Source organism: Choloepus didactylus, chromosome 2, assembly GCF_015220235.1.
Source record: "Choloepus didactylus isolate mChoDid1 chromosome 2, mChoDid1.pri, whole genome shotgun sequence".
NCBI classification, from domain to species: domain Eukaryota; kingdom Metazoa; phylum Chordata; class Mammalia; order Pilosa; family Megalonychidae; genus Choloepus; species Choloepus didactylus.
Window position 1 is genome coordinate 108,875,154 of NC_051308.1, and position 103,960 is coordinate 108,979,113.

General features: G+C 46.8%; 4 protein-coding genes across 9 annotated transcripts; 2 read left to right on the forward strand and 2 right to left on the reverse strand.

Moving 5' to 3' along the window:
• Positions 1 to 17,446: 17,446 nt before the first annotated feature.
• GPATCH4 (G-patch domain containing 4) lies at positions 17,447 to 25,124 on the forward strand. 3 transcript variants are annotated; one of them, XM_037813781.1, is made up of 8 exons: positions 17,447 to 17,510; positions 20,429 to 20,564; positions 21,132 to 21,205; positions 21,307 to 21,399; positions 21,504 to 21,590; positions 23,199 to 23,290; positions 23,549 to 23,599; positions 23,836 to 25,124. In XM_037813781.1, the coding sequence occupies exons 2-8, from the start codon at positions 20,486 to 20,488 to the stop codon at positions 24,677 to 24,679; spliced, it is 1,320 nt and encodes a 439-aa protein (XP_037669709.1). In that variant the 5' UTR covers positions 17,447 to 17,510; positions 20,429 to 20,485; the 3' UTR covers positions 24,680 to 25,124. The 3 variants fall into 3 exon arrangements, with proteins under 3 accessions (XP_037669709.1, XP_037669716.1, XP_037669724.1); XM_037813788.1 differs by lacking the exon at positions 17,447 to 17,510 and adding an exon at positions 17,713 to 17,773; XM_037813796.1 differs by lacking the exon at positions 17,447 to 17,510 and adding an exon at positions 18,617 to 18,640.
• Positions 25,125 to 25,468: 344 nt separating this feature from the next.
• On the reverse strand, positions 25,469 to 28,001 carry NAXE (NAD(P)HX epimerase). 2 transcript variants are annotated; one of them, XM_037813804.1, is made up of 6 exons: positions 27,766 to 28,000; positions 27,540 to 27,648; positions 27,250 to 27,360; positions 27,053 to 27,166; positions 26,160 to 26,307; positions 25,469 to 25,791 (listed from the first exon to the last, which is right to left on the reverse strand). In XM_037813804.1, the coding sequence occupies exons 1-6, from the start codon at positions 27,945 to 27,947 to the stop codon at positions 25,589 to 25,591; spliced, it is 867 nt and encodes a 288-aa protein (XP_037669732.1). In that variant the 5' UTR covers positions 27,948 to 28,000; the 3' UTR covers positions 25,469 to 25,588. The 2 variants fall into 2 exon arrangements, with proteins under 2 accessions (XP_037669732.1, XP_037669736.1); XM_037813808.1 differs by lacking the exon at positions 27,053 to 27,166 and having other exon boundaries at positions 27,766 to 28,001.
• Positions 28,002 to 39,170: 11,169 nt separating this feature from the next.
• TTC24 (tetratricopeptide repeat domain 24) lies at positions 39,171 to 46,661 on the reverse strand. Of its 3 annotated transcripts, XM_037813813.1 has the most exons (11): positions 46,627 to 46,661; positions 44,806 to 45,521; positions 44,390 to 44,593; positions 43,692 to 43,820; positions 43,425 to 43,537; positions 43,014 to 43,109; positions 41,782 to 41,876; positions 41,508 to 41,611; positions 40,725 to 40,821; positions 40,405 to 40,560; positions 39,171 to 40,320 (listed from the first exon to the last, which is right to left on the reverse strand). In XM_037813813.1, exons 2-11 carry the CDS (start codon positions 45,515 to 45,517, stop codon positions 40,239 to 40,241), a joined length of 1,788 nt encoding a protein of 595 aa, XP_037669741.1. In that variant the 5' UTR covers positions 45,518 to 45,521; positions 46,627 to 46,661; the 3' UTR covers positions 39,171 to 40,238. The 3 variants fall into 3 exon arrangements, with proteins under 3 accessions (XP_037669741.1, XP_037669745.1, XP_037669747.1); XM_037813817.1 differs by lacking the exons at positions 43,014 to 43,109; positions 43,425 to 43,537 and having other exon boundaries at positions 41,508 to 41,876; XM_037813819.1 differs by lacking the exons at positions 43,014 to 43,109; positions 43,425 to 43,537; positions 43,692 to 43,820 and having other exon boundaries at positions 41,508 to 41,876.
• A 9,321-nt stretch (positions 46,662 to 55,982) lies between these two features.
• On the forward strand, positions 55,983 to 90,405 carry IQGAP3 (IQ motif containing GTPase activating protein 3). Its single transcript, XM_037813823.1, is given in 38 exon segments — positions 55,983 to 56,065; positions 57,574 to 57,730; positions 58,399 to 58,476; positions 59,794 to 59,870; positions 60,662 to 60,729; positions 60,820 to 60,933; positions 61,177 to 61,217; positions 61,219 to 61,356; positions 61,817 to 61,895; positions 62,492 to 62,655; positions 63,191 to 63,278; positions 64,891 to 65,054; positions 66,542 to 66,699; positions 68,150 to 68,271; positions 68,371 to 68,534; positions 69,910 to 70,000; positions 70,873 to 71,040; positions 71,137 to 71,276; positions 71,380 to 71,550; positions 74,650 to 74,733; positions 74,898 to 74,969; positions 75,070 to 75,139; positions 77,689 to 77,897; positions 78,608 to 78,760; positions 79,008 to 79,171; positions 79,521 to 79,745; positions 80,609 to 80,749; positions 82,532 to 82,616; positions 83,054 to 83,286; positions 83,656 to 83,788; positions 83,915 to 84,017; positions 84,683 to 84,809; positions 85,867 to 85,954; positions 86,771 to 86,983; positions 87,443 to 87,609; positions 87,910 to 88,011; positions 88,472 to 88,580; positions 89,251 to 90,405. Coding segments are annotated over 38 exon segments (4,839 nt in total). The 5' UTR covers positions 55,983 to 56,000; the 3' UTR covers positions 89,365 to 90,405.
• Positions 90,406 to 103,960: the final 13,555 nt, after the last annotated feature.

Below are 103,960 nucleotides of genomic sequence, written 5' to 3' on the forward strand. Positions count from 1 at the left end.
TCTCCAAAGGAGAGATCATCTCACTTGTTCCCTAGTTCTCCACCTCCTCCTTCAGTCCAGATGGATGATCTTCTTAATTCAAAGTTCTCAAGAGAAGGGAACTCTTTAATCTCTCTGGGTGGAAATTCATTGTCTCTAAAGTCCCTCTTGTTAAAAGGTTCTTCCTGAAGTCTAAACTCCTGCTGGAGTTTAAGCCCATTTTAAAAATCTTTTTACTGAGGAATAATTTACATGAGTATAGTGTACAGATCTTATATTTACATTTACAAACATGTAATAACTACTCCCCCATCAAGATATAGAACATTTCCAACAACCCAGAATAAGCCTGTTTTTTTTCGGTTTACTATCAATACAGAGGGAGAACTCCCTCTGTATTGATTAAACATTTAGAGCTTTAAATAGTCTCTTAGTCTTCTTTTCTCTCTGCTGAGCACCCACACATGCAATAGCTTCACCTTATTAGAATCATTCACTGTCAGAACAGGAGGCAACTTCAGAATACTTAGGTTCCTCGTTTACCAAATGTATAGGAGAGGAGATGGAGAGGAAGGTGACCCGCCCAAGATCACACAGAGTTCTTGAGTCAAGTAGAACTTTCTGCTTTCTTCACCATGCCCTTTTCTGCTCCTCTTCTCACCTCTTCAAGTTGGATGGCCCTGGGAGTTCACTTGGGCCATCCCTAATTATAGGGAGCCCACCCCAACTCCACACTGATGCAGTTGACTATCATTCTCCTGTCCACTCCTTCCCTGTTCCTAGGCCCTTCCCTCCTCCTCCCAACTGTCTCATGAGAGAAGACAAATAGCCCCCTGTCTCCTTGGACAGGACGCCCTGATCCAGCACATCTGATTGGCTTCAGCCCAACTCTAACAAACAGCTTCCCGACAGAGGGTGGGGAAGGGTACAAAGGGCTCCAAAGTCGGAGATGCTGTCTCCATTCCCGGGGGCACCCTTACTGCTCCTTTCTCCCTAAATCACTTCTGAACTGTGCTTTGGAAGTCTCTGGCATGTAGATCCATAAAAGGATGAGTTTTGAATGAAGGAAGGCCTAGAACTATTTGATGGATGCAGAAAGAAACTTTTGAGGATACAATGAGAAATGAACAAATAGGAATAAATTTATAGTCAATAGCCAAACTGTTTAGTTTGCCCAAGATCACTTGCTTCTCAAATTCCCCCCTACCCAAGACACTGTGTCATGGGCATGAGGTAGGATTTCTCAGGCTTGATTTGGTATCTTTTCACTGAACTGGCATCTTCTGAGGAGTGGCTTTGCCACCCCTGCTATCTACTGACTAGGGTGAGGTGGAATAATCTAGGACAAGCATGGAGTCCTGACACCAACCCCAGATTGTTTCCACCCTCCAGCCAGATCCAGTGGTGGCAAGCATGGTCCCAATTTACTACTGGGATTGCTGCACGAACGACTGGAAAGTTTGGCATTATGACCCTTTAGGGGGAATTGTAGGGAGGAGCTGGATGTGACTGACAGAGCTTTCTCTTCCTTTCAGTAAAATTAACATTCACACACAGCTACTTCTACTCCTCCCACTGCCTCCCTCCAGCAGAATCCCTTGCAATGCTGGATGGAAACATCATTCATCTCCCTCTTCTGACTCTTGCCTTTCTCCTCCTCCCTAGGAACCCCCAGGTCACTCTCTTTTTTCTGGTCCAGGCTCAGGCCTTTTGTGGGGCTAGATCTTGGCTGCACTGCAGGATAATGTGGGAACGGAGCTTAGGGGGGTCAGCTTTGAGGAAAGACACATTTCCCACTCTGGAGGCCTCACTGTACCCTGAACAGCTTTTGTACTCTGGATAGTCAAAGCTGAAAAGGAAGGAGGAGATGGGCTCCATGCCTTTGGGAGTGGGGGTGGGGGTGGGGGGAGTTCCAGTCTGGAGGGGGCATGAGGCTCCATGGGTTAATGGAGGGAATGCTGGACTATGAGTCAGGAACCCTATTTCAGACAGATGCTCACTTCAAATGAGACTCTATACAACCTCCTGCAGTTCCAATCTCTCTGATTATCAAACGGGCATCATGATCCTGCCCCAGGGATTTTTTTTTTTTTTCATAAAAATAAGCCATGAATTAGGTTCTTGTTATATGATTCAAACTGGAATAGGGTTAGAAATGAGGAGAACAAGATGGGAAGAAGAGACTGGTTAGACCCACTCATCCTCTCACTATCACACCCTCTGAGAGAAAGGGCCCCCATGGGGCCAGGGCATCCTTTTTTACAGTGAGGGTCACCAGTGCAGTATCCCAGTTTGGATATTCCCTGACAGTCTGAGACTGCAGTAGGGAAGAGAAAGGAAGGAAAGGGAGACAAAAATAATAGAAGGCTGTTCTAGTTTGCTAATGCTGCCGGAATGCAAAACAACAGAAATGGATTGGCTTTTATAAAAGGAGGTTTATTTGGTTACACAGTTACAGTCTTAAGGCCATAAAGTGTCCAAGATAACATATCAACAATCAGGTACCTTTACTGGAAGATGGCCAATGGCATCCAGAAAACCTCTGTTAGCTGGGAAGGCACGTGGCTGGCGTCTGCTCCAAGTTCTGGTTTCAAAATGGCTTTCTCCCAGGATGTTCCTCTCTAGGCTTTGGCTCCTCAAAAATGTCACTCTTAGTTGCTCTTAGGGTGTCTGTCCTCTCTTAGCTTCTCCAGAGCAAAAGTCTGCTTTCAAAGGCCGTCTCCAAAATGTCCCTGTAAACTGAAGCTCCTCTCTCTGTTCCAGTGCATTCTTCAAAGTGTCCCTCTTGGCTGTAGCTCCTCTTCAAAATGTCACTCTCAGCTGCACTGAGTTCCTTCTGTTTTCCAGCTCATTTATATGGCTCCAGTGATTTAATTTAGACCCACCCTGAATGGGGGGGGGGTAACACCTCCATCTAAATTATCCAATCAGAGTCATCACCCACAGTTGAGTGGGGCGCATCTCCATGCAAACAACCTAATCCAAACGTTCCAACTTAATCCCCACTAATATGTCTGACCCACAAGATTGCATCAAATAATATGGCTTTTTCTGGGGGACATAATACATTCAAACCGGCACAAGGGCCAAAGAGACCTCTCCCTCTTACTCTATTTCCATCTCTATGGAGGGTGTGAGGCTGTCATCACCTCAGATGCCGCTGGGGGGTTGAGGGGCTGACGGGAGACTGTGCCTCATCCTGGCTGCCGGCCCAGCTGGAAATCCTGGGTAAAACTCAGTCCCCTTTCCTCACTTCAGCCCCTTTATCTGGGGCTCTTGACAAGTGGGCCTCACTGTGCCCACGTCGGATTGATCAGACCTATGAGTTAGAACTGAAGATGTCCAGAGGGAGGAGCTGGCTGGCTCCACGGACAGCTGCTTCCTGGCTCTGGAATGTCTTGAAGGAAGCGGATGAGGGTGTCATGTTATCCTCATCACAACCAGCTCTATGGGGAAGGTGGGGGGAGTGGGGAGGCAGAGGGGTGTTTCTCCTTCTGGAGCAGGCTGCTCTGGAAGCCAGAAGAGCTGCCGGAGAGGAGACAAGGCATTAGAAGTCCTGGTTCTCCTTGGCCTTTCCCTTAGAGCCCAAGGGCAGCAATATGACCTCAGCATTCTGCTTTATTTGGGCCACTCAGCTTGCCTCTGCTCCTGGCTACAGATGTACACACCACCTGGAGAGAAACCTTCTCCAGGCGCACCAGGCAGAGCTCTGCAATACAAACTTTCACAGCCATGGGCAGGAGAAAGCATATATTAGAGGGCAGGGAACTTGGGTTCTAGTTAGAGTTCTGCCACAACTGTGTCATCTTGGGCAGGACCTCACCCCCGGGCCCATTTGCTCATCAGTGTGATGGGAGCACAATTCCATTAGAACTATTTTCTGTGCAGAGAACTGTGTGTGTGTGGGGGGGGGGGGGAGCAGAAGTAAATACAGTTCCTGAACTTACAATGTTCTTAGTTTAGTGGGAGAATACCCATTCTGCCTCTCTGAGGTAGATGAGGGTAAAGTAAAATGGTGGAACGTGCAGAGAAGCTGTTTTCATGGTCACTAAGGTTTAACAATTATGTTTACTTATTAGTAATCATATAACCCATCCTTCTGTTTCTAATAGCCAGCCCACTGCTATGTGTACATGGACCATTTAAACTATATTTTTGTTCAACTACCCCTGCAAACATCTTGAGATCCTGGCTCCTCATTTTCTCATATCCATCTCATTCCCCCAGGCCTCAGAGCATGCTCTCTCAAATCTCTGCTTTTATTTTCATCCTGGTCAGTCCAGGAGGGGTCTGATTTAGCTTGCACAGTCTCTCACTCTTAGTCTTTCATTCATTGGTCAAACTTATTCCAGAAGTAAGATGTGCAAGTACTTATCAACCATTCTCAGACCAGAATTTGAATAATTTAAAAAAGCAACCCTCACTGTATAGCTCCACATTTTCTCACATGGGAGAAGTAAATACTATCACAGCATTACTATTCCCATTTTATGGATGAAGAAATTAAGTCCACAGAGGGCTAATAACCTGTTCAAGATCACACGTTTACTAAGTAACCCAGGCAGCTTACATCCAAAGCCACATGCGTTCTTCCCTTCCGTGAAAGAATAACTCTGCTAAACTTGGAAAAAGGTAAAGTGAGGATAGTTTGATTTTTTGTGTGTTATCATGCTAGAGCATTTTATAATAAGCCTGCTTGACACTCATCTGACTCTCCAAGGGAATGTAACTGTTGTCACAGCGTATTCGATGAACAATCTACAAATGACAAAGATGCAGACATTTACAGTCCTGTATGGTTAGAGGTTAACCTGCAGAAATTTATTAAATAATAGAGTTTTATTGACCAGTAAAGAAGTTAACCACAAAGGTGTTTGGGTTTTATGGTCCTAGAAAGTTGACCAGTCTCATGTCTAAATTAGTCATCTTATTTGGACATTCTCTTTCTCATCAACTACATAAATCCTTGTTTCTCAAACATATTTCAAGCCAGCTCTTTTGTCTTCTTGCTGGTTCCCTCATTAATGAGCTAAATAAAAATTGGATACGAGTTAACAATAATTTTGGGAATTGGTGTTTTTACACTTCTCAACTTTGAAGGCAACACACTAGCACCCTTCCCTCTAATAGCAGATCCACTGGCAGAATTGTAGCATGACTTATAGCTGGGCTAAAACTCCTTGAAAGCAGGCCCACTTTGTATCTCCAGTGCCTGGTCAGTGCCTGGTATGGACCAGCAGTGGACACTGAGAGGCAAAAGTCCTCTCTGGTACCTTCTGATGTGAAGAAAGGTAACTTTCTTGGCTGCTGCTCCAGTGGGCCACTACTTGCTACAGCTCCTTAGCTCCACTGGCAACATCAAAGACACTTTCTTACCCCCATTTGTGCTTCTTCTGGGAAGCTTTCCTTAATAAAAGAGACTTAACAGCTTTCTCACCTGGCATGTAATAGGCACGCAGAAAATGTTTACTAAACAAATAAAATTGACGTTTTCTTCCCGTTTCTGCAAGCTTAACAAAAAGGCAGTGTGGCATGATTAAGTCCCACGGGCTCTGGAACTTGACAGTCTGGGGATAACTATGAGCCTTACCTACCTACTAACTATCTACTCACTGGATAACTACAGACAACCTACCCTTTCTTTGCTTCAGTGTCTTCATCTGAAAATGAAGGACACAGGAAATGCACCACGAAGGTGAACCCCACCGGTGCCTCCTGGACCCGCGGAGCGCGCAGGCGGCAGCAGCCCCCTCCCTCTGGGCCTCGTGGGCCTCGGGGCCGCCGGGACCGCCTTGGCCATCAGGGCTGCCCGCCGCACCGCTGCGCCGACGCTGAGGGACTGTTTCCACAGCATTTCCACAGATTTATCTAGATATATTTCACTTAAAAACATTTTTAAAACCGAATCCAAACGGGTGCGTCTGCTCCCTTGAAACCTGCAGTCCTCTAGAAGGGGCAGCATGGGCTACCCAGGAAAGACGGCCCTGTTAGACCCCACCTCCCTCCGTGGCATCCGTTTACCCCGCAGCACAACCAGCTTCTGCACACACTGGGTTTTTAAGCCCCTTTAAAGATGGAGCCTTTAAGGCTAGAGAAAGGCTGAGACAAGAGCTAAAGGGACAGTGATACAAGACTCAGAGAGAGCTCTTGAAACAGATTGCAGAGAATGATGGCACCAAAGGGCGGATGACAGCGGGGCTTCAAAGAGAAATAAACGTTTGTTAAATCGAACCCACACTAGATGGCATCAGAGAACAGCTGTCTTAGTTCTGAGACCGCCGTCCTCTCCACTTTCTCTGTGATGTCTGATCCTCAAGTTACTTCTCTATAAATAGGGGCAATTACATACAGCCAGGAATTACGGTTAAGGTTCAAAGGTGGTAATGTTTATGAAAATGGTTTTTAAACAGTAAAACACTGCATACAACGGATTGCAATATTTTTATCATGAACTCAAACTGTGAAGTAGGACAGACAGAGATTGCCTAGGCTGAAAATTTGGAAAACAGTCTCAATCTAAGAAAAACCCTTGTGAGACACAGACACACCTTCTTTTATCAGCAGAAAAAAAAGTAAATAATATTCTATTAGGTAAACATTGCTAATATTTGTATAGTGTTATATAACCTTTTAAAAATCCCACAATTGTAGTTGGAACCACAAGCTAATTTCTCTTCCCTCGGTCTCAGATTTCACTGACAGAATAAGTAGCTACGCTTCATTCTTCAGAGAGAAAAGGAGGAAGGGAAGTGACATGCTAGTTTCTGAACCACAGGGATTTACAGACATGGTGTGATTTTTATAACATGGTGCATTCAGATTCCAGAATGAGAAAAAGTAGAAAAAAATAGAATAAATCAATCTCTCAATTTTTAGGATTTAAACCTGCTCCAGAAATTTTGGAAGGAACCCAAGAGGTAGTAATCCCAAGGGCCACATTCACTCCTTCCAGAAGGTTTTCCCTGTTGCTGAACGTATTTCTTGTCACCTCTTTGCCAAGTCCCTCACACTGAAGAACTGTAATTTGTATCTATTTGCTATTTTTACATTATTTTTCCTGATGAAATATGTTAATTACAGACAATTTTAAGTGCAGGGAAAAGGTATAAAGAAGGGAAACACTCGTCATCCCTTCACCTAAGGATGGCTACTTATAATATGTTGGTGTTCCTTTGTTATTTTAGTGTTCCTATGTAGTTTTTTTTTTTAAGATATAAATCATATGCACAAAATTCATCCTTTTAAAGTATACAATTCAATGTTTTTTTAGTATATTCACAAAATCTCATAACCATAACCACCACCTAATTCCAGAATATTTTAATCACCCCTGAAAAACCCCTATACCCATTAGCAGCCACTTCCCATTTCCCTCTCACCACTAATATGGCAACCAATAATCTACTTTCTGTCTCTATGGATTTGCCTATTCTGGACATTACATATGGAATATTTGGCTTTTTGTGTCTGGCATCTTTCACTTAGCATAATGTTTTCAAGGTTTATCCATATTGTAGTATGTATCAGAATTTCATTTCCTTTTACAGCTGAATACCACATTTTGTTTATCCATTTATCTGCTGATGGACACTTGGGTTGCTTCCATCTTTGGCTGCTGTGGATATTGCTGTTGTGAGAATTAGTGTACAAATATCTGTTTGAGTCCCTACTTTCAATTCTTTGGTGTATAAACCTAGATGTGGAATTGCCAGGTCATATGGTAATTCTATACATGACTGCCAAACTATTTTCCACAATGGCCACACCATTTTACACTTCCACCAACAACATATATACATGAAGATTCGTATTTGCCTGTATCATCACCAACACTTGTTATTTTCCTTTTAAAAAAGAATAGCCATTCTGGTGGGTGTGAAGTAGTATCTCATTGTGGTTTTGATTTACATTTTTCTAATGGCTATTGATGTTGAACACCTGTCATGTGCTTATTGGCCATTGTATTTCTTCTTTGGAGAAAATTCCTTTGCCCATTTTTAAATTAGGTTGTTTGTCTTTTTTGTTGTTGAGTTATAGGAGCTCCTTATATATTCTAGATACTAAACCCTTATCAGATATAGGCATACTTTGGAGATACTGTGGGTGGGGTTCCAGACCACTGCAATAAAGCATATATCACAATAAAGTGAGGCATGTGATTTGTTTGTTTCCCAGTGCATATAAAAATTATTTTTACACTATACTGTAGTCTATTAAGTGTGCAATAGCATTATGTCTTTAAAAAACAATGTACATACCTTAATTTAAAAATACTTGGGGTTCCAGCCTGGCTTGCTCAGTGCTGTGTGGACTTGGGCAATGCTCTGCCCCTCTCTGGGCCTCACAGACCCCATTGGGTACTGAGAAGTAATTGCTTTCAGTTGAAGTCTTGTCTAAACCAAGACAATTTGCTGAACAAAGAGTCCTCTGCATTGTTACTTAGCATCTTTTTTATTCTTTTCAAGAAGAAGAAAAAAGACTTTTGTTTGTTTTTTTCAAAAATAATGCATACTCATCTCAAAACTTTAAAATACCAATGTGTGCAAAGTAAAAAAAAAAAAGTAAAAAGTGAAAGCCCTCCTCCCCACCCCCCCCACCGTGGCGTGGCCTCCTTCATTCACTAAATACTTATGGAACATCTTTCTGCTCTGTGCTTGGCCCTGTTCGGAGGGTACATTGGGAAAAAAGACAGCAGGGTTTCTTCTTTCATTGAACATGGCGGGGGGGCAGACAAAAATCAAGTAAATAGACAAGATGATTTCAGAAAAAAATACTTTGTTGCTAAAAATTGCTAACCCCACCATCTGAGTCTTCAGTCCACTGTAATCTTTTTGCAGGTAGAAGGTCTTGACTCGATATTGGTGGCTGCTGACTGATCAGGGTGGTGGTTGATGAAGGTTGGGGTGGCTGAGGCGATTTCTTTTTTTTTTTAATTGCAATTTTATTTTGAGATATAATTACAGAACATATAGTCACTCAAAGTGTACAATCAGATATTCACAGTATTGTCATATAGTTGTGCTTTCATCACCACAATCAAACTTTGAATGCTTTCATTACTCCAAAAAGTAAAATAAAAATTAAAATAAAAAAGAACATCCAAAACATCCCTTTCCCCTCCTCCCCCCATTGTTCATTTACTTTTCAAAATACTGTTTAATTGAGATATATTCACATACCCCACAGTGTACAGTTATTCACAGCACCATCATACAGTTGTGCATTCATCACCAGAATCAATTTTTGAAAATTTTCCCTACTCCAAAATAAAAATAAAAGCAAAAAAGAACCCTAACTCTTTCCACCCCCTCTAACCCATCCTATTCTTCATCTAATTTTTGTCCCCACTTTTCTACTCATCTGTCCATAGACTGGATAAAGGGAGTGTGAGCCACAAGTTTTTCACAATCACACAGTCATATTGTGCAAGCTACCTAGTTATACAATCGTCTTCAAGAATCGAGGTCAAAGGGTTGCAGTTTGACAGTTTCAGGTATTTCCCCCTAGCCATTCCAACACACCAAAGACTAAAAGGTGATATCTACACAGTGCACAAGAATACCCTCCAGAGTGATCTCTCGACTCCATTTGAAATCTCTCAGCCACTGGAACCTTATTTTGCTTCATCTCTCTTTCCCCTCTTGGTCAATAAGATCCTCTCAATCACACAGTGCTGGGTCCAGACTCATCTCCAGGACTCATTTCCTGCATTGCCAGAGGGATTCACACCCCTGGGAGTCACGTCTCAGGTAGAGGGGGAGGGCAGCAAGTTCACCTACTGAGTGGGCTTAGTGAGAGAGGGCACCACATCTGAGCAACAAAGAGGCTCTCTGGGGTGGACTCGTAGGCATAATTATAAGTGGGCCTAGCCTCTCCCTTGCAGCAACTAGCCTCACAGGGGAAAGCTAGCCTCACAAGGGGCTTGGCCCACCAAATTGGCAGTCCTCAATGTTTGCAGGAAAATCAGCAATGGCCCAGGTGGGGAAGTCCAACACCTCCACATTTCTCCCCAGCTCCTCAGGGGGCACCGCAAATACGCTTATACTTTCTGCCCACATCACTCTGGGATGTGTCGGGATTTCACCCCAGCCTGTACAAACTCACCAAATCCCACTTCCCATTCAAAGCTCCATGTACCTATGGTGTTCAAACAAACTGATTATATAAGTTAAATTATCTAGAGTGCTGCATAAAATATAAATCCTGCACCAGATAAACATCTCCTCCCCAGGTCTCACACATAAGTTGCAGGTTTAAAACCCATTCAGTATCATCCTTTACCCTTGGACCTGATTTGCCTTAGTCCTAACTAGATCCTCTTCATTCATATCTCTAATTAAAGTCTGAATTCTTTTTCAGCTCTTTCAACAGTTGTGAGGCAATTTCTTAAAATAAGACAACACTGAAGTTTGCCACATCAGTTGACTCTTCCTTTCACAAAAGATTTCTCTGTAGCATGCAATGCTGTTTGATAGTGTTTTACCTACAGTAGAACTTTGAAAATTGGAGTCAATTCTCTCCAATCCTGCCACTGCCTTATCAACTAGGTATATGTAATAATCTATATCCTTTGTTGTTATTTCAACAATGTTCACTGCACCTTCACTAGGAATATATTCCATCTCAAGAAATCACTTTCTTTGCTCATCCATAAGAAGCAACTCCTCATCCATTCAAGTGTTAGTTATCATGAGATTGCAGCAGTTCAGTTCTAATTCTAGTTCTTATTATTTCCACCACATCTGCACTTACTTCCTCCACTGAAGTTTTGAGCCCCTCAATGTCTTCCATGAGGGTTGGAATCAAAGTCTTCACGTTAATGTTGATATTTTGACCTCCTCCCATAAATTACTTATGTTCTTAATGGCATCAAGAAAGGTGAATCCTTTCCAAAAGGTTTTCAACTTACTTTACCCAGATCCATCAGAGGAATCACTATCTATGGCAGCTATAGCCTTATAAAATGTATTTCTTAAATAATAAGACTTGAAAGTCAAAATTCCTCCTGATCCATAGGCTGCAGAATAGATGTTGTGTTCGCAGACATGAAAACAACATTAATCTTGTACATCTCGATCACAGCTCTGGGTGACCAGGTACATTGTCAATGAGCAGCAATATATTGAAAAGAATCTTTTTTTCTGAACTGTAGATCTCAACCATGGGTTTAAAATATTTAGCAAACCACATTGTAAATATGGACTGTCATCCAGGTTTTGTTGTTCCATTTGCAGAGCAAAGGCAGAGCAGATTTAGCGTAATTTTTAAGGGCCCTAGGATTTTTGGTATGGCAAATAAGCACTGACTTCAACTTAGTTACCAGCTGCATCAGCCCCTAACAAAAGAGTCAGCTTGTCCTTTGAAGTTTTGAAGCCAGGCATTGACTTCTCCTCTGTAGTTTGAAAGTCCTACATGGCATCTTCCAATAGAAGGCTGTTTCATCTACATTGAAAATTTGTCTTTCAGTGTAGCCATCTTCATCAACTACCTTTGCTAGATCTAGATAACTTGCTGCAGCTTCTACAACAGCATTTGCTGTTTACCTTGCATTTTTATGTTATGGAGATAGCTTCCTTCCTTAAACCTCCTGAATCAACCTCTGCTAGCTTCAAACCTGTCTTCTGCAGCTTGCTCACTTCTCTCAGCTTTCATAGACTAGAAGAGAGTAAGGGGCTTCCTCTGGATTAGGCTTTGGCCTAAGAGAATATTGTGGCTGGTTTGATCTTCTCTCCAGACCACTAAAACTTTCTCAATATAAGCAATAAGGCTATTTTGGTTTCTTATCATTCATGTGTTCACTGGAGTGGCACTTATAATTTCCTTCAAGAATTTTCTTTTGCATTCACAACTTGGCTAACTGGTGCAAGAGGCCTAGCTTTCAGCTATCTCAGCTTTCAACATGCCTTCTTCACTAAGCTTATCATTTCTAGCTTTTGATTTAAAGTGAGAGGCATGCGACTCGTCTCTTCATTTGAATACTTAGAGGCTATTGTAGGGTTATTAATTGACCTAATTCCAATATTGTTGTGTCTCAAGGAATAAGGAGACCCAAAGAGAGGGAGAGAGATGGGAAATGTCTGATCAGCGTAGCAGTCAGAACACACACACATTTATTGGTTAAGTTTGCCATCTTATATGGGCACAGTTCATGGTGCCCAAAACAATCACAACAGTAACATCAAAGATCACAGATCACCATAACAGATACAATAATGATGAAAAAGTTTGAAATATTGTAAGAAATACCAAAATGTGACAGAGACATGAAGTGAGAACATGTTGTCAGAAAAATGGTGCTGATAGATTTGCTCAACACAGGGTTGCCACAGACTTTCAAACTGTAAGAAACACAATATCTGCAAAGCATAATAAATGAAGTACACTTGTATATGGTTTCCAAATAGTTTCTTCCATTCTGTAGTTTGTCTTTTCACTTTCTTGACAATATCCTCTGATGCACAAAAGTTTTTAATTTTGAAGACACTCAATTTATCTATTTTTTCTTTTGCTGTTCATAGTTTGGCATAAAGTTTATGTTGATTTTTGTACATGGTGTGAGGTAGGGGTACAACTTCAATCTTTTGCATGTAGCTATCCTGTCGTTCCAGCACCATTTGATGAAAAGACTGTTCTTTTCCCCACTGAATTGTCTTGGCACCTGTGTTAGCTTCCTAGGGCTGCTTTAACAACTTACTACAAACTGAGTGGCTTAAAACAGCAGAAACTTATCTCTCATCATTCTGGAGGCTAGAAGTCTAAAATCAAGGAATCAAGGTGTCAGCAGGCTATGCACCCTCTGAAGTCTCTAGCGAAAAATCATTCCTTGCTTCTTCATAGCTTCTACTGGCTCCTGGCAATTCTTGGCATTCCTGGGTTTGTAGCTGCATTACACCAGTCTCTGCATCCTTTGTCATATGGCCTTTCTCCCTCTGTGTCTCTGTGTATCTCCAAATCTCCTCCTCTTTTTAAGGGCATCAGTCATTGGATTTAGGGCCCATGCTAATCCATTATGACCTCAACTTGATTACGTCTGCAAAGACCCCATTTCCAAATAAGGTCATATTTGCAGGTGCCAGGGGTTAGGATTTCAACATATCTTTCTTGGGGGGACACAATGCAATCTTCTAGATCACTCTTGTTGAAAATCAGTTGGCCATAGATGTGTGGGTTTATTTTTGGACTCTCCATTCTGTTCTACTGATGTGTTTATCCTTACACCTGTACCACACAGTCGTGATTATTGTAGCTTTTTAGTAAGTTTTTAAATTGGAAAGTGTGAGTCCTCCAACTTTATTCTTCTTTTTCAAGATTTTTTTGGTTGTTCTGGGTCCCTCGCATTCCCATATGAATTTTAGGATCAACTTGTCAATTTACACAAAAGAGCCAGCTGGGATTTTGATGAAGATTGAATTTGTAGGTCAATCTGAAGAGTACTGCTATCTTAACAATATTAAGTTTTCAAATCCATGAACATAGATGTCTTTCCATTTATTCAGGTCTTCTTTAATTTTTTTTTCAATGATGTTTTGTAGTTTTGACCATGTGCTGGTTTGAATGTATTGTGTCCCCCAAATGCCATTATCTTTGTGGTTTTGTGGGGCAGAAGTTTTGGTGCTGGTTGGATTTGCTTGGAGTGTGCCCCACCCAGCTGTAGGTAATGATTCTGATGAGATGTTCCCATGGAGGCGTGGCCCCGCCCATTCAGGGTGGGCCTTGATCAGTGGCGCTATATAAATGAGCTGACTCGGAGAGAGGAAACTGAGTGCAGCTGGGAGTGATGTTTTGAAGAGGAGCAAGCTTGCTAGAGAGGAATATCCTGGGAGAAAGCCGTTTTGAGGCCGGAGCTTTGGAGCAGACGCCAGCTGCCTTCCCAGCTAACAGAGGTTTTCCAGACGCCATTGGCCATCCTCCGGTGAAGGTACCCGATTGCTGAGGTAGTTACCTTGGACGCTTTGTGGCCTTAAGACTGTAACTGTGTAGTGAAATAAACCCCCGTTTTATAAAAGCCTATCCATCTCTGGTGTTTTGCATTCTGCAGCATTAGCAAACTAGGACAGACCATATGAGTCTTGTACTTCTTCTGCTAAGCTTAAACCTAAGTATTTTATTCTTTTTGGTGCTATTGCCTATGGATTCTTTTAACAGATGAGCTTCTACTGTAGGTACTATTCTTTTTATCTGCTTTTTTCCATTTCAATTTTATCAGAGATATTTCACCAAGTTATTAAGAATTCTTTAACATCATTTTTAAGGTTACATATTAATGTGTTGTGTGGTTGTATAATAATTTATTTAGTCATTATCCTGTTACAGGATATTTAGGTTCTTTCCAATTTTTCCATTTTAAAATATTGCTGTAGTAAACATCTCTATATATTTTGCTATGTTTACATTACAGATAATTTCCTTAGAAATATTCATGTATTCTTGTTCTCTTGTAAGGGTGTTCACTTCACCTCTTGTGATGAGGCATGAGGCCCCATCTAACTACAAACTCCTTGAGGCCCATTTCTCTTCTTTTGCAATCCCACACAGCCCGAAGGCAAAGGTGTGCAGTTTGGCGGTTCCTTTGGGAAGCCCTCTAGGGCCCCAGACTGGGTCAAATACCTCTTATCTTACCCTCACAGCACCTTTTCCTGATCTTACATAGCCCTTACCACTCAGTGTTATAAATGCCTAGTAACATGTTCACATCCCCACAAGACTGGAAGCCCTGAAAGTACAAGGGCTGGATATTTTCATACCTCTAGCCCCTAGTCTATAGGAGATTCCTTAATAAATGTTTGTTGAATGAATAAGTCAGGCAGAGCAGGGAGCTCAATGTCTTAGGCCAGACTAGGAATCTTGGGTCAAAAAAAAACAGCTACTTGGTTTTTGAAGTGACCTATGAAGTGTTGCACACAAAAATTCTCGGCTGATTATGACCCAGCAATCTTGCTACTTGGGACACACCCAGAAGATCTGAAAGTAGGGACGTGAACAGATATTTGCACATTGATGTTCACAGCAGCATTAATCACAATTGCCAAAAGATGCAAAAAACCCAAGTATCCATCAACAGATCAATGAATAAACAAAATGTGGTGTATACATACAACGGAATATTATTCATCAATAAGGAATGAAGTCTTGAAGCACCCGACAAAATAGATGAACTTCAAGGACATTAGGTTAAGTGAAATAAGTCAGACACCAAAGGGAAAAATATTGTATGACCTCACTAATATGAGCTAATTATTATACGTAAACTTACAGACATAAAATATAGAAAATAGGTTACCAGGATATAGAATGAGGCTAAAAAATGGGGAGCGGTTGCTTAATATGTGCAGGTTGAACTTAAATATTTGGAAATTGACAGAGGTGATGGTAGCATGTTATTGTGAGAATAATTAACAGTGCTGATTGGTGTGTGAATGTGGTGGAAGGAGAAAGTTTAGAGTCATGTATGTCACCAGAAGGAAAGTTGGAGGAATGTATAACACAGTGAATCTTGTGGTGGACAATGTCCGTGATTAACTGCACAAATATAAAAAAATTCTTTCATGAACTAGAGCAAACGTATGGCACTATTACAAGGAGTTAATAATAGAGGGGTCTATGGGGGAAATGTACCTATTGCAAACCATGGACTATAGTTAACTATTTTAGATAAAATAAAATTTATTATAAAAATAATTTTTTAAAAATAATTTATTATAAAAAATAAAATTTTATAGAAAGAGTACAGTACTATTTTAATACTCTTTCAACAACAGTAACAAATGTACCACACCAATACTATAAGTCAATGACAGGGCAGGATAAGGGGTATGGGAGGATTTGGGTTTTCTTTTTTCTTTTTATTTCTTTTCTGGAGTAATGAAAATGTTCTAAATTTGATCATGTATGCACAACTATGTGATGATACTGTGAGCCAGTGATTGTACACTTCATATAGTTTGTATGGTATATGAATATATCTCAATAAAATTGCATTAAAAAAATTCTAGGCTAGAACGAGCCCTTAAGGTTACCCCATTCAGGAGTGTTCAAACCTCTTTTATGACCGCAATATAAAGTATATAAATATATCATATTATAATATTACACATTACATATAATAAAATATAAAAGAAATAGAAGAGGTAGAAGAGATAGGAAGCGTGGGTGGGGGTGGAAATTGAAGCTCTGTAATTTTCTCCGTGGCCCCTGAAACACCACAATAAAACCACATTTGTAAAATGATTGAACTAGTCCAATACCCTAATTTTCAGACCAGAGAAAGGGTGTCCTTAGGTATGAGAAGTGACTTGTTCAAGGTCACACAATTAGTGGCGGAGAGGGAAAGGCTCAGATCTGATTTCATTCACCAGATATTTGTCTGTTGAACCTAACCTTTCTAAAGAGTACTTTGAAGTATCTCACTCACATCCCCTTCCGCAAGCATCTAACATTTCAGTAACCAAGATACATTCTTTAGAGTATTCTGCTCACAGTGGCATAGTTTAACAAAGTCGCATATTTTAAAGTAAATTTTATGGAAAAAAAATCTTATGGGGTTCATGGGGTATGACATAGCGAGCAATTGTGACATTAATGTTTTACTGTGAATGATGATTTTTTCCTTTGGAAGTTTCAAGGGAGCCCCAAATGAACAGAAATTTTGGTATGGGGGGCAGGATGAGGGATCCTTTTTTCAGGTTTTAAGTTCTGGGACATTGATTGGGAAGGGTGGATGAGTGAAACCCAGGCACCACTTCTGGGGGTGGAGGCAGGTGCAGCCTCTCTTACTGGTTTCTTGGCAACATCTGCTTTTCCTTCCCTGCTCAACAGTTCCTTATAGCTACAAGGCAGGTCTATGCTACTCAGCCTGGCATACATTCCAGGATCCTGCATCCCTCTCCATGCCCCACCCTCCGTCTCCTCCCAGTCCCCCTCAAGGTCCCAACTTTCCCTGGCTACACTGGGTGCCCTCCTAAGTCAGGGCTCATGCCTTATGCATCTTTGTATCCTCAGTGCCAAAGGCACAGATCCTGCCTCACAGTAGTGAGTCAAAAAGTTTTTGATGAACCTACTGAAATCTCTAGCCTCCAGGTTTTTATATATAACTGTTCCCGCAGGCTGAGGATCCGTCTTCGCAAAATCACCGCAGAGGTGCCTGCCACATCCTTCTTTGCCTCCACGAGTCTCTAAAGTCACTTTCTGTGCTTCTCCCAGTTTTCCTACCTCATATTTGTGCCCTGTACTAGCCGAGTGTCGGAACCAAAGCTGTTCTCGGGATTCTGCGAGGGCCAGTATGGACTGAAATCCCTTGGTCTCTCAGGATCTGCAGGGAGGAAGCCAGTAGAACACCACAAGAATCTCCGGCAACCATAGCGGTAAATCGGTCTCCACAATGCAATTTTTCCTGGGAGGACCGGGACCTTGTTACTCTCGGGCATCTCTATGGTTTCGACAGCCTAGAAGAACCAAAGCGACGTTTCCGGGAAGAGGCGGCGCACAAGTCAGATCTGGCACATGTTTTCCGCGGAGGGGACAGTGCAATGACGGTAAGGAGCTTCTGTCCCTCGGAACAGTGGCAGGTGGAGCCCGGGCTCAGGAGCAAAAGTGAGGGCAGGCCTCCCCCCTACGTGGGATCAGACACCCAGGGAAGTGAATCTCCCTGGCAACGTGGAATATGACTCCCAGGGAGGAATGTAGACCTGGCACCGTGGGACGGAGAACATCTTCTTGACCAAAAGGGGGATGTGAAAGGAAATGAAATAAGCTTCAGTGGCAGAGAGATTCCAAAAGGAGCCGAGAGGTCACTCTGGTGGGCACTCTTATGCACACTTTAGACAACCCTTTTTAGGTTCTAAAGAATTGGGGTAGCTGGTGGTGGATACCTGAAACTATCAAACTACAACCCAGAACCCATGAATCTCGAAGACAGTTGTATAAAAATGTAGCTTATGAGGGGTGACAATGGGATTGGGAAAGCCATAAGGACCAAACACCACTTTGTCTAGTTTATGGATGGATGTGTAGAAAAGTAGGGGAGGGAAACAGACAGACAAAGGTACCCAGTGTTCTTTTTTACTTCAATTGCTCTTTTTCACTCTAATTATTATTCTTGTTATTTTTGTGTGTGTGCTAATGAAGGTGTCAGGGATTGATTTAGGTGATGAATGTACAACTATGTAATGGTACTGTAAACAATCGAAAGTACAATTTGTTTTGTATGACTGCGTGGTATGTGAATATATCTCAATAAAATGATGATTTAAAAAAAAAAAAAAAAAAAAAAAAAAAAAGTGAGGGCAGGGAAATAGTCTTGCCCAAGGAGAACTGCGGCGGGAGTGCTGAAATTCAGACCTCAAGAAGGAGGCTTAGGGAAACGGCAGCCGGCTCTTTAGGACGGCTGTAAGACGAGTGGCCCTGGGCCACTCTCCAGAAAACACAGGTTGATTGGACCAGATTTCAGTGCCTCTAAATGAGCTCGACGCCTTCACAGAGACTGCAGCTCACAGCCCGGGACCTAGTCCCTTCTTTAAGCCCATTCAAGTGATTCCCACCCATGTGTCATTCAGTTCAATAGATACGACTGAATGCCGTCTCTATTCTGACGCTCCATGAAGTGCACTGGGCTTGGGCAATAAAGCCCGTTTCTGGCCTCTAGGACGTATAGGGACAGGCTATGGTGAGTCTCATAGCAGAAAGCATGAACAGCTGTTAAGAGAATCTTAAACTGGTAATTAAGATTGTCTGAGTACCAATCCTGGACCCCTCCCCCCACCCCCACCACTTGTTAGCTGTTTGATTTGGACAAGTAACTTAACTTCTCAGTGCCTAGTTCCTCATTTGTAAATTACGGATGATAATACCTCCTAATAGGGTTGTTGGAAAGATTAAATGAGATAATCCATGTGAAGCGATTAACAATAGGCTGGCATCGAGTAAATATGCAGTAAGCATTAGGGATAATTGTTATTTTTGAAATCTGGGGGTTGAAAGATCAGAGATGTCTTCTGAAAGAAGGCAGAGTTTTCAGATGGCTTTAAAGGCCTCTGTGTTTGAATTTCACTTCTCTTATAGTATTGAGAAGCAAGATAGAGCCATTTCTTCACCCCATCCTTTTCTGTTGGGACTCTCAAGGTATCAGTCAGGTTTTCAGGTAATTGTCCTTCACAGCAGAAATGTGAGGCAGCCTTAATTTGCTACTCAGAGCTAAAGGGATTGGTCACATTCTTAAACCTAATATATAATATTTAGGAGGAGTGACTGTAATGGTATTGTTTCTAAACATGGGTACTAGATCTCAAACTCAAATGAAAATTTTACCCTTCAAAGTTGTCACTTTGGGAGGCTACAGAATTATTCCACTAGTGCTTTAATCAGCCTTAAAAAATTGCTCTCAACACCTCTAATAAATGAAATGTCTACAGATGTTAGTGCAAATTGACTGTAGTCAGTCAAGTCAACATTGATAGTTTGTTTTCAATGTCTTGTGTAATAGGCTGTCTAACCCTTTTGGAGACAAATTTGCTAGGATGGTGTCATACCAAATTTGGTTGGTATGACATTGATTTGGTTGGATGATGTCATTCTGGGTCTAAAAGGAGGAACACATGAGGGACTGTAAAGAAATGCAACTAGTTGGTGATATGATAGAAAGAGAAATGACTTTGGACTTAGACAACTTGGGCTTGTATTCCAGCTCCAACTCTTACTAGCTGTATGAACTCAAGCAAGAAACCCAGTCCTTGTTTTCCTCATTTGTAAAATAAGGATAAGATCTATCTCATAGTGCTGTCAGGATAAATGAGACAATATGATAGTATGTGTAAGCTGCCTGTTATGCATTATATGCTCAATAAGTGCCCTTCCCGAGCTGGACAGTTGCAAAAGAGGATCTTCAAAAAGACTGAGACGGTGAAAGGGGGGGATAGGTGTCTAGCCCCCACACTGAGAGGCCAGTGTAAATGCTGGGGCATGGGTATAGGATATGGGCTCTTTTAAGTACCATTATTTTATAACTCAGGTTAGGAGACACCTCATAGCTTTGTTTTATATATTAATATACTTTGGGAACTGTTATTATGTAGTGGTAAAGAATGTGGACTGTGCAGACAAGCTGCCTGGGTTTGAATTCCACATACATTAGCTGTGTGACCTTGAACAAGTCCTCATTTATAAAATAGGGATCATAATATCTTCCTGAATGAGCTGGGGTGACTAAATTAAATAATCCATATAAAACCTTTAGCGCAGCCTGGCATATGGTGAGTTCTCCATAAATTTAGGTATTAGTAACCTTAATCATCTTTGACTTCTTGATGAATTGATGTTGGCCTCTCTATGATCAGACAGGGTGCTCCCCAAGGACCAGGCCTCCTGCCTCTCCCCAGGGCTCAGAAAAGAATTCTTATAAGAGCAGTCAGGATGGAGTTGATGGATGATTTGGGCACTTCTTCCTTTCCTCTTAAAGGTATGATAGTGACCTCTTCTCTGGTGAGAGCCTGAGGAGAGGCACTCTTTTCTTACCATGAGCGTCACCCCAGAAGTCAAGAGTCGTGGGTTGAAGTTTGCTGAGGAGCAGCTGCTAAAGCATGGATGGACTCAAGGTAATTCCCACAGGGCTCCTTTTGCATCCCCCCAACTCCCTGCCAACCCTTTGCCCAGGGGAGAAACCAGACCCAAGCATCATTTTGGGATCACCCCCATGTAGTTCACCCAAGTGGAGGAAGAAAAGCTAGTTTAAAGGGAAATTTGCAGAAAAAAATTTGACTTTTCCAGAAAAGTGAGAAATGGCAGAAATTTGACAGTGGATAGTGAGAAAGAAGGGGTTGGGAGGACTTTGAGAGGGAGGAAGAGACAGCCTTTTTCCTCAAAGAGTTATGAAGGAAGAGACAGCCTTCTAACCACACTTTTCACCTCTAGTCTCATTCCCCACCCTAAACAGTCCATTCTCTACAAAGCATTTAAAGTGTTCTAAAATACAAATTTCATGGAGTGCATGGAGCAGAGCTAGAACGAATGGACCTGGGAGGGCTTCTGGAAGGGACAAAGTATGCTTCCATACTAGGCGTATGGAGTGGCAAGGAGTGGAACGTGGGGGTGGGGGTGGGGGTTGCCTTGTGAGCTTCAGAGCAGGCAGCAGAATGAGCCAAGTCACTGACTGTCTTCTACAGGCAAAGGCCTGGGCCGGAAGGAGAATGGTATCACCCAGGCCATCAGGGTGACACTGAAGCAGGATACTCATGGGGTAAGACAGGGCAAGCTATGGGAGGTCCACATGGTTGGGAGAGGGGGACCATTGAGGGCAGGTGGGACAGCTGCTCAGAGTTCATATTCTTTCCTGGGCAGGTGGGACATGACCCTGCCAAGGAGTTCACAAACCACTGGTGGAATGAGCTCTTCAACAAGACTGCAGCCAACTTGATAGTGGAAACTGGGCAGGTATGAGCTCTAAGACGACATGAGCACATGAAACATGAGGGCCAGGGACATGTGGGAATGAAGGCGACATGGCATGTCTCCTCCTCATTGATACTTCCCTTCAGGATGGAGTTCAAATAAGACACCGTTCTAAGGAGACCACCAATCAGAACCGTCCCAAGCCCAACTTGCTGTATCAGAAGTTTGTGAAGGTATTAGAGGGAGGGTGGGGTGGGGGCTGGGGTGAGAGGGTCCATCCTTTTTTCCTTCCCTGGTCTCCCCTAGGGCCTGAACAATTGCCTTGTGTACCCTACCTATTCTCAGGACTGTCGTAATATAGTAGGATCTTGTGACTGCCTTGCTGTTGCTCACTTAGACTGTCCTCAGCAAGAATTGAGGTCTTCAGGTTCCACTGATCTGCTGAGGGGTTAGCACTAGGCAGTGGGAGGTGGGGCACAGTCCCATGGGTCAGGAGTTGTCAGATTTGAGGGGAGTTCTTCAATTCAAAGGACTTAGAAGCCAGAGGATTCTGAGAGATTATCTGGTCCATCCTCCTTATTTTGCAGATGAGGCCACAAGGGGTAAAGTGACTTGCTGAAGAACCCACAGCTGGTTAGCAATGGCAGATAGGACTACAGAGAACCCAGGTCTTCAGACTCCACTTTCTACTATCCTCTGCTGACACACTACACCAAGAGAAGGGAGATAACACTTAAAGATCATTTATTATGTGTTAAGGGCTTTATGTGTTAACTAGCAAAACTTTCCCATTTCTCTGTCATCTACTACCCCAGTACAGGCCATCATCTCCTATCTAATTTCTTTAACAGCCTCCTAACTACACCTTTTACCTCTAGTTTCATTCCCTACCCCATTCTCCACAAAGCGTCCAGTGTGTTCTAAAACACGAATTTCATTGTGTCACTAACTCCTCTTTGACAACAATTGAGTCCAATTTATTAGCATGGCTTACATGGCCCTTCATGCCTGGTCCCTGCCTTCGTTTCCAGTCTCTTCTCTTGCCACTTCTCTCTAGGATCTTTATTTACACTTTGCCAGATGGAGTGTTTCTTTTCTTTGAAGGTACCCTGCTCTTTCACCTTCAGGTTTTTGCACATGCTGTTCCCTCTGCCTGGAACACTCTTCTCCCTTTACCTGCTTATTTTTTCTTGTCTTCCAGAGTGCAGCTTACATGTCAGTTACTTTTAGAAACCCTTCACCAAATCCTGAAGTCTGAGTTAGGTGCCCTTCCTCTAACACAGGCCATACTTCCATCATAATTTCCTATATTTTGCTACGCTCTCCCCCACATGTAGGTTTCATCTCCCTTTTTTTCCACTCTGTATCCCTCTTGGCCCATAGTAGGTTCTCAAATAAATCTGGTTAAGTAAAGGTACTTCAGTAGGTATGGGGTGGGGGGGTGAGGAGTGGGGTGCCATCTTAATTCATTAGTTACCAGCACCAAGGGGTGACCATCAGACGGTACTTGTCCCACCAGGGAGACCTGATGACCCAGAGCCCTCCCTTGAGGGTAAGAGTTCAACCACTGCCTCTTCCCAGAGCACTTCCTCCACTTCCTCGTTCTGCCCACCAGCCAGCTGTGAGTGAGGGAGGCTAGGGCTGCTCCCCTTCTCAGCAGCTAGAGCCCACCTTCTGCCCAAGCCAGAGTATGCAGGATGGTACACTGCGGGGCTATAAGGAATAATGCTGGAGGCTGGCACATTTGTGCCTATGGCTAGGAATTCCTGGGGGGCTTCCATAAGGGAACAGGGATAATGGTATTGAGTGGGCCTTGCTATTCCCATGATCCCTCCTTCTAGACAGCTACACTGACTTCAGGCGGGGAGAAGCCAGACAAGGACTCGGAAAGCTGCAGTGATGATGACAATCAGGGGCCCATGACCCCCAAAATGTGAGACTTCATTTTTGTAGTGGGGGCATGTGGGAGGAGCTGCCCTTAGATCTCAAGAGAGAGGACCAAGACTAATGCTTGATGATGGGTTGCTTGGGGAAGGGAACTGCGTTGTACTAATTTTTGTATCTCTGGCACCTAGAAAAGTGCCAGGTCCTGAACAAGAACTCAGTGTTGAAGGAATGCTTTTAGAGGGGAGGAGAGGTCCAGCCTTCCTACCAGATCTGTTGGTAACTTCTGATATCCCCCTGCCCTCAGTCTGACTGACGAGATGCTGCTCCAAGCCTGCGAGGGGCGAACAGCACATAAGTAAGTAGTGGTCGGTTCCTTGGGCTCCCTTCTTTTCTCCCCACCCCAAGCCCACCCTTGAGGCCTGTGCCATTGTCTTGATTCTTTTCATCTCAGGGACATCATTCCTACTATCTACCCATCTCTTGCCTAAAGATGAAGCAGCTCCCCCCATCCCTCAACTTTCCCTGCAGTGCCAAGGATTAGGCCCGTTTCTCCTGATATCCTTGCACTGACTTGGGCCCTATCTATTTTAGGGCTGCCCGTCTTGGGATCACCATGAAGGCCAAGCTTGCTCGGCTGGAAGCCCAGGAGCAGGCCTTCCTGGCTCATCTCAAAGGCCAGGACCCTGGGAACCCTCAACCACAGTCTGAGAATAAGCCCTCCAAAAAAAAGAAAAAGAAAAGGAAGCAAAAAGAGGAGGAAGTCACTGCAGTAACTGAAAGGAATGAGGAAGAAAAGTATCCAGAACACACTGACCAGAGCATCAGGAAAACCAAGAAAAAGAAAAAGCGACATCAGGAAGAAAAGGTCTCAAATGAGAGAGAGGGAACTGTGGGCAGTGAGGAGGAAGATGATGCAGGAATTCTTGGGGAATTGAAGAGCAGAGAACAAAATGATCAGCCCCTCAGGAAAAAAAAGAAGAGGCAGCAGCATGAGGAGGAGGTGGAAGTCTTAGATAAAAGAGGAGGTGGTAAGGAGGCTGCAGGTGGTATCAGGACAGAGTGGGTGGAGAGCAGAGCATCCAAAGATCCATGCAGCAGAACTAAGAAGAGGTGGCAGCATGAGGAAGAGAACTTGACAATACAGGACAAAGAAGTTAAGGAGGCTGTTGTAGATGGTAGTACCAGGGAAGCAAAGAGCAGAGCATGCAGTGACCTGAGAAGCAGGAAAAGCAAGAAGAAAAGACAGCAGCATCGAGATGAGGCCTTAGATGTAAAGGATGAAGGAGAGGAGGAGACTGTAGTGGATGGCAGGACTAGGGAAACAAACATTGGCCTCAGCAGCAGAGCTAAGAAAAGGAGGCAGCAGCAACCAGAGGAGGAAAGAGCTGGAGTCAACACTGGCCAGAGAGCTCAAAAGAAACAGAGGAGAGACTGAAGCTCAATCAATTCCTTTTCAGGAGCTGGAATCTTAGAGACCTGGGAAGATGCAGTTCTTCTGACCTCCTTTCAGTGAGGAGTCCCTCCCAAGGAGGAAAGTGAGCTCTGGAGCACCAGTCTGTCGAGAGGAGAATGGGGGAGCAGGTGCAGTCCCCTTTGCAGCTTCTATCCCAGAGACTATGAACTCAAGTACCTACAGGACCCAGGCAGCTAAAGGGCAAGGAGTGCTGGGGGTCATGGGGAACAGGAACACAGAAACCCATTGAAGGGTCACCTCTGCTAAGAGAAGCTGGAAATATACTTATGTGAAATGTTCTGATTTTTAAATATTATGCAGGCTAAAGAAAACATACAAATTTAGATCTATGGGCTGAATTCAGCCCACAGGTTGCCAGTTCCTATACCAGATAATTGAATAAACATCAGCGTGTGTTTCTAGCCTATATATCTAAGTCCTGACTGACCTCTCTATTACCATTCTGGGTCTCTTAAGAGCAGGGCCTGAATACAAAGGAGATTTTCCTTGAATGCCTTTGAAGAAAGTCCTTCTGTTTAACCTATAGTCTTGCTAGTCTTAAATGGAAGGAGAAAGCTTAGAGAACCTCATCCAGCTCCCTGTCTGCATCCCAAATAAGAATCACTGTGAGTATAGGAAAGCACACCTCACTTGGAAGTCCATTTCAGCATCTAACAAATTTTCATTGTCTCCAAATGCCATTCCACCTGTTCAGTGCTGCTACACCCATCCCATCCCTGCCCCTGCCAAGAGATCACACAATACACTTAGTTTTGTTCTCTGGCTCCAGCCACCTGTTAACCTTTATTGCCAGAAGAGCTCCCAGCACCCCACAGTTCTGGGAAAGAGAGGCACTAAGTCTTTATTGGGAAGAATGCCACCCACCTTCCCTCACTGCAGACGATATACACACTCAGTGTCAGGGTAGGATGGCAAGTTCAACTGGTACTTCTTTTCCAGAGCAGGTGGCACAAAACGTCCCCCCAAGTAGTGGTAGCGACCAGTAAAATGGATTGCAGACTTCTTGGGTGCCGTCAAGGAGATGAGCAAGTCTGGCTGGATCCCATCAGAGTTTCCCTTCTCCACATCCCATCCTGAAAAGAGGGAGGTATTCAGGAAGAGTATGTAAGAGGCCACAGATGTCCAACCCCTTTCCACACCCTGCTTTTCCCTAGTCCTAAAGGGATGAAAGCCTCCTTGGTCCCCAGCTGAGCAGTACTTGTCTTTGGTGCTTCAGAAATCCCAGGGCTCTGATCTCTCAAGGAGCCCAAAGTGCAAAGGGGGATCCCGAACTCTGCTCCCCAGCCCTTATGTGGGATCCATAAACCCATGTCCTACCCCTCCAGACTCAAATTACTTTGAACTTGGTCTGAGCTTTGGGTCAAGAATTGGGACTTCTAGATACCTGCCTCAAGAAAGAGAGCAGGGCCCCAATCCCCTCCAACCCCTTTGGGTCCAGCACCTGAGGGAATGTCGATACTGGCAATAGGTATAGTGAGTCCATTGAGGACACTCAGGATGCTCCGAAATGGTTCCCGAACATCACCCTTGAAGCTGAAACCAAAGATGGCATCCACCACCAGATCATACAGCTCATCAATCAGCATGGGCTGTGTGGAGTAGGAAAAGAAAAGGATGTTAGAGCCATCGGCTGCATAAAGATCCCTTAATTGGAGAGGGCGGTCCTCTGTACCCATAGACTGAACATCATTCACAAAGGCATAAGTACAGTTTTCTCTCTCCTTCAGAGGGCATTCTGAGGCCTAGAGTAAGTGTGAGTTGGTCACTGATTTAGGCCAAGCTGAGACCAGACATGTTCTGTTCTGAGTGCCTGCTTGCCATTGGGGAGGCTACAGAGGGGCAGCCCAAAACGGAGTCAAGAAGGCTGGGTTCTGGTGTCAGCTCTGCCATGATCTGATTCTATGACTTTGGCAAACCACTTCCCTTCTGTGTACCTCAATCTATCCATCTGTAAAATGTATTTTTGTTTTATTTTCAAGAGGACAAATTCTTGAATTTCCCATTCCTCAATCCATGCATCTGCAGAAAGGGTTTGGGATGAGGCTGGCAATCCAGCCCAGATTGGGGCAGAGAATGTTTACTGCATGCTAGGGGTTAGAGGAACTGACCAGGGAAGATGCCAGGAAAAGGTAGCTTTACAGAAGGTAGTGTTGGGGGCTAATGGAGCACACTTCACTGAGGAGAAGGCTCTTCAATCTGTTAGATTCAAACAACATCCTTTAGGCATCTTCTGTGGTAGGCACTATCTTGGTCTCTGGGATTTTAGTTTAGCTAGGAAAATAAATGAGCTGGGAGATATTGGGGAAATGAGATAATCGAACTGGACCCTCCTACCTCTGGGGGCATTTCACCAAGAAAGGGGATGTCCATTTTCTGACACTGGGTCACCAGCGCTGTGAAGAGTGGCTTGTTGGGCCTTTTGGGATAATAGATGGCTGGCTGGTAGCCCTAGGAGGAAAGCAATGGGGTAATTCCATCCCATATTCTGTAATCCTCACGCCGTCTCCCACAGCCTCTCTCCACATACTCACAAAGAGTTTGAGGTGTCGAGCACAGACCAGGCCATCTCCTCCATTATTCCCAGGGCCACAGATGACCAGGACAGTAGGGAGGCTCCTGGACATGGACTTGGGGGGATATGCCTGAGGGCAGAGTCAAGAGAGAATCAGGGGGGCTTCAGGCTCTAAGGGCCCAGGTTTGGCCCAGCTGTTCCTCCGCACCCACTTTGTGCCTTGGCCAAGGGCTTGGACAGTGATTCCTCCCTCACTCCTCCTCCGTTTATTTGTCAGCCACTTCAAGAATCGCGGGTTGCGCCACTGACCTTGGCAATGGCTGTGGCACAGCTCAGCCCAGCCAGCTCCATAAGCTGGTCCACGCTGAACTGGTACTCGTTAAATAGCTCCTCGTCCACGGCCTGCGCCTCCTCCTGGCTGAGGGAAAACTCCCCGTGAGTAGCGCCCCGCATGCTCCGTCGCGCAGGTGGCGCGGCCGTCCCAGACCCCGCCCCCGGGAGACAAAGCAGCCCAGTCGCCCGGAGCCTCTCCTACCTCAGGAACTTCACTGCTGCGCTCGCCATGGCCCCTGGGTTCCCGAGGCCCCGCGAGATCGGCCGCTGCTGCCCCCACCAGAGATGTCTCGCGCGGCAGGAGCCGGCTTGGAGCCGGACGCGCGGTAGGCGCGAGCCAGCAACCAGCAGCCCGAGCCCAAGCAGCGCCCGCAGCCGGGACATGCAGCCCAGAGAGCGCGCGCCCCCAGCCCGGTGCGGCCCGGACGCGGCGCATGCGCGGCGCCTCGGCTCGCCCTCCAGGGGGCGGGCCGACGTGCGCCGGTCCGGAAGTGGTCCTACGGCAAACGGCGCGCGTGTGGGAGTCCCTGTTAGCTGTTTTTCATGCTGCTGGGTCCTGAGGTGCTGCCCAAGTACTTTTACATATTGCCTCACGTTTCTAGATGTACCGAAATAATTTGCTTTGCTCCCAGTTGCCCGTGAATAATCGTAACTCCTCATGGTTTTGTAGCTCTTCTAGAAAAAGTTTTAAAACAAAGCAGTTAAGAGCCCGGGTTCCTATACCATCATTTACTAGCTGAGTGAACTTGGGCACTACTGGTTTCAGGACCCTCGTGTATAAAATGAGGATATTACTACGAACTACTAGGGTGGTAATGCAAGCAAATCCATCGGCACAGGGCCTGGCACATGGGGCTCAATAAATTAAGCTATTCTTTTTTTAACTTAGGACCCTTTTCCCCACTACATTAGCTTCCCCTACTTTTGTTTACCAGGATAGCACTCTCTATTTCCCTAATCATACAGTATTCTTATCCCCCTTTATCAAGATAATAGCTATAGAAATAGAAAATAATACCTCAAATATATTGGGTAAGGTACGGTTAAAAATGTAGTGGAAACCTTAGTCTTGGGGTCACATTATTACATGAAAATCCTTGAGAGGAAAACTAAATTTGAGTGTTTTTGAGAACTCAAACTCTGTTGCATGGTTAAGGGAGATGGATGGGCAATAACAAACTAGTTACTATAATGTGCTAAGGATAAAGATAATTATTCAGGTGGAGTGAAAATTCTCTTAAGTGAGATTTACTCTTAATCTGAATCATGAAATGAATACCTGGCTAGACCCCCCCTGCTTTTTTTTTTTTTTTTTTAATCATCATTTTATTGAGATATATTCACATACCACGCAGTCATACAAAACAAATCGTACTTTCGATTGTTTACAGTACCATTACATAGTTGTACATTCATCACCTAAATCAATCCCTGACACCTTCATTAGCACACACACAAAAATAACAAGAATAATAATTAGAGTGAAAAAGAGCAATTGAAGTAAAAAACAACACTGGGTACCTTTGTCTGTTTGTTTCCTTCCCCTATTTTTCTACTCATCCATCCATAAACTAGACCAAGTGGAGTGTGGTCCTTATGGCTTTCCCAATCCCATTGTCACCCCTCATAAGCTACATTTTTATACAACTGTCTTCGAGATTCATGGGTTCTGGGTTGTAGTTTGATAGTTTCAGGTATCCACCACCAGTTACCCCAATTCTTTAGAACCTAAAAAGGGTTGTCTAAAGTGTGCGTAAGAGTGCCCTCCAGAGTGACCTCTCGGCTCGTTTTGGAATCTCTCTGCCACTGAAGCTTATTTCATTTCCTTTCACATCCCCCTTTTGGTCAAGAAGATGTTCTCCGTCCCACGATGCCAGGTCTACATTCCTCCCCGGGAGTCATATTCTACGTTGCCAGGGAGATTCACTCCCCTGGGTATCTGATCCCACGTAGAGGGGAGGGCAGTGATTTCACCTTTCAAGTTGGCTTAGCCAGAGAGAGAGGGCCACATCTGAGCAACAAAGAGGCATTCAGGAGGACACTCTTAGGCACAAATATAGGGAGGCCTAACCTCTCCTTTGCAGCAACCGTCTTCCCAAGGGTAAAACTTATGGTAGAGGGCTCAACCCATCAAACCACCAGTCCCCTATGTCTGTGGTCATGTTAGCAACCATGGAGGTGGGTTAGGCGAATACCCCTGCACTCTCCACAGACTCCTCAAGGGGGCACTACATCTTTTTTTTTTCCCTTGTTTTTCTTTTTTTTTTTTTTTAACTTTCCATTCTTTTTTAAATCAACTGTATGAAAAAAAAAGTTAAAAAGAAAACAAACATACAATAAAAGAACATTTCAAAGAGACCATAACAAGGGAGTAAGAAAAAGACAACTAACCTAAGATAACTGCTTAACTTCCAACATGTTCCTACTTTACCCCAAGAAAGTTACATAATATAGCAACATTTCTGTGAACTTGTTCCTACTATATCCATCAGAATTTAACAGACCATAGTTGTTTCTGGGCATCCCCAGAACGTTAAATAGCTAATCTGTTCTTCTTGGATTATTGTTCCCCCTTCCTTAATTGCTCTCTACTGCTAGTTCCCCTACATTCTACATTATAAACCATTTGTTTTACATTTTTCAAAGTTCACATTAGTGGTAGCATATAATATTTCTCTTTTTGTGCCTGGCTTATTTCGCTCAGCATTATGTCTTCAAGGTTCATCCATGTTGTCATATGTTTCACGAGATCGTTCCTTCTTACTGCCGCGTAGTATTCCATCGTGTGTATATACCACATTTTATTTATCCACTCATCTGTTGAAGGACATTTGGGTTGTTTCCATCTCTTGGCAATTGTGAATAATGCTGCTATGAACATTGGCGTGCAGATATCTGTTCGTGTCACTGCTTTCCGATCTTCCGGGTATATACCGAGAAGTGCAATTGCTGGATCGAATGGTAGCTCTATATCTAGTTTTCTAAGGAACTGCCAGACTGACTTCCAGAGTGGCTGAACCATTATACAGTCCCACCAACAGTGAATAAGAGTTCCAATTTCTCCACATCCCCTCCAGCATTTGTAGTTTCCTGTTTGTTTAATGGCAGCCATACTAACCGGTGTTAGATGGTATCTCATTGTGGTTTTAATTTGCATCTCTCTAATAGCTAGTGAAGCTGAACATTTTTTCATGTGTTTCTTGGCCATTTGTATTTCCTCTTCAGAGAACTGTCTTTTCATATCTTTTGCCCATTTTATAATTGGGCTGTCTGTACTATTGTCATTGAGTTGTAGGATTTCTTTGTATATGCAAGATATCAGTCTTTTGTCAGATACATGGTTTCCAAAAATTTTTTCCCATTGAGTTGGCTGCCTCTTTACCTTTTTGAGAAATTCCTTTGAGGTGCAGAAACTTCTAAGCTTGAGGAGTTCCCATTTATCTATTTTCTCTTTTGTTGCTTGTGCTTTGGGTGTAAAGTCTAGGAAGTGGCCGCCTAATACAAGGTCTTGAAGATGTTTTCCTACATTATCTTCTAGGAGTTTTATGGTACTTTCTTTTATATTGAGATCTTTGGTCCATTTTGAGTTAATTTTTGTGTAGGGGGTGAGGTAGGGGTCCTCTTTCATTCTTTTGGATATGGATATCCAACTCTCCCAGCCCCATTTGTTGAAAAGACCATTATGGCTCAGTTCAGTGACTTTGGGGGCCTTATCAAAGATCAGTCGGCCATAGATCTGAGGGTCTATCTCTGAATTCTCAATTCGATTCCATTGATCTATATGTCTATCTTTGTGCCAGTACCATGCTGTTTTGGCAACTGTGGCTTTATAATAAGCTTCAAAGTCAGGGAGTGTAAGTCCTCCCATTTCGTTTTTCTTTTTTAGAGTGTCTTTAGCAATTCGAGGCATCTTCCCTTTCCAAGTAAATTTGATAACTATCTTTTCCAAGTCTGCAAAGTAGGTTGTTGGAATTTTGATTGGGATTGCATTGAATCTGTAGATGAGTTTGGGTAGAATTGACATCTTAATGACATTTAGCCTTCCTATCCATGAACATGGAATATTTTTCCATCTTTTAAGGTCCCCTTCTATTTCTTTTAGTAGAGTTATGTAGTTTTCTTTGTATAGGTCTTTTACATCTTTGGTTAAGTTGATTCCTAGGTACTTGATTTTTTTAGTTGCTATCGAAAATGGTATCTTTTTCTTGAGTGTCTCTTCAGTTTGTTCATTTCTAGCATATAGAAACATTACTGACTTATGTGCATTAATCTTGTATCCCGCTACTTTGCTAAATTTGTTTATTAGCTCTAGTAGCTGTATCGTCGATTTCTCAGGGTTTTCTAGATATAAGATCATATCATCTGCAAACAATGACAGTTTTACTTCTTCTTTTCCAATTTGGATGCCTTTTATTTCTTTGTCTTGCCGGATTCCCCTGGCTAGCACTTCCAGCACAATGTTGAATAACAGTGGTGACAGCGGGCATCCTTGTCTTGTTCCTGATCTTAGAGGGAAGGCTTTCAGTCTCTCACCATTGAGTACTATGCTGGCTGTGGGTTTTTCATATATGCTCTTTATCATGTTGAGGAAGTTTCCTTCAATTCCTACCTTTTGAAGTGTTTTTATCAAAAAGGGATGTTGGATTTTGTCAAATGCTTTTTCAGCATCTATTGAGATGATCAATTGATTTTTCCCTTTCGAGTTTTTAATGTGTTGTAATACATTGATTGTTTTTCTTATGTTGAACCATCCTTGCATGCCTGGAATGAACCCCACTTGGTCATGGTGTATGATTTTTTTAATGTGTCTTTGGATTCGATTTGCAAGTATTTTGTTGAGGATTTTTGCATCTATATTCATTAGGGAGATAGGCCGGTAGTTTTCCTTTTTTGTAGCATCTTTGCCTGGTTTTGGTATTAGATTGATGTTAGCTTCATAAAATGAGTTAGGTAGTGTTCCCTTTTCTTCAATGTTTTGAACGAGTTTGAGTAAGATTGGTGTCAGTTCTTTCTGGAAAGTTTGGTAGAATTCCCCTGTGAAGCCATCTGGCCCTGGGCATTTATTTGTGGGAAGATTTTTGATGACTGATTGGATCTCTTTGCTTGTGATGGGTTGGTTGAGGTCTTCTATTTCTTCTCTGGTCAGTCTAGGTTGTTCATATGTTTCCAGGAAATTGTCCATTTCTTCTACATTGTCCAGTTTGTTGCCATACAGTTGTTCATAATATCCTCTTATAATTTTGTTAATTTCTTCAGGATCTGCAGTTATGTCACCTTTTTCATTCATTATTTTGTTTATATGGGTCTTCTCTCTTTTTGATTTTGTCAGTCTAGCTAGGGGCTTGTCAATCTTGTTGATCTTCTCAAAGAACCAACTTTTGGTGATATTTATCCTCTCTATTGTTTTTTTGTTCTCTATGTCATTTATTTCTGCTTTAATCCTTGTTATTTCTTTTCTTCTACTTGGTTTAGGATTGGTTTGCTGTTCATTTTCTAGCTTCTTCAGTTGATCCATTAGTTCTTTGATTTTGGCTCTTTCTTCCTTTTTAATATATGCGTTTAGTGCTATAAATTTCCCCCTTAGCACTGCTTTTGCTGCATCCCATAGATTTTGGTATGTTGTGTTCTCATTTTCATTCGTCTCTATACATTTAGCAATTTCTCTTGCTGTTTCTTCTTTAACCCACTGATTGTTTAGGAGTGTGTTGTTTAACCTCCAGGTATTTGTGAATTTTCTAAGTCTCTGATGGTTATTGACTTCTAATTGTATTCCATTGTGGTCAGAGAATGTGCTTTGAATAATTTCAATCTTTTTAAATTTATTGAGGCTTGTTTTATGTCCCAGCATATGATCTATTCTGGAGAAAGTTCTGTGAGCACTAGAAAAGTATGTGTATCCTGGTGATTTGGGATGTAATGTCCTGTATATGTCTGTTAAATCTAATTCATTTATCAGATTGTTTAGGTTTTCAATTTCCTTATTGGTCTTCTGTCTGGTTGATCTATCTATAGGAGAGAGTGATGTGTTGAAGTCTCCCACAATTATTGTGGAAACATCAATTGCTTCCTTTAGTTTTGCCAGTGTTTCTCTCATGTATTTTGTGGCACCTTGATTGGGTGCATAGACATTTACGATTGTTATTTCTTCTTGCTGAATTGCCCCTTTTATTAGAATGTAGTGGCCTTCGTCTCTCAAAACATCCCTGCATTTGAAGTCTATTTTATCTGAGATTAATATTGCTACACCTGCTTTCTTTTGGCTGTAGCTTGCATTAAATATTTTTTTTCCATCCTTTCACTTTCAGTTTCTTTGTGTCCCTGTGTCTAAGATGAGTCTCTTGTATGCAACATATTGATGGTTCATTTTTTTGATCCATTCTGTGAATCTATATCTTTTAATTGGGGAGTTTAATCCATTTACATTCAACGTTATAACCGTGAAGGCATTTCTTGAATCGGCCATCTTATCCTTTGGTTTATGTTTGTCATATTTTTCCCTCTGTCTATTAATATCCTTTATTGTACCCATACCGAATCTCTTTAGTACTGAACCTTTCTCCAAGTCTCTCTGTCCTGTCTTTGTTTCTCTGTCTGTAGGGCTCCCTTTAGTATCTCCAGTAGGGCAGGTCTCTTGTTAGCAAATTCTCTCAGCATTTGTTTGTCTGTGAAAAATTTAAGCTCTCCCTCAAATTTGAAGGAGAGCTTTGCTGGATAAAGTATTCTTGGCTGGAAATTTTTCTCACTCAGAATTTTAAATATATCGTGCCACTGCCTTCTTGCCTCTATGGTGGCTGCTGAGTAGTCACTACTTAGTCTTATGCTGTTTCCTTTGTATGTGGTGAATTGCTTTTCTCTTGCTGCTTTCAGAACTTGCTCCTTCTCTTCTGTGTTTGACAGTGTGATCAGTATATGTCTCGGAGTGGGTTTATTTGGATTTATTCTATTTGGAGTTCACTGAGCATTTATGATTTGTGTATTTATGTTGTTTAGAAGATTTGGGAAGTTTTCCCCAACAATTTCTTTGAATACTCTTCCTAGACCTTTACCCTTTTCTTCCCCTTCTGGGACCCCAATGAGTCTTATATTTGGACGTTTCATATTATCTATCATATCCCTGAGGTCCATTTCGATTTTTTCAATTTTTTTCCCCATTCTTTCTTTTATGCTTTCATTTTCCATTCTGTCATCTTCCAGGTCACTGATTCGTTGTTCAACTTCCTCTAGTCTTGTACTATGAGTGTCCAGAGTCTTTTTAATTTGGTCAACAGTTTCTTTAATTTCCATAATATCATCCATTTTTTTATTTAGTCTTGCAATGTCTTCTTTATGCTCTTCTAGAGTCTTCTTGATTTCCTTTATATCCCGTACTATGGTCTCATTGTTCATCTTTAGTTCTTTGAGTAGCTGCTCTAGGTGATGTGTCTCTTCTGGTCTTTTGATTTGGGTGCTTGGGCTTGGGTTATCCATATTGTCTGGTTTTTTCATATGCTTTATAATTTTCTGTTGTTTTTGGCCTCGTGGCATTTGCTGAACTTGATAGGGTTCTTTTAGGGTTTGTAGACCTATTGAAGTCCTTATCTCTAATTTATCAGATCTACAGCTTCGTGGAGTACACTTTCTCTAACTAACCAGCAGGTGGCGTCCACGAGCCACCTGTTCTGCACAAGCCAGTTCTCCCGTGCTTAGCCTTTTTTGTCAGTGGGGGAGTGAGTCTTGTGGGGCCCAATTGGTGTACCAAGCTTGCGTGTGTAGTTGGTGTTGCCTGCCCTGTATGTGGGGCGTGTTTCTGGGCAGTCGGGGAGGGGGGGTGGTCCTAACAATCAAATCTCCCTGGTGATCCTAGAGTTTTAAAGCTGCTGCAATAGTCTAATCCTTCAGTTCAGTCCTGCCACAGTTTGTCTCTGCCACTGACCCACAAGTCCTTGGTATTGGCGTATGGCTCCTGAGACTTGCAAGTGGGCCCCTCTTCCAGGCTGTGCACCCCGGGTCCTCTGTTGAGGGATGACTGTGCTATGTCACAGGTGAGTGCCGTCCCCCCAGGGCAGTTCTGGGCTGCTGGGCTGTGTAGGGAGGCTCCCAGTCTGCTCAAATGATGGCTGAGTGGGGCTTTGTTAATTCACACTGCTCCACCTTCCCAACTCTGGGACAATCAGCTGAGGTTGCAGGGAAGGCTAATGTCCACGCCCAGTTTTGTGGTGTGTGCCTGTTATTTGAAGCACTTCCGTCACACTGGGTTGTCTGGGGCAGCTCTGGGCTATGGGGCTGGCGATGGGCAGGAGTGTTTCCTGTCCACCAGGATGGTGGCTGTGAGCGGACACCCCCCTTTTCTTGGGAAGTTGTGGTGTTTAGTGAATTTTCTCAGCCACTGGATTATTGCCTTTTGTCTCAGAGCTCTCTTAGTTCTGCTCTTGACTTGACATGCCCAAATTGAAAGTCTTTGAAGCTTTCTGTATTGGGCTTCTTAGAGTAATTGTTTTAGAAAAAGAAAAAAGGATAAAAAAAAAAAGGGCCCTTCTCAGAGATCTAATGGGTTATTGAAATGCTAATAGACAAAGCAACCAGGGCCATTAAGGAAAGGTCCACAGGGCAGAGAGATCAGCTTTTCTTCGGGATTTGCATATGCTCCTGAAGGCCTGAGCTCCGCCCTTCCCCTTTCTGTGTTCACCAGAACTCCAAAAATCCTCTGCTTTTATTTTGGAGTTTTTCGTGTTGTTTTTTTTTTTTCTATGCCTGTCTCCTCTCTGCTTGGCTGGCTGCTCTCAGATTCTCTGGTGTCTGGTCTCAGTCTATCTATGGTTGGAGTTTGGATCAGTAGAATGAGTTTCCGATAAGGGCTGCCACTGCAGTTCTCCCTTCTCCTTCCCGGAGCTGACAGCCCCTCCTCCCACGGGACTGAGCCTGGCAGGGAGGGGCGCGGGTCCCCTGGCCGCAAAAACTTACAGATTTCGTTGATCTCAGCAGTTCGACATTTTCATGAGTGTTGATTGAAGTATGCCCAAAGACAGATTGCTCTGTGGTGTCCAGTCCACGCAGTTCCTGGCTTTCTATCTACTTTCCTGGAGGAGTAACTAAAGCATACAGCTCACCAGTCTGCCATCTTGCCCCGCCTCTCCCCCCCTGCTTTTTTTTTTTTTTTTTTTTTTTTTTTTTGAGCAGGAAGTTTGCTTTTATTACACTGTACTTGACAAAGAGGTTGGTACTATCAGCAACAGAAAAAGGTAGAAACAAGTAAAGGTGAGCAGACAAGTTCTACACATAGAGATGCTCATGGCAGGATGGTTTTGGAAATGGGTGTCAGCAGATACAGCTCTCCAAGAGGACAGTAACTCCTATGAGGAAAGTTCTTATTTTCTAGATCCTTCTGTGGCCAGTCTATCAGCGTCTTCATTGCCTCTGATGCCGGAATGAGAAGGAACATACTTCCACTGAATATCCATTCCTTGGGAAGCTTGATCAATCCTCTCAAAATCTGCTCTGTTGACAACATCTCTTCCGGAGGCTGTTTTCCATCCATTTTCTTTCCAGTTATCAATCCATTCTGTCATGCCTCTGATGACAAACTTGCTATCAGTTTTAATAGTGAGTTTATCCATGTTGAGGCTCCTTGCTTGTTCAATTGCTCTGTGGGCTGCCTGCAGTTCAGCTCTCTGGTTTGTCTGCCGTCTAGAAACCCTCTCACTTATATTTAGAGGATTTTTAGGTCCCCAGGAGACTCCGAATCCTGCTCGTGCACCATCTCTTCCATTATTTTTGCAGTTGCCATCTATGTAAACAGTTGAAGTGTTGTCGCGGTCCCAGCCAGAAGCCTGTCCCCGTCGTCCCCAATAGCTCATGTCGTCCTTTTCCAATAGGATCGCTCAGCGTCGTCCGGGTATTAGCTGTGGGGTGTCTCGGGTCTCCCCCCCCCCCTGCTTTTAACTACTCTGATATTCTCCTTTTTAATTATAAGAGGTTTATCATCTATGGGATATACCCTTAGCCTCCAGTTGTTTTACCTGTTTATTGTGCAAATAGTTTCAGACTGTGTTTATGGTAGGAAACTGTTTTTGTTAGACAGTATTTGTGGTTGAAAATTGAGTTTACTCATCTAAACTGTAATGTAGTATACACTACAATTGGATAATCTTTTCCAAGACCTTGCTAACTTTATTTTATCATTTCACCAGTATATAAGAGGCTTCAGTTTTACATATTAGTTAAGACTCTCTAAAGGCTTATTTGAGAAAATAAATTCGGTGATTCTGAAAGATTCATTTCTAAAGCACAATGTGAAACATCTTTCTTTAACATAATATTTTTGAGCACTTCTGTGTGCCAGAGTCTGTACTCTTAACCATTATTCTGAGCTGAACTGCCTCCTCAAATGCAGAAATAGGTAAATAGAGGATTGTTACTGCTTGCTGACTTGATTCTGATGAGGGTATAGCTATAAAATAATGATACGAAACATTCTGCCACACACACACAAAATTTATAAAACTACCAAATGGGTACTGTTCTGGGTTAAGACTTAGTCCACCTTGTCGTGGCTCTTCAGATTTTTGGAGTTTTCTTTGGGAAATGCCTTCAAAACCAATTTAGAAAGCATACATGAATCAAGCAGCTGCTAAGTTCCAGGTGCTTTTCATATATTTTCTAATTTAACCCTGTCAATCATGTAACTTATTTTTATCCTCAATGTCATAGATGAGGAAATTGAGTAGCAGAGAGATGTACTTTTCCTAAGATATTACAGCTATTGAATGGTAGAGCCAGTAATGGTTGATACTGGGTTGGTCTGATTCCAACCAGATGCTGCCACTTGTCCCCCCAAATCCATTCTCGTTTCTTGCTTTGGTAACAGAACCCCTGAGTTTCATGCGGCCACATGGCTGCCCAGTTAAATGCTACGTTTTCAAGCCTCCCGTGCAGCAGCTAGGCATAGCCCTGTAACTAAATTCTAACCAGTGTGATGTGAACTGAAAGGATATATACAACTCCTAGGTCATACCCTTAAGAAAATGAATGTCTCCCTCTTCCTCTTCTTCCTGGCTGGAATGAAGATATGCTGCTGGAGCTGGAGTGGCCAGTTTAAACCTTGAGATAGAAATCCTGTGTTGAGGATGGCAGAACATCCTGCCTGGGTCCCCAATTCTGTGAAGCCACCATATCAACCCTGGGCTGCTTCTATGAAAAAGGAATAAAATCCTTCCTATTCAAAGGCACTGTTATAGCTCATTTTGACAGCACAGATACCAAAGGCATTTTATATTGGCCTTTGTAACAGCTGGTGAATTTGCATTCTAAGCAATACTTCTTGAACACTTTATAAAATAAGACCATTTGATGAGGAGACTTAACAGATGTGTCCCCAGCACTTAATACTGTGCCTGACCCATGTAGGTCCTCTGTAAGTATTTAAATGAATCCACAAAATCTTGTGAAGTGGTTCACAGTATAGTAGGAACCCTCTTACCTGACATGATCAGGAGTGGATTATTTTAATTCACTTAAAAAATACATTCATTTGCCATCTGTCAAAGTGGGACCAAGTCTTTTCTTGAAGGATGGGGGCAGGGATTGGAGTTCCTGTCTTCTTTCTTTCATAAACCTTACCAGTTATATCACCTGCAATTTTGAGTTTGCTTTCTTAAGATGGAACAAACAAATTAATGGCACATTTGAAACCATCTGAGTACAGAATTCATCTAGATTTTTATGATTTCCCCTATTCTGTAATAAGCTTCTTGCTTACAACTAATTCAGCAGTTTTTCAGAAGTGACTCACCTTCGTCAAGTCTTCTAAGCATTGAACTTAGTTTTCATAGAAACAGTGCTTGTTTTCGCATCTTACATCATCAGTTTATATAACATTTAATTACAAATTACAATAACATGTACAACTGGCATAACACATTTGGTATCAAACACAACTGACTCTTGGAAAGAAATGGTGTAACTGAGGAAAGCAAAACTGTGCAGGCATTTTAGAAGGTGCTCACTGCTTAGTTTCAATCCCAGCTTCTGCCCTTACTAGTTGTGTGACCTGGGAGAACAAACCACTTTACCTCCTTGTACCTTCGTTTCCAGTGCCTGCCTCATGGACTTGTGAGGATCAAAGGATAAAACACTTGTGAAGCACTTAGAATAGTGTGTGGCATGTGGTAAGTGCTCAGTAAATGTTAAATAATATTGTTGCTGATGCTGCTAGCAGCAGGTGTCCTACAGGTTGCAGGCCTGAAAAGGGCATCCACTATGTCGCACAGAGGACACTGAGTGTGTCGGTTGGTTAAGGTTCATCTTCTGTAGTATTATTCCCATTTTAAATGTGAGAAAACAGGTGTGGAGGAGTCAGTGACTCCAAAGCCACTTGGCCAAGAACTCATAGTTTTTAGGACTGGCAACGACCTTAGCAATCATGAAGTTGGGATCCAGAAAGAAAAGGGACAATTCATCATTCATTTTCCTTTTATCTTTTGCCTGTGGAGTCCAGAAATCCAGAGGAGGAACAAATAGGACCCCCAAGATGGCAAAGCCCTTGTCCAGGCTGCTCAGGACTCCACTCACTGACTGTGCTGTGCTCCATCTTCATACAGAATTGAACAACTGGCAAGAGGCTGGGTCCCCCAGAACTCACAAAGTGTGTGTGTTGGGGGCCATACTGCAGAGACCTGGGCTGTAGCTAGCAGAGTGGGGTCACATGATTGTGCAGAAGCCAGACTGGATGGGTCTCCTCGGGCCCTTGCTGCTGTGGGTTTCCCTGGGCCATGTGGATAACCTGAAAGAAGCAGGGAGGGGCTTGCCAGTAGGGGTGATTGGGGAAAGCTTCCTGGTGCCCTCTACAACCATTTCAGGCTCTTACCTCTGCTGGTGCGTTCCAGTGCGGGAGGGAGTAGGCTTAAGCTTCACGTCCTCCCATTCTGCAGCACCTTCCCTTTCTCTGGGGCCTACAGTCAGGTCATGTAGGGAGCAGGGGAGACCCTGGGCCTCCAGAGTTGGATGAGGGTTGTTCAGATCTCTAAAGGGCAGAGACAAAGAGGCTCAGGGCCCTATATCCCCAAGCACCAGACCACATCTTCCTCCAACCTTTACAGTGGTCACGTTCCATCAAAATCATCCCAAGCCACATCCTCTTCCCTTTCATCCATTCTCCAAGCCCCTTATCCTCCCCCAGGGACCCACCTTTTGGCTTGGGGGCCACTGGGTACCAGGATGCCAGGATATCCCACTCTGGGAGAGCCAGAACCTCCAAATGGGAGATGGGCTCTGGGTCCAGGACCTGGAGAGGGACAAACATACTCATCACAGGCCTCTCGGTACCAAGAACCACCGTGGTGGAAAAGAGAAAGCTTTGAGAGAACAAGGACTGTGAGGGTCGCGGGATGAGTTGGGCCCTGTACACTAGGAGTGTGCCAGGAACTGTGCCCTGCAGGTCGCAGGTGCTTGGCAAACACCAGCCAACAAGAGGCCGGGGCTGAGGCAGGGGCGGGTCAATTCAGCGGTGCCCAGAAGAAAACACGCTAAAAAGAAGACATCAGTGAATTCAAGTCAGTTCAACAAATAGCAAGGAACTGTGCTCCCAGAGTTCGAAACCTTTTGGGGCAAGAGACCAGTAAATACTAGGTAGGGTAAGAAAAGAGCACAGCGCCATAGTAGCCTTTCAACAAATCTTAGAGCTCTAAAATGCCGTGAGAGCAGGGCGGAGGAGGCGATTCCATAAAGGGTTCAGGAAAAATGGGCCAGGGCCTTGAGGGACAGGCAGAAGTAGGGCGAGGGCTGGGACTCTGGAGAGCCAGAAGCGGAGAGGGTGGGAAAGCGGGCGCTAGGGCTCAGCGTCAGGCTCGGGGGCGGGAGAAAGAAGCGGGGTGTGGTGGGCGGTAAGGGAAAGGACTGGGGGCGGGGAGAGCGATCCCATTTGCGCGGAGGTGGTTGGTGCACGGCCGCGGGCAGCCTGCGTGGACTCACGCGCCAGTCTGAGCGCGAGAGACGTCGCGGAAACGTTCGCTGATCCCTCCTCTTCCTCCTCGAGGTCCTGCACAAAGTCTGCGTTCTCCCTCCTACGGTCAGATCTGTCGAGGCAGGGGACGGGGGCGCGCCGTGCAGAGCGGCACCTCGGACCCCGTCCTCTCCTCCCCGGGGGTTTCAGACGAGGTCCCAACCCGCCGCCGGGCTGCGACAGCTCCCCCAAACCGTTCAGAGGACACACCCATCCCCGAAGCTCGTGCCCCCGCCGCCTCACCTGCTCTGGGCTTCCGCCGGGCGTCTCCCCACCCGGGCTGGGGTCCGTGCCCCGCAGGCCCCGCCTGGAGCCGGGGGCCTCCGCGGAGCTGGGGTCTGGGGACGAAAGGGAGTAAAGGAATCGATTTGAGCAAACCGGCTGTCCCAGCTCTGTATGTGTGGGTGACTGTACGTTCCCTCTACCTCCAGCACCCATGTCGGGGAGGGATAGAGAGACACAGTGGCCCCAGAGAGAAAAAGAAGTGATCAAGGTGTGTCGCTTGTTTCTAAAAATCCGGGGTGAGGCCCTTTGTTCTGTAAAAGTCCCCACTAGTAAATCTCAAGTTAGATCTCGGGCTCACGGATGTCAGGCCTGGTCAGAGCCTGACCACCACCCTATCCTGCCTGCGACCTCGAGGGGCCAAGCCATAGGAAGTTGGTGGCAGACCTTGCACGGGCTCTAGATCTTCTGAACCCCAAGTAACATGCTAATCTAATTTTACTTGCAGTTATACAATATGGTATCCTATTATTCTTTTTAAAGTGAGAGGACATAAAACCTATTAAATAAGTATAATAAAGTATAATTTCATTTCTTTCCTCAGGGGGACTGGAGGTGTCTCAAAGCGTGAGGGAGGAGGCAGTTGGAGAGACATAGATCAGTTGAGAGAGGCTGGGAGGTAGAGAGAGGGTTAGAGGGTATTAGGGGGAAGGAAGGAAGGGGAAGGAGGGGTTTGAGGTTTTGAAGAAGAAATAGCATGGTGAAGACCCACAGAGAAATGCCCCTATAGAACCTGAGACTGGAGAGGAAGGAAGGGAGGGAGGCAGAGAGAAAGGGAAGGCGGGAAAGAGCAGAGAAAGGGAGGGTGGAAGGCTGGGACTTCCTTCATTGGAGCACCATCTCCATCTTGTGGCCTTTTAGGGAACTGCAGTCGATGACCTAAAACTATTTCCCCCTCTTGTATATGGGCTTTGGATGCTTGATTGTATCCCTTGACCTTAACCCAATGAACCGGTTACCACTCAGCCAAAGCCCTGACACAGCCCTGTGTTGGAGAAGTGCCACAATAACCCACCCACCTTCCCACCTCCAGGGGGCCCCGGGAAAGTGATATGCACCATATGCAGGCCTGGGGCAGATGAGCACAGATGAGCAGCCAAGCAAAGTGTCCCTGAGGACACGGCTCTGCTTACACCACTGTTTCTCTAGATAACCTCTCCCCACCCCCAGCTTTGTCTCAGGTGTCATCTCACCAGAGTGTGAGTGGGGACAAGCCCTCCCTGGGCCAAGTGGGTCCTCATGGCGTCAGCCAGTTTGGCCGTCAGCCGCTCTCGCAATGAATCTGGTTCCTTCTGGAGGGAGGATGCATAATGGGGTAATACGGAAGACTTGGGTTTTGAGGAAGAAACAAGAAAAGGAGGAGGGAAGGGCACTTCTCTTTTACCCCCTCCCTGTGCCCTTCCCAGGGTCCTGCCACCCCCTGTACAGACTTGTGGAGAAAGACTGAATTTTCTTCACAAGAGTATCCTTGGAATCTAGCACATGATGTGTCCAATGCATGTTTGATGAGTGAATGAATGGCAGGGAGGTCAGCCAGAGAAAGCTTCCTGGGGGGTGTGGAGGTGTGGCAGGGAAGAGTTAGATTCTGGAATGGAGGATCTCACCTGGCACCGGGCCAGCGCTTCCTTATAGTGCTTCAAGGCCTGATCATGCTGCCCCAGTCGGGCCGCAGCCGCCCCCAGACCCTCGCAGGCCTGCCACTGCCCCTTCATGTCCCCTGGGGAGGGAGAGCCTGAGAGGTCCTCTCGTGGCTCCCTAACCCATTGACTCACCCCTGCAGAGTTTCCCCCACCTGCCTTCCCACCAGCCCCAAGGATCCTCAGCCTTTGGATTCCCCCTCCCAAGCCACATGCTAACCCCCATGCCCTCACCTGTGTCCCGGGCAGCCTGTAGGGCATGCAGGTAGTTGTCTCTGGCAGCCTTGTGGTCCCCCAGCTGGCTCAGTGCGAATGCCAGGCTGCCAAAGCTCCGACCCTGCTCCCACCACTGCCCTACAGAGCCTGATGACAGAGCCCACCCAGTACTAAGAGGGGACCTTGGGAGCAACCCAGGAGAGTTCCCAGGAGTCCTGGAGCTCATCACCAACACCCTTTTAGAGGGACCACCGAGGCCTGAACCTTCAGTACCCACCCTCTCCTCCATTCTGAGTTTTGGCTTGGATCCCTTCCCCTGGCTAGTCTGAGGCATACCACAACCCTGGGAGATAGGCAACACAAGTAATTAAAGGCCCCATTTTTATATGGGTGGAAACTGAAGTTCAAAGAGCCACAGGGTCACAGTTAGAGGAGGGACTGGGACTTCACTACAGGCCTCCTCTCCTAGCCAGGGCTCTTCTCTCTGTCCTGTGCTGCCTTTCCAACCCGCAGGCCTCAGCCTTTGGGCTCACAATCCCCCAACCTGTCTGCTCATCCCATCTCTGGCACCCTCAGTCTTCATCTCCCCTAGTTCAGGGCTTCCAGGCCCCATATCTAGTCCTAAAAGTCCATCCACCATTCAGCGTTGGGGCCCCTGCTGGAACCCACTGTTAGTTCCTTGGTCCCGGTCCCATTCTTCAGCCCTTGGCACCCACCGTGCAGATCAGCGGCCTTCTGGTGAAACTCCCGGGCTTCCTGATAGTTGCCAAGTGCATTGTGGGCCATCCCGAGGTTTCTCAGCACTGTGGCCTTCTCTCCCAGCCCACGGCACAGCGGCAGGGCCTGCAGGAAAGTCTCCACTGCCAGTGGGAACAGCTGGAGCTGGGAGTAGCCCAGGCCTAGGTCATTATAGAGTCGCCCTAGAGAGCATGGCCAGGGTCACTGGTAGGCAGGTTGGACCTAACTGAGGATGTTATATCTTTAACTGATGCAGTCCCTGTTCCGCTCTCCAAGTGTCCCCTGGTGCCTCCCCCTGCCCTCAGAAATACCTCTGCTTCCACCCCTCCTCTCAGCCTATCATCAGGGTTTGCATCTCTCCAGATCCCACATCCTTTCTGCCCAAAGGCCTCACCCAGCAGCTGGTGCTCAGGGCTCCTCTCAGCAAGCCTCCGGCTCTCCTCCAGCACTCGCACCACTTCACCCATCCCATGCTGCCCGCTCTTCAGCATACACCCCGCCGCAGCCCCCAGTGTCAGGGCTGCAGCCCGGGGCTGCTCTGCCTGGGCATAGGCCTGGCTGGCTTCTTGCAGGCAGTGGGCTGCTAGCTCAGGCTGCCCCAGAGCCTGGTAGCAGGCTCCCATTTTTGCTTGAACTTCTCCCTGGTCACCCTGTGGCCGGTAGTGGCCCAGGGCCCTGTGGTACCAGGCCAAAGCTCGACGCAGGTCACCCAGCGCGTGGTAGGCCAGAGCCACATTGAAGCACTGGTCACCGTGGCACCCGCCTTGCGCCTTCTTCTCAGGTTGGGCTCGCAGGAGCAGCTCAAGGCCTCTGGTGGGGTCCCCAGTCTCCATGTAAGCAGCACCCAGGTTGAAGGCACAGGCCCGGAGAATGGGGGTGCCCCTGGCTCGCGGGGTCTCAGAGGCCAGGAGGAAGGCCCTCTGGAAGCTGATCAAGGCCTCGTGGTTCCGACCAGCCTGCAGGGCCCCATGGCCAGCCCTGGTGAGGGTCTGGATGGTGGCCTCTTTCTGTGCCTGCTCTCTTTTCTTCTTCTTCTTTTTCTTCTTGGATCCCGAGGGCTCAGGCACAGGCTCTTGGGGGGTGTCCTCAGGGTTGGAGGAAGACATAGGGCTGACAGTGGGGGGCACCGGTGTCAGTCTATTAGCTGTGGCATCCCCAAAGCAAGATCCCAGCTCTACCGCTGCCCTGGTTTGACTCTGAGGATTTCCCTCTGCCATCTCACCTTGCTTAGTCTATCCTGTGGAAACCATATCTACTCTTAACGTAAAATGTTCTGACTCAGTCCTCCTTCAAGACTCAGCTAAAGTAACAGCTTCCTTCACAAAGTCCCCCTTCCCCCAACCAGGCTGGGGCATTCTTCTGTACCTCCATTACTCCCTGTCTTTTACGGTATTTATGCCTCTGAGTTAGAGTTGTTGACTTTCATGTCCATCTCCCCCACTAGATTCTGAGCAACTTGACGGGTCTGACACATAGTAGAACCTCAGCCAGATGAACAAATGAACAGATGAATGAACAGAGCATATACAGGGCCTCTCTGTCACCTCCTTCACACCGTGCCCCCACATACACCCACCCACTCATAATCTAGGTATTCCTATGGTCTAATCTGAAGCTGTAGTTCAGGTCAGTTCAACAAATATGGAGTGAGCCCGTGCTGTGTGCCAGGAGCTGGACTAGGCTTTGGGGGCACACAGATAAACAGGCTACTGAATTGGCAAGGAGCCAAGCTCCGGGCACTGGAGACCAGTGGACTCTGCCTCTCCATTTACTGCCCACTCCCTATCTCAAAGGGAACCACTCTCTCCCTGTCTCCTCAGCATTCTGTCACCTGGCTGGTCCTGGGCCCCCAACATCCTGCTATAGTCTCCAGAGCCCTCTTAAACCCAAGTACGTGCATCTCGTCAACATGTGTATCCTGTCAGTACCTCTCCCCTTGAAAGGCAAAGCGTTTTCATGAACTGCCCTCCCAGGAGACAGGAAACAGAGTGGGAAGTTCAAGCGTTTGTGCTCTTGGCCCCTCCTATTTTCTTCTTCCCTTTTTTTCCCTCCTTGTTTATAGGGAGGGGCAGGCAGAAGGATGCATTCTCCTTTTATAGAAACTGCCCTTGCTCCTCAGAACATGCAGGAATCCTGCCTCTTCCAGGTCCCCATCTCCAGAGCATTCCTGGCTACCCCCACCCAGTCTTGGGGTCCCAGCCGCAGGACACCATACCTCCTTCCGTCCTCTCTGCAGCTGACTTTCTGTAATGGTCTCTCTGGCTTGGGTTACCTCCCCTCGCTCCTAGCTCAGAGTCCCTGGGGTTACCAGACAACCAAGGTACCGCCTTCCACTCCTGGAGAAATCTCTGATTGACAGCTCAGGTGTCCTATCTGAGTGCTGAACCCTGTGCTTGGGCACAGAGACACCTGGGTTTCTTTGCCCTTCCTGTCCCTCCGCACCCCCTCCCCTGCAGACACCCACCTCAATTCCCTAACTTCAGGGAATGTATCAAAGCATCCTGCGACCAGTTACTGGTTACAACCTCAGAGATCATCTGTCCCACTCCCTCCTTTCACAGGGAAAGGGACTAAGGCTCAGAGGGTTGGTGTGACTTGCCTAAGGTCGCACAGCAGTCACGTAGCTGGGGTTAGATCCCAGGTCTCCTGAGTCTAGGCTGATCAGTCTAGGGTCCCTTCCACTACTCGATTGCAAGGTTTAATTGGGCTCAGGCTGTCCCAGAAGTGAACCCTTTCTCACACACACACATAGACACACACACACACACACACACACACACACACACACACACTGACTCTGGTGGTAGCTTCACATCAGGAACAGGGTGAAAGATTTATGGTCAGAAAGTCCTGGAGATCAGAAGAGCCTCCCTTCTCCCGGACTCCTTTTCCCAGCTCCAATGATCTGCAACCCCCAAGAGAGGACAGAAGGCCCCAGGACAACGAGCACCCTCTAACTCGCCAAGGGTGGCCTGCATCAGAAAGCAAATGTCCTCATTTACCAGGGGAAGGCCCTCTTTCAAGCAGAGAGGTCTTCAACGGGAACAACATTATAAGGAAGTAGTTGGGCTCACCATTTGTTCTGCAGCCTTTGCTGAGAGCCTGCTGTGTGCAGGCGTAGTGCTGGGGACCACAGATGGTGCCCATGCCTGAGGCAGGCTCTCCCAGCTGCCTGCAGCTTCTGCCCACGGCTTGGGCCTTCACAATGCTACCACAGCCTAGCCAGGGCCAAATACACAGCTCAGTCTGTAGTTCACTCAGCAATTCCCTTAAGGATAGAGGATGGCCCCTTAAGGATAGAGGATAATGTGGGGAGAGGGCAGGGACTGAAACTGCTCTCATCAAGATCTCCAATGACCTCCCAATGATCCAAGTCATCTCTGAATCATTTTCTTGTTTGATTCCCTGCTATATTTGCTACATCCTTGCAACTCTCTCCACACTTAGCTATCACGACCCACTGTGTCCTGGCTCTTTCTGCCTCTCTGACAATTCCATCTCAGTATCTTCATTCTTGTCCACCTCTAAAATGCTAGGGTTCTCCAACACTCTGTCCCTTGCTCTTTCTTCTTATTTACTCTCCTAAGATCATTTCATCCACTTCTCTGATTTTAACACCAACTCTAAGCCAATAATTTCTAAATGTGTACCTCTAGATTTAACTGCTCCAAGCCAAACTCATATTTCCCCAAATCTACCCTTCCTATATTCCCCATGCTAGCTGATTGACCACCAACCCAGTCTCCTAAGCCAGAAACCCAGGAGCCCTCGTTGACTCCTCCCTCTTTCATGCCTCTTAGTCCGATTAATTCTACTGCTGAAGTGTCTCTCCAGTGTACACTCTCTTCTGCAGTCTTATAGCCATGGCCTTGGAGGTAGTATAATATGTAGTGGTTAAGAATTCAAGCCTGGAGTTGGACCATCTGAGTTCGAATCTCAGCTCTACCAGTTATTAACTGTGTGACCTTTCTAAGCCTCAGTTTTCCTCATCTGTATTATGAAGATTAAATAAGATGGTTCTTACAAGATGATGTTAAAAACAGTATTCAGCATGTAATAAGCACTCAACCGATACATGTTGATGTTCTGTCTTTGGGATCAACAGAGTTGGGAAAAGTTGATCTGTAACTATGCTATACGAGAAATAATCCCTATTTTTTTCTGTAACGCAACTCATTTTCTATGTCAAGCTCCTATTCTACTGTGATGGTAGAAACAGTGTGCAGTCAGTTTGGGTATTTGCCTCTTCCTTTTCCGCAGGGTGAAGTACAAGTCAGGGGAGGTATGTGATGCCAAGACTTGAGAGTGTAGGCCCATCTCGTCCTCGGCCATCTAAGGCACAAAGGTATCCCCTGACACCTTCTCACCCACTTGGCCCTTTTAGGCCCAGGGACCATCATCCCAAGCAGAAGAGCAACGTAACTCCTCCAAGTACTTCCTTTCTGGCTGGGTTGGGAATTTCTGCACAGCTGTCTGAGGGTACATCTGTCAGGCCCAGAGTCCTGTGCTCCTGAGGGCCTTTCCAGGAAGCAGGGGCAGGACCCCTGTCACCAGGTGTTCTAGTTTGCTAATGCTGCTAGAATGCAAAACACCAGAGATGGATTGGCTTTTATAAAAGGGGGTTTATTTGGTTACACAGTTACAGTCTTAAGGCCATAAAGTGTCCAAGGTAACACGTCAGCAATTGGGTACCTTCACTAGAGGATGGCCAGTGGTGTCTGGAAAACCTCTGTTAGCTGGGAAGGCATGTGGCTGGTGTCTGCTCCAAAGTTCTGGTTTCAAAATGGCTTTCTCCCAGGACGTTCCTCTCTAGGCCACAGCTCCTCTTCAAAATGTCACTCTCAGTTGCTCTTGGGGCATTTGTCCTCTCTTAGCTCCTCTGGAGCAAGAGTCTGCTTTCAACGGCCATCTTCAAACTGTCTCTCACCTGCAGTTCCTGTGCTTTCTTCAAAGTGTCCCTCTTAGCTGTAGCAAGCTCTCTCCTTCTGTCTGATCTTATATAGTGCACCAGTAATTTAATTCAGACCCACCCAATGGGCGGGCCAACACCTCCATAGAAATTATCCAACAGAGTCATCATCCACAGTTGGGTGGGGTGCATCTCCATGGAAACACTCAAAGAATTACAATCTAATTAACACTGATAGGTCTGCCCACACACGATTACATCAAAGATAATGGCGTCTGGGGGGACATAATACATTCAAGCTGGCACATTCCACCCCCTGGACCCCAAAATAACATTATCTTTCTATATACAAAATACATTCATCCAACAACATCACAGAAAGTTAAATAATTTCAGTAACAATAGTTAAGTACAAGATCTCATCAAAATCAATTATAGGCATGGTCAGTACTAAGGCATACTTCCCCTCTAGCTGTGGATCTGTGAAACTTTGAACAAGTTATGTACTTCTAATATACAGATGGACATTCTTAGGATAAAAATTTCCATTGCCATAAGGAGAAAGAGTAAGGAAAATAGGGTTAACAGGACCAAAACAGTTCCTAAAACCTGCAGGACAAATTCCATTAGATTTCGAAGTCTGAGAGTCATTTACAGAACAACATTGCATCCTTGGAGCTTGAGAGAGTGGGAGTCTAACCCTTCCTAAGGGACTTTGTGGAAGCCCTTTCCTCTCCAAACACTTGGGTGAGTGCTCCAACATATCCACACACTGGGGAGACCACTTTCACGGCCCCACCCTCCTCAAACATCGGGGCAGCTCCCATATTCCCTTCCATCTCTGGGGCACATGCTCAACCCCTTCAGAACAGTGTGGTGGCAGCCAGGCTCTCCCCAATTCCCTGGGAATGTGCTCCACCCTCTTTGGGGCTTGGGGTGGCAGAACATTTCCTGAGCATTGAGGCGGAAGGGCCGCCCTTGACCTCCAGGGCAAACTCACCCTTTCCGTGCATGTGGGCCACTCCACTTTCCCAGCCTGAGGCCTCTTGACTCCAGACCTCAACCTCCATGGCTCTCTCTTTGAAGAAATTTTTCCTTCAGTTTGTTCCTTGTCTGTCTCCTCCAGTCCAGACTGCCAACGGCTCTGTCTATAAAGATCTCGCAAAAATTCTGTTGGCTTCGCATGAAGCATACAAGGGTCAAAGCTGTCAGACAATAGGACTTTCCACAAATCCTTTCTGCTTAACAACTTTTCCAATCTTGGCTTGTATTGAAATGGCGGCTGGGTTCCATGTTTGGTTACATCCTCACGTTGGGCTGTAGCTTCTGGGATTCCACCCCTGGAAGCTTGTAATTTTCCAAGCCATGAGCTTCTGGTTTCTTTGAACCCCAGAGTTCAGTTCTAAGTTTATCTCTCTCTGCTCGCATTTTACTATAAGCTGCAAGAAGAGAAGCCAGGGTACATCCTCCACACATAGTCTGGAGATCTCCTCAGCTAAATATTCCAGGTTGTCGCTTTCAAATTCTTCCTTCCATCTGACACCAGGACTCAATTTTGCCAAATTCTCTGCCACTTTAAAACAAGGATTGCCTTTCTTCCAGGTTGCAACAACACATTCATCATTTCTGTTCAAGGCCTCGTCAGAAGTATCTTTAGAGTCCATATTTCCACAAACAGTCTCTTCAAAGCAGTTCAGGCCTTTTCTATCAAGCTCCTCACAGTTCTTCCAGAATCTTCCCCTGATCCATTTAAAAAGCTGTTCCAACATGTTTGGTATTTGCAAACTCAGCAGCAAAAGCACCCCACCCCTGGTACCCAAATCTGTTCTAGTTTGCTAATGCTGCCGGAATGCAAAACACCAGAGACGGACTGGCTTTTATAAAAGGGGGTTTATTTGGTTACACAGTTACAGTCATAAGGCCATAAAGTGTCCAAGGTAAGGCATCAACCATCAGGTACCTTCACTGGAGGATGGCCAATGGTGTCCAGAAAACTTCTGTTAGCTGGGAAGGCACGTGGCTGGCATCTGCTCCAATGTTCTCGTTTCAAAATGGCTTTCTCCCAGGACGTTCCTCTCTAGGCCACAGCTCCTCTTCAAAATGTCACTCTCAGTTGCTCTTGGGGCATTTGTCCTCTCTTAGCTCCTCTGGAGCAAGAGTCTGCTTTCAATGGCCGTCTTCAAACTGTCTGTCATCTGCAATTCCTGTGCTTTCTTCAAAGTGTCCCTCTTGGCTGTAGCAAGCTCTCTCCTTCTGTCTGATCTTATATAGTGCACCAGTAATTTAATTCAGACCCACCCAATGGGTGGGCCAGCACCTCCATGGAAATTATCCAATCAGAGTCATCACCCACAGTTGGGTGAAGCGCATCTCCATGGAAACACTCAAAGAATTACAATCTAATTAACACTGATAGGTCTGCCCACACACGATTACATCAAAGATAATGGCATTTGAGGGGACATAATACATTCAAACTGGCAACCAGGGCCACCAAAGTCTAGACTACTCACCCCAGCTGATGGGGGGTAAAGTAGGATCTCTTCTGGAACCTCCCTTCTCCCAAACAGTTTTGTTTTAGCCAAGAGTTTCTCAGTGCCTTTGAAGGCTTTAGGTTTGGATCTTTTCTGTGTCTTCACATTTCTCCCCTGGGGTTATGTGCCTAGGCTACCTACCTGCTTAAAAGGGGTTATGGGGAAAGGCAAAAGGAGAAATGCTGGATGGAGAAAGCCCATCAGGTAATATTCAAAAAAGTATTTCTCAGAATAGTTGTTAATGTTATAATTATTTTTATTAGTTCAGGCCTTTATTATCTCTCACCTGTACTACTACAATAGTCTCCCAAATGGTCTCCATATCTAGCCTCACCTCCCTCCAAACCCCTGCTGCAAAAGGGATCTTTCTAAAATATAAATCTGGCTCTGAACTATACCTAAAATGTTCTCTGGCCTGTGATTTCTCCCCAGACCACAACCCAGCACCTTACCATCGTGACCAATGGTTCCCTGCAGGATCTGGCCCTGTGCCTCTCCAAGCTAACTTCCTGCCTCTCCCTCCTTGAGGTTTGTTCTCCAATGAAATTGAATGGATTTTAATTTCCTGAACTCACCTCCTTGCTTTTGCATATGCTGTCTCCACTGACTGGAATGCCACTCTCCTTCAGGCTGATGAATTAGTATTCACTTTTCAACCCAGATCAGCAGTCACCTTGGCTAGGAAGTCTTCCCTGTCCTTCACTGCCCTTAATCACGGCAATTACTCCCTCCCTCTGTACTCCACTGACCTCTAATTTATTTGACCATATGTCGGCCACTTATTCTATTCTAGAGCGGCAAACTTCTTTGGGACATTGACTGCGCTTATTTATCTCTACACCACTTAGCTTCCTGCACAGCATCAAGTAGGCCCTAAACATTAGCAGGACCCAGGAATCATACCGGAAGCAGCGCAGGGGTTAAAGGGAATTCTAGGTGGAAATGACAGGGGGAAGAAAAGTGGCAGAGGTAGAGGCTGCTTGAAATAAGGTGGTTAGGAGCGAAGGAGCAACTCAAGGAAATCCCAGACCGGGAGCGGCTACCGCGCGGGCTGTTTTACTCTCGTCTCGTCTTGGGCGGTGCTCCGCAGTCTGGAACTACAAATCCCAGTGGCCCCTGCGGCGCAGACCGGAAGTGCCTTGCCCAACCGTGGTGGCGGTGAGGGGCGGTGGCCGCAGCGGCGGGAGATTCAAACCTGGAAGAAGGAGGAACATGGAGGGGAGAGGAGCGGGCCCGGGTCGGGCGGCTTGTGAGTGCCGGAAGGGGCCGAGGAGGGTCCGGCCGCGGTGCCGCTAGTTGGGGGCTCAGCCGTTCTGGGAGAGGTTGGGGCGGGGCGCGAGGCTTGCTGGGCAGGGGGCTGCTGGATTGTGTTCATTGGGGAGGGAGCACTCAGTGCGGGCGCCAGCAGGCCAAGCTAGGACTACTCAGCAAAATGCCCCTGACTTCTGTGCTGCGCTTCAAGGCTTACAAGGAGCTTTATCCCTAATTCCCAAGTTCTGGGGCCCCGGGTCTGGGAGAATGTAGGTGGTCCTGATGTCTCCTTAAAATTCAGCATTTACTGATGGCCACCGTACGTGCCAAGCACTACTGGAGACACAACGCCCAAAGGGACCTGGAAGGTTCCTGGGCCTTGAGATGCGGCTTTGAGACAATGCCTCTCAAACTTTAGGGTGCTGAAATCACCTGCGAAGCATGCCTAAAATGCAGATTCTATCCCAGAGTTTCACCTCTAGTAGGTCTGGATTGGGCCCAGAATTTGCATTTATAGCAAGGACTGTTATGCCTCTTCCCCCACCCCAGGTGATTCTGATGCAGGTAGTCCATGGACCACACCTTCAGAAACATTACTTTAGAAAGAAAGAAACTGGGATTGGAGGGATGGGAGACAGAAAGATTTCCATCTGACCTTCTGAATGAAAGGCAAACCCTGCTCCTTCTCCACCCCCTCCTTCCTCTCTGTCAGGATTCAAATTGCAAAGTTCAGCGGTCTGTTGAAGGAAAGCTAGTTCCAGACCTGAGAAGGGCAGAAAGACTGTTTTTTTTTTTTTTTTTTTACTTTTTTGTTTTTTCTTTTTTTTGAGATGGTGCGTGTGTGTGTGTGTGTGTGTGTGTGTGTGTGTGTACACAGTCCCACCCGTCCATCTCACAGTCTCATAACTCTAAGGTGATGTCACTCACTTACTGGTTTATTTTCCATGCTTAGCAACCAACCCTTGTTCCTTATACACTCCCTTGGAGGAACTGATGGATTTCCTGTGGTCAGCCAGTTCTTTCAAATCTGAATATAGAGATTTGTTTTTTTAAACCTTGCTTAGTTGCCAACTCAAATAAGCCTTGCCCCCTCTCTCAAATCAGATTGCAGGCTATAAGGAAATAGGTTAAAGAATGGGAATTACATTAAGGGCTGAGTCAAAGACAGTTTGACTACACTCTATCTCTTTCAAGCCTTCCGATTTTATTTTTTGGGGTGTGTGTGTAGCTTTCTCTCATTGTATCTGTTAGATTTTGTGTTGTCTTCCCTAAGGAGAAGAGAGAGATAGGGGAGAGGATGAGGGAGAAGGATGAAGGGAAGCTATGGCTAAGGGCAGAGAGTATGAGTGCTGTCTCACTTAGGGGATTCTCTATTCTTGGGTTTGGGGATCAGAGTATTATCTGCATTTTGTTCTGCTTGGAGATTATTTTCCTCCTTAGGTGACCTATACCAAAAAGGAGAATGAAGTTAACTTTATGCTCTTTTTAAGTTCTCTTTCTCCTTCTACTGACTCCCAAGTGGGTGACCTTTTTCACATAGTTCCCTTGTTGGATTGCCTTTTCCCCTTTTCTGCCTGTTTATTCTCTAAGGACCTAGCTCATAGGTAGAATGCTTTGCCTCTCCTACTGTTTGTATAGACTTTATTCATACTTATTAACTTGGAGTTATTTACATTTATTCTCTTCCAATAATCCTTGTATTTCTTGAGGATAGGAGTCCACTAGTCTGGTGCCTGACACGTAGGAGGTTGTTCTAGTTTGCTAATGCTGCCGGAATGCAAAACACCAGAGAAGGATTGGCTTTTATAAAAGGGGGTTTATTTGGTTACACAGTTATGGTCTTAAGGCCATAAAGTGTCCAAGGTAACACATCAGCAATTGAGTACCTTCACTGGAGGATGGCCAATGGTGTCCAGAAAACCTCTGTTAGCTGGGAAGGCACATGGCTGGCATCTGCTCCAATGTTCTGGTTTCAAAAAAGCCAGGACGTTCCTCTCTAGGCTGCAGTTCCTCAAAAATGTCACTCTTAGTTGCACTTGGAATATTTGTCCTCTCTCAGCTTCTCTGGAGCAAGAGTCTGCTTTCAATGGTCATCTTCAAACTGTCTCTCATCTGCAGCTTCTGTGCTTTCTTCAAAGTGTCCCTCTTGGCTGTAGCAAGGTCGCGCCTTCTGTCTGAGCTTATGTAGTGCTGAATCGATGGGGCCACACCTCCATGGAAATTATCCAATTAGAGTCATCACCCACAGTTGGGTGGGATGTATCTCTATGGAAACACTCAAAGGATTCCAATCTAATCAGCACTAAAACGTCTGCCCCACAAGATTGCATCAAAGAACATGGCTTTTTCTGGGGGACATAACAAATTCAAACTGGCACAGAGGTATTGAATGAATGAATGGCTGTTGAATGATGAATCCTAGTTGGTTCTCTTTTCTTACCCTCCGAGCAAGTACATGATTTGGATGACATTTTGGAGAACTCAAGTCTAAGTAGGGCTAAGATAAGAAGCGAAATTCTCAGCCAAGGAGCACTCTGGACCTCCCTCCTGGGAGGTGCTGAGGGAAGGGCTATGGGCTGTGAGGTAGACTTGGGAAGGAGGGGGAGAACAGGAGGATGGCTGGAGAGAGGGGAAAGGAGCCAATACAGGAGGAATTTCTGTGTTAAAGGGTGGAGAGGCCAAGATGCTGATTTGGGTAGCTTTGGTGGATGGAAAGCGGAAGATCAGGGCCATGGGCATCCTGGGAGGAGGGAGAGGGACAAATGGGAGATGTGTCGAGTCTCTGAGAAAGGAATTCTGTTAAGAAGAGGTTTCAGTGCTGAGGCCCCCTGGGTAATGTTCCCTTCGTTGACCCTATCCCCTCACTCCTCAGATGAACGCCTCACGGCTGAGGAGATGGACGAGCAGCGGCGGCAGAATGTTGCCTATCAGTACCTGTGCCGGCTGGAGGAAGCCAAGCGGTGAGGGAAGGAGCTGCCTCTTTCTGGGCCCCCTTTCCCACTCTGCTCACCCCAGGCATTTGCCTCCAAAGCAAATACAATAGGATGAGGGAAAGGGAAAGTTGAAATAGCATCTTCTTTTTTTTAAAGCAAATCCTAAGCATCGCATCCTTTTATCCCCATGCATACTTCAACATACATCTCTAAAATATGTGAATGTTTGCTTACATAACCACAGTGCCATTGTAATAACCAATTAAATTGTCTAAAATTCTTTGGAAAATCAATACCCAGCCCTTTTTCCAATTTCCCTGATTGTCTAAAAAAATCTATTTTTGTAGTCAGCTTATTCAAATAAGGATCTAAAAAAGTCCACCTATTACATTTCATTAATAATAAGCAAATGTTTTGTCTCTTTAGTCTTTAATCTAGACCAGTGCTGCTTCCTGACTTTTTAGTTCTTTATGTCACTGACTTGTATTGCATCTCATCAGGAGGAGCTCAGTATCTACTTGGCCCACTTTAGTGATGCTAAGTCTGATCTGGGGGTTCAGGTAATAACAACCTGACCTCTGCATTGTAAAATTCCCCATTAACCTTTCAGCTCATGCCTTCATCTGTTGTTGACCATCCCTAGAATCTATTATTTTATTAGAGGTTGCAAAATGACTATTTTCTAATTCTAGTATTTCTTCCACGTTTATTAGCTGAAATCCTTTTCTAAAGAAGAAATTTCCCTCATCCTCTTAGGACTATTTGGTTACCCTGAAATTCAGGTTGTCCAGGAAAGGCAGGATAAATGCTTTACTCTTTCCTTTTCATCAATAGTATATTTTTAATGTTCTCAAAAAAAGTGGGCAGGAGCAGACAGGAAGTGTCTGTGGCAGGGAGGCAGGAAGCAAGGTATAAATGGTTCTCTCTTTGGAAACAGATATATTTTTATGGACCCCATTATGTACGGGAAATTTGGAGACTCTATCTGTGGAGCTCTTATTCTCTTCTTCATACATCCATCAACAATAATAATACTTTACATTTATATTCAGAGTATTTTTCTATACCTCAGCTCATTTGATCCTGGCATCTGCTCACTGAAGCAAGAAGCACACGTAGTGTTACCCTCATGTTGCAGATTAGGCACCCAAGGCTCAGAGAGGTGAAGTGGGGGAGGTGAGCAGATTCGCTTTGATTCAGTAGTCAAATGCATAACTAGACTGAGTGAGAGGTTATGTTATATGACAAAATAAGAGCCTTTTTAAGCCCCACTGAAAATGGACAGGGTTCAGGATCTGTCTGAGAAGACTTTTTGGGGTGGGTGGGACTGAGGGTTGGCCAATCCAGGTGTTGGGGGGAGCTGGGAAGAAGGTGGGAACAGCCAAGCATTGCCCAGAGAGGATAGGTGGGGATAGGGCAAAAGGAGGCAGGAGAAGGTCATGGGTGCTTAGGGGGAGAAAAAGAGAGAAGGTCCTGTGGTTAGAATGAACCTCTGTGGCCTGTCAGTGGGTGAGAAAGTGCCGTCATGTTCTCAGCTGGATGGAGGCCTGCCTCAAGGAGGAGCTGCCGTCCCCGATGGAGCTGGAGGAGAGCCTCCGCAACGGAGTGCTGCTGGCCAAGCTGGGCCATTGCTTTGCACCCTCCTTGGTTCCCTTGAAGAAGATCTATGATGTGGAGCAGCGACGATACCAGGTGGGGAATAGAGGGCTCCTCTTTAGGAGGGCTCCATCTTCTATTTTCTTCTTCTCAAACTACCCTTTCTCCTCAAAGCTGTGAGAGTAGGGTGACCATATAATTTATTGTCCAAACCTGGACACTTTTGAGGGTGAAAGGGGATGCTATGAATAATTGCCCTGGGACAATAGGTGTCAATTGGTGCCTCCCAGCCAGGTGGGTGTACTGTCCTTAGCAGCAAGGGGTGCTTTCTAGGTGGACTTTGAGATGCCCCTGATATGAAAGTTGCTAAGCAGATTTTTCTACCCACAGTCCATACCCAGAGGCTTGGTGGGCTTTACTACTTTGAGAGTACTTTCCAGGCAGGCTGCCCCCTTCTTATTCTCTAACCAGCCCAACCCTCCTCTCTCTCCCATCCCAGCTCTGGACCCCCATTTTCTGGAAAGCCTTACTGGATTGTTGAACCCATATTTGTGCCATCCTTTCCAAATATCCAGCTGGGTTATCCATTCCTGAGGGTTTTGTCTATCTATGTGTCTCTGTCCTGGGGTGGGGTGGGAGAATGGGAATATAGAGGGTGGGATCTTCTGGCTTTCCCCTACACCCTTGAGTCTCCAAGCTCTGGTCTGGGCTTTGCCCATAGGCAGTCCTGAACTGTGGAAGCATTCTCTTCTCTTTCCTTTCAGGCAACCGGCTTGCATTTCCGTCATACAGACAACATCAACTTTTGGCTGTCTGCAATAGCCCACATCGGTCTGCCTTCGGTAATGCTGAAAACCCAGATCAGGGTTCATCCTTACTCTTCACCAGCCCTTCCCCTCCCCACACATGTTTTATCTTCCTGGATCCTTTAGCACCCATCTTCATGTGTCTTCTAAAGTAACTTAATCTTAGAAAGCAGGTCCTTGGGCTGTGCATCTTTGAACCTGGTCACTTGGCCTCTGCCTCTATTTTCCTGTGGGTAAAAGGAGATGAGGATCCCTGGCTGTTTGTATTAGGCAGTAGGGCCCCTATGTAATGCAGGAGAGAGGGCTCATATCAGCCAGCTATCTCTCCATTAGAACTGTATAGCAGGAAGCAAGGGTATACCACATCCTTAGGTGGTAGACTTCAATTTGGAAACCTGGGCCCAAGTCCCAAATTGAACACAAGCTGTATGTCTTCTCACTCTTTGAATCTCAGTTTGTTTCTCATCTGTTAAGTGGGGATAGTAATCCTTGCCCTGCCTACCTTACAAGGTTGACAGGAGAATCAAATGATCTGTGTGAATTCTCTTTGTGAATTGTGAAGAACTATACGAGCTATATAAAGGACTCTACAATGTATGGCCTCTTTCTGCTTTGCTTTTCATCACTATAGAACTGTAAGATGAGGAAACAGCAGTAAAGAAAGACATTTTGGTGGGAGGCAGGATCAATAGAGGGTCACATGTCCTCTGTGGGGCTGGAACACTTTGAAGTCCCTAGAGTGGATCCTTTGTTATGAACCAAAATATAACCAAGAGGTATTGCAGTTAGACCTCATTACAGTTGCTAGGTAGCATGGGAAGTCATGGCTGGGGTGACTCAGTTCCTAGAGGGGTCTGTATTGATCAAAGACCATCTGGCTTGGAGGCAGGGATGAGACACCCTAACCCCTTGGTGGTCCTTGGTCATTTATGCCGTAGTGGACCCTCTGTGGGAACCTGGCCAGCTCCGCAGCATGCCACCTTTCTGAAGAGGGTCCAAAGTCAGGGGCACAGGCTCACTATGTTTATCAGATGATAAGGAGGAAGCCTGCTTCTCCTGGAAGATATGGCCTGTATCCTATAGCCTCGATAGCCTTGTCCAGTGTTTGTTTAATCCAGGGCACCCTGCGACTATGTGCTCGTGACTGAATCCTGGCTCAGTGTGTGTCTCCAGTGCCTTTCATTTACACTGGGTTGACTGGAAGCAGTAAGGGAGACTGACCTAGATGCCCCAGGCAATAAAGAAACACATACCCCAGTTTGGAGAGGAAGACCCTTTCCTCAGCCCCCTCTTTCCATATCTGGTGCTGCTTAAAGTTCCCCAATTTCAGTAACCGACTGGTTTCCCCTCCAGACCTTCTTCCCAGAGACCACAGACATCTATGACAAGAAGAACATGCCCCGGGTGATCTATTGCATCCATGCTCTCAGGTGAGAGATCCTAAACTTCTGTCATTCAGATTCCTCTTGGTGGATGCAACCAATCATTAATAGCAATAAACATTGCAGTGGGAAAGATAGAGGGTGGATCACAAGGAGCACATCTCAGGAGAGTGGGATTTTAGATTTATATAGTCGTGTTTAGATTTATGTGTGCATATTTGTGCACACTTACACACCCATTATGTGTGACCCATGTGGGTGGAGGGAAGGGGCAGGCAGAGTGGCAGAGGCAGGAAGGTGGCAGAGTAGAGTCTTTAGCTTGAGACTGGGGTACAAAGGAAACAGAGTAGAACCCATCAGGAGTGTCTTGCACAAGTTGTGTCTTATGAACGGTGAAGGCCGTTGGTCCTCACAGCCAGCCATCAGCGCCCAGTTGCTTACACCATAGAAAGTGATTGACCAATTCCTTGTGTCCATTACTTCATCTCTTCCTGACTTCATTCCCTATGTCCTTTCATGCCTCTGTGCCTTGGCTCAGTGGGTCTCTGCTTACTGTGCCCTTCTCATCCTGTGTCTCCATCCAGTGAGCTGCTGCTGCAATGTAACTTTTCCTGTGAAGCTTTCCACCAACCCCCCAGTCCTCCCACAGCATCTTATTTATCCTCTACAGCACTCGCTTCAGGTTGACTTACAGTAACATTTCTTCCTGTGGACTTGAGGGCAAATGCCATGTTGTCTTCATCTCTGGGTCCCCGTAGTAACTCCTACAAATCCATTATGGGCAGAGGGTTGAAATAAGTAGGCTCTGGTGCTTTCCAATGCCTTCCCTTCTTTCCTAGTCTCTTCCTCTTCCGGCTGGGATTGGCCCCTCAGATACATGATCTATACGGAAAAGTGAAATTCACAGGTAAGCCCAGCTCCCTCCCCAACCACCACTGTCTGAGCAGGGTTTGGGGTATTCTAGAACTAATGAAGGGCATGTGTGGTGTTATTGCAGCCGAGGAACTCAGCAATATGGCGTCTGAACTGGCCAAATACGGCCTCCAGCTGCCTGCCTTCAGCAAGATCGGGGGCATCCTGGCTAATGAGCTCTCAGTGGATGAGGCTGCAGGTAGGGATGGGGCTGTGCCTTGCCGGGGTTAGGCTCAGTGACTATGGGAGGATTCTGAGCCTTATACCCCTCAGATGGATTCTGGCCACTTCTCATCCCTGACAAGGCCGTTAGGCTACCTGGTTTGCCTGGTCATGCCTGAAGATTGCAAAAGGGGATGATGTCAGAGTGGCCTGCAACTGGTTGTGTTCTGGGCTGGGATTTGCTCTGGCCTACTGACCTTGTTTCCATGCCCCTTCCCAGTCCATGCAGCTGTTCTTGCCATCAATGAGGCAGTGGAGCGGGGGGGTGGTCGAGGACACCCTGGCTGCCTTGCAGAATCCCAGTGCTCTGCTGGGGAATCTCCGAGAGCCTCTGGCAGCCATCTACCAGGAGCTGCTGGCCCAGGCCAAGATGGAGAAGGCTGCCAATGCCAGGAACCGCGTAAGGAGGAGCCTTGGGGTGCAGGAGCTGAAAATCTGGGTGGCCTGGAAAATCTTGAGTGAAACCAGGACTCCTCTTTGCCCTGTTCTGTTTCTAGGTTCCAAAGGTGCTTAGAGAAATTGTAACTTGTCAGTTGTTTTAGAGAATTGGGAGAAGAATTCAGGAGAATAATGAGAGATCAGAAAAGAAGCTCTGGGGGATGGATCTTCAGAGAGGGCTGAGAGACTCTAGAATGTAGAACTGGGTGAGATTGGACTGGAGATTCTAAAGGTTGGTTTGGTTTAACTGTATCAATGCCAGGGGATTGGGCCCCCTTGATTTCCCCAGATTCCTTCCTACCAGACTGACTTTTGGCCTTGGGAAGGCCGCCAGAAAAAGAAATAGGTATATATAAGGAGGGAGGAGTAGGAGAAGATTTAATTAGTTTTCCCAGGTTCTTCTTTCAAAGTTGTTTTTGCAGGATGACGGAGAAAGCCAGGACATCTATGACCACTACCTAACTCAGGCTGAAATCCAGGGCAACATCAACCATGTCAATGGTAAGAGAAATAGGCCAGGAGGGGTTGAGGGAGTGCTCTCAGGGTAAGCCCCTGCACTGGGAGACTTGGGGATGGCTTCTCTTGGGCCAGAAGGCCTGATAGCCTCACTTGGGCCAACCTTGTTTCAGGGAAAGATCAGAGTCAAGGCTTAGTGTGCTCTGCTTTCTTGCTCTCAGCTACTGGAGCAGAAGTGGTCCTTGTCAGGGAGGCTTCTGTTTGAATAGGGATCCATGGAGAGGGCAGGGGCAGAGAGACAGGCCTTCCAGCTCTTGGTGCTGGGGGATAGTTGGACTGGGGGTCTTCGAGAAGAGAGTGTAGAGGATGGATGGGGGTAGGAGGAGGTCAAGGCAGGATGAATGGGCATTTATTTGCCTGTTTGGGTCAGGATATCCTCAGTGTCTAGGGGAGTGAGATGGAAAGGGCTGTGAAGACCAAGCTGAAGAATTTGGACTGGACCAAGTGGGCCCCAGGAACTCATGGAAGAGAGGTAGGGTAATTCTGGGCAGGCAGGAAGAGAGCAGATTCTTAGGGCTGGGCTGGGGAAGGTGAGAGGTGGGTTTCTTGCACTGTCCCTTATGGGGTCTTCATCTTTTCAGTCCATGGGGCTCTAGAAGTTATTGATGACGCCCTGGAGAGACAGAGCCCTGAGGCCTTACTTAACGCCCTTCAGGACCCTGCCCTGGCCCTGCGGGGGGTGAGGAGAGACTTTGCCAACTGGTACCTGGAACAGCTGAGCTCAGACAGAGAACAGAAAGCACAGGTCAGATCCTGTCTATTATCTGCCACCGCCCCTATCTGACTGTAGGATTGGAGAGGGCCTCTTGCTAGGGCAAAACCATTGGCAATTCTTTGTATTCAGTAGGTGCATGCTAACTGACATTTAAATTGTTAAATCACCCCCAAGCCAAATGGACTAAACTGATTAGCTTCTTCCTCCTGAGAGTTTCTCAGATTGCCTGGGAGGAACTCAGGGGCAGTCAAGTAGGCAGTGATGTGCTCCCATATAACTGGATTTGGGCTTCAGTTTAGTAATCTTATTTTCAACGTTGTTGACTTTCTTTCTTACTCTCTTTCTATTTGTATTTCCTATGTTGTTCTTTCAGATGTTTGCTGGGTGCTAAAGAGCCAAAAGTTAGAAATGGGTTAATAGGGATGGGTGGGCCAGGCTACCCTGTCCACAGGAGAGAGGTAGGATTGAGGGTGGATGGCTGGATGGATCTGGGAGCTCTTGCTGGCGGCTCCTAGAGCATGGCCCCAGGATGACTCCCTTCTGAGGCATCTCTTCCTTCTTCCAGGAGCTGGGTCTGATAGAGCTTTTGGAAAAAGAGGAGGTCCAGGCTGGTGTGGCTGCAGCCAACATGAAGGGTGACCAGGAACAAGCCAGTAAGTCATCCCTAGGCCTGAGGCCTGGCCTGGGTTTATCATTGGCCCTTGGCTGGCTTCTATGTAGAGCAGTGCAAACTGCTACCCAATTTCCTAGCCTGGCAAGGGGCTTCTCCCTTAACATAGTCTGCCCTATTCCTGGCCACGTGGAGGGACACTACAGGTAAGTTCATTAAGGCCTTAGAGACTCCTCAGGCAGTTTTCTTCCAGGCTTGTTGCTTATAATTATGATGGTTTCAACCTGCTTGAGTTCCTTGGGCTTCTGAAATGCAGAGATTTCCCAGGTAAGAAAGAAACTCATGGTCCAACTCAGTTTCCCTTAAAAATAGTATATACAAATAGAATTCTTTATTAAAAGAATGAGTTAGTGATTTTATACTCTAGGGGAATCAATGTGTATCGCAGGAGCAAGGAGAAGGAGCACCAAGGCTCATGCAGTAGCCTGTGAACACCAGGCCTGTTAAAATTGCTTGACTCTGTCTTGTCTTGCTGTCAGGTTTTGAGGCTGTTCAGTAACCATTTACCTTTTTCTAACAGAGCTTTCACACCCAGGCACACAGGAGTCCCCAGTCCACTCCTAGATAGCTTGCCTTGTCAACCCAGTTCGTTCCCACTTGTTTTTGCTGGAATAATCTTCTTAAAGCCCAGATCTGATCTTCTCTCCTCTGTTGAACCTTCATGGTTTCTTCTCTTATTTATTCTAGAATTTAGTCTTATCTCCTGGCCTTGGCAGATCAGACCTTTCCAAAGTTCTTCCCCATCCCTTCTGTTCACACTCTACCCAGTCCAGCCAAATCTGTTCTTTGATTATCCCCCAACCTTTCCTGTCTCTAAGCCTCTGGTCCTCTCAATTACATTTCTCCCATATGTTCATCTGCTAAAAGCAGGAGACAACATGCTCCCAAACCTGCCTCAAAAGCTTCCCCCTCGGTGAAGCCTTCCTGTTCTCACTCAGCCAAAATCCCTCCTCCACTGCACCACCACAGCGCGTTGAGGGTGGGGGAGTACCTCTAACACAGAGCTGACCATATTTTGCAGAGAACTGTAGGTCTCTTTATATCTTTATTTCTCCCCTGTAGATTAGGTGCCCCCTGATGCCAATGACCATATCTGCTTGGCATTTGGTAAGCCCCAATGCTTGAAAAGTAAAGCTACACCAATTCACCATAGCCCCTTGTTAGTTCCCTCCCTCCCTTTGCAGCCTAAATCGCACCACCTCAAAGCTGATTCTTTGTTCCTCTGTGCTGTGGTCAAGGTCTGGTCCCCGGAGCCCCTTGACTAACCTCATCTTAGTTACACCCCATGGCCACTGTCAGTCTTATGTTCACCTCTTTAGGGACTCATCCCTGCCATGATAGCCACTCTGCATGACATGCTGAGCTACTCAACTTCTGGGCCTGACTAATTGCTTCCTACTTAGCCTCCCCTTAAAGCAACCCAGCCCCTTTTCCTCTGCAACATTAGAAACATTTTGAACCTAGCAGACTGGTTTTTAAGATAAGTTACAAAGCCATTCTCCCTCAGACATTCCTAGCAGAACGGGGTTGGCCAGGAGAGTGGAGATGGTACCGAATGCCCAGCCCGTGCAGCCTTTCTCCCTCCTCTCCTGCAGTGTTCCAGGCTGTGCGGCGGATCAACAGCGCCATCCGGAGGGGAGTGGGGGCTGACACGGTGAAGGAGCTGATGTGCCCTGAAGCCCAGCTGCCTCCAGTGTACCCCTTTGCCTCAGCTGTGTACCAGCAAGAGCTGGCCGTGCTCCAGCGGCAGCAGCAGGGGGTAAGTTGCAGAAATAACGGTCCAGCTCTGGGGCTTCCGAGCTGCTAGAGGGATCAGGGCAGTCAGTCGAGAGCAGCCTCTGAGGGCAGCTCGTAGATGCTGCAAGAGATTGTGGGAGGGGGGAGGCTACCATCCTTGCCTTCCTGAGCATATTATAATCACCAGTACCCTTGATCAACCACAGCCGTACACACTGATTTAGTCCTAAAAAGAACCCAATAATGTAAGTATTATTATTTCCATTTCAGAGACGAGGAAACCGAGAGTCAGAGGTTAAGAAACTTGGCCTAACACAGCTGTAACTGGCAGTGCTGGGAGTGAATGCAAGTGTGGATATACTCAAAGCCTGTGATTTTCAGCACTCCACCCCAATCCATGCAGCTTCTCTGGCTGTGGGGTGATAGGGTCCTCCCTCAGGGAGGTCTCAATCAGTTGGAGGAGTTAGAACACACCCAAGGGTCCAGACAAAGACCCAGGGAAGGAAGAGTACATGATCTGGGTAGAGGAAGACTTCAGACCAGGGGAATGGAGGGAGCAGAGCTGGGGGAAAGTTTCCTAGAAGAGAGGAGAATGGAATAGAGAGACATACCCGCAGCAGCCAGGTACAGAGCATCTCCAGGCACAACCTGGACACAGGCACGACCCTCAGGAAGGGCACAGTCTCTGCATATGGATAACTAGAGTTCAAGGAAACAATGAGTACTTAGAGGTAAAGTACGGTGACTAAGGTGGGGGACTTGAGGGCCAGACCTCCTAAGTTCAAAGCCAGCTCTTCTGCTTCCTGGCTTGGATCTTAAACAACTTATTTACCTTCTGTGCCCCTCAGTTTCTTCAGATGTTAAATGGGGCATTAATATGTTTACCTCATAGGGTTGTCTTAAGAATTAAATGAGTTAACATATGTGCTTAGAAAAGAGCCTAGCACAGAATGTCACCTAAGTTTTAGCAGTTATCATTATTATTACTTAGCAATGTTTTATTTGTAAAGGAAGGGTGCTCCAGACAGAGGAAATAGTACAAGCGGCATTTGAAAAAGAGGAGAGGAACAAGCAGGGAAGTGGGGCCATGGCCTCTCCAGTGTGCAGTGCAGAGTGGAGATGATCACTTTATCTTCATCCCTGTGTGCCAGGGCCTGGCACAGTTCCTAACATGTAGTCGGGATCAGAAGGAAAATGTTACGTAACTTGCATTTCTTGACTATGCGTTCTCTGAGCCTCCGTTTTCTCATCTGTGAAATGGTTGGATAGTAGCAGTACCTACCTCACTAGTTATGAAAGTTAGGTGATGATGTATATGAAATACTTATACACTGAGCACATAGTGAATATTCTTAAGGGCTGTGTGGTGACATTTTAGCAAATGAACCAGGCCATTGGAGTTTTGGGATGGAGACTCTGGGATATTCAGGAATCTTGAGGGCAGGATGGAGGGCTGGCCCCCAGGCCCTTCACCAGCCCACTTGGGAATCATCTCCCCCACCGTTGTAGGAGCTTGGCCAGGAGGAGCTCTTTGTGGCCGTGGAGATGCTCTCAGCTGTGGTTCTGATTAACCAGGCCCTCGAGGCCAGGGATGCCAGTGGCTTCTGGAGCAACCTGGTGAACCCTGCCACGGGCCTGGCCGAGGTGGAAGGAGAGAATGCTCAGCGGTGAGAAAGGTTTAGCCACATGCTGGATATGGTGGGCATGGGAGAGTGGAGGGAACATAGCCAAGACTCAGAACTCTGCTGCTTGGAGACTTGCCTTCTGCATGCCCACTTCCTGGGCCCAGGCAAACCCTCCTATGTTTCTTCCTGAGAATAGGTGAGTTCACAGTCATCCCTCTTTCCTCCATTCATCCATTCTTTCATAGCAATTGTTTGAGAGCCCATCCATGTGCCAGATACTATTCTAGGTGCTGGGAAACAGCCATGAATAAAATGAAGGTGTCTACTCTCATCAAACTTACATGCTAGTAGAGGGAGACAGACAAAAAACAAATATGTCAGATGATTAGAAGGATTAAAAGAGAGGAAGAATTATGGAGAAAATAGGGCAGGGCAAAGGGGATGAAGGGTAGGGACATGGTAGGGGTGGTTCTTCTATTTTACATAGGGTGGTTCTAGAAGGCGTCTTTGATAAGGGGGTCATTTTTGAGAGACACCTAAAGGGCATGGGTGATTGCCATGAGGCTATACAAGGGCAGAGGCCTGAGAAAGACATGTGCTTGGTGTGTTCAAAAAGCACACGGAATGGAGTGACAAAGGGAGAGTAGGAGGAGGTGAAGATGGAGGAGCAGAGGTCAGACTGTGTAGGCCTCTGGCGTTTACTCTGAGTGAGAAAGGATACCCCGGGAAGGAGCAGGGAGGGAGATGAGCTGACCTACTTTTAACAGGATCACTCTGGCTGCTGTGCTGAGAATTGACTGTGAGGGTTCAAGGGGAGAAGCAGGGAGACCTGTTAGGCAGCTGTTGGAGTAATCCAGGCAAGAGATGACATGGGCTTGGTCTGGGGTGGTAGCAGCAGAGGAGGTTGAAAGAGAGTGGGATTCTGAATATATTCTGAAAGCAGAACTGACGGAATTTGGTATGTAGTGGATATAGAGGATAAGAGAGAGGGGAATCAGGTATGACTCCAAAGATTTTTAGCCTAGGAGGTTAGAGTTAATATTTACTAAGATGGGAAAGGCTGTGGGAGATGCAGGTTGGGTAGGGTTCCCCCTACAGGAGTGCAAATGTTGAGATTTTGGGTTTGAGGTGCTTATTAGACATTCACCTGAACATACCAAAGAGGCACGTGGGATATGTGAATGCCCTGGAGGTGTAATTTTGGGATTCATTAGAATATGGGGTTTAAAACTATGAGGTTAGGAGAGATCACCTGGGAAGTGAGTATGGAGAGAAGAGGTTTTCAGACTGAGCCTTTGGATGCTCCAATGTTTAGAGGTCAGGAAGGACCCAGCAAAGGAGGCTTAGAAAGAACAACCTGTAAGGTGAGAGGAGAACCAAGAGGATGGACTGTCCTGGAGGCCAAGTGAGGAAAGCATATCAGGTGTTTCCCCTGACTCCTGGCCAGCAGTGCCCGTGCTGCTCACCTCATTCTCTCTCACCCCACTACTAGTTACTTTGATGCCCTGGTGAAGCTGCGACAGGTGCGTGGAATAGATGGGGACTTTCTGAGCTGGAATGACTTGCAGGCCGCTGTGAGCAAGGTCAACGCCCAAGTCCAGGAAGAGACCGATCGTGAGTTAAGCCTAGAGCTGGGGAAGACAGCCTAAAGTGGCAGCCCCATCCCTTAGTCATAAGTCTCAGGGTACCTGCCCACCTGCATCTCATTCTCAGAGGTCCTCGCAGTCAGCCTCATCAATGAGGCTCTAGACCAGGACAGCCCTGAGAAGACCTTAACCGCCCTGCTGCTTCCTGCTGCTGGCCTGGACCACATCAGCCTCCCTGTTGCCCCTCGCTACCATCTTTTTCTCGTGGAGGCCAAAAGGCAGAAGGTCAAGGTAAGGCTTGGGCTGACTGGGATGGACACCAGAGCAGGGCCTGTGCCCAGTGTATACCCTGGGAGAGCCCTGGTCTAATGGATAGAGTCCCTCCCTGGGGCAGGGGGCAGGAGAGGTTCCAATCTGAAAGGGGACTGGCCCCCATTGCCGTGACTGAGAGGCCAGGGCAGACAGTTGAGCTGAACAGCTCTAGTCTCCAGCACAGAGAGAATGGTGGGTCTTTGTGCATGGGAAGAGCCCAAGACTTGGAGCCAGAGGTCTTATTGACCATGAGACTTGAGCAAATCCCTTAGTGTCTCTGAGCTCTATTTATTCATCTGTAGACTATTACATACCCTGGTCCTACCTGCTGGAACAGGGGTAAAAATCTAATGAATTGAAGAACGTGACAGGGTTTGAACCTGTGATGCCCTGAGTATCTGGCAGTATAGAGAGCAGTTGAGAGCCAGGGCACTGGAGCCAGACTATTTGAGTTTGCCTCCTGGCATTCTGACCCGGCACACATTACCTAACCTCTCTGTGCCTGAGTGTCGTCACCTACAAACTTGTGATAATAGTGAACTTTTCTCATGGTTATGGGGTTTAAATGACATAACATGACAGTAATATTAGCTAGCAGTTATTGAGTTTTCACTTTATGTCCAGCATTATGTGCTTTACAAGTGTTGATTCACAAGAAAGTGCCTTAGAACAGTGCCTGGCACATAGGCAGTGCTGAATAAAATGTTAGTTTAAAAAGTCTATTATTAATGATGAGAGTTGGGAGGGAGTAGTATCTGGGATTGGGTGAGGTAAGGGAGGGAGCAAGCCTTTATCAGTCTTATGGTGTGCCAGGCACAGGCTTACTTGACTTGTGTTCTCATGTAATCTTCCCAATTCTCTGTGTGGTAAAAGTGGATGAGGAGGAGAAAGTGAAGGTCAGGGTCAGGATTGGCCTGAGGAGGTGTGAATTGAGGCTTCGGGGAAAGGGGAGTGGGGAGTGGGGGCAGGGAGGTGGAGCCTCCACTGTGGGCCATCCCTGGGCATGGCTGCGGCACAAGGGCTGGAATAGGGCTGTTGAGAGAGTTGTGGATACTGGGGGATATAGAGGCTGTACAGAACCCCTGGGTGTTTTGAGGGTGCTATGGCCAAGCTGAATTGATGCTAGGTACAGCTTAAAGGCAATGTGGGAAAAGGCAGAGCCTTCTGAGCCTGGCAGCAGTCCAAGGGAGCTACAAGGCCTGTCTGCACAGAGACAAGAAGAGGGCAGAGAGGATCACCATCACTGCCACCTCCGACATCTGCCTGCAGTTTTGTCCCCATGGGCAGCTGGGCCTGTAAACTGGGGCAGACGCATGTGGGGTCTCGTCTTTTTCCACCTCTTTCAATTTGCCAGGTGACAGGGGATCCTGGAGCTGTGCTGTGGCTGCAGGAGATCCGCCAGGGAGTGATCAGAGCCAACCAGGACACAAATGCAGCTCAGAGAAGTAAACGGCCCTGCAGGGAGGAGGGTTGGGAGAAGGGAGGAGACGAGAGCTCAGCAAGAGCCCAGCTAATCAGGTAGCCCTCCTAGCCTCCTCTCCCTCCCTTCCAAGCTCTGTGGGGAGTCAGGCCAGCATCAGAGCAGGTGGGTTGCTGCTTAGACCATAGGACGGATTTCCCAGCAGCCAGCTGGGCAGGAAATGCTCAGGAGTTGAGAGCCCACAGTCCACCCACAGGCTCCTTCTATGCCTTCCAGTGGGCACATTCCCTACAGCTTGAGCATGTGAAATCAGGTAGTGGCCAAAAACCCATCCCATTTCTGCTGGAAGCCTGAGTTTGGCTTCTAACAATCAACTCTGGCTTGAGAATGTTTAGTCTTGAAGGTGGGAGAAGAGGCATTGGCAGAAATTTGAGGAAAAACTGGCAGAATCAGGACAAACAAACACTGGTGTTCTGGTGTGGGGCGTCGATGGCATTAGTTCTCAGAGTCTGAAGTCCCTCTGTCCATCTATCTGTGTGCGACTGGAAGTCAGGTGCCACGTCAACTACTCCCACTTCTTGGACTCTCTTTTCCTAAGAAATGTGACCTGAGTTTCTCTAGCCATATCCTGCCTTTAAGTTGAATTTTCCTTTTACCAAACCCCAGCCCAAGTCCAGGAATGCTTCCTTACTGCTACTTTTTCCTGAAAGCACAGCTGCAAGCTTTTTTATTGTTATTATTTTTTTTTATCATCTATGCCTGTGTCCATCCTATTTTGTCCATCAGAGGGGTCTTTTTTGGTGTCCTCCTCCTCTGACTCCTTCCCCAGCAGCTAGGACAGGGCCTGTGGGAGCTCAGGGGGAAGGACTGACTTCTCTCTCCTGATGTCCCTGTCAGTGGCTCTTGGTGTGGCTGCCATCAATCAGGCCATCAAGGAGGGCAAGGCAGCCCAGACAGAGCGGGTGTTAAGGAACCCCACTGTGGCCCTCCGAGGGGTGGTTCCTGACTGTGCCAGCGGCTATCAGCAAGCCCTGGAAGGTGCCATGGCAAAGAAGCGGCGCCCAGGTAACAGCTTTATCCTACCCCTCCTCTTCTCTGTCTATCCCGGCCACCCCTTGCGTCCTTATTGAAGCTTTTCAGCTCATCTTGGCTTCCTCTTAGGGGACACAGGTCTCTGGGTTCAGCATGATATGAAGGATGGTACCGCCTACTACTTCCATCTGCAGACCTTTCAGGGGACTTGGGAGCGACCCCCTGACTGCCACCTCAACACCTCCCACCTGACTTGGGAGGAGATCCAGGTTGGCAAGGCCCCTGCAAGGGAGGGGAATCAGGGATGGGGGATTCCCCGCAGGAGAAACTTCTGCCCACCAAGAGCCCACAGACTCTCTCCTGCCTCCACAGTCAGCCGTTACCAAGGTCACTGCCGCCCATGACCGCCAACAGCTCTGGAAGGCCAACGTCAGCTTCATCATCCAGCTCCAGGCTCGCCTCCGTGGCTTCCTGGTTCGGCAAAAGTTTGCCAAACATTCCTGTTTTCTGAGGACCTGGCTCCCAGCAATCATCAGGATCCAGGTGTCAGGCTCTGGCTTTCTGCATCTTCAGGGCCTGGCTTTATCTACGCTTACGGTTTCTACCCTCCTGCCTTTTTGCTGAGTGGGGTTGGGATGACTTTTTGGCCTCTAAAGAGTAGTGGTTAAGAGCATGGATTCCGAAGCCAGACTGCCTGGGTTTGAATCCCAGCTCTCCTCCACTTATTAGCCATGTGACCTTGACAAGTTACTTTCTCTCTCTCCCTCAGTTTCTGGATACCCCTCAGTTTCCTCATCTGTCCCTCAGTTTTCTCATCTGCAAAATAGGGATAATGATAGCATGCACCATACAGGGTTGTTATGAGGATTAAATAAGGTAAGGTGACATCTGTAAAGCGCTTAGAACAGTGCCTGGCAGGTAGGTAAAAAGGGGGGGTAAGTGCTACCTACCATCATCATCATCACCATCCACAGAATATGGAGAGCTGGCTTCCCCATGGGGAGAGCAAAATAAGATGTAGTAAGAAGAATTAAATTTCAACACCAGGAAGGAGTTCTCGACTAAAAGAGGAGTAGGGAAGAGCTGGCAGTAGTTAAACAGAAGAGGGGTAGACTATGCCTAAGGGAGAAAAGAGTCTTCTATCATTCCTCTTCAACCAGTCCTCTCCATTTTTATTCTTCCAACCTATGGGTGGTCCAGTGTGACCTCTGAGTGCTACCCACAAGTAACTGGGACCTGAGGCCCATTGGGAGGATAGCCAGGGGCACTGTACAAGCCAAGGATGAAGGGAGTTGGGCAAACAGAGATTCCCTATGCAGACATGATATGGGGGGCCTCATGGAGGTGATGGCAATGTAAAAATACTTTACTTAGTAAACATCTTTGAATGGCCACTATCTACAAAGCGTACCACATGGCACGGGGCCAGGGCGGGGAGGGACGTGAGACACACAGGTGAGCAAACACATCTCCCCCTTGCAGGAGCTAGAGTACAGTTGATGTTAGACACTGTGATAATAGGAGACAAAGACAACACCAGAGGCCCCCAAAGGAGACAGATGGGCAAGACTGAGCCTGGCAAAAAGGCCCCTGGTTATGATCTAGGGCATGGGGGTGGTACTTGAGAGCTCAGGTTTTGGTGTCAGAGGCTGGAGTAAGCTTCCCAGTCCTACCATTTCCAGCCATATGACCTTGGGATACTTAAGTCCTTAACCTTGGGTAACATAACCCTTCTCCAACACAGTGTCCTCATTGATAACCTCGTGGTACTCACCTCATTTGGTGATTATGAGGATTAAGTAGGAAAATTACATGTAGCACTTAATGTGGCAAGTGTTCCCTTGATGGTAGCTATTATGAAATGTTAAATTTGGGGGCATTGGTCCCAGAACTCAATACAAAACCTTAATAATCTGCATTTAATGGTCTGAATCATAGGGATTCCTCTCTCCTGATCCCAGATTGGAATTTCATACTAACTCTAAAGAGATGAAAAGCCAAACCAAGGCAAGAGATGGAGTCAGATGGAACATTCTCCACTAATACCGGAGCTGTAGTCTCAGGCCACTAGCCCTTCAGCTATGAGGAAGTGAGAGTCAGAAATGAGGCCCCTTGAGTATGCCAAGATTTTAATCTCCTCTGAAAGCTCTGACACTGGATAGGATTCCAATCAGGGACCTGAATTCTGACCAGTGCAGATTGGGAGGCCCCTCTTTAAGGAGGAGCCATGTGGGTGGGTAGGAATAGGAGCAAAGGGGAGACCCCTCTGCCTTTCCCTACAGGCAACTGTCTGGAGAGCATGCCAGGAGATCCTGGAGCAGGGGAGGGAGGGGTGCTGAGGGGGAATATGGGAATGGACTCCCTGGCCTTTAAGTTCCTAGAGAGCTGGTATCATGGTGCCAAGCTGCCTCTTGTACACCCTGTTCCAAAAGAGTGGTCAGTGTAAGCCTTAGGGGAAAGCTCTAGGGAAGGACTGGGAAGACAATCAGATGCAAGGGGATAATCTTAAATTCCACTAACTCAGTGCTCAAGTCCTGAGCACTGGGGAGATGTTTGACATGGCCCTAAAAGACAGGAATGATTTCAGTTGGTAGAGATTACACTAGAGGTTGAGGGTGGGGGAAAAAAACAAAGACTCAAGGCCAGAATAACAAGGCGTGTTTAGAGGAAAGTGAAATTTCTGACGAGGCTAGAGTCCTGAAGAAGGTAGGGAACCATAGAAAGTTAGATGGGGAGTGGGAGGGTCATATCATTGAGAACTTCTGGAAACTTCGGGGCTGGGAGAGACATAGTCCAAGTGATGCTTTAGGAAAATTAATCTCACGTAAGCTTAGGGTGAGAGGTAATTGGCTCGTAGGAAGGAGACCAAAATAGAAGGGAGCCACGAGATTTGTGTTTTAGAGGCCAAGTGGGGCATGTTTATGGAGGAAAAGATCAGTTGGACCCTTTGCAGTAGAGCAGCCTGGGAAGAAGCCACTGGACTGGCAGCTGAACTATTGGGGACTTTGGAGTGAAGATTTTCTTAGAGCCGGGGTCAGGAGCTAATACAGTTGCAAAGAAAAGTGTGAGTTATGAGAGCGATAATGACCTGCTGCTCAGACAGCCATTGGCAGAGATGGCGGGCACACGACTCTGGGCCTGTACACACTCGCCATCCGTGGAAATGTGTGCTTTGTCAGATGGTTCCCTAACCACTCTCTGCACTTGTAAGGGAGGGTGGCGTGTCTGATAGTGTGTGGGTGGTCTGTATACGGGTGTATGAGTATATTTTGGGGTATATGGTGCATAAGAGTTGGTGAGTAGGTGTGTGCTTTATTAATATCTTTTAAGCCTGTATTTTACAGTTGTGTTTCTGTGAGGAGGTGTTGAGGAGTGTGGGTGTGTATATTTGATAGTATTCCACGTGTCTGTGGGTGTGTGTGTGTGCATATATCTACTGGGACCAGGGAGTATGGCAGGGGGCGTGGTAGGGCAGGTACTTGATCTTCCCCATGAAGTTGGAAGTTCTTTAAAATCAGGGAGAGTTTTCCCTCCCCCCTCTGCTTGCCTGTCCCCCTACCTTTCCTGAAGAACCCAAGACAAGGATTTTCCTGCAAGCTTCTCGTGTCTACAGGAACCATCTTTTTCTCTCCCAATGTGCAGGCTCATTGGCGGGGACACAGGCAGCGGAAGACTTACCTGGAGAGGTTGCAGTACTTAAAAGCAAACGTGGATGCTGTGATCAAGGTAGCTATAGTGGTTTTGGCAGCTTCCTATCTCTCATGGAGAGCCTTCTGAAAACAATTCCTAGTCCTCTTACCTCTTTGTGACCTCTGAAATTGGCTGAATTGGCCTGGATCTGAGGGATAGACCCTCAAGCCTGAGCTCTGAGGCAGTGTCTCTTCTTCCAGATCCAGGCTTGGGCCCGGATGTGGGCAGCTCGGAGTAGATACCAGAGACGTCTGCGCTACTTCCAGAAGAATGTGAGTTGTCATCCTGCTCCCCCTGCCCCCATACCCAACCTTTACCCATGAGACCAGGGTAGGGCAGCCAGTGACCCCTTCCCATCTGTGTTCATGGCAGGTTAACTCCATTGTGAAGATCCAGGCATTTTTCCGAGCCAGGAGAGCCCGGGATGACTACAGGATGTTAGGTGAGCTGCCTGGCCTACCCTCTGTGTGTAGGAGTAAACTGGCTGCTTTCCCTCGTCTCTCTCTGCCGGTCTTGTGGCTTTCAACAGTCAGCCTGCAGAAAATCACACCAGCCTCCACCACCCCAAAACTTTCTAATTGGGACCCTAGATAAGGTGTTTTGCTTTTTTGAGTCCTTTTCTCCCATTGACAGCTGATGTCCACAATCCTGAGTGTGTCTTAGGACCTGAGGTGTGTGGAGGAATGAGAAAATGTCCTGCCTGTGGGGATCTCCCAGTTTGAAGGGAGAGATGGGAATCATCCCAGGGCCAGGTGGGTCTAGATATCCCTCAGGGCTCCGCAACAGGTCAGGGGAGGTAGTCACAAGTTGTCTGTGCGGAATGGGGAACAGGGATTATAACAAAGCCCCTCTGCCCACCCCCATAACCAATAGCCATGTCGCAGGGGAACCTCCTCTAACAAGGTCCTTTCTGTACCAGGCTTAGGTTATCTTCCTGGTGCTACCACCAAAGCAGAAAGAGAAGGATCTTTTGCTTCTCCTTAGAGGTCCAGGCTTCTCCCACTTTCTGCTCTTCCCTGACCTGTGACTCTTCCACCTCCTGACCTCAGTGGTCCAGCATATGCAAAGGCACATACAGAGTCCTTTGAGGAGTTTGAGGAAAAGCACTTGGGGAGCCCCATCTTCCTGCCCTGTATTTCCCAGTAGTTGGGTATGCATTTAAAGCCTTAAAGAGGTCCTTCTAGGTGGCCCTTTCCCCCGACCTTAAAGTCCAGATGTGCAGTCCTTAGGGGTCCTCTACCTTTTTGTGAAGCTGACAAGTTGGTCCATTTCCTTGCTCACCTCTAGCCCCTGAGTTCAGGTTGAATACAATGCTCAGGATTCACCTCCCTCACCTGCTTGCTCCCTCTTCCCCCTGCTCTGCCACAAGGGCTCTGCCTACCCCATCTCTCACCACTGGACACTTGGGCCCATCTGCTTCTGGACAGTTAGCTTCTTTTCCTCCTTCTCATCTCTCCCCAGACTGGCCCTTTCTATTTTTTTCTCTGGCTATTACACTCATCCCACTGCCCTGGTCATCTTCTATCTTCTGTTTCTTCTCTTTACTTTATAGTTTTTCTGGAAGAACTTGTTCTTCCCAGTTCTGTCTTCCAACTTCTTAGCCACCCAAGCTGTCCAGAGCTCTACCACTTACCAGTTCTGTGTCCCTAGGCAAATTACTTCATTTCTTTATTGGCTCAGTTTTCATTTATAAAATGGAGATGATGAGAGTACCTGTCTTGTAGGGTTATTTTGAGGATTAGGTTAAGTTAATGGACTACATTTCATCAAATCCCAGATGCCATCTATCATCTTAGCCATCAATTGGTGGCACCCCATTGCCCTGAGAATAAGGTCCAGTCTTCTAACCATGGCTTCCAAGGCTCTCCGTGATCCAGCATCTCCCTACCCCTCCACCCTCACTGCCCTGCTCACCGCCTCTGCACCCTCTGCACTGTGCACCAGACATGAAGGACTTCCGTACCCCCAATAGCCCACACTCTCTCTCTCTCTTCCCTCCTTTTCACAGACATCAGGTTGGGCCTCAGCCCTGCCAGGAAGACTTTCTTTGGTTTTCAGGTGGGATTGGGTGGGCCACTTTTGTTCTCCCAAAGATCCCTGTGCTCGTCCCTCTCAGAGCATTAACCACAACGTAGTGAACTGTGGTTTGCGTTTGTCTCCTTTTCCTACTGTACTGGGAACCTTTAAGGACAGGGTTTAGTTTTATTCATCTTCTAAATCTGACTCCTTTATTTATTATTTGCTGTGGAACCTAGGGCAAATTACTTAACCTCTCTGCCCCTCAGCCTTCTCATTAGTAATAGTAGACTGACCTTACAGGGTTGTTTTGAGTTCTGTAAGGCACTTAGAATGGTATCTGGTCTACAATAAACATTATATTTGTTGTTGTTTTATTATTCTCTGTAGCTTAACTCAGAGGCTTCTCTGCTCAAATACCAACTCCAAAGGCAGGGAGAATCACCATCTAGCTTTGACCTCCCCTGTATAATAAAACATGCTGAGCATCCCTTCCACCCTTGCTTCCCCCTGTGTACAGACACTCCTGATAGAGGAGGGTTGTGTGAGGGGCAAGCGGGGCCGAGTGGAGGCCCAGATGGGTTGAAGTGAGCCTGGAATGAAGGATGGGAAGCAAGTTGACCCAGCAGGAGTGGGGAGGAAATTTGAGGTAGACTAGGGAGGCCTGGGAGGGATCATCAGAGGGAGCTGGGACTCCAGCATTGGTTTGGGAGACCATTAGGATAGGCCCAGACTGGGGATGAATCCAGAGGCAGGGGAGAAACAGCTCCTATGTTACATCTGGTTATAAGACAAGGAACTCTGGGACAGGGCTGACTGCCCACTGCCCTCCAATTGCAAGCAGAACCAGTTAGAAGACTGGAGGTTGGGAGCTTGCTGGCCTCAAGCAGAATGGGTACTGAGAGTGGGATAACTCAGGCAGGGAGCTGGTGAGGAGGGCATGCCTGATCCTGACGCCTCCTCCCTTCCTGACAGTCCATGCGCCCCACCCTCCTCTCAGCGTGGTGCGTAGATTTGCCCACCTCTTGAATCAAAGCCAGCAGGACTTCTTGGCTGAGGAGTTGCTGCTGAAGCTCCAGGAAGAGGTGGTCAGGAAGATCCGGTCCAATCAGCAGCTGGAGCAGGACCTCAACCTCATGGACATCAAGATTGGCCTACTAGTGAAGAACCGAATCACCCTGCAGGTAGGGGCCCACCAGTTCACCTCCATCCCCCAAACTTAGCCACCTCTGGTGAGGTGACATTGGCCATTCCCTGGTCACCCAGCAAATCTTTTTACAATGTGTGGATTTTATAGCCCAGCTCAGGTCTTTGTCTCAGGTGTCCTCTGCTCTTCTAGTAAGCCATTTCTTGGGGGCACATGATATAGTTGAAGGAACACTGGACATAGAATTGGAATACCTGAGTGTGCTAGTCCCTGGTTATGGGATGGACTGTGAGCTGACCATTTAACTGCCAAGTCTGTTTCCCCATTAGTGAAGTGGGAATAATGAGAGTGTCTACCTCACCAGGCCAAATGCATAGTTATGAAAGCTCCTTAAATCATAAATTACCGTACAAATATGCAGTGATGGAGTGGTAGTGAAATAGTGTTACCTCCTCAAATGTATACAACAGTCTGGGAAGAGATAATAACATAAACTGACAGACATGATGCCTCAACCAGGCAACCCACTGCTCCTTGGAGACTCACTCCTATGAAAGCAGAGGTGCCAGATGGAGTCTCGGGACAGTAGGAGGGGCCTCGCCTCATCCCAGAAAAATTTATGTCCCTTCACTCATCCCTGTTCCTTGAGCAGCAGAAAGCCCTGGCTCTCCAAGGTCTCCTAGACCATATGTTCCATGCTCTGTGCTGGCCTGGGCTGGTTGTATGACCCGCTCCCCTACCCTGTAGGAAGTGGTCTCCCACTGTAAGAAGCTGACCAAAAAGAATAAGGAGCAGCTGTCAGATATGATGGTAATGGACAAGCAGAAGGGATTAAAGTCACTGAGCAAAGAGAAACGCCAGAAACTAGAAGCATACCAACACCTCTTCTACCTGCTCCAGGTAAGCCGAGGACTTTGGGACCTCGAGGCCTTTATGTCTGTGCCTTTGTCTCCATGCAAGTTGTCCTTTCCCATAAGCCTAAGGCCTCCTCCCCAGGGAAAGAGACTGCCTCTTCCTCTGTTGGTCTGGAATTGTTGCCAGTATCCTGAGAAAATATGACAATGCCTTCTCCTTTCCAAGTTTCTTTATCTGATCACTAGTCCCTCAGTGCATTATCAGCCATTCCTGTCTTCCCCATTGCTTGCAGACTCAACCCATCTATCTGGCCAAGCTGATCTTTCAGATGCCTCAGAATAAAACCACCAAGTTCATGGAGTCAGTGATTTTCACTCTGTACAGCTATGCCTCCAACCGCCGAGAAGCCTATCTCCTGCTCCAGCTGTTCAAGACAGCGCTCCAGGAGGAAATCAAGTAGGTTTTCCAGATGTAAAGGAATGGGAAGAGAATGGGGTAAAAGACACCAACATTGGCTCCGTCACAAGGTGACAATTTGTTGAGATTTGAGGGTGAAAATGGAATCAGAAGACCTCTTTTCCCTACCTCCTTTGAAGAAACTGTAAAACAACTCCTGGGATGACAGAATGGGAAGACATGGGTTGATTGATGTGTTAGCACAAAGAATGAGATAGAGACAGCGGGACAGTCCTTAAGAGGGGGACAGCAGAGCAGGCTTCTAAGAGCCAGAATCTCAAAACAGAATAGCAACTCTTTGTCCCACACAGTAGCAGGAGACCAGCTTCAATGACCTCTTGAACTACAGGTCAAAGGTGGAGGAGCCCCAGGATGTGGTGACAGGCAACCCAACTGTGGTGAGACTGGTGGTGAGATTCTACCGTAATGGGCGAGGACAGAGCGCCCTGCGGGAGATCCTGGGCAAGGTTATCCAGGACGTGCTGGAGGACAAGATGCTCAGTGTTCACACAGACCCTGTGCACCTCTATAAGAGCTGGATCAACCAGACCGAGGCCCAGACAGGGCAGCGCAGGTGAGCAGACTGGGCATAGGAAGAGTTGCCTTTGATCAGTGTGATCTGAAACCCCACTGGGGAAGCTTAGGTGTGCTTTGAAGGAGGGATATAAATAAGCATGCTGATTTATGCAAATATGACACCAGCCCTGTAAGAGTAAATAAGGTAGCCTTTCAGACCCCCTTTGATAATTAACATGGAACTGATGTAAATGACACCAGGCCTGGTGGGCTTAACATAGAATAAGCACAGTTGCGTGTGGAAATTGCTTAATTGTTGTGTCAGTGCTTACAAATGACTTGTCAAATTTGCTGAGAGTTGGGATATGCATTCCTTATTGATATGAATATAGATGAATATTGAATTTACAGATGAATAGACAAATGAAATAAAGAAATAGGGGGATTTACTCAGATGGGCAGCTACTAGGGAAATTGAGCTGCTGGGGAGAGCTGGCAGTGCTGGAGGCTACTTTGGATGGGACAGGAGGCTTGTTCGTGGGGGGAATACTAAGCCCTGGCCCAGCTATCTCTACTGCCCCAACTGCCAAAGATGATGCAGGGCGCCCCCAATTTCCTCCTGGTTCCCCTTAGGAGTCTTTCCTCAAACATCCAGGTTCTCTGTTTCTTCCTACTCCCTTTCACCTCCTTGTGTGTACTTCAGCACTTTCTTCTTCACCTTCCACCCACATCTCTCCAGCCCTCTCTGAGCCCTTTCCCTCATTCTGGCCTGATCCCCATTAGTATGCTGGGCTGTCCTTAATATGTTTGTGGTTTGTGTGAGATCCTGTTGTTAGATAAAGAGTTTAAGAGGTAGGCCCTTAGGGAAGGGAGGCTATGGGAGAGGGCTCTGGTTGATGCCTTGTCTCTCTCTGCCCACAGCCACCTCCCCTATGACGTCACCCCAGAGCAGGCCTTGAGCCACCCTGAGGTCCAGAGGAGACTGGACATCTCCCTCCGCAACCTCCTCGCCGTGACTGAAAAGTTCCTTGTAGCCATCATCTCATCTGTGGACGAAATTCCGTAAGTGAGACGGGGGATCTCAAGGGGGCCAGGCCACCATGGGAGTGCAGGTCAAGGGTGATAGTCCTAAAGGGAGGAAAACAGGAAGGGAAATGGAGCTGGGGTGCTCAGAGGAATTCTAGATGTGTGGAGGATGCTTGAACCCCCTGCTAGAGAGCGGAGCTGGAGTACAGCACGCAAGGTCTGTGTGAGGCCCACCAGGACATCCTGGAACCAGAGAAGGGAACCCAAAATGATGACAGGGACATACAGTCTGAGAGCAAGCACGGGAAAAATAGGACTCTTCGTTCTACAAAGGCAAAATTAAGAAATATTTCAAAGTGGTAAAGCCCTTTATAGTTATCTCCTTTCATGGACTTGCATGTCCTTTCATGGACATGGATAAAATGTGGTACAATCAGCTTGTGGCAAATGCTTAATAGGTGTTAGCTGCTATTATCATCATTATATAATTATTTTATGCTCCTAACCCAAAGATATAGATAGTACTATTCCCATTTTACAGGTTAGAAAACTGAACATCATAGGCTAAATGATTTGCCCGAAATCAAACTAACTGTTAACTGGCAGAGCCAGATTTAAATCAGGGCTTTGAACCTTACACTGAGGTTGAGTATACAGTGGTATATTGAAAATTTAGTCAATAAATGTTGTTTGAAAAGCAGATGAATGAAAACGTTGACAAGGTGGTCAACATTGGCTCCATCTTTCAGCCCGCCAGCATTCCTGGAGCTCAGTGCTGCACCAGGCAGGCGGGGATGCCCAGAGTCCCTCCTCCAGCTCCCCAGACCTGGAGAACAGGGTTAAGGTTTACATTTAAGGTTTGGGAAAGGTTGTCCTAGGCTAAATAAAGGAAAGTACACAATGAGCTATAAACTTCTGTCTCTGCTACCCTAGGAAGTGAAAATAGCTTTTAAACAAATTTAATTAAATTTGTAGGTGGCCTGTCCATAATAGGAAGAAAAGGAAAATCTAGCACTTTTGAATAGCACTCTACCGTTAGAGATTACTTTCACAAACATTATTTCATTTGATCCTCACAAATACCCTGTGAGATTGGGAGGGCAAAAATGGTCATTCCCACTTTCCAGGCCAGGAAATAATCACAAAGGAGAAGGAAATAGCCCAGGATGATATCTCTGTTAGTAGCAGGGTCAGGCCGGGAGCCTACAGCTTCTCCTCGCAGTTCATTGTTCCCCCCAGGCCTTGCCTCCAGCCCAGACCAGGCCCCTCACAGTTCTCCTTAATAGCTGACAATGTTGTCAACCTCGGAGCCGCCTGAGCTGTCCTGGGACAGGGTTTTGGCTGTGGGTGTCAAGGTACTCAAGTAAAGATCTAAACGTGCCTCTGTGGAGGAAGGTGGGATGGATATGGGATCTGGGGTGTTCCGCAGGGGAAATTAGAGGATGCCAAAGAAGAGCTTCTTGGGCCTCACTGAGGCTGTGTGAGAGCTTAGTGGGTGACATGGCCCTGGTCCTGGGAACTGACTTGCAGCAGGGTGGGGCTGGAGGTGAACACAGTCAGAGAGCCTTCAGGAGGGAGGTGGACATCAGGTGCCTTGAGAGCTCAGGAGAAGAGTCACCTGGGTTGGGAAAGATCTGAGAAAGGAGGGATGCTTGGAGGAAGGCAGCGGGTGGCTGGCTGTGGAGAGTGGAGGGACAGCGCTGCAGCCCAACCCTGGGGTGGGTGACCTGGGGATGGAGAGGCAGCCAGGCACTCAGGCCTGAGCTCTGGTGGAGAGAGATGGGCAGAGCCACAGGGCATCTAGTTCTTTGTTCCCAGGTATGGGATGCGATATGTGGCCAAGGTCCTGAAGACAACTCTAGCAGAGAAGTTCCCCGATGCCACAGAGAGCGAGGTCCACAAGGCGAGTGATGTCTCTCCTCCCCCACCTTCCAAGCCCTCCTTTGCCTCGGTGCCTGGGATCCCCCAGCCAGAGCCAAAAGGTCAGAAAACCCTGTGCTGTAAAAATCCAAGAAGGAAAATATTCTCCGCTCCATGAATCAGCCCTGGCTCACCAGGAGGGCCTCCGATGGCAGATGGAAAGGCAACTGGGGCATAAGCTAACAGAGTGGACAACCCTGGATCTCTTGTCACAAGATCTGGGTTCTAGTTCCAGCTCTCACTCAAGTTTGCCATGTGACCTTGAGCAAGTCACTGGCCTGCTCTAGGTCTGTTTTCTCTTCTGTAAAATGAGGAGGTTGGCCCAGGTGGTCCCTTCCAGCTAAGTGAGCAGAGACAGTGGGGCTGGTGCTATCAAGGCAGAGCCCTGGGCGCTTCTGTGATAGTCCCCTCTGCCCTCAGGTGGTAGGAAACCTCCTCTACTACCGCTTCCTGAACCCAGCCATAGTGGCCCCCGACGCCTTCGACATTGTGGCCATGGCAGCGGGTGGCGCCCTGGCATCCCCCCAGCGCCACGCCCTGGGAGCTGTGGCTCAACTCCTACAGCAGGCGGCGGCGGGCAAGGCCTTCTCTGGGGAGAGCCAGCACCTGCAGGTCCTGAACGGCTACCTGGAGGAGACACATCTCAAGTTCAGGTCTTGGGTCCTGACATCCCATTCCTCTCTGTCCCTGTTTTCTCCTCTTCTCTTCCTCCTTCACGGCCCACTTCTCTTGGGAATCCATGAGGAAGAGAGGCATAGAGGCAAGGAGTATAGTTAGTGGGCTGGAGGATAGACTGTGGGAAGGACTCCCCAGTGGAGGAAAGAGAAGACTATTAAAGGAAGACATATTGTGGGGAACATTGGGAAAGAGGTCGGGCAGGACAGAGGCATTTACTGAGACCAGAGAATCAGAAGTGGCTTGAGCAGTTGCTGGAGAGTGCTGGGGGAAGGGATGAGGGGAGAGAAGGTATGTAGGGGCGCTGGCCTCCCCCACCCTCTCACACGCCCTCCCTCTGGGCACAGGAAGTTCATCTGCCGAGCCTGCCAGGTGCCGGAGCCAGAGGAGCGTTTTGCAATGAACGAGTACTCCGACATCGTGGCTGTGGCCAAACCCGTGGTATACATCACTGTGGGGGAGCTGATCAACACCCACAGGGTGAGAGCCACAACCAGGAGGGCACTGGGTGTGTGGGCAGTGTGCTGGAAGTCTGCCATAGGGTGGTGGGCTGGCCCCGGAAGGCCCGGCTTGGGCCCTGCATCTCTTCTTCCCGCCATTCTGCAGCTATTGCTGGAGCACCAGGACTGGATTGCCCCCGATCACTGTGACCCCCTGCACGAGCTCCTGGAAGACCTTGGGGAGCTGCCCTCAGTCCCCGACCTCATTGGTGCGTGCCGTCTTTGGCAGTCGGGACCAGCCGGGGGGCCTGCAGGGAGGAACGGGCAGGCAGGCAGGAAGGGTGTGTGAGCGTACCCTCTCTTGAGTTTTTGTTCAATCTGGGATGTGTGCCAGGCAGCTAGTTACACACTCTCCCTCGCTCTCTCCCTTCTGGTCCTGAGATGGACACAGGGACACAGACTGATGTGGAGAGAGTGGACAGACAGCAGAGGAAACTGTCATATAAATGGCCAATGAAATCGTAGGACATAGATGTGGAGAGAGAGGGAGCTATTTTGGGTGGGCCGGGGGAAGTGCTCTGTTCTCTTTGTTTCAATTGTAAAAGGTTTCTCTGCTGAAGAGGGTTTCAGGAGCTATAGAATGGGAGGAAAATAGCTTACAGGGGTGGAAGGGCATGGTGAAGGTGGTGATGGATAGGAGAGAGCCAAAACCTCTGGGCTTGGGGGAGGCACAGCTCCCCTGCCCTCGGGGCACCCAGGGCTGAGGTTATCACAAGGGCAAGTTCTGTGGGTAACAGTCCTTCCATCGGTGCTCAGGGTTGAGGGACAGGGTGTTGCCACAGGGCAGTGTGGGAAAGCCTCCTGGAAGTGGATATTTACTGTGAGCCCTTCTGTGCATGTGTGTATGTCTATCTCATTCCTCACCCTGCCTCAGGGGAGAACGTAGCTGCTGATGGGAACATGGATCTAAGCAAGCTAGAAGTCTCCCTGAAACTCACCAACAAGTTTGAGGGGTTAGAGACAGACGCTGATGAAACCAATGCCCGCAGCCTGCTTCTGAAGTGGGTGAGACCAGCCCCTGCCCCCTGCCTCCCTGAGTTCCCTGCCCCTCTGAAGTCACCATTTGACCTTCTTCCTGGACTCTTATCCTTCAGGAAGTTCACCTTGTAGCCTAACTAGCGTTTCCCTTGCTGCATTCTCAGCTGTTTTCCTTCTGTCAACCTCAGCTTTTTGCTCTGTGTTGCAGCTGAAAGCAAAGGAATGGTTACGATATTGGTGACAAAAGATGTTCGTATATTGCCATGCTATTACCAAATGCTTTTTCATCTGTTATCATTTAGCCTTAGCAACAAGCTGTGATGTAGATAGTGGTTTCCCCATTTTACAGTTGAGGAAAGAAATTCAGTAGTTGAGTGACTTGCCCAGAGTCCCACTGTTGGTTGGTGGTGGAGCTTCCGTTCCAATTCCTTGTTCCTGTTGAGGGATGGTTGGGATTTGGGCATGGAGCTTTTCTTCCCCAGTTCTTCAAAAATGAGGGTGGCCCCCAGCAGGGCCAAACTTCTCATCTGGGAAGAAGAGGAACCTTCTGAAGCTACCAGCTCTCTCTCCCTGCCAACAAGGCCAGCCCGCACGCTCATTCACTCACTAAAAAGTGAGCTGAGTGCTCTGCTTTGTCATGCCCTCAAAGGGCTTACAGCAGGGTGAGGCTGGCGGTGAACACACAGTCAGAGAGCCATCAGGAGAGAGGTGGGCATATGGTGCCTTGAGAGCTCAGGAGAAGAGTCAGCTGGGTTGGGAAAGATCTGAGAGAGGAGGAAATGAGTGCTTCTACTGAAGGACAATTCCTCGGGAGAATATTCGAGGCAGAGGACACAGTGTGTTAGAACTATGGGTGGTCTGTGTTATCAGGCTCGTCACCTACCCTCTGTGTCTCCCTCCTGGGTTGTATTCTCACAACACTTCCCAGCCCCTCCCCTTCCTTGCTCAGCCTCCTTACCTCCCAAGCATCCCTGGCACCATGAGGCAGGGCAGGTCCACTACTCTCAGCTCTCTGGCCAGCCCCATGCCCAGACCCATCCCCTGCCCACTCACCCTTTTCTCATATCTCCCCTCCTGTAGCACCAAGCAGATGTTGGCCGACATCATCCAGTTCCACCCTGGAGACTCTCTCAAGGAGGTCTTGTCACTTTCAGCTTCCAAAGAGCAGGTGAGTGTGGCCGGGCCAGCCCACAGGTAATGCCTCATTCTGCCTCCTACCTTGCCCCCTTGGCACTGTTGCTTCCTTCCGCTGAACCTCACCCACAGTCTGCCACAGTCAGACACCTGGGATCCCCAGTAATGGGAGCTCTAGAAGGCCAAGGCCTCTGCCCTTGACGCCCATAGACCCACAGGCTAATAGAACATCCCCTAGTTTTGGGAAGAAAAGAGTAAAGACACCTGCCATGAGTCAGTGCTTGGGGTTGAGGGTGGGAGCACCCAGAGGCAGTCTGGGAGGGCTGTCTTGAGGAGCATAGAAGGGCTGGTGCTCAGCAGACAGAGTGGTCTGCTTGAAGGCCTGGAGGGGTAGGAGAAGGTGGTACATGGGTGGAGGGCCAGCAGGAGTGAAGACTAAGCTAGCGGGCTACCGGGGGAAAGGTGGTGACAGCCAGTAGAGATACATCCCGAAACACAGGACAGGCAGAGGGAAGTGCCCCCGAACACTCCTGAGCCGTCACAAAGCTCCCTGTTAGGAAGTCCCAGCCAGTGACTCTCAGGGATCTTTATGCAGTAGCTTCTGTTTTGGGTCTCCCTTGGGCCTCTCCCTACCTTATGGAGATCTATGAGGCCCTTCCATGTCTATGATGTTACACCTTGATGTTCTTCACAAGCCACCCCACCACCCCTCTCCCCCAGAGCTGGGCTGCTGGGGACACTTGCCTAATGACACCCCAAGAAGTGCCCAGGTCTCCCCTTATTGCTGGTGCCCTGGCACAGAGGCAGAATGGTAAGACCTGGTGGACCCTCCAGCATCTCTGTCCCCCAGGAAATGGCTCACAAGCGGCTGATGGGCAGGCGCCAGGCCTGTGAGGCCCAGACCCCGGAGCCACTGCGGCGACACCGCTCACTGACTGCTCACTCCCTCCTGCCACTGGCAGAGAAGCAACGGCGTGTGCTGCGGAACCTGCGCCGGCTTGAGGTCCTGGGGTTGGTCAGCGCTGCCAATGGTTACCAGGGGCTGGTGGACGAGCTGGCCAAGGTGATGACCTGGGTCTGGGGCCTGTGTGTGCGTGTGCGTGTGTGTGTGTGCGTGTGTGCATGTGTGTCAGTGTCTGTGCATGCCTGGGGTTGGCACCCTGAGGCAGGCCTCTCCCTGGTGAGTGTCCACTCACATTTGTCACTCTAGTCCAGGGGAAGACCAAGAGATGTCCATAGGATCCTTTTTGAAGGAAAAGTGTTACATTAGCCAAGGAGGAAGGTGTTCTTTACTCTTTTACTAAAAAATTCTCTTTTACTAAAATTGAAACCAATTACTTCTCATGGAGGAGAGGCTCCAAAGATACCCTTTGGAGGGCTTGGGGATGGATCCTTAAGACTGTGCTCCTCCTGGGAAAAACAGCCTTGAGATCTTCCTCTTCCTACTTTGCCTGAAGATCAGGCCCTGGGCCCTCCTGCCAGGAAGGCAACTCCCTCCTTTCCTTGGTCGCCCCAACCCCAGGACATCCGCAACCAGCGCCGGTACCGGCAGCGGCGGAAGGCAGAGCTGGTGAAGCTTCAGGCCACATTCCAGGGGCTGAGCACCAAGACCACCTTCTACGAGGAGCAGGGAGACTACTACAGCCAGTACATCCAGGCCTGTCTAGGCCACCTGGCCCCCAGCTCCAAGTAGGTGCCGCCTTCCCACACTCTGAGATTTACCTGTGACCTGTCACTCTTGCCCACACCGACCCTTGCCCCACTCCCTGCCTACTTTGAAAGTGGGGATCTCACCCCAGCTCAGCACAGTCCTTTCCTGACTCTGGTCTTTGAGTCTTACTGTAGAGTCTTGGGCTCCCCCTCCTTTGCCTTCCATCAGTGAGTAGTCTTCCTCAGGGCCCAATTTCCTTCCAAACAGCCATAGAGAACTAGTGTCTTTGGTGCTGAAGAGTTTGTTGGATGAATTCTCTGGGACCTTTTTTTAATCAGGAATTCTGGGAAGGGGAAGAAACAGCCATCTCTTCATTACACTGCTGCCCAGCTCCTGGAGAAGGGTGTCTTGGTGGAAATCGAAGATCTCCCTGCCTCTCAGTATGTGTCTTCAGAAGGCAGGGTGTCAGACCTTCCTGTCCCCTAACCTGGGGGTGGAGCTCTGGGCTGGCCACCGGGTGGGAGGGAAGGAGAAACATGGTCCCTGCCTTGAAGGAGCTGCTAGAATCATGGGGAAGACAGGATATCCCCAGAGAAAAAGTTAAGGGCAGTGGGCATGGTCTGGAATGGTTCTAGATACACTAAGGCAGAGGACACTGGAAGGGCTTCCTAAAGGAGAGAACAGCAGGATAAGGCCAGGCAGATAAAAGAGAGATGGTGTGCTGGGCCAAAGTAGAATCGGAAGACCATGAGCTGTGCCCCATGGAAACTGATAGAAGGGGAAGCCTGAGCTCTGTATGACAAACTAGCTGCATGGGGATGAGGAGCAATAGACGAAAAGAGGGGCTATGGCCCTGGAAAGAGGCATTGGCTCCCCCTTTTTAAATCCTGTTCCCAATAGCTTCAGAAATGTGATCTTTGACATCACCCCTGGAAATGAGGTGGGAAAGTTTGAAGTAAATGCCAAGTTCCTGGGTGTGGACATGGAGCGATTTCAGCTTCACTACCAGGTGAGAGGACACTCTGTGAGCTCTCAAAATGCCTGCTAGGCTTTAGGTGCCAGGAGAGCACGGGCCTCCGCTGCCCTGGGCCTCGGGATGACATCAGCTCTGTTCCCAATCAGTGTTGTCTCCTCCTGAAGGGAAGGTGGGGGTCTGTGCAGCCCAAGCCCCCCTTTCCCCATACTCTGACACAGACCTCACTGCCAAGCATCAGGGAGAATGGAGTGGGGAGGGCTGATGGTGTCAGAAGTGGCATTAATATTTGAAGCCCTATCACATGTCAGGGGCTTTTCTTATTACCTTATTTATTCCTCTCCACAGCTTTAAAGCATGATCCCTATTTTACAGGCTTTGAGGCTAAAAGGTTAAGAAGCAGGCCTAAGTCATAGGCCAGTGTGCAGGGAAGCAGTGATTTTAAATCAAATTTTTTTGCTTGGCTGCTTTGCCTTTTGAGCAAGAAAACTGATTTCAAACCCTGGCTTGACTTCACAGTTGGTCAAATCATTGTTCCTCTCCCTCTCAGCTTCAGTTTCCTCATCTGTGAAGCGGGGTTTCAGTGCCTGTCCTGCCAATGCCACTGGGTGACTTTGAAAGGCTCCCAAATGTTAGTGTTTTTAGACTGGCTGTTGGGGCCACAGCGAGGTGCCCTTAAACTGCCCTCCCCACCCCTCCCTCCTAGGACCTCCTGCAGCTCCAGTATGAGGGTGTTGCTGTTATGAAACTCTTCAACAAGGCCAAGGTGAACGTCAACCTTCTCATCTTCCTCCTCAACAAGAAATTCATGCGGAAGTGACAGAGGCAGTGGGTGCCACCCAAGCCCCTCTTACCCTGGATGCTTCTCTTAACACTAACTCACTACTCCGCTTCCTGGCAGACACCCTGAACTCAGGACTGGGCAAGCCTCAAGGACTTTTCCCCCTTCCCCATTTGAGAGTAGACCTGGCCACAAGCAGGGTCTCTTCTAATTAACTAATGAGAGTGGGCCTTGCCCTAGAGTCCAGCTGAGGGGCTTTCAAATCCCAGAACCCCATGGTTTTCTGACCAGATGATGGAGTAGGCACCTTAGCCCACCCTTAGCCTGGGAGGCCATTGCGCTTGTGTCTGCTGCTGCCCTCCCGTGGCCACCCCAATATTATAAGCACTGCTCTGGTGGCCTGGTGGCCCCTCTGCCTTCCTTCTCCCTACAGACGCCCAAAGCCAGGCCAGGTTCCCCATCCCTACTTCCTACTTCATCAGCAGTGGGTGCTCCGGTGCATCACTGATGCCTCACACCCTCATGCCCCTGGCCCTCACGACTTCCTGGCAGGGCTTGCTGATGCCTGTGTGGCACTGTGACACTGTCGTCCTCCATGGGGGCAGGGGCAGGTTGCCTCTCCGTTAACCTTAAATCTCATTCCCCTTTATGGTCCGTTTTATATGTGGGTCACTAGAGTATTTATTCTTTCTCTCACCCCTGCATTCCGGATCACTGTGCAGCCTTAATCATGGTTTTAATTCTTTCATCTTCTTGAGCTCAGAGAAACAGTTCTCATTTTCCCTATTCAGACTAATATTCATGCCAGTTTTTACACCTTGTATTTAAAGTCACCTTGGGTCAAGGGCAATAGGGTTCCACTTGTGTTCCAGAGCTCATTATTTCAGCTTCATACGGTACAAAGAGCAGTCCTTCCCTTTTCTTTTCACCCTCAGGACACATGCCTTAGAGCTGACTCTTCCAGGCAATTTCTATAGGTCTGCAGTCCTGTCTCTGCCAGTCTCTTTCTGCTGTCCCTTCATCTACCCAACTTCCTGTCCCCACTGCCCGTCTGATTTCATGTTAATAAAAGCAGCTATTTCCCTCACATCTGAAGTTAGCCCCTTATTTCATTTCATACAGAACAGACCTCCAAGGCCTGGGACGACTTCCTGGAGAGAGCTGGGGAGACCTTCCTGCAGCCTCCCTAGCCCTCTTGCCTGCCTCCAGGGTGGGCCCGCTCTGCCTGCCTGAGATCCTAACAGCTTAATGAGATGTGGCTTTTATTCCTCTCTTCCCTCCCCCAGGGGACAGAGAAGAGGAAGAAATGCTTAGGTTTCGATTCTGTTTTTATTGGCGACTCTGAAGACTGAAAAGCTGAGAGGAGGCGAAACCAATCCACATTCTAACCCACCCCCCACCTTTTTTGGCACACATTTCTAGCAGGTTCTTTTTCTGGGTGACAATACCAAAGGTGCTTGAGCCTCAGCTCTGTGTGTATTGTAGGTTCTGCACTCTGATCAAAATCCCCTTTCCACGAGGAAAGCCTCCCTCTTTTGCTCCCTGCTTTCAGGAAGCATGTAGGGAAGTCTGGGGGTGGGGTGGGGTACAGTACAGACAGACACCTGCCCTGACATCTGAACTCCCAAGCAGCCCCTATTGGGGACCCACGTGTTTGCCTGGCTCAGCCTGCCTCCCTGCACTCCATCCCATTCTGTCACTCAGGATCTGTCTTGCTGTCACACTCAATCTCAGTCACAGCCTCGCTCCCCCTTAACATGTCACAGCAAAGACTTCAAGTACTGCCTTGCTCTGGGTGACAGTGACACATACCAATGGATCCAAACTTCTACATGTGATCAGTCATCATTAAAAAGCTCACACTCACCACAAGGCTCCAACGCTGTCCCACCATGATGCTCACCCAGTCACATGACCTCAGCCACATATACCACATATAGAAATGTCATAATAGCTACCATCTATTGAAGGCCCGACATGGGCTGGGACATTTGCATACAATAACTCCTCACAACAAACCTACAAAGGTAAGTGGTCACTATCTTTGTTTAACAGCTGATGAAACAGACATTCAGAACCCTGGATAACTGCCCAAGGCTCTGCAGCTGGTAAAGGGCGGAACAGTGCTTCAAATACAGTCCTATCTACTCCGAGTTATCACGCTCATCACGCTCCCCCGCAGTTTTTTCTCTGCGAGAAACATTTCCAGTTCCTTCAACCCCCTCCCTCCTGTGCCACTCTTTGAAGTCCTCCCCATCCTCTTCCATCCTGGTCATGGTCCTTGATGAGCTTCAGTTCAATGTCCTTCCTAACCTTCAACACCTAATCTGAGATACTGGCTCTTACCCTTGGGTGGGAATACACACCAGTGCAATCTCTTTGGAGGCCAAATTGGCAACATCAAAGATGCAAGTGCAGGGGAAGCTTTGTTCATTACAATGAAAGTGGAAACACCCCAAATATCCATCAGCTGAGGACTGGATAAACAAAATGTGGTAGATCCGTAGGATTAAATATTATTCAGCCATAAAAAGGAATGAGGTACTGATAACATGCTACAATGTGGATAAACCTTGAAAACATGCTGAGTGAAAGAAACCAGAAGTGAAAGGCCACATATTGTGTGATTTCATTTATATGAAATGTCCATAGAGACAGAAAGTAGATTCGTGGTTGCCAGGGGCTAGAAGAAAGGGGGAATGGATAGTGACTACTAATGGGATGATGAAATCATTCTGGAATTAGATAGTGGCAATAGTTGCAAACTCTGTGAATATACTAAAAATCACTGAACCATATATTTTTAAAGGATGAATTTTATGGTATGTGAATTATATCTCAATAAAGCTTTTTTTTAAACAAGTGCACATACTCAGCAAGTGATTTTTCCTATGGATATACCTGAATAAATAGGCAAAACTCTGGAGTATTTGTTGCAGCATTGTTAGTAAAAGTGGTGAACTTAGTAGGGCAGGTTCACAGTGGAACATTATGCAGCCAGTAAAAAGAATGAGCTAGATCCAGGTGTGCTGATGTGAAAAGCTGTCAGTGGTATATGTTGTTTGGAATGATACACAAGAAACTTGGCATTGGTCACCGTTCAGGAGGAGGAATGAGAGGACGTTTCCCGTGCTGTTATTACAATGAGCTCCTGTTACTCTTAGGAAACCAAGATGTGAGCAACATGGAGGAGTCATGTGCCCCTTGTTTTAGAGCAGTGCTTCTCAAAGTGGGGTCCACAAGCTAGTCTGCCACCAGAGAAGTGCAGAAATCGAGAGAATGCATTTAGGAACTTTGCAAGCTGCCAGTGATTTTACACTTGAATTAAAAAAAAAAAAATTGAGGCTTGTATTTTACAGGTCTTTTTATTTCATTTGTATTGTATTTTACAAAAACATCAGTCTATAACCAATTGGAAATTTTTAAAACTGAGAAGAGCTGATCTAGAGGGCATATTTTAGTAATGTGACATAAGAATGTATTAGCACTGTTGAATTAAACTACAGAGACTGAGTAGAGTAGTTGAGATCATACTATATATGCAATTTTGGATTCTGCTTTATTCCCCTAGCTATGAAAAACATTTTTCCATGTCTTTAACATTTCTTTAAAAACATTATTAATAAATGTTTATATGATTGTGAATGGAAAAATTGGGAACTGAAATCAGGGATTGGCAGTTTTTTCATTTTCATGTTTGAATTTTCAATATAAATGCAGGGACATAAAGCATAAATGCAAGTCAAAAACATTATTAATGTCTATAATATAGCCCATATATTTAATGTATTTAACATTCCTACAATATTATTTTCCTTTTTTTTACCATAATAAATAATCTTATAATGGATATCTTTGTATGTAAGATCTTTATTTGCGTTTCTAATTATTTCTTTAGAATAGAATACCAAAACAGAAATTAGTTGGCCAAAGAGAATAAACTTTTTAAAAAATTGTTTTTTCCTGAGCATAATGCATATTCATTGTAGAAAATTCAGAAAATATTTAAAAAGAAAAAAAAAAAAAGACCAGTACAAATTATTCATGATACCATCACAAAGTGATAACTACTTGTAACATTTGGTGTATTTTCTTCCACTCATATCTGTAATTAGAATCACACTATAAACCTTGTTTTGTAATCTGCTTTTTTCATTTAACATTGTAAACACTTCCCCACATTAAATGGAATATACCAAATTTTATTTCATCCATCCACTAGAAAATAACCATTTAGATTGTTTACAGTTTTGATATAAAATAATGCTGCATTGCAAATCCTCTGCGGAGGTCCTCTGTGGGGTGTGTACTCTCTGAGTCCCTTCCTTTAGGGAAGTGATCCTCCCTCCCTCCACATGACCCACATAACCTACCTCCCACTGACCAGGGCCGCGGGCTCACCACCCGGAACTGGCCACTCAGCCACTCTTCCCCACTGCCGTGGGAATTAGAATTCTGAGGGCGGCACCCAGGAAGGGAAGTCAGTTGGAGGTGAGTCACCAGCTGGCAGCACCCTGGAGAGACACTCACTGGTTTCTGGCATTAGGCCAAGTCAGTTCACTCTGCCCGTAACCCCGAGAACCACCTCTCAACAAACACCTACCCGCTGAAGTTCCCAGCACGGTGTTTTGTTGTTTCCAAGGATTCCTTCCTGATATGATCTTGTACATGAACCTTTGTGCCCATGTTTATTTCCTTGGACTACATTTCTAGAAGGGAAATTGCTAGGTCCAAGTATATGCATTTTATAAAGGATCTTTTCACATGTGGCCTAATGTCCTCCAGAAAATCTGCACCGATTAAAAGAGGGGACCAAAAATGAGAGAAAAGTGGTACAAACTAAAGGGGCCAATGGTTCAGGGTCCAAAAAGAAGCCCAGCCTGACTGTTGCAAATCAACACAAATCTGCCCCTGCTGGTGGGTGCAAAACCTCCCATTTGCCCTTCCACCGTGTGGCATCAGAGGGCCCCTATCTCTACAAGGAACGTGATCATCTAAAAATGCAATGTGATATCCTGAAACAGAAAAAAGAAAAAAGGACATTAAGGGGAAAACTAGTGACATCCAAGTAAAGTCTAGTGTTTAACAGAAATGCGTTGTTGGTTCCTTAGTTTTGACAAATGTGCCATTGTAATGTAAGATGCTAATCTCAGGGGGAAACTGGCTGAGGGTATTTAAGAACTTTCTGTACCATCTTTGCAACTTTTCTCTAAATCTGAAATTATTCCAAAATTAAAAGTTTATTTCAAAGTATATATTGCACCAATTTACAGTGCCACTAAGAAGGCATGGAAGTGTTAGCTTACCACAGCCTTGCCAGCATCAAGTATTTTTAAAATTTCAGCCCTTCAGTAAATATTTACCGAGTGCCCTCTATGTGCCAGGCACTGTCCTAGGTACTTGGGATACATTACTGCACAAAGAAGACTTAGATCAATGCCCTCATGGAGCTGACGTTGTGGCAGGGAAAGACAGACAAATAAGATGTAAATTATATGGTGTGTTAGAAGTAATAAGTGCTTTGGGGAAAGGAAAAGCAGGGTAAGGGACATCAGGGATGGTGGAGAGGGATGAAGGGTGGCTTGCAATTTAAAATTGGAGATCAGGAAAGGCTTCATGGAAGAGATATCTCAGCAATGACCTGAAGGAGTTGAGGAGTAGAGCAATTTGGATGTGGAGAGAAGAGATCCGGGAGGTAAGGTGGAGGGGTGGAAGAAACCACCAGACCCTCACCAAATACTCCATTTACTCTGCTGCAATCCCTTGCCCCTTTGCAATTCGGTGGAGCTTTGTGACTAGTTTGGACCAATAAAATGTGAATGGAAGTATAGTGTGTCACTTCCAGGCTCAGGCAATGAAAATCGCATAAGTGATTCTCTGGTCTTTCTTCCTGTAATGTGGTATCTGTGTTCCAGATGGCAGAGCCTCCACCAGCCTTGGTCCCTGCGTGACTGTGTGCAGCAGCACTCCTTCCACCAACTTATGTGTGATGTGTCATGAGCTGAGTCATCATCTAGTAGCACCGTGGAGAGACGGCCACCAGTTCCTGGCACTGAGATTCTTACCAGCTTAAGCTACTGAAATTTGGGGTAGGTAGTGATTGTCACTACACCTAGCCCAACTGGCCTGATACAGGAGGACTTGGCTTTTCCTCTTTAACTGAGTCAATTGTTGTTACTTTGAAAAATGCAAGCATCGTTATTTAGTTTTAATTTCTTCAATAATTAGTGAATGTAGCAGATTATATTTTCTGAGGTGGCCATAAGAAAATCTCCAATTCCCTATGCATTTCTCATTGTGGCAATCTCCCATTTAGAAATGGTATCTGTGGTCCCTATCTTTGAGTTTGGGCAGGCCTATAAGTGCAGCAAAAGTGAGGCTATGTGACTTTAGAAGGCAGGTCATAAAAGATGACACTGTACCACCATGCTGTTAGGAAGCCAGGATGCATGAAGTCAAGTGTTGGTGTTCCAGATTGAGGGCCTCGCTGACAACCAAATATGTGAGGAAGGCTTTGCGATGGCTCCAGCTCCAGTTGCTGTCTGTCCGCAAACACATGAGAGAGCTCAAGTGAGAGTCACGTAGCTGAGCGCAGTCAAGTCCAGAACTATAAGAATACTAAAATAATGTTGTTTCTAAGCCACTAGGTTTTAAGACAGTTTGTTATATGGCAATAGAAAACTGGAACAGTGAAGCTGAACATTTCCCACCATTTTTATCTAATATATTGAAGTCTTTTTGCATCAAGATGCCACCTTGACAAGCTGCCTTTTCCAGCCAAGAGTGTTGAATGGGATGAGGCCCCGAATGGAGCTCCCAGAGACATTTCTCCAAGCTGACTCAATCTGTTAGCAAGATTTTCTGAGTATAGCTGTTCAATTAACATGCAGTAGGCATTCAATAAATATTTGTTAAATGAATGAATCATCCTGTCCACATTTCTGCATCTTTTTAAAAAGATATTATCATCAACCCAATTAAATGCTTTCATGAAACTAGATGCATTATGCAACACTCCCTAGAAACACCGATCTATTAAACCCTTTCCATATAAAACGTTTACAGCAGTTTTTCTATGTTTTGTCTTCCTTCTTCTTTTCAGTTTCCTTCTTATTAAACAAAGAAAATAATGTATATACCATCTCAGTGTAAAAGACTCAAATACTACATATAAATACAAGGTAAAACATATCTGCCCCCACCTTCCCCAGAGGTAAGCGTTGTGGATAATTTGGTAGAGATCCTTCCAGGCCTTTCTAAATATTTGCATTTGTGTGTATGCACACATTGTGGCAAAACATGTGTTCCGGTTTGCTAATGCTGTCATTATGCAAAATACCAGAAATGGATTGGCTTTTATAAAGGGGGTTTATTCAGTTACAAAGTTACAGTCTTAAGTTCATAAAGTGTCCAAGGGAAGTACCCAATCAACAATTGGGTACCTTCACTGGAGGATGGCCAATGGCGTCTGGAAAACCTCTGTGAGCTGGGAAGGCACGTGGCTGGCGTCTGCTCCAGAGTTCTGGTTTCAAAAAGGGCTTTCTCCCAGGACATTCCTCTCTAGGCTGCAACTTCTCTGAAGTCCTTCTGTTTATAGGACGCCAGAGATTAAATTAAGACCCACTCTGAATGGGTCGGGTAACACCTCCACAGAAATTATCCAATCAAAGTTCTCACTCACAGTTGATTGAGTCACATCTCCATGGAAACACTCAATCAATAGGTTCCAACCCAATCAACACTAATACATTGGCCCCCACAAGACTGCATCAAAGATAATGGTGTTTGGGGGGACATAATACATCCAAACCGGCACAATGTTTTCCAAAAATGGCCATGATAACAGATTTTCCATCCCACATGCTTCTCCAAAACCATGCCACTCCCATCAAGTGGTGGAGGCTCTGTCCTCTCCCCTACAACCCAGAAAAGCCTCTGTGACTGCCTCAACTCACGGGTGACTCCCAAGGCAGGTCATAAAAGGCAACAGTCATTCCCCTTGGCTCCCTACCTTGGAACACACATTTCTGGAGCCCTGAGCCAACTGGTAAGAAGTCGGCCTACCAGGAAGCCCCCATGCTTGAGAGACCACAAGGAGAGACAAGAGAGAGATGTCCAAGCAATCCTAGCTGTTCCAGACCTCACCGTTTGAGTGTTCCTAGCCCAGGTGCCAGACAGGTGAGGAAGACTTTGAGACGACCACTGCCCCAAACCCTGTCAGATAGCAATGGACCCTCAGTGAAAACCGCCCAGCTGAACCCTGTCAATCCCCCAAACTATATGCAAAAATGATGAGAGTTGTTGTTTGAAGTCACTGAGTTGAGCTATATAGATTATTCTGAGACCTGATGTTTTCACTGGGCAATTTGTCTCTGTGTTAGTGGACCCAGATCCACTTCATCCTTGTAAGGCTGTGTGGCATTCCAAAGCATAGATGATTTTAAAACATCTTTTAGCTGTGGCCCAGCTCTTCAAAGGAAATCTTACTCGGAAGCCCACCACGTAAAAACAAGTGACAAGAGCCTCTGGGGCAAAGCAGGCAGACTCCCGACCACATACCACACCTGTCCTCACCAATCTCCTTGGAGAGGGAGGCCTGGGAAGGAACTCCTCGCTTCCAAAGTCACCTTTAAAAATCACTCACCTGTCTCCAGGGTCAAAGAATACGTTACAGAAAGGCTTCTCGGTCTTGAATGTGCATTCAACTCAGTTACAGGTCTTGTTAAAATGTAAATTGTGATTAGTAGGCTTAGAGTGGGAGTGAGATTCTGTGTTTCTGCCAACCTCCAGGTGATGTCCAGAATCACTTGAGTAGACAGGGATTAGCAAACCCCAACTAGCTCCCGATGAGCCCTGCTTTCTTTTCTAACCTAAAGTTGTGGGAAGAAAGCCTGGAGTTTTGGAAATCTGTCTCCCCCCACCCCCTCCCTTAAAGATTGAAAACTCCTATTTCCATCTCCAGTCTTTTGGTGCTCTTCTCTTCTCCCAAATTCCTCACAGACCAAGGCACTGCACATTGCTGCTCCAATTGCATCTGCAAGTTCTCTTGTGAACTTCACCACGTGGAGAATGGAAGCCATTTAATGGGGCTGCAGATTCGCTCCTCACCTTTCCATAGCTTCAATCCTCTTATTTCCATTTTAAGTATCTGTCTTAGTAAGGAAGCTGGAAGAAAATAGGAGTGGGGAGTTGTGCTTCCTTTCTGTCATCTGCCATAATTTCTCCAACTGCACAAGCAGAAGACCCTTTCTTGACCCTTTTTTGATACTTTTGTTCTAAACATTCCCTCCACCCCCTGCAAAAGACACGTACATTGTTTACTTTATCTACTGTAATCTTTGCAGCACTTTATGAGTATCACTGAGGAAACATTATCACTGAGGAAACTAAGACTCAGAGAGGGTCAGTGACCCACTCAAGGTCACACAGCTAGAAATGACCGTGCTGGGATTGGATCTTGGTCTGTCTGGCCCAGCTTCTCTCCTGGCCTTTTCTAAGTCAGCAATTCAGCGGTCCTTTTGGGACCACACTGGATTTTTCAGTGCCCTTTTCTTCCTTATTAGCTCTTTCAACATTGAATTTATGAGCACACTGTTCTGTTACATTCCGGAGTCTTCCCTCCACGTGGAGTGTGGGGCCCCTCCAGTGTCCCTGGGAGGGTTTTCTTCCTTGGCAATGGTGAAACCCAACAGTCAGTCTGGCCTGGGTTGGAATCCCACAGTCACTTCTTGCTTCATGAACACAAACATGCTCCTGAACTTCTCTGAGCTTTGGTCCCATTATCTGTAAAATGAGGATGATAATTCTATGTCCAATGGACTATTGTATGATGCTAGAATCAGGCACATAAATGCCTTTCAGAGTCACTGGCACATGGCAAGAATAAAAATAATACAATTTGTACCCAATTTATCCCCAACTTTTTATCTAACCCATGGGTCAGGAATAAGACCTTGTTGCCCCATTTCTAAGCAAGACAGCCCTCTGGGAGGCAAGCCTGGCGTGTGTGACATCCCAGCCCTTACTGAGGGAAGGAGGGGGGTGAGGCACACCCTGTTCCCTGTGGAATTTGGGGACCATGCCAGGACAGACAGCAAGAAGCTATTAACCAATGTGTGCCACTTGTGCAGAGTGGAGTGTGTGATGGGAGAATCAGAGCCTGCAGATACACCAGTGAGCAGAGACTGTTGCCACAGAGGAGGGGCTGGGTGTCCACCGCCAGGGTACCTGCCCCTCACCACTCCCCCAGCACCCTGTTGGCACATCATCAATGCTCCATAAGTGCTTGGCAAAGGAAGGTGCTCTCTTCCAGATAGGCATTGAGATGATGGAAAAGTGACAGGAGAAGAATGATGGTTACCTTGTGTCAGAGACTTAAAGATACAGTCAGGTCCTGTGATCGTGAAAACCTTGTGGCTCACACTCCCTTTATCCAGTGTATGGACAGATGAGTAGAAAAATGGGGACAAAAAGTAAATGAATAATAGAGAGGGATGGGTGGGTATGGAATGTTTTGGGTATTCTTTTTTTACTTTAATTTTTTAATCTTATTCTCTTTTTATTTTTGCAGTAATGAAAATGTTCAAAAATTAATTGTGGTGATGAATGCACAACTATATAATGGTACCGTGAACAACTGACTGTACACTTTGGATAGTTGTACGGTATGTGACTATATCTCAATAAAATTGAATTAAAAAAAAGAAAAAAAAGATACGATCAGGTAGGGGACAGGCTCAAAGGAGATAGAGTGGAGTCTTTCCCTACTGTTGGTTGCCTCTATCAAACTCCAGTCAACCTAAAAATAAAATAAAATAATTTAAAAAAAATAAAGGTGAGAGCTTCAGCTTTGAAAACACTGAGTCTTCCAACAGACCACTGGATGGGTGAGGGCCCCCCACATTGTGTGGTATCACCCGTAGCCTCTGTCTGACTGGGAGGACATTGCATATTCCAATCGGTGCTTCCTTTGGTCTCTCTACCCGGCTTCTACCCTCAGGCCTTTGCATTTCCACAGAGGGGCCCATCTTTTAAGCAGACGGGACAAGTCCTGGACCCCCTCCTACCAGATTTGTCCTGTGAAAGATGCTTAACCTTCTTTCTCATCCCTTAGCCCCCGCTCCCACCTCTGCTGGCTCTCAGACATAGTCCAATGAGTGTCACCTGGGTGCACACACACACTCAGCATCCTGGAGAAGGATCACACGCACACACTCACTAACACACTTCCTGAGTGATGGAGTACATCCCCCCTCTGTAGTTGTCCCGGGGAAGATGGCAGAGGGGGCCTTGAGTCCTGTCCACCCCGCTCCTCTCACTGTCTTCCTGCCTCCCTCTGGCACAAATAGTGCCAAGGCCCCATCCTATGCCCTCCAGGTGCACAGCCTCTTGTTGCTTAGCAACAGCTTGCCTCTTCCCCATACCTCAGCAACCTCCCCTTGTAGCTCTAGTAGCAGCCACAGCAGGGAGAGCCAGGCTGGACCTTACAGGAGCTGCTGCTGCTGCTGCTGACAGAGAACGTGTGGGAACAAGCCCCAAAATAGGCCCAAGTGTGAAACCCAAGGCTCTTTTTTAACCCTCAGGTCCCACGCTGACTTTTTTTTTTTTTAAGTTTAATTAATTAATTTATTTATTTTTTCATTAAATTCAGTTTTATTGAAATACATTCACACACCATACAATCATCCATGGTATACAATCCACTGTCCACAGTATGATAACATAGTTATGCGTTCATCACCACAATCTATCTCTGAACATTTTCCTTACATCAGAAAGAACCAGAACAAGAATAAAAAATAAAAGTGAAAAAAGAACACCCAAATCATCCCCCCATCCCACCCCATTTGTCCTTTAGTTTTTATCCCCATTCCTCCACTCATCCATACACTAGATAAAGGGGGTGTGATCCACAAGGTCTTCACAATCACACTGTCACCCCTTGTAATCTACATTATTATATAATTGTCTTCAGGAGTCCAGACTGCTGGGTTGGAGTTTGGTAGTTTCAGGTATTTACTTCTAGCTATTCCAATACATTAAAACCTAAGAGGTGTTATCTATATAGTGCATAAGAATGTCCACCAGAGTGACCTCTCGACTCCATTTGGAATCTCTCAGCCCCTGAAACTATTTCGTCTCATTTTGCTTCCCCCTTTTGGTCAAGAAGATACTCTCAGTCCCACGATGCCGGGTCCACATTCATCCCCGGGAGTCATACTCTGCCCACGCTGACTTTTGGGAAGTCCTGTCATGCTCCTCTGCCCCCAGCGTCTGCCAGGCTACTGGTTCCCCCTCCAGCTTGGGCATCTCACCTCATATCTCTTGTGGTCTCACATGTCAGTCCCTCTCTCTGCCCTGGGTCCCTAGGTCTGCCCCTGAGGTTCCTTGCTCCTTCAGGGCTCAAGTGTCACTTTTGTTGCTCCTTGTCCTTTTGTCCATCCTCTAACTCCACGTCCATGTGTGTCTGACTCTGGGGTCTCTGTGGCTGCCCCAGCATCACTGGCACCCCCTCCTGCTCAGACTGTGTAATTACCAGTCTCCCCTTCACTAACATGAACCCTCTTACTCCACACCTCCAAGTGCTGGTCACCATGACAACCCCACGTTGCCATAGCACCATGACCACAGTCCCTTGTTCCCTCCTTTCCAGAAAGGCCTGTGGTGGAGGGGGTCACAGAAAAAGACCCAAGGGAGTCCTGCTTTCCTCACTTAGCCTGCCATGGGCTTCAGCTCCAGTGGAAACCAACGCTGGACTTCTGAAAACTAGAAGAGGACCAGCCCCAGAAAGGAAGGAAAGTTCTCTCTGCTGCCTTACCACCATCACTTCCCCAGAGAAACCCCCTAAGAGGCTTAGCACCTGGGATGGTCAGGAGTCTGCCCTATCCAGAACAGTGTCCCTCTGAGATCCCCCACAGTTTGTAGTGCTCTCTTTCCCAGGGTATGGTGTCCATCTCCCTGTCTGTACCCACCCTGACTTGTCCTCTTTACCTAAGCTCCCTGCCACCCCACTTGCCTCAGTCCCTGATGCTTGGATCTCACTTTTCAGTGGTCTAATGTCTATACATTCCTGGCAAGCAGGAAAATCCTATCTGTGGATTAAGAATCTAGGATTAGGGAGCAGGTCAGCAAGGACAAAGCTGATAGGAAATATTTCCAGAGTAAAGGTGGTGGTGGGGAGGCCAGCTTCCAGGCAGGGCAGGGGTTAGAAGGGTGGAGAAATGAGGGCATGAGGGAGGTTGACGGAGGGAGGCCTGGATTCTGTCTTCTAGCAGAGAAAACAGACAGATAGCAGAAAGAACTTTCAGGCAGCAGGCCGGACCAAGTGACCTCACCAAACCCTGTGGTCTGCTGCTATTGCAACCTGGCGAGTCTCCCACAGCTCTCCTGGGTCCCCAAGCAGGAGAGCTTTTTATAGTTCACTCCCCAACTTGGGTTTGAATAATTAAACAAGATGGACAGAAATAGCAGCCGGACAGCCAAGGAGGGTTATTTTGGGGTTTTCTGGAACACAAAGTGCTCCCTGGTGTCACCCCACCCTTGCAGGGGGTGGAGCCAGCATCAAGGCTGATGGGAGAGTCGTATTGGGAAAACCCACTTGCAGCCCCCAAGGTTCCTTGGGTTGTTGTCAGCCAGAGGAGGGTCCCATCACTTCTTCTTGGTCTTCAGGGAAGGAGAGGCTTCTCACTGCCTTCTGCTCATAGCTGCTCCCTTGGCAGAAGTCCCTTCTGTTGTCTAAGTGTCAGTCCTTCTCCTTCAGAAATGGGGACAGATATTGAAAATCAGATCGATAAGCAGCTGCAAAACAGGCTCAACCAGGATGAGGTGGCTCCTCTGGCCAAGGAGCTGGAATCAGGTGATAGGAGGTCCTGTGGCCCCCACTATAACCCTTGGGAGTCTATGGAGGGAATTTCAAGGTTGGGGTGGGGGATAGGGGGACAGGCTGGGGAATTGGTTGCGGGGAGGACTGGGCTCCAGAGAAAAGAAGGCTGAAAATGGGTTAGTGTCTGGGTTGAGAAACTCTGAAGAGGCTAGAAGCTCCCCTCTTCCTGCTCCCTTTTAGTGTCCTCTGTTCCTGGCAGAAGCCCAGCCTGGGTTTCCTGGGACAGTGTTTTAGCATCTGAGCTGGGAATAGGGAGAGGTGGGAAGGCTCCCCTCTGGTCTCTACCACAGACCAATCATTTGGAGCTTGTTTGCATAATATTTGGGGGTCAACTGCAGAGATTAGGGCTTTGCCCAACTCTATCCCACGGCTCCAACACTGTGGAGACTTTAAAACCTGGGGCAGGGAGGAGGTATGGGAAGAGGAAGGGTGGTTTTTCTCCCTTTGGGCAGCAACTTCAGGGATGGATTTGCAGGTCAGATTTCATTTGTTTCATGCTGAAATCATTTATTCATTCATTTTCATTCATTCAACCAACTTTTTCAGCACCAAGTCTTGTGCTTGGTGCTGGGAGTAAATTAGTACGGCAATTTACTGCCTTCAAGGAGTTCATAGCACAGTGGAGGAGATGGTCGTCTTAAAACCTATTCTCCACCATCACTGAATGTTTACCATGCAATAGGTACCATGTAAAAGCTTCACAGAAATTGTCACATTTAATCCTTGCATCAGGTCTGTGGTCCAAGCAGCATT

Bases quoted from the DNA above. Each gene is read 5' to 3' on its own strand.
- GPATCH4 (XM_037813781.1), top strand. From the start codon at position 20,486: ATGAGCGTCACCCCAGAAGTCAAGAGTCGTGGGTTGAAGTTTGCTGAG. The intron at 21,206-21,306 runs GTAAGACAGGGC...TTTCCTGGGCAG, and splicing joins TGAAGCAGGATACTCATGGG to GTGGGACATGACCCTGCCAA. The intron at 21,400-21,503 runs GTATGAGCTCTA...ACTTCCCTTCAG, and splicing joins TGATAGTGGAAACTGGGCAG to GATGGAGTTCAAATAAGACA.
- TTC24 (XM_037813813.1), bottom strand. From the start codon at position 45,517: ATGTCTTCCTCCAACCCTGAGGACACCCCCCAAGAGCCTGTGCCTGAG. The intron at 41,877-43,013 runs GTGAGATGACAC...TTTCGTCCCCAG, and splicing joins TTGTCCCCACTCACACTCTG to ACCCCAGCTCCGCGGAGGCC. The intron at 40,561-40,724 runs GTGGGTCCCTGG...TCTGCCCTTTAG, and splicing joins AGTGGCCCCCAAGCCAAAAG to AGATCTGAACAACCCTCATC.
- NAXE (XM_037813804.1), bottom strand. From the start codon at position 27,947: ATGTCCCGGCTGCGGGCGCTGCTTGGGCTCGGGCTGCTGGTTGCTGGC. The intron at 27,361-27,539 runs GTCAGTGGCGCA...CTCTGCCCTCAG, and splicing joins GTGCCACAGCCATTGCCAAG to GCATATCCCCCCAAGTCCAT. The intron at 26,308-27,052 runs GTAGGAGGGTCC...TACTCCACACAG, and splicing joins TTGGTGAAATGCCCCCAGAG to CCCATGCTGATTGATGAGCT.